At 38.8% G+C, this 121,604-nt stretch overlaps 3 protein-coding genes across 11 annotated transcripts; 1 reads left to right on the top strand and 2 right to left on the bottom strand.

The window, feature by feature from the left end:
- Positions 1-25,473: 25,473 nt before the first annotated feature.
- On the bottom strand, positions 25,474-91,693 carry LOC121179718 (inositol 1,4,5-trisphosphate receptor type 1). 6 transcript variants are annotated; one of them, XM_041034696.1, is made up of 61 exons: positions 91,563-91,693; positions 90,415-90,529; positions 87,801-87,871; positions 79,847-79,956; positions 79,102-79,188; positions 78,409-78,567; positions 77,388-77,486; positions 76,502-76,585; positions 75,784-75,930; positions 75,498-75,593; positions 75,113-75,157; positions 73,951-74,105; positions 72,055-72,154; positions 71,773-71,933; positions 71,528-71,669; positions 71,130-71,288; positions 70,536-70,708; positions 69,939-70,058; positions 69,255-69,449; positions 68,790-69,041; positions 68,538-68,679; positions 68,273-68,426; positions 67,981-68,171; positions 67,705-67,837; positions 67,558-67,612; positions 67,307-67,472; positions 66,535-66,708; positions 66,360-66,434; positions 66,085-66,222; positions 65,877-66,002; positions 65,584-65,784; positions 65,235-65,486; positions 64,890-65,015; positions 64,672-64,800; positions 63,481-63,507; positions 62,894-63,014; positions 62,596-62,780; positions 62,357-62,505; positions 62,155-62,266; positions 61,397-61,432; positions 56,483-56,530; positions 54,942-55,074; positions 53,123-53,310; positions 47,949-48,132; positions 47,492-47,745; positions 46,108-46,308; positions 45,904-46,014; positions 45,455-45,550; positions 45,155-45,298; positions 44,878-44,985; positions 44,468-44,660; positions 42,757-42,879; positions 39,832-40,007; positions 38,091-38,255; positions 37,116-37,305; positions 36,907-36,999; positions 34,902-35,041; positions 33,716-33,881; positions 30,658-30,818; positions 29,686-29,847; positions 25,474-28,711 (listed from the first exon to the last, which is right to left on the bottom strand). In XM_041034696.1, exons 2-61 carry the CDS (start codon positions 90,504-90,506, stop codon positions 28,625-28,627), a joined length of 8,262 nt encoding a protein of 2,753 aa, XP_040890630.1. In that variant the 5' UTR covers positions 90,507-90,529; positions 91,563-91,693; the 3' UTR covers positions 25,474-28,624. The 6 variants fall into 6 exon arrangements, with proteins under 6 accessions (XP_040890630.1, XP_040890632.1, XP_040890633.1 ...); XM_041034698.1 differs by lacking the exon at positions 61,397-61,432; XM_041034699.1 differs by lacking the exon at positions 61,397-61,432 and having other exon boundaries at positions 56,483-56,527.
- sumf1 (sulfatase modifying factor 1) lies at positions 90,911-99,536 on the top strand. Of its 4 annotated transcripts, none has more exons than XM_041034703.1 (10): positions 90,911-91,015; positions 92,318-92,524; positions 93,638-93,811; positions 94,003-94,077; positions 95,101-95,183; positions 95,402-95,524; positions 95,648-95,762; positions 98,126-98,239; positions 98,322-98,381; positions 99,263-99,536. In XM_041034703.1, the coding sequence occupies exons 1-10, from the start codon at positions 90,941-90,943 to the stop codon at positions 99,362-99,364; spliced, it is 1,128 nt and encodes a 375-aa protein (XP_040890637.1). In that variant the 5' UTR covers positions 90,911-90,940; the 3' UTR covers positions 99,365-99,536. The 4 variants fall into 4 exon arrangements, with proteins under 4 accessions (XP_040890637.1, XP_040890641.1, XP_040890640.1 ...); XM_041034707.1 differs by lacking the exon at positions 90,911-91,015 and adding an exon at positions 91,060-91,110; XM_041034706.1 differs by lacking the exon at positions 90,911-91,015 and adding an exon at positions 91,552-91,656.
- A 2,785-nt stretch (positions 99,537-102,321) lies between these two features.
- Positions 102,322-104,783, bottom strand: LOC121179719 (leucine-rich repeat neuronal protein 1-like). Its single transcript, XM_041034702.1, has one exon. It carries the CDS (start codon positions 104,781-104,783, stop codon positions 102,636-102,638), a length of 2,148 nt encoding a protein of 715 aa, XP_040890636.1. The 3' UTR covers positions 102,322-102,635.
- Positions 104,784-121,604: the final 16,821 nt, after the last annotated feature.

Raw genomic sequence — 121,604 nt, 5'->3', positions numbered from 1 at the left:
ATGACGTATTTTATGAAATTTTGAGGTCAAAAAATTTTTTGACTTTTTTTGGCCGATTTTGACGCCTTACTATACTATGACGTTTTTTATGACATTTTGAGGTCAAAAAAATTTTGACTTTTTTTGGCCGATTTTGATGCCTTACTATACTATGACGTTTTTCATGACATTTTGAGGTCAAAAAAATTTTGACTTTTTTTGGCCGATTTTGAGGCCTTACTATACTATGACGTTTTTTATGACATTTTGAGGTCAAAAAAAATTTTGACTTTTTTTGGCCGAAAAAAACGCCTTACTATACTATGACTTATTTTATGAAATTTTGAGGTCAAAAAAATTTTTGACTTTTTTTGGCCGATTTTGACGCCTTACTATACTATGACGTTTTTTTATGACATTTTGAGGTAAAAAAATTTTTTGACTTTTTTTGGCAGAAAAAAACGCCTTACTATAATATGACTTTTTTTATGACATTTTGAGGTCCAAAAAATTTTTGACTTTTTTTGGCAGAAAAAAACGCCTTACTATAATATGACTTTTTTTAAGACATTTTGAGGTCAAAAAATTTTTTGACTTTTTTTGGCCGAAAAAAACGCCTTACTATACTATGACGTTTTTTATGACATTTTGAGGTCAAAAACATTTTTGACTTTTTTTGTCCGATTTTGACGCCTTACTATACTATGACGTTTTTTATGACATTTTGAGGTCAAAAAAATTTTTGACTTTTTTTGGCCGAAAAAAACGTCTTACTATACTATGACTTTTTTTATGACATTTTGAGGTCAAAAAAATTTTTGACTTTTTTTTGCCAAAAAAAACGCCTTACTATACTATGACTTTTTTTATGACATTTTGAGGTCCAAAAAATTTTTGACTTTTTTTGGCCGATTTTGACGCCTTGCTATACTATGACGTTTTTTATGACATTTTGAGGTCAAAAATTTTTTTGACTTTTTTTGGCCGAAAAAAACGCCTTACTATACTATGACTTTTTTTATGACATTTTGAGGTCAAAAAAATTTTTGACTTTTTTTGTCCGATTTTGACGCCTTACTATACTATGACGTTTTTTATGACATTTTGAGGTCAAAAAATTTTTTGACTTTTTTTGTCCGATTTTGACGCCTTACTATACTATGACGTTTTTTATGACATTTTGAGGTCAAAAAGTTTTTTGACTTTTTTTGGCCGATTTTGACGCCTTACTATACTATGACGTTTTTTATGACATTTTGAGGTCAAAAACATTTTTGATTTTTTTTGGCCGATTTTGACGCCTTACTATACTATGACGTTTTTTATGACATTTTGAGGTCAAAAACATTTTTGACTTTTTTTGGCCAATTTTGACGCCTTACTATACTATGACGTTTTTTATGACATTTTGAGGTCAAAAAAATTTTTGACTTTTTTTGGCCGATTTTGACGCCTTACTATACTATGACGTTTTTTATGACATTTTGAGGTCAAAAAAATTTTGACTTTTTTTGGCCGATTTTGAGGCCTTACTATACTATGACGTTTTTTATGACATTTTGAGGTCAAAAAAGTTTTTGACTTTTTTTGGCCGAAAAAAACGCCTTACTATACTATGACTTTTTTTATGACATTTTGAGGTCAAAAAAGTTTTTGACTTTTTTTGGCCGAAAAAAACGCCTTACTATACTATGACTTTTTTTATGACATTTTGAGGTCAAAAAAATTTTTGACTTTTTTTGTCCGATTTTGACGCCTTACTATACTATGACGTTTTTTATGACTTTTTGAGGTCCAAAAAAGTTTTGATTTTTTTTGTCCGATTTTGACGACTTACTATACTATGACGGTTTTTATGACATTTTGAGGTCCAAAAAAATTTTGACTTTTTTTGGCCGAAAAAAAGGCCTTACTATACTATGACGTTTTTCATGACATTTTGAGGTCAAAAAAAGTTTGACTTTTTTTGGCCGATTTTGATGCCTTACTATACTATGACGTTTTTTATGACATTTTGAGGTCAAAAAAAATTTTGACTTTTTTTGGCCAAAAAAAACGCCTTACTATACTATGTTGTTTTTTATGACATTTTGAGGTCAAAAAATGTTTTGACGTTTTTTGTCAGATTTTAACGCCTTACTATACTATGATGTTTTTTATGACATTTTGAGGTAAAAAAAAAACTTGACTTTTTTTGTCCGATTTTGACGCCTTACTATACTATGACATTTTTTATGACATTTTGAGGTCAAAAAAAATTTTTTGACTTTTTTTGGCCGATTTTGACGCCTTACTATACTATGACGTTTTTTATGACATTTTGAGGTCAAAAATTTTTTTTGACTTTTTTTGGCCGAAAAAAAGGCCTTACTATACTAAGACTTTTTTTATGACAGTTTGAGGTCAAAAAATTTTTTGACTTTTTTTGGCCGAAAAAAACGTCTTACTATACTATGACTTTTTTTATGACATTTTGAGGTCAAAAAAATTTTTGACTTTTTTTTGCCAAAAAAAACGCCTTACTATACTATGACTTTTTTTATGACATTTTGAGGTCCAAAAAAATTTTGACTTTTTTGGCCGATTTTGACGCCTTACAATACTATGACGTTTTTTATGACATTTTGAGGTCAAAAAATTTTTTGACTTTTTTTGGCCGAAAAAAACACCTTACTATACTATGACGTTTTTTATGACATTTTGAGGTCAAAAAATTTTTTGACTTTTTTTGGCCGATTTTGATGCCTTACAATACTATGACGTTTTTTATGACATTTTGAGGTCCAAAAAAAATTTGACTTTTTTTGTCCGATTTTGACGTTTTTTATGACATTTTGGATGTCAAAAAAATGTTGACTTTTTTTGTCCGATTTTGATTGTCCGATTTTGACGTCCGATTTTGACGCCTTACTATACTATGACGTTTTTTATGACATTTTGAGGTCCAAAAAAAATTTTGACTTTTTTTGTCCGATTTTGACCCCTTACTATACTATGACGTTTTTTATGACTTTTGGATGTCAAAAAAAATTTTGACTTTTTTTGTCAGATTTTGACGCCTTACTATACTATGACGTTTTTTATGACATTTTGAGGTCCAAAAAAAATTTGACTATTTTTGTCCGATTTTGACGCCTTACTATACTATGACGTTTTTTATGACATTTTGAGGTCAAAAATTTTTTAGACATTTTTTGTCCGATTTTGACGCCTTAGTATACTATGACGTTTTTTATGACATTTTGAGGTCAAAAAAAATTTTGACTTTTTTTGGCCGATTTTGACGCCTTACTATACTATGACGTTTTTTATGACATTTTGGATGTCAAAAAAAATTTTGACTTTTTTTGTCCGATTTTGACGCCTTACTATACTACGACGTTTTTTATGACATTTTGAGGTAAAAAAAAAATTTGACTTTTTTTGTCCGAAAAAAACGCCTTACTATACTATGACGTTTTTTATGACTTTTGGATGTCAAAAAAATGTTTGACTTTTTTTGTCAGATTTTGACGCCTTACTATACTATGATGTTTTTTATGACATTTTGAGGTCAAAAATTTTTTAGACTTTTTTTGTCCGATTTTGACGCTTTACTATACTATGACGTTTTTTATGACATTTTGAGGTAAAAAAAAAAATTGACTTTTTTTGTCCGATTTTGACGCCTTACTATACTATGATGTTTTTTATGACATTTTGAGGTCAAAAATGTTTTTGAATTTTTTTGTCCGATTTTGACGCCTTACAATACTATGACGTTTTTTATGACATTTTGAGGTCCAAAAAAAATTTGACTTTTTTTGTCCGATTTTGACGCCTTACTATACTATGACGTTTTTTATGACATTTTGAGGTCAAAAAAATTTTGACTTTTTTTGGCCTATTTTGACTCCTTACTATACTATGACTTTTTTTATGACATTTTGAGGTCAAAAAATTTTTTGACTTTTTTTGGCCGAAAAAAACGCCTTACTATACTATGACGTTTTTTATGACTTTTTGAGGTCAAAAAGTTTTTTGACTTTTTTTGGCCTATTTTGACGCCTTACTATACTATGACTTTTTTTATGACATTTTGAGGTCCAAAAAATTTTTGACTTTTTTTGGCCGATTTTGACGCCTTGCTATACTATGACGTTTTTTATGACATTTTGAGGTCAAAAATTTTTTTGACTTTTTTTGGCTGAAAAAAACGCCTTACTATACTATGACTTTTTTTATGACATTTTGAGGTCAAAAAAATTTTTGACTTTTTTTGTCCGATTTTGACGCCTTACTATACTATGACGTTTTTTATGACATTTTGAGGTCAAAAAATTTTTTGACTTTTTTTTGTCCGATTTTGACGCCTTACTATACTATGACGTTTTTTATGACATTTTGAGGTCAAAAAGTTTTTTGACTTTTTTTGGCCGATTTTGACGCCTTACTATACTATGACGTTTTTTATGACATTTTGAGGTCAAAAACATTTTTGATTTTTTTTGGCCGATTTTGACGCCTTACTATACTATGACGTTTTTTATGACATTTTGAGGTCAAAAACATTTTTGACTTTTTTTGGCCGATTTTGACGCCTTACTATACTATGACGTTTTTTATGACATTTTGAGGTCAAAAAAATTTTTGACTTTTTTTGGCCGATTTTGACGCCTTACTATACTATGACGTTTTTTATGACATTTTGAGGTCAAAAAAATTTTGACTTTTTTTGGCCGATTTTGAGGCCTTACTATACTATGACGTTTTTTATGACATTTTGAGGTCAAAAAAATGTTTGACTTTTTTTGGCCGAAAAAAACGCCTTACTATACGATGACTTTTTTTATGACATTTTGAGGTCAAAAAAGTTTTTGACTTTTTTTGGCCGAAAAAAACGCCTTACTATACTATGACTTTTTTTATGACATTTTGAGGTCAAAAAAATTTTTGACTTTTTTTGTCCGATTTTGACGCCTTACTATACTATGACGTTTTTTATGACATTTTGAGGTCAAAAATTTTTTTGACTTTTTTTGGCCGATTTTGACGCCTTACTATACTATGACGTTTTTTATGACATTTTGAGGTCAAAAAAAAAATTGACTTTTTTTGTCCGATTTTGACGCCTTACTATACTATGATGTTTTTTATGACATTTTGAGGTCAAAAATGTTTTTGACTTTTTTTGTCCGATTTTGACGCCTTACAATACTATGACGTTTTTTATGACATTTTGAGGTCCAAAAAAAATTTGACTTTTTTTGTCCGATTTTGACGCCTTACTATACTATGACGTTTTTTATGACATTTTGAGGTCAAAAAAATTTTGACTTTTTTTGGCCTATTTTGACTCCTTACTATACTATGACTTTTTTTATGACATTTTGAGGTCAAAAAATTTTTTGACTTTTTTTGTCCTATTTTGACGCCTTACTATACTATGACGTTTTTTATGACTTTTTGAGGTCAAAAACATTTTTGACTTTTTTTGGCCAATTTTGACGCCTTACTATACTATGACGTTTTTTATGACATTTTGAGGTCAAAAAAAATTTTGACTTTTTTTGGCCTATTTTGACGCCTTACTATACTATGACTTTTTTTATGACATTTTGAGGTCAAAAAAATTTTTGACTTTTTTTGGCCGATTTTGACGCCTTACTATACTATGACGTTTTTTATGACATTTTGAGGTCAAAAAATTTTTTGACTTTTTTTGGCCGATTTTGACGCCTTACTATACTATGACGTTTTTCATGACATTTTGAGGTCAAAAAAGTTTTTGACTTTTTTTGTCCGATTTTGACGCCTTACTATACTATGACTTTTTTTATGACATTTTGAGGTCCAAAAAATTTTTGACTTTTTTTGGCCGATTTTGACGCCTTGCTATACTATGACGTTTTTTATGACATTTTGAGGTCAAAAATTTTTTTGACTTTTTTTGGCTGAAAAAAACGCCTTACTATACTATGACGTTTTTTATGACATTTTGAGGTCAAAAACATTTTTGATTTTTTTTGGCCGATTTTGACGCCTTACTATACTATGACGTTTTTTATGACATTTTGAGGTCAAAAACATTTTTGACTTTTTTTGGCCAATTTTGACGCCTTACTATACTATGACGTTTTTTATGACATTTTGAGGTCAAAAAAATTTTTGACTTTTTTTGGCCGATTTTGACGCCTTACTATACTATGACGTTTTTTATGACATTTTGAGGTCAAAAAAATTTTGACTTTTTTTGGCCGATTTTGACGCCTTACTATACTATGACGTTTTTTATGACATTTTGAGGTCAAAAAAATTTTTGACTTTTTTTGGCCGAAAAAAACGCCTTACTATACGATGACTTTTTTTATGACATTTTGAGGTCAAAAAAGTTTTTGACTTTTTTTGGCCGAAAAAAACGCCTTACTATACTATGACTTTTTTTATGACATTTTGAGGTCAAAAAATTTTTTGACTTTTTTTGGCCGAAAAAAACGCCTTACTATACTATGACGTTTTTTATGACATTTTGAGGTCAAAAAATTTTTTGACTTTTTTTGTCCGATTTTGACGCCTTACTATACTATGACGTTTTTTATGACATTTTGAGGTCAAAAAGTTTTTTGACTTTTTTTGGCCGATTTTGACGCCTTACTATACTATGACGTTTTTTATGACATTTTGAGGTCAAAAACATTTTTGATTTTTTTTGGCCGATTTTGAGGCCTTACTATACTATGACGTTTTTTATGACATTTTGAGGTCAAAAACATTTTTGACTTTTTTTGGCCAATTTTGACGCCTTACTATACTATGACGTTTTTTATGACATTTTGAGGTCAAAAAAATTTTTGACTTTTTTTGGCCGATTTTGACGCCTTACTATACTATGACGTTTTTTATGACATTTTGAGGTCAAAAAGTTTTTTGACTTTTTTTGTCCGATTTTGACGCCTTACTATATTACTATGACGTTTTTTATGACATTTTGAGGTCAAAAACATTTTTGACTTTTTTTGGCCGATTTTGACGCCTTACTATACTATGACGTTTTTTATGACATTTTGAGGTCAAAAAAATTTTTGACTTTTTTTGGCCGAAAAAAACGCCTTACTATACTATGACTTTTTTTATGACACTTTGAGGTCAAAAAATTTTTGACTTTTTTTGGCAGAAAAAAACGCCTTACTATAATATGACTTTTTTTAAGACATTTTGAGGTCAAAAAATTTTTTGACTTTTTTTGGCCGAAAAAAACGCCTTACTATACTATGACGTTTTTTATGACATTTTGAGGTCAAAAATTTTTTGGACTTTTTTTGGCCAATTTTGACGCCTTACTATACTATGACGTTTTTTATGACATTTTGAGGTCAAAAAATTTTTTGACTTTTTTTGGCCGAAAAAAACGCCTTACTATACTATGACTTTTTTTATGACATTTTGAGGTCAAAAATTTTTTTGACTTTTTTTGGCCGAAAAAAACGCCTTACTATACTATGACGTTTTTTATGACATTTTGAGGTCAAAAAAGTTTTTGACTTTTTTTGGCCGAAAAAAACGCCTTACTATACTATGACTTTTTTTATGACATTTTGAGGTAAAAAATTTTTTTTGACTTTTTTTGGCCGATTTTGACGCCTTACTATACTATGACGTTTTTTTATGACATTTTGAGGTAAAAAAAATTTTTGACTTTTTTTGGCCGAAAAAAACGCCTTACTATACGATGACTTTTTTTATGACATTTTGAGGTCAAAAAAGTTTTTGACTTTTTTTGGCCGAAAAAAACGCCTTACTATACTATGACTTTTTTTATGACATTTTGAGGTCCAAAAAATTTTTGACTTTTTTTGTCCGATTTTGACGCCTTACTATACTATGACGTTTTTTATGACATTTTGAGGTCAAAAATTTTTTTGACTTTTTTTGGCCGATTTTGACGCCTTACTATACTATGACGTTTTTTATGACATTTTGAGGTCAAAAATTTTTTTGACTTTTTTTGGCCGATTTTGACGCCTTACTATACTATGACGTTTTTTATGACATTTTAAGGTCCAAAAAATTTTTGACTTTTTTTGGCCGATTTTGACGCCTTACTATACTATGACGTTTTTTATGACATTTTGAGGTCCAAAAAATTTTTGACTTTTTTTGGCCGATTTTGACGCCTTGCTATACTATGACGTTTTTTATGACATTTTGAGGTCAAAAAATTTTTTGACTTTTTTTGGCCGAAAAAAACGCCTTACTATACTATGACATTTTTTATGACATTTTGAGGTCAAAAATTTTTTTGACTTTTTTTGGCCGAAAAAAACACCTTACTATACTATGACTTTTTTTATGACATTTTGAGGTCAAAAAAATTTTTGACTTTTTTTGTCCGATTTTGACGCCTTACTATACTATGACGTTTTTTATGACAGTTTGAGGTCAAAAAATTTTTTGACTTTTTTTGGCCGAAAAAAACGCCTTACTATACTATGACGTTTTTTATGACATTTTGAGGTCAAAAAGTTTTTTGACTTTTTTTGTCCGATTTTGACGCCTTACTATATTACTATGACGTTTTTTATGACATTTTGAGGTCAAAAACATTTTTGACTTTTTTTGGCCAATTTTGACGCCTTACTATACTATGACGTTTTTTATGACATTTTGAGGTCAAAAAAATTTTTGACTTTTTTTGGCCGAAAAAAACGCCTTACTATACTATGACTTTTTTTATGACACTTTGAGGTCAAAAAATTTTTGACTTTTTTTGGCAGAAAAAAACGCCTTACTATACTATGACGTTTTTTATGACATTTTGAGGTCAAAAATTTTTTGGACTTTTTTTGGCCAATTTTGACGCCTTACTATACTATGACGTTTTTTATGACATTTTGAGGTCAAAAAATTTTTTGACTTTTTTTGGCCGAAAAAAACGCCTTACTATACTATGACTTTTTTTATGACATTTTGAGGTCAAAAATTTTTTTGACTTTTTTTGGCCGAAAAAAACGCCTTACTATACTATGACGTTTTTTATGACATTTTGAGGTCAAAAAAGTTTTTGACTTTTTTTGGCCGAAAAAAACGCCTTACTATACTATGACTTTTTTTATGACATTTTGAGGTCAAAAAAAATTTTTGACTTTTTTTGTCCGATTTTGACGCCTTACTATACTATGACGTTTTTTATGACATTTTGAGGTCAAAAAAATTTTTGACTTTTTTTGGCCGATTTTGACGCCTTACTATACTATGACGTTTTTTTATGACATTTTGAGGTAAAAAAATTTTTTGACTTTTTTTGGCAGAAAAAAACGCCTTACTATAATATGACGTTTTTTATGACATTTTGAGGTCCAAAAAATTTTTGACTTTTTTTGGCAGAAAAAAACGCCTTACTATAATATGACTTTTTTTAAGACATTTTGAGGTCAAAAAATTTTTGACTTTTTTTGGCCGAAAAAAACGCCTTACTATACTATGACGTTTTTTATGACATTTTGAGGTCAAAAACATTTTTGACTTTTTTTGTCCGATTTTGACGCCTTACTATACTATGACGTTTTTTATGACATTTTGAGGTCAAAAAAATTTTTGACTTTTTTTGGCCGAAAAAAACGTCTTACTATACTATGACTTTTTTTATGACATTTTGAGGTCAAAAAAATTTTTGACTTTTTTTTGCCAAAAAAAACGCCTTACTATACTATGACTTTTTTTATGACATTTTGAGGTCCAAAAAATTTTTGACTTTTTTTGGCCGATTTTGACGCCTTGCTATACTATGACGTTTTTTATGACATTTTGAGGTCAAAAATTTTTTTGACTTTTTTTGGCCGAAAAAAACGCCTTACTATACTATGACTTTTTTTATGACATTTTGAGGTCAAAAAATTTTTTGACTTTTTTTGTCCGATTTTGACGCCTTACTATACTATGACGTTTTTTATGACATTTTGAGGTCAAAAAATTTTTTGACTTTTTTTGTCCGATTTTGACGCCTTACTATACTATGACGTTTTTTATGACATTTTGAGGTCAAAAAGTTTTTTGACTTTTTTTGGCCGATTTTGACGCCTTACTATACTATGACGTTTTTTATGACATTTTGAGGTCAAAAACATTTTTGATTTTTTTTGGCCGATTTTGAGGCCTTACTATACTATGACGTTTTTTATGACATTTTGAGGTCAAAAACATTTTTGACTTTTTTTGGCCAATTTTGACGCCTTACTATACTATGACGTTTTTTATGACATTTTGAGGTCAAAAAAATTTTTGACTTTTTTTGGCCGATTTTGACGCCTTACTATACTATGACGTTTTTTATGACATTTTGAGGTCAAAAAGTTTTTTGACTTTTTTTGTCCGATTTTGACGCCTTACTATATTACTATGACGTTTTTTATGACATTTTGAGGTCAAAAACATTTTTGACTTTTTTTGGCCAATTTTGACGCCTTACTATACTATGACGTTTTTTATGACATTTTGAGGTCAAAAAAATTTTTGACTTTTTTTGGCCGAAAAAAACGCCTTACTATACTATGACTTTTTTTATGACACTTTGAGGTCAAAAAATTTTTGACTTTTTTTGGCAGAAAAAAACGCCTTACTATAATATGACTTTTTTTAAGACATTTTGAGGTCAAAAAATTTTTTGACTTTTTTTGGCCGAAAAAAACGCCTTACTATACTATGACGTTTTTTATGACATTTTGAGGTCAAAAATTTTTTGGACTTTTTTTGTCCGATTTTGACGCCTTACTATACTATGACGTTTTTTATGACATTTTGAGGTCAAAAAATTTTTTGACTTTTTTTGGCCGATTTTGACGCCTTACTATACTATGACGTTTTTTATGACATTTTGAGGTCCAAAAAATTTTTGACTTTTTTTGGCCGATTTTGACGCCTTACTATACTATGACGTTTTTTATGACATTTTGAGGTCCAAAAAATTTTTGACTTTTTTTGGCCGATTTTGACGCCTTACTATACTATGACGTTTTTCATGACATTTTGAGGTCAAAAAAATTTTGACTTTTTTTGGCCGATTTTGATGCCTTACTATACTATGACGTTTTTTATGACATTTTGAGGTCAAAAAATTTTTGACTTTTTTTGGCCGATTTTGATGCCTTACTATACTATGACGTTTTTTATGACATTTTGAGGTCAAAAAAAATTTTGACTTTTTTTGGCCGAAAAAAACGCCTTACCATACTATGACTTTTTTGATGACACTTTGAGGTCAAAAAAATTTTTGACTTTTTTTGGCAGAAAAAAACGCCTTACTATACTATGACGTTTTTTATGACATTTTGAGGTCAAAAAATGTTTTGACTTTTTTTGGCAGAAAAAAACGCCTTACTATACTATGACGTTTTTTATGACATTTTGAGGTCCAAAAAAAATGTGACTTTTTTTTGTCCGATTTTGACGCCTTACTATACTATGACGTTTTTCATGACATTTTGAGGTCAAAAAAATTTTGACTTTTTTTGGCCGATTTTGAAGCCTTACTATACTATGACGTTTTTTATGACATTTTGAGGTCAAAAAAAATTTTGACTTTTTTTGGCCGAAAAAAACGCCTTACCATACTATGACTTTTTTGATGACATTTTGAGGTCAAAAATTTTTTTGACTTTTTTTGGCCGAAAAAAACGCCTTACTATACTATGACGTTTTTTATGACATTTTGAGGTCAAAAAAGTTTTTGACTTTTTTTGGCCGAAAAAAACGCCTTACTATACTATGACTTTTTTTATGACATTTTGAGGTAAAAAATTTTTTTTGACTTTTTTTGGCCGATTTTGACGCCTTACTATACTATGACGTTTTTTTATGACATTTTGAGGTAAAAAAAATTTTTGACTTTTTTTGGCCGAAAAAAACGCCTTACTATACGATGACTTTTTTTATGACATTTTGAGGTCAAAAAAGTTTTTGACTTTTTTTGGCCGAAAAAAACGCCTTACTATACTATGACTTTTTTTATGACATTTTGAGGTCCAAAAAATTTTTGACTTTTTTTGTCCGATTTTGACGCCTTACTATACTATGACGTTTTTTATGACATTTTGAGGTCAAAAATTTTTTTGACTTTTTTTGGCCGATTTTGACGCCTTACTATACTATGACGTTTTTTATGACATTTTGAGGTCAAAAATTTTTTTGACTTTTTTTGGCCGATTTTGACGCCTTACTATACTATGACGTTTTTTATGACATTTTAAGGTCCAAAAAATTTTTGACTTTTTTTGGCCGATTTTGACGCCTTACTATACTATGACGTTTTTTATGACATTTTGAGGTCCAAAAAATTTTTGACTTTTTTTGGCCGATTTTGACGCCTTGCTATACTATGACGTTTTTTATGACATTTTGAGGTCAAAAAATTTTTTGACTTTTTTTGGCCGAAAAAAACGCCTTACTATACTATGACATTTTTTATGACATTTTGAGGTCAAAAATTTTTTTGACTTTTTTTGGCCGAAAAAAACACCTTACTATACTATGACTTTTTTTATGACATTTTGAGGTCAAAAAAATTTTTGACTTTTTTTGTCCGATTTTGACGCCTTACTATACTATGACGTTTTTTATGACAGTTTGAGGTCAAAAAATTTTTTGACTTTTTTTGGCCGAAAAAAACGCCTTACTATACTATGACGTTTTTTATGACATTTTGAGGTCAAAAAGTTTTTTGACTTTTTTTGTCCGATTTTGACGCCTTACTATATTACTATGACGTTTTTTATGACATTTTGAGGTCAAAAACATTTTTGACTTTTTTTGGCCAATTTTGACGCCTTACTATACTATGACGTTTTTTATGACATTTTGAGGTCAAAAAAATTTTTGACTTTTTTTGGCCGAAAAAAACGCCTTACTATACTATGACTTTTTTTATGACACTTTGAGGTCAAAAAATTTTTGACTTTTTTTGGCAGAAAAAAACGCCTTACTATACTATGACGTTTTTTATGACATTTTGAGGTCAAAAATTTTTTGGACTTTTTTTGGCCAATTTTGACGCCTTACTATACTATGACGTTTTTTATGACATTTTGAGGTCAAAAAATTTTTTGACTTTTTTTGGCCGAAAAAAACGCCTTACTATACTATGACTTTTTTTATGACATTTTGAGGTCAAAAATTTTTTTGACTTTTTTTGGCCGAAAAAAACGCCTTACTATACTATGACGTTTTTTATGACATTTTGAGGTCAAAAAAGTTTTTGACTTTTTTTGGCCGAAAAAAACGCCTTACTATACTATGACTTTTTTTATGACATTTTGAGGTCAAAAAAAATTTTTGACTTTTTTTGTCCGATTTTGACGCCTTACTATACTATGACGTTTTTTATGACATTTTGAGGTCAAAAAAATTTTTGACTTTTTTTGGCCGATTTTGACGCCTTACTATACTATGACGTTTTTTTATGACATTTTGAGGTAAAAAAATTTTTTGACTTTTTTTGGCAGAAAAAAACGCCTTACTATAATATGACGTTTTTTATGACATTTTGAGGTCCAAAAAATTTTTGACTTTTTTTGGCAGAAAAAAACGCCTTACTATAATATGACTTTTTTTAAGACATTTTGAGGTCAAAAAATTTTTGACTTTTTTTGGCCGAAAAAAACGCCTTACTATACTATGACGTTTTTTATGACATTTTGAGGTCAAAAACATTTTTGACTTTTTTTGTCCGATTTTGACGCCTTACTATACTATGACGTTTTTTATGACATTTTGAGGTCAAAAAAATTTTTGACTTTTTTTGGCCGAAAAAAACGTCTTACTATACTATGACTTTTTTTATGACATTTTGAGGTCAAAAAAATTTTTGACTTTTTTTTGCCAAAAAAAACGCCTTACTATACTATGACTTTTTTTATGACATTTTGAGGTCCAAAAAATTTTTGACTTTTTTTGGCCGATTTTGACGCCTTGCTATACTATGACGTTTTTTATGACATTTTGAGGTCAAAAATTTTTTTGACTTTTTTTGGCCGAAAAAAACGCCTTACTATACTATGACTTTTTTTATGACATTTTGAGGTCAAAAAATTTTTTGACTTTTTTTGTCCGATTTTGACGCCTTACTATACTATGACGTTTTTTATGACATTTTGAGGTCAAAAAATTTTTTGACTTTTTTTGTCCGATTTTGACGCCTTACTATACTATGACGTTTTTTATGACATTTTGAGGTCAAAAAGTTTTTTGACTTTTTTTGGCCGATTTTGACGCCTTACTATACTATGACGTTTTTTATGACATTTTGAGGTCAAAAACATTTTTGATTTTTTTTGGCCGATTTTGAGGCCTTACTATACTATGACGTTTTTTATGACATTTTGAGGTCAAAAACATTTTTGACTTTTTTTGGCCAATTTTGACGCCTTACTATACTATGACGTTTTTTATGACATTTTGAGGTCAAAAAAATTTTTGACTTTTTTTGGCCGATTTTGACGCCTTACTATACTATGACGTTTTTTATGACATTTTGAGGTCAAAAAGTTTTTTGACTTTTTTTGTCCGATTTTGACGCCTTACTATATTACTATGACGTTTTTTATGACATTTTGAGGTCAAAAACATTTTTGACTTTTTTTGGCCAATTTTGACGCCTTACTATACTATGACGTTTTTTATGACATTTTGAGGTCAAAAAAATTTTTGACTTTTTTTGGCCGAAAAAAACGCCTTACTATACTATGACTTTTTTTATGACACTTTGAGGTCAAAAAATTTTTGACTTTTTTTGGCAGAAAAAAACGCCTTACTATAATATGACTTTTTTTAAGACATTTTGAGGTCAAAAAATTTTTTGACTTTTTTTGGCCGAAAAAAACGCCTTACTATACTATGACGTTTTTTATGACATTTTGAGGTCAAAAATTTTTTGGACTTTTTTTGTCCGATTTTGACGCCTTACTATACTATGACGTTTTTTATGACATTTTGAGGTCAAAAAATTTTTTGACTTTTTTTGGCCGATTTTGACGCCTTACTATACTATGACGTTTTTTATGACATTTTGAGGTCCAAAAAATTTTTGACTTTTTTTGGCCGATTTTGACGCCTTACTATACTATGACGTTTTTTATGACATTTTGAGGTCCAAAAAATTTTTGACTTTTTTTGGCCGATTTTGACGCCTTACTATACTATGACGTTTTTCATGACATTTTGAGGTCAAAAAAATTTTGACTTTTTTTGGCCGATTTTGATGCCTTACTATACTATGACGTTTTTTATGACATTTTGAGGTCAAAAAAAATTTTGACTTTTTTTGGCCGAAAAAAACGCCTTACCATACTATGACTTTTTTGATGACACTTTGAGGTCAAAAAAATTTTTGACTTTTTTTGGCAGAAAAAAACGCCTTACTATACTATGACGTTTTTTATGACATTTTGAGGTCAAAAAATGTTTTGACTTTTTTTGGCAGAAAAAAACGCCTTACTATACTATGACGTTTTTTATGACATTTTGAGGTCCAAAAAAAATGTGACTTTTTTTTGTCCGATTTTGACGCCTTACTATACTATGACGTTTTTCATGACATTTTGAGGTCAAAAAAATTTTGACTTTTTTTGGCCGATTTTGAAGCCTTACTATACTATGACGTTTTTTATGACATTTTGAGGTCAAAAAAAATTTTGACTTTTTTTGGCCGAAAAAAACGCCTTACCATACTATGACTTTTTTGATGACACTTTGAGGTCAAAAAAATTTTTGACTTTTTTTGGCAGAAAAAAACGCCTTACTATAATATGACTTTTTTTATGACATTTTGAGGTCAAAAAATTTTTTGACTTTTTTTGGCAGAAAAAAACGCCTTACTATACTATGACGTTTTTTATGACATTTTGAGGTCCAAAAAAAATGTGACTTTTTTTTGTCCGATTTTGACGCCTTACTATACTATGACGTTTTTTATGACATTTTGAGGTCAAAAAATTTTTTGACTTTTTTTGGCAGAAAAAAACGCCTTACTATACTATGACGTTTTTTAAGACATTTTGAGGTCAAAAAATTTTTTGACTTTTTTTGGCCGAAAAATACGCCTTACTATACTATGACGTTTTTTATGACATTTTGAGGTCAAAAATTTTTTGGACTTTTTTTGGCCGATTTTGACGCCTTACTATACTATGACGTTTTTTATGACATTTTGAGGTCAAAAATATTTTTGACTTTGTTTGGCCGAAAAAAACGCCTTACTATACTATGACGTTTTTTATGACATTTTGAGGTCAAAAAAAGTTTTGACTTTTTTTGGCCGAAAAAAACGCCTTACTATAATATGAAGTTTTTTATGACATTTTGATGTCAAAAAATTTTTTGACTTTTTTTGGCCGATTTTGACGCCTTACTATACTATGACGTTTTTCATGACATTTTGAGGTCAAAAAAATTTTGACTTTTTTTGGCCGAAAAAAACGCCTTACTATACTATGACTTTTTTTATGACATTTTGAGGTCAAAAAATTTTTAGACTTTTTTTGGCCGAAAAAAACGCCTTACTATACTATGACTTTTTTTATGACATTTTGAGGTCAAAAAAATTTTTGACTTTGATTGGCCGATTTTGACGCCTTACTATACTATGACGTTTTTTATGACATTTTGAGGTCAAAAAAAATTTTGACTTTTTTTGGCCGATTTTGACGCCTTACTATACTATGACGTTTTTCATGACATTTTGAGGTCAAAAAAATTTTGACTTTTTTTGGCCGAAAAAAACGCCTTACTATACTATGACTTTTTTTATGACATTTTGAGGTCAAAAAATGTTTTGACTTTTTTTGGCCGAAAAAAACGCCTTACTATACTATGACTTTTTTTATGACATTTTGAGGTCAAAAAATTTTTTGACTTTTTTTAGCCGATTTTGACGCCTTACTATACTATGACGTTTTTTATGACATTTTGAGGTCAAAAAAATTTTTGACTTTTTTTGGCCGATTTTGACGCCTTACTATACTATGACGTTTTTCATGACATTTTGAGGTCCAAAAAATTTTGACTTTTTTTGGCCGATTTTGAGGCCTTACTATACTATGACGTTTTTTATGACATTTTGAGGTCAAAAAAATTTTTGACTTTTTTTGGCCGAAAAAAACGCCTTACTATACTATGACTTTTTTTATGACATTTTGAGGTCAAAAAATTTTTTGACTTTTTTTGTCCGATTTTGACGCCTTACTATACTATGACGTTTTTTATGACATTTTGAGGTCAAAAAATTTTTTGACTTTTTTTGTCCGATTTTGACGCCTTACTATACTATGACGTTTTTTATGACATTTTGAGGTCAAAAAGTTTTTTGACTTTTTTTGGCCGATTTTGACGCCTTACTATACTATGACGTTTTTTATGACATTTTGAGGTCAAAAACATTTTTGATTTTTTTTGGCCAATTTTGACGCCTTACTATACTATGACGTTTTTTATGACATTTTGAGGTCAAAAAATTTTTTGACTTTTTTTGCCAGAAAAAAACGCCTTACTATACTATGACGTTTTTTATGACATTTTGAGGTCAAAAATTTCTTTGACTTTTTTTGGCCGATTTTGACGCCTTACTATACTATGACGTTTTTTATGACATTTTGAGGTCAAAAATATTTTTGACTTTGTTTGGCCGAAAAAAACGCCTTACTATACTATGACGTTTTTTATGACATTTTGAGGTCAAAAAAAGTTTTGACTTTTTTTGGCCGAAAAAAACGGCTTACTATACTATGACGTTTTTTATGACATTTTGATGTCAAAAAATTTTTTGACTTTTTTTGGCCGATTTTGACGCCTTACTATACTATGACGTTTTTCATGACATTTTGAGGTCAAAAAAATTTTGACTTTTTTTGGCCGAAAAAAACGCCTTACTATACTATGACTTTTTTTAATGACATTTTGAGGTCAAAAAATTTTTAGACTTTTTTTGGCCGAAAAAAACGCCTTACTATACTATGACTTTTTTTATGACATTTTGAGGTCAAAAAATTTTTTGACTTTTTTTGGCCGATTTTGACGCCTTACTATACTATGACGTTTTTTATGACATTTTGAGGTCAAAAAAAATTTTGACTTTTTTTGGCCGATTTTGACGCCTTACTATACTATGACGTTTTTCATGACATTTTGAGGTCAAAAAAAGTTTTGACTTTTTTTGGCCGAAAAAAACGCCTTACTATACTATGACGTTTTTTATGACATTTTGATGTCAAAAAAATTTTTGACTTTTTTTGGCCGATTTTGACGCCTTACTATACTATGACGTTTTTCATGACATTTTGAGGTCAAAAAAATTTTGACTTTTTTTGGCCGAAAAAAACGCCTTACTATACTATGACTTTTTTTATGACATTTTGAGGTCAAAAAATTTTTAGACTTTTTTTGGCCGAAAAAAACGCCTTACTATACTATGACTTTTTTTATGACATTTTGAGGTCAAAAAAATTTTTGACTTTTTTTGGCCGATTTTGACGCCTTACTATACTATGACGTTTTTTATGACATTTTGAGGTCAAAAAAAATTTTGACTTTTTTTGGCCGATTTTGACGCCTTACTATACTATGACGTTTTTCATGACATTTTGAGGTCAAAAAAATTTTGACTTTTTTTGGCCGAAAAAAACGCCTTACTATACTATGACTTTTTTTATGACATTTTGAGGTCAAAAAAATTTTTGACTTTTTTTGGCCGATTTTGACGCCTTACTATACTATGACGTTTTTTATGACATTTTGAGGTCAAAAAAATTTTGACTTTTTTTGGCCGATTTTGAGGCCTTACTATACTATGACGTTTTTTATGACATTTTGAGGTCAAAAAAATTTTTGACTTTTTTTGGCCGAAAAAAACGCCTTACTATACGATGACTTTTTTTATGACATTTTGAGGTCAAAAAAGTTTTTGACTTTTTTTGGCCGAAAAAAACGCCTTACTATACTATGACTTTTTTTATGACATTTTGAGGTCAAAAAAATTTTTGACTTTTTTTGTCCGATTTTGACGCCTTACTATACTATGACGTTTTTTATGACATTTTGAGGTCAAAAATTTTTTTGACTTTTTTGGCCGATTTTGACGCCTTACTATACTATGACGTTTTTTATGACATTTTGAGGTCAAAAATTTTTTTGACTTTTTTTGGCCGATTTTGACGCCTTACTATACTATGACGTTTTTTATGACATTTTAAGGTCCAAAAAATTTTTGACTTTTTTTGGCCGATTTTGACGCCTTACTATACTATGACGTTTTTTATGACATTTTGAGGTCCAAAAAATTTTTGACTTTTTTTGGCCGATTTTGACGCCTTGCTATACTATGACGTTTTTTATGACATTTTGAGGTCAAAAAATTTTTTGACTTTTTTTGGCCGAAAAAAACGCCTTACTATACTATGACATTTTTTATGACATTTTGAGGTCAAAAATTTTTTTGACTTTTTTTGGCCGAAAAAAACACCTTACTATACTATGACTTTTTTTATGACATTTTGAGGTCAAAAAAATTTTTGACTTTTTTTGTCCGATTTTGACGCCTTACTATACTATGACGTTTTTTATGACAGTTTGAGGTCCAAAAAATTTTTGACTTTTTTTGGCCGATTTTGACGCCTTGCTATACTATGACGTTTTTTATGACATTTTGAGGTCAAAAATTTTTTTGACTTTTTTTGGCCGAAAAAAACGCCTTACTATACTATGACTTTTTTTATGACATTTTGAGGTCAAAAAATTTTTTGACTTTTTTTGTCCGATTTTGACGCCTTACTATACTATGACGTTTTTTATGACATTTTGAGGTCAAAAAATTTTTTGACTTTTTTTGTCCGATTTTGACGCCTTACTATACTATGACGTTTTTTATGACATTTTGAGGTCAAAAAGTTTTTTGACTTTTTTTGGCCGATTTTGACGCCTTACTATACTATGACGTTTTTTATGACATTTTGAGGTCAAAAACATTTTTGATTTTTTTTGGCCAATTTTGACGCCTTACTATACTATGACGTTTTTTATGACATTTTGAGGTCAAAAAAATTTTTGACTTTTTTTGGCCGATTTTGACGCCTTACTATACTATGACGTTTTTTATGACATTTTGAGGTCAAAAAGTTTTTTGACTTTTTTTGTCCGATTTTGACGCCTTACTATATTACTATGACGTTTTTTATGACATTTTGAGGTCAAAAACATTTTTGACTTTTTTTGGCCAATTTTGACGCCTTACTATACTATGACGTTTTTTATGACATTTTGAGGTCAAAAAAATTTTTGACTTTTTTTGGCCGAAAAAAACGCCTTACTATACTATGACTTTTTTTATGAAACTTTGAGGTCAAAAAATTTTTGACTTTTTTTGGCAGAAAAAAACGCCTTACTATAATATGACTTTTTTTAAGACATTTTGAGGTCAAAAAATTTTTTGACTTTTTTTGGCCGAAAAAAACGCCTTACTATACTATGACGTTTTTTATGACATTTTGAGGTCAAAAATTTTTTGGACTTTTTTTGGCCAATTTTGACGCCTTACTATACTATGACGTTTTTTATGACATTTTGAGGTCAAAAAATTTTTTGACTTTTTTTGGCCGAAAAAAACGCCTTACTATACTATGACTTTTTTTATGACATTTTGAGGTCAAAAATTTTTTTGACTTTTTTTGGCCGAAAAAAACGCCTTACTATACTATGACGTTTTTTATGACATTTTGAGGTCAAAAAAGTTTTTGACTTTTTTTGGCCGAAAAAAACGCCTTACTATACTATGACTTTTTTTATGACATTTTGAGGTAAAAAATTTTTTTTGACTTTTTTTGTCCGATTTTGACGCCTTACTATACTATGACGTTTTTTATGACATTTTGAGGTCAAAAAAATTTTTGACTTTTTTTGGCCGATTTTGACGCCTTACTATACTATGACGTTTTTTTATGACATTTTGAGGTAAAAAAAATTTTTGACTTTTTTTGGCCGAAAAAAACGCCTTACTATACGATGACTTTTTTTATGACATTTTGAGGTCAAAAAAGTTTTTGACTTTTTTTGGCCGAAAAAAACGCCTTACTATACTATGACTTTTTTTATGACATTTTGAGGTCCAAAAAATTTTTGACTTTTTTTGTCCGATTTTGACGCCTTACTATACTATGACGTTTTTTATGACATTTTGAGGTCAAAAATTTTTTTGACTTTTTTTGGCCGATTTTGACGCCTTACTATACTATGACGTTTTTTATGACATTTTGAGGTCAAAAATTTTTTTGACTTTTTTTGGCCGATTTTGACGCCTTACTATACTATGACGTTTTTTATGACATTTTAAGGTCCAAAAAATTTTTGACTTTTTTTGGCCGATTTTGACGCCTTACTATACTATGACGTTTTTTATGACATTTTGAGGTCCAAAAAATTTTTGACTTTTTTTGGCCGATTTTGACGCCTTGCTATACTATGACGTTTTTTATGACATTTTGAGGTCAAAAAATTTTTTGACTTTTTTTGGCCGAAAAAAACGCCTTACTATACTATGACATTTTTTATGACATTTTGAGGTCAAAAATTTTTTTGACTTTTTTTGGCCGAAAAAAACACCTTACTATACTATGACTTTTTTTATGACATTTTGAGGTCAAAAAATTTTTTGACTTTTTTTGTCCGATTTTGACGCCTTACTATACTATGACGTTTTTTATGACAGTTTGAGGTCAAAAAATTTTTTGACTTTTTTTGGCCGAAAAAAACGCCTTACTATACTATGACGTTTTTTATGACATTTTGAGGTCAAAAAGTTTTTTGACTTTTTTTGTCCGATTTTGACGCCTTACTATATTACTATGACGTTTTTTATGACATTTTGAGGTCAAAAACATTTTTGACTTTTTTTGGCCAATTTTGACGCCTTACTATACTATGACGTTTTTTTATGACATTTTGAGGTAAAAAAATTTTTTGACTTTTTTTGGCAAAAAAAAACGCCTTACTATAATATGACTTTTTTTATGACATTTTGAGGTCCAAAAAATTTTTGACTTTTTTTGGCAGAAAAAAACGCCTTACTATAATATGACTTTTTTTAAGACATTTTGAGGTCAAAAAATTTTTTGACTTTTTTTGGCCGAAAAAAACGCCTTACTATACTATGACGTTTTTTATGACATTTTGAGGTCAAAAACATTTTTGACTTTTTTTGTCCGATTTTGACGCCTTACTATACTATGACGTTTTTTATGACATTTTGAGGTCAAAAAAATTTTTGACTTTTTTTGGCCGAAAAAAACGTCTTACTATACTATGACTTTTTTTATGACATTTTGAGGTCAAAAAAATTTTTGACTTTTTTTTGCCAAAAAAAACGCCTTACTATACTATGACTTTTTTTATGACATTTTGAGGTCCAAAAAATTTTTGACTTTTTTTGGCCGATTTTGACGCCTTGCTATACTATGACGTTTTTTATGACATTTTGAGGTCAAAAAAAATTTTTTTGACTTTTTTTGGCCGAAAAAAACGCCTTACTATACTATGACTTTTTTAATGACATTTTGAGGTCAAAAAAATTTTTGACTTTTTTTGTCCGATTTTGACACCTTACTATACTATGACTTTTTTTATGACATTTTGAGGTCAAAAAATTTTTTGACTTTTTTGGGCCGAAAAAAACGCCTTACTATACTATGACGTTTTTTATGACATTTTGAGGTCAAAAATTTTTTTGACTTTTTTTGGCCGATTTTGACGCCTTACTATACTGTGACGTTTTTTATGACATTTTGAGGTCAAAAACATTTTTGATTTTTTTTGGCCGATTTTGACGCCTTACTATACTATGACGTTTTTTATGACATTTTGAGGTCAAAAAAATTTTTGACTTTTTTTGGCCGATTTTGACGCCTTACTATACTATGACGTTTTTCATGACATTTTGAGGTCAAAAAAATTTTGACTTTTTTTGGCCGAAAAAAACGCCTTACTATACTATGACTTTTTTTATGACATTTTGAGGTCAAAAAATTTTTAGACTTTTTTTGGCCGAAAAAAACGCCTTACTATACTATGACTTTTTTTATGACATTTTGAGGTCAAAAAATTTTTTGACTTTTTTTGGCCGATTTTGACGCCTTACTATACTATGACGTTTTTTATGACATTTTGAGGTCAAAAAAAATTTTGACTTTTTTTGGCCGATTTTGACGCCTTACTATACTATGACGTTTTTCATGACATTTTGAGGTCAAAAAAAGTTTTGACTTTTTTTGGCCGAAAAAAACGCCTTACTATACTATGACGTTTTTTATGACATTTTGATGTCAAAAAAATTTTTGACTTTTTTTGGCCGATTTTGACGCCTTACTATACTATGACGTTTTTCATGACATTTTGAGGTCAAAAAAATTTTGACTTTTTTTGGCCGAAAAAAACGCCTTACTATACTATGACTTTTTTTATGACATTTTGAGGTCAAAAAATTTTTAGACTTTTTTTGGCCGAAAAAAACGCCTTACTATACTATGACTTTTTTTATGACATTTTGAGGTCAAAAAAATTTTTGACTTTTTTTGGCCGATTTTGACGCCTTACTATACTATGACGTTTTTTATGACATTTTGAGGTCAAAAAAAATTTTGACTTTTTTTGGCCGATTTTGACGCCTTACTATACTATGACGTTTTTCATGACATTTTGAGGTCAAAAAAATTTTGACTTTTTTTGGCCGAAAAAAACGCCTTACTATACTATGACTTTTTTTATGACATTTTGAGGTCAAAAAATTTTTTTACTTTTTTTGGCCGAAAAAAACGCCTTACTATACTATGACTTTTTTTTATGACATTTTGAGGTCAAAAAAATTTTTGACTTTTTTTGGCCGATTTTGACGCCTTACTATACTATGACGTTTTTTATGACATTTTGAGGTCAAAAAAAATTTTGACTTTTTTTGGCCGATTTTGACGCCTTACTATACTATGACGTTTTTCATGACATTTTGAGGTCCAAAAAAAATTTGACTTTTTTTGTCCGATTTTGACGCCTTACTATACTATGACGTTTTTTATGACATTTTGAGGTCAAAAAAAAAAATTGACTTTTTTTGTCCGATTTTGACGCCTTACTATACTATGACGTTTTTTATGACATTTTGAGGTCAAAATTTTTTTTGACTTTTTTGGTCCGATTTTGACGCCTTACAATACTATGACGTTTTTTATGACATTTTGAGGTAAAAAAAAAATTGACTTTTTTTGTCCGATTTTGACGCCTTACTATACTATGACGTTTTTTTATGTCATTTTGAGGTCTATGCTAATACACGTTTATTGTGGGAATAGTTATCATTAATATGACAATAATAATAATGTTTTAATGTTTTAATATATTTTATTAATATGAAATAATAATGATTGTTTCATTTAAATAATAGGCTCTAAATAAATTTCTCCCAGAATTCCACCAGACCCTGCAGCTCCACCTAAAACCTCTCTATCTGAAACAGTCATCCACCACTTCCTGTAACAAATATTAAAGTTCTTTAAAAAAATTCTTAACATCATTTTAGATTGTAATTTCAAAGAGTTGTAACGTTAATGCTAACTTTTAAAATGAGTTTTGGTGGATTTCTTTTGGCTTTATTTCTTATGTAGTATGACCTTAAAAGATTATTATTTCAAGTGCTGTGGCGTTATAGTTTGTATGGAACTGACCTTCAGGTACGAGCGCTCGCTGTGTGTTTCACGGGGTCAAGCTAGTCGGATCGGACTCGGGGACTGTCGTGTGGTGGGTGTACACTCCCACTAAAATCCAAGATGGCGCAGCTCAAATGCCCATGGTTTGGTCACAAAACCGACTCCCCGAAACCATTGGGTGACATCACAGGTGCTACGTCTGTGTTTTATACAGTCTATGAACCTAACGTTAGACTGGGATGATTCCGCACCGCTGGACTGGGTGAAACTAATATTTTGCATAATAAAGGAGGATACGAATGGCCCCTCCCAATTTGAGCTGAGATGATGTTTCTACTGAAATGTGATTGGCTCAGCCACTCAGTCATCAAACTGTCAAAAGAAAACAAGACGAGCAGGGCAAATTAAGAAAGAAGCCAGACACACACACACACACACACATACACTTAATTGCTTTTATTTGAGCAAAACCACATGCAAGGAACACACAAAGCATCTTCTTTTCCATGTTTTCATGCTACCAAATAAAGCAGAAATTGAACAGAATTTTGCCAGTCTTTTTGCCTCTGTTCTCCGCACACACACACACACATACACACACACACACACACACATACACACACACTAGTTTTAATTTTTAAATAAACATAGTGTTTGAGTATGAATAGTATGTGTGAGCATATGTAGCTTACTTTAGTACACTCTACTGACTGTATATCACATATATCATTAGATTGTTTTTATATTGCAAATAAAGTATTCATGTTAAAATCACAGTTCCACTTGCGTCCGTTGCGCGATCAATTAAAAGGCCTCTCCAAACCAAGCCCAACCAACCAATCCCAGCCCACCCCTGATCAATCGAGACCAAAAACAAAAAAATGTACCAGGCTGTTTTTTTAGGCTGTAAAATTGGCTATTTTAGCATGGGGTTCAATGGAGAATTGCTCACTTCTGGAGCCAGCCCCCAGCGGCAGCCGAGAAACACGAACGCAGAAGTGATCCTCACTGCTGAAACCTACAACTCCCCCCTTGGTTACGTTCCACTCTGTGCCACCTGCGGCTGCAAGGACACACTGCTGCGGTACACTGATACTGCATTTTATAGGGTAAAAAAACGTTCCGACAACCGGCTGGGAACAGACCGGCCGTTCAGGAAACCTCCCGAACCTCCCAATGGCTAGCCCGTCCCTGATCAAGGATAATCACCCTAATACACTAACTGTTTGTAGATGTCACCTGTAAACAAGAAGTGTGGCCTCACTTTTTGGGTCACAATCAACAGCATACAACACCTTAAAATTGCCATCAGTCCTGTCAAGATCCACAAATTGTTCCTCTGCCAGTTGAAGTCAGACTGGATTAATGACCCCATTATGAAGCTGGGTTTTGTAAAGCTGTGAGCAATTATATCTATCGCAGAAGGAATTATGATGTGATTGGAAAAAAGACATTTCCCCCAACTATTTTTTAACCACATGTCCCTCAGAACTTTGCCTGGAAACCACATTCAGCAAGATCCCTACAATCATATGAACTCATGCCTAAGATCTTTCTAGAGCAATTGATTGATTGCAAAGACTTCTTTTCAGGATAGGAACACAACATCCAGTTTGAATATATGCTTTTAATTAAAAATGTTTTTTTTATGTATTTCTAATCACAATGAAGTTTGAATTTTGACACAAAATTCACTAGAGGTAAATATTGTATTTAAAGGCTGATTTTGATGTTTTCTCTGTGTTAATTGGAGCTTGTTCATTATTATCATATTATCAATCTGTTTAATATGACAAAATAAGGAAAGAAAGTAGTAGCTGTCACAGAGATCATGAGTTGTTCTCATGAAATCTGTGACACCAGCCTCGAAACACTGGCTGTCATGACACAAGTTGTAGGGCAACCAATTAAACAATTTTCTCATAGTTTCAGAAAAGTTGTCTCTTTCACAGCAGGAAGTGATGGTTTTCATTCTTACTGAAAGCTTCAAAAGGCTCACATCCTATGACCACAAGAGTGACTTTAACTAAAAGGTCTGTTAGGAAATGTCTAGAGTGTAGTAAATTAAATAGAAATGGGATGGGCTACAGGATACAGTAATTATAACATGGACGTAGCACAGGTCACAGTGATTTAGCTATAATTAAATAACCACAACAACGATGTGTACATAATCTGGGAAAATGTAAAACAATTTAAAACTGAATGAGACTTTTAGAAAACCTGACAATGGTATCTTTATTTCAGTTCACTCGTAGATCTTTTAGCATTCTTGGAGAATATTGGGGAAAACACCTCTTGCTTGCCTCTTTCTTGTTTTCAGGAAACCACAAAATATGTGTCTATTCTGTGGGACAAAATGCTTGGGTAACGAAATAATGTTATAATGTACACTGTTCAAACCTATAATTGGATATAGGCTTAAGCTGTTAAAATATTCCTGATGTGATGAATAACCACACTGAGAAATGGAATGGAAAGATGTGAGAAGTGTAACAACAGGCTATTTCAAAAATATTTTAAGCGATTAAAAATTTCTTTACATGTTAAAATGTAGGTTTGTCTTTAGGCTTTTCATTAATGTCACTGCAACACTTTAGATGAATGGCAGTGTTCTTATTGCCCTTAGTCTCACATATGTTCTGGTCTTACTCTCTTCTTCCATGAGGACGAAGATACTGTTAAACACTTACCATCAAATTTTTTTACACACTTGTTTATTTAAATAGACTCCAAGAATGGAATGTACAATTCAGACACAAACCATCTATTAGTATAAAAGTTCAGTTTGGTCAAGCAGCACTCCAACTGACATCTTTTAGTTCATCTTTTCACACACACACACACACACACACACACACACACACACACACACACACACACACACACACACACAGTCAAACAGTTATTCTGTTGTGGATCTTTAACAAAGTGACCAACCGAAAAGTAACAATTACTTGTGTGCTACAGAAAGCATCAGTGCTTTAGGACTAAATGAATTAAAAGAAGATTAAATAATTCAGTGCACAGTTGAATAATAAATCTAATTTACTGTTGCTCCCAGAATCCTTTAAGTCTGGTTTTGTTTGGTTCTGTTAATGGTTTGTTATCTAAAGTGTCCTGGAACAAGTAGAACCTTCATGTGAGATTACAAAGGATCATGAAAGAGATTACGAATTCTTGCCCTTATGATAAAAAACAAAACAAAACAAAAAGGACCAAAAAAGAAAACAACACTGTAAGGTTTTCTAACAGCATTTTAGAAACATCGGAAAATAAGGTGAGTTCTCAGGATTGTTTAGAGGGGTTGTTTGTCCCCATATTTTAAATAAATGATAATATAATTTCAAATACAAAAGCAAATATCAGTTCCCAAAAATAGTTAATTCTTATTTTGACATTGCATATTATTCACTATTCCTATTGCTGTCAGACAAAAAGCAAACTATTAAATAATGTGTTGTGGCATTCAAACAAACCTTCAATCCACACGTGACCTGAGTTTGCTGGTGCAACACTGAGGATTAAAACCTCAATACAAGGCCACTTGAGAGGAAAACTCCCTAAGGAACAATGGCTGAACTTTGGCACGCTGTCAGTGTGGTACAGAAGGCATTCAGGGTATTAAAGCTGAAGTCAGTATTTTCATCTCCTAAACCTACAGGACTGGCTTCGCAAGTCCTGAGGCACTTGGTGCACACTCCACCCACACAGACACATCCGCATTGGAGACCATGAGTAACATACTCAGATAACTTTCACTTCACAGACACTCAGAAGCACGTATGTTGTAGAAACACTTATTGTAGGAGTATCTGCTGAAGTATACAGTAAGACACTGACCTAAATACATACTAGAGACAGATAAGTTTTGGCATTCTGCTGTCTAACGTGGTACACTGTCAGGAGTGCTCAGGCACTAGTGAAACTGGCCCCAGGAACCCTCAGGCAGGCTGCTGGGGGTTGATGTTCATGTGAGGGGGATGCCCAAGGAGACCGATTCGTTGCTTCTGCTTCCTCTGCTCCGTCATCTGCAAGGAAAAAATGAGAACAGTATAAAGCTGAAATTTCCATCGGCAATCACCTTTGTAATCTGGAGCGGATTTCTGTGATCATGCGGTAGTTTAAAGCTACCCTGTGGATTTTTTGACCAATAGCAGTGCTATAGAGCACAGTTTGTACAAGTGGATCTCTGTTTTGTTCGTACTGTATACGTGCAGGAGGATGCATATGCATGCCCCAGAGCACGCTGCTTTGTTTAACGCTATTCTATTTCTACAGCGGAATATTAAATGAAACGTCACACTTTTCCTGTAAAAATTCAAGGCAATAGAGTGTCCCTTAATAGTGAGACATTTCAATTAACTTTGGTTAACCTTTTCAAAGGACAGCCATCAGAGTTGAACATGTTTAACTTGTGCTTGAACAGTCTCAACCAAAGTAAAACAGTGTCTCAAGGGCTTATCACCCAAGAAGGTTCTTGGTCTGATTTGACTTCATTTGGCACCCTCAGACTAGCGCTCAGTAGTCGCCATTTTGACAATAATGATGATGATATCAGTGTCTGGAGGTCCAAGACACAGACTTCTACAAAGAAGGGATTTGTATGCTCCACAATTGCTGGACCAGGTGTGTAAATTAAGGAGGGGACTATGCTGGAAAAAGAAACATGCTAAGTTTTCAAAAAGTGACTCCTTCTACCTTAGGCCCTGAATGTATGAATCATCCCTCGCAGCTTAGGTTAGGTTGTCTGAGTCACTAGTTCCATTATGATGACAGTACAACTGTCAGCAAGCAGCTCCCAATAACTCCTCCCATGTTACTGTTCATTATAATGTGGTGGTCCGGGGTAAACAGTGACGTGTGTGTGGTCAATAATGTCCCAGTGGCTGAACATTAAAAAATAGTCTCAGTTTCTATTTTGCTATGGAAGCAAAAGAGAAAGAAATCACAGGTGATGTACTACAGAATAAGGGAGTGCATGATTTACTGTCACATGATATACCTGCTCCTTGAGCTCAGTCAGCTGTCCAGACAGGTTGGCCACCAGCCTCATGGTCGACTCCAGCTTCTCCTGCAGGTTCCTGATTTCATTCTGCTCACCCTCTGCATCACTGCTCACCAGTGACATGGCACGCATCCGCGGAAACCAGTCCAGGTTATGCTCCTGTGGTCCATCAAGAATATCAGCCACTGATGTTTCTCTTTTTTTTTTTTTTTTTTAGAAGTTTTGAAATAGATTTACCAGGGAGTTAGTAAAGCTGGAGTTGTGTCAAATTAAGTATTGGTAATTCTAAAAGGAAGACATTACTGTTTGGCAATCAAGTGCTTAAATGTGAACTCCAAATGACACTGGTCTATGATCTGTTTTTCAGAGGAACAAGCTTTCACTGAACTATTGCTACAGACTGAGCACATACTGTACTTCAGTGGAAATTGACAGTGACTCCTTATCATACTATAATCAGTTTGAGGATTTGAACGTGGCTTGTTTCACTGACTTCCTGTTTATCTGCACTCATCTGTTTGTGTCATTAGATGTGCGTGACTGGCATGTCTGCCAGTTGAGATTAGAAAAGAGAAACAGATTACTGTACTAGGGTGTGTGTGACTGACCAGTGACAGGTCTGACACGGCTGCATGGCCTGAGGAACTCTGCTTGATCATAGTTAAGGCCCAAAAAAACATGACACAAAAGGAAACATCCATCATACTAATCTTTCATTCAGGATTGGGTATGTGTCAATAGACAAGGGATACATTAATTCCATAGAATGAGTGCTATGAAATGGTGAATGTACAAGGGCGAAATGTATAAGTCATCAAGCAGTGAAGGAAGGAACTCCAATAACCTCAATAACCTCCAAGACAGTGGAGTGGTCTGATATTACAATTAATCCATTTACAATAGGCAAATGCATTATCACCAGTGGAGGTGGATGTGTGTTTTTAGGATTTGTCTGTGCTTTATGTTTACCTTGATCATCTCAGCCACGTAGCTCTCAGGGCCTGTGTACTCGGTGGAATCTTTAACTTTTACCAGTACAATAAAGAACAGGTAGTGCCACATGTTGTGCTCCTCTTTGATGTGCTCCTCAAAAGTCACAGTTTTGTTGTCAAACTTGTCCCGCTCCAAGCCTGCAGAGGGGTGATGACACACATTATTTATGGTATTAAGTTACGTTTCAAGGGCAAAAAAGAGGAAAAACAGGGGGAAACAAAAACAGAAGAGGTTGGCTTTTATTTGATTAGTTTCTCTTTCACATCACATTTTCACATTAACATTTGAAAAAAAAAAGATACCTGACCTTATGGAAGGGATCATGCCACTTTGTATGAATAAATTACTGAAAAGTGGCAACTATATGAGAAAATAGATTAGTAGTAAGTTTTATTTATTCAGGAAGTCTCACTGGGGGAAAGATCTCTTTCGAAATAAAGACTTGAGAAAAGACCATAACAAAACACACTCAAAGGAACAAGTGCCTCTAACTGAAGTTTGTGTTGCAGTTTACTCAACTAATAAAATGCACAGCAATGGAAACCAGTCTTTCCCAGTTCAGAGCTGGTGTGGGGAACTTTTATAGCTACCCTATCCTGTGATTATAGATAACCTATCCTGTGATCTGAATAGGAAAATTGCATTCTTATGGTTAAAATTGGGTAAATGAAGATAAATAATCAAACAATATGTAACATTGTAAGACTGTGTCTAACATCCACAAAGAGAACAACAGCTCTAAGTATATATGATTTAAAACACAGCAACTATAGAAACAAACTAGATTTAGTAAAAAAAAAAAAAAATGCTAAAATACATAGCAGGACAGAGTCGCTTCCATGCAAGTATAAAGCAAGGTTCTTAAAAAAAAACACACACAAGCATATCCACACTAAATTATAGGTTAAAGCTCCATAAAATTGAGCATCACCTAAGACAGGCTGTCAAATGACTGGAGCTAGTGTTGTGTACTTGAAAGAGATGAAACAGCACATTTGTTGTGTTTTGCATTGCACTGCAGACAGCAATGAACAGTATGCATTTCCTATGGGGATTTTTTTTTTTTTAGGTGGATTTGACAATCAAAATACCTGATAAATGTGGCCGGTCCACTAAAGTTCACTTAACACTTCAAAAGTGAACTCTACATTACTCTACAACGTATATATATATACAACAACTCCAAAATTGCTGAATATGACAGTGGAATTTTCAGTCTTTGTTCTTTGCATTTCTGTCTTTAGGAAAACTATTGGCCATTAAAAATAAATATGCATAAATCAGTGTCTTCTTCTTTAAACTAAGTGAAAAAAGGTTGTTTTTGAAACGTTCCCTTCAAGTGCTTACAGCACGCCTCATTTGATTGTATGTAAACGGTAGAAGGCTACTGATGTACAAATGGAGAACAGACAAGACACAGGAATAAAAACCCTCTGGGGCTTGATTTAAGTAAAAAGTGGCTGACTCAATATTCAGACCTATGTTACAGGACACAACAGTATGAAAATTAAACCAAGCATAGCAAATTCTCGTCAACGACTGGTAAAGGATGACATGTTTAATGATCCATAAATTTGTCCCTTAACACGTAATGCCTCAAGAAAAGACGTCAGCCATTCCCAGATTTTAATTCTGCTGTCTGTTAACAAGCTCTTGTTCCGCTTCTTCCATAGAATGTGGAGGATGCCTTTTCACCGTAGGATTGAGCCTGATTCATTGAACAAAAATACATTCAGCTACAGGTAAAAATCAGCCTTCATGCGTAGGAAGTTCATGACGTACATCAATCACTGGCTACAGACCACAAAGATCTAAAAACTAATACACGGCTGTGAGAGGGATCGATGGCTTATAAAACCAAGCTAGAGAGCGGAGAGCCTCTTAAGCTCGTGTAGATCGGCTCCTAATCTCTGCATCTCCTGTTCCCTCATGGTCCTTCTGGAAACCATAGAGACGGCAGCTCCCCCTGTGGCCTGGCCTTATTTAATATTGAGTCAGAGCTGATGGCTGGCTGGGTGACATAATACTGTTCTCATTCCATATGCTTACCACTTGTCCTGACTGCCTGACCCAACATACGCACACACACACATGCTCACAGCATGTACTGCCGGGTTCACACACATTAAGATGCACACACACACACACACACACACACACACACACACACACACACACACACACACATACACACATACACACACACATACACACACACACACACTACATTGGCTCAGCAGCATGCACTTATTTAGACACTCACAAACGTACATATAAGGAAATGCAGATGATGCTAGACAGAGGGACACAGTTTGGGCTATCATTGAAGTTGCACAAAACATATGGTATGAAAATTAAGTGTGTGCGTGTGAGTGAGTGGGAGAAAATGTCTGTGCGTGTGAGACAGACATGAATTATGGAGGCGAGCAGAGCAGTGGCAGGAAGCCCTCATGACTCAGCCTTCTTTGGAACGACAGCAAAGTGAGAAAGGGGGAGGAAGGGAGGAGGGGGACTGCAACAACTGCCCACACCTTTACAGAAACTTACTTTACCGAAACCACAAATATACCAAGTAATCAAACGATCTGAGAGGGGAATTTGGGAATTAACCAAGTGACATTAGAAGGATTATGGAAGAGTACCAATGACGCAAAGTCTTTGAAACACAGAGCCCTTCCTACAACAGAGCCAAGGCTAGCAGGGTGCCCTCATTATTAGAGAAGTCATCCCGTCACTGGAGTTAGAGGTTTGATTCCCATGACAATATCCTTAGGAAAATATTTCAACACAAGCTACTGATATATGACTGAGAAAGATGTGACATATAAGAGATAAAAACTATAATAAACAGATTTTTTCAGTGCTATTTCACAGAGTCCATTTGTTCATTTTGTCTGAGGAACAGTTAAAACAACTAATTCTTTAGAAGCTAGTCAACTTTAGAAGGTGCACCATGTGGTAACTGAGTGGTGAAAAAAAAAAAAAATAGGGAGCCTACAGCTGCTCCAACAACAAATCAAATGGGCAGTCTCACCACAGATGAAGCAGGTTGTCTTCAGCACTTCTTCTTTCTTCTGTTTTTCACTCCTCAGGTCGGCAAAGGTGTCGATGATAACACCAAAGATGAGGTTGAGGACAATGATGATGACCATGAAGAAGAACAGCAAGTCATATATAACTCTGGCTGCAAACAGTGGCTCCTGTGAAAGAATCAGGAAACAGGGTTAAATGTTTAGTACAGTCAGTTCTGTCACTGCCAATTTAGAGGTAGAGACTAGAAACTTATCTTACTTACTTACGAAATAGATCGTAGTAATTATTTACTTTTATGTGACAACAGAATGCTAAGATCTCATATCATGGGGGACTGAATGGAGATTGTTCTATTTAAATGCATGTCCCAAAGGGTAGGTCTTTACATAAACATATGCTGGGGATAATGTTATGAGTCTAAAAATGAGGTTAACCTTGTTTATCATGGATGTTAATGGAAACACAAGACCACTGGTGTGACCTGCTTATGGTGTGGCCAGATTAACTGCCACAGTAACAGAGATGGCAGAAAGTCGGTCAACTCAATTCTGCTTGCTTAGAAAGATATTACGGGTTACAACTCAATAGAAAAATGTTTATTTTACATTCTTAGCCACTGGCTGTGCAATGGACTTGAGTGTCTTATACATTGGTCAATTTCATTGACTTATTTTCCATTTTTGGGTAATCCTCTTCAAACGTAATGAAGTGAGCCTGAAGGGAATTACCCTGCAGTGACCACCAGCCTAATGCAGTCACACAGTCACACTCAGTCACACTCAGTCATTTAGGACAAGCAGCAATGCCACCGTGTCACTCATGTGATTAAACGGTTGACTGCTATTTTTCCTCGTTAGTTTAAGTGAGCAGCCAGCAAGACTTTCTGCAAGGCTTGAACTGAGTTGTGAATACGTGAGGCAGACATTCACATCCTCTTTTGACATCATTAGTGGTTGAGCCTGAATTCAGTGGAAATCTATTTTGAGGTTTAATTCTCAAACAAGGCGGAGGCAGTGCAGCTGTAAGGAAACATTGTGAAACCTCCATGCTTTTGAAATAAAAACAAGTTCAGCGCGAGATGGGCTCATAGCCAGCTCACATGACCCATGCTGCAGCTGGGGGAGCTACACCCTGTTATCCCACACACACACACACACAGTCAGGAGCCTAATCACAGTTGCACGTACCTCTTTGGAAGGTTTGCGGAGAACATCCCCAACACCCCCTCCACTCCTCAAGCCGTGACTCAGCACAGTGACGATACACATCAGTAAAGAGTCGCACGTCCGCTCCACGTCACTGTCCTCCTCACTGTCATTCCCAAAATCTGAGGAAGTGCAAAGGAAAGTTTTAATCCGTTTATTTATTTGGCACAAGGAGTCTAAGAGCCTGTAAAAAAAAAATACAGCTTCTTTATCACTAGCAGGTGATAATATGCAGTATATTGTCTCAAACAGATTTGGTTTTAGTGGCCCCATTTTTTTTTTTTTTTGCTGTCTCCAACTGAGAAATTATATCAGGTCCACTAATACATAAATATGTTCTTTCTGATTTAACATTCAACATTTCTGCAAGCATATGCTTCTACCATCATGAAGGTCCACTGAGATACAGGGAAAAGATGGAGGTCATATGGGTGTAACACAGTTACTTTTATTCAGATGATATGGGGAGGTAAAGGATTGCATACAAGACAGTGTGATGCATAAAAATAAATCGGCTAAATGTTTTTTTGTCCAATTGAACTTTCATAAGTGACTCATAACATATTCAAGATGCATCGAGTGTATTATGACATTTTAGATGTACCTGAGATGTAATTTTACAGTGTAGAGCTTAGTATTATCTTGTTTTTAAATATTTTCTTTGATTATAAATAACTATTACTGATCTGTATAAGTGTACAATTTGATAGCCTTGTATTCACATATAAATATAAGGTTTCATCTGCTATTTGGACATAAATATCCTTGGCTTAGTTGCAGAACTTGATATCTGTTGAAACCTTGTTTACATGTTTTGGTTCACAGTGTGAATGCGGTTAGCCAAAGCAAAAGTATTTTTGTTTAGCTGGAATGTGACAGCAGCTTTAGTTAAATCTATTCTGAGACAGACAGGGAAAAACATATTAACATTTCTGAATCTAATTTCATAAAGTTTATAGGTCCTGGCACAATAGTTAAGACTATTTACAGTCAAATGATGGACAAGATCGAACATACTGTATCATGAGCCCCTTGCTAAATATGTTTATTATTGTCCACAGCATTTTGACATATGCCTGACAATGTTTTGGACTACATCTTTACCTCTAAATGATAAATTCCATCAAAGTGGGCTCCTCATGGCTCCATAGCTTATGTTACCCGAATGAACTGAGGCTTTCTTGATTTTGACGTCACTAAATCTTAGAACAAACACAACCAAAGTATCACTGAGTGAAAGATAAGTTTACTGGATATCTCCACACATCCTGACGGACAGGAAGTTCGCAGGCAGTCAAACCTTTTTGGGATGTTTGCGCTGATGTCACATGAGGGTCAGTGAGGTCACATGTGAGTTATTTTTGTCAATGTAGTCCCATGATTTAAAGTGTGACTCAGTGTGAAAATGCACCAGGAAACAGTGAAATGCCTTGGCAAAAACATCCCACAGTTTTCTTTTCACTCACCGTGATATGACAAGGCCAAGGATGATTTCCCAGTATTTCAAATAGCTTCTGCAATAAATGATTGTAACTTCTGTCCTTCTCGACATCATCACATCACTCCAAACCCTTTCTACAGAAAATGATTTACAACTACTCCCCGAGGCCCAGGAACATGAAATCAAGCCTCAACCTCAATAAATCAGTTTGTTTGCAAATACATTAAACATCCAAAGGAGGGTCTTTGCTCTTTACACCAAGGTCAGCTTAGGCAGCATTTGATTCAAGGCTGTGTGTCTGCCTCCCCAGTCTTCACAAATTAAAATCTCTGCAGCCCAGTTCTAACCTCAAACTAAAATATACCATATTATAAACTGATGTTGTTAACACTTTTTGTTTAAGTTTAATTCATGACAAGAAATCCACACAACACGAAACATGTAAATATTACAATCTAGACTTGACTAGAGTGCTTTAAATTAGCTACAAGATTAAATTTTCAAGCTAAATACACGGGGAAAAAAAAGTGTTGTGGTTCACATTACCTTCCTGCGGCATCACTGTCGTACAGTTCTCACCATTCTCTCTGTGACATATTTCTTCAGGCAGAAACTCGTTAGCCAGACTGGCTCCACTTTCTAGGAAGTAGTAGATAGTTCATACGTTTGCTGGTCTTTTCTAAACAAAGCACTTACAATCTGCAATTTTTCACAGAGATTTTCAAATCTTAGAAATAAATTGAGCTTCTCCTCACTCGTGGTTGCGTTGGGAATCCGATCCACCTCCAGGATGAAGTCGTCTTTGAAGAAGATGTAGCCAACGATGGAGAACAGGTAGACCAAGATGAGAGCCAGCACCGCGGTGAGAACAATGGAGCGTCCATTACGTGTCACACTCTTTATTACATTCAGCAAGGTCTCCTCTCTGTATACAAGGTCAAACAGCTACAGAGATGCAAAACACACATTAAAAGGATGTACAATCAAGGCAGGACCAAAGGCTCAGTATGTAGCACATTCCTTGTAAAGTGACATGATGTCTCTCAGAAGGCAAAATAAGAATATGTAGGGTATTAATTTAGATTACATATGTTACAGTATCCCTTTTATCCCTTATAGTATGAGCAGTGTATTTTGAATGTGAAGTTAAAAAAACATGAACATGACGTGGCTTTTAGGCTTTTTTCCTCTTGCTCTGAATCCCCCATTTTCCCAATTTTTTGTATCTTGGTACTCAAGATCAACATATATGGCAGTGTGTTGATGTGGTGCATCTGCAGCGGAGCTGCTTGGACCCATGTGGATGGAAAACATCTCCAAACACTGGGATATTAAGTCTGACATGTTATAAAGCAGACTTGAGGCACCAGCACACAGCACTTAAATACCACAACAACAACAACAACAGCAACACCATTACAGCACCAAATAAGGCTACCTCTGACTTGCTAGCAGGATATGTCCTTGAATGCACCACGATGGAAAGCTAGGGCTACATTCTGAGAGAGCAAAAGTTTTTCACACGTGGTTTGACAAAAAAAACACCTGTTGCCTCCATATTTCTTAACAGTACTACCTGCCTGTCTTCATCTTGTCAGTCTGTGTGTGTGTGTGTGTGTGTGTGTGTGTGTGTGTGTGTGTGTGTGTGTGTGTGTGTGTGTGTGTGCAAAGGTGTTAAACCATGCATTCAGAACATGTGCGTATGTGCAGCATATGTGGGCTTCTCTCACCAAAAGACTGTAGAAAAAGACGTGAACAAACACCCCCAGACAGCAGATGATGAGGTAGATGAGATGGTAGAGAAACTCAAAGTCCATCACCATGGCTTTGTAGCCTCTTGTGAAGGTTCCTCGGTTCCCCACAAAGCTTATCAGGAAGATGATTTTATTACACACCTGGAAGATAAAGTCAGTCTCTCTTTAATAATTAGAATCCAGGATAATCAGCCATTCATCATTTCAATATTTAATTTCAACAACTGCTTTTGCTGAGGGCCGTAGGGCAGAAACTAAAAGTATTGACAGCAAGATGGTAGCTTTTAAGGTAAACGAGGACACAATAATTGCGTTTACATGCTCCTACGTAACCTGGTTATTGCCAGCTTTCTGGAGTAACTTAATTTCTTATATGTCATGTAAACGAGAAACCAGGGTAAGGGATTAACAGAAACCCGGTTAACAGGGCTACAGTAGATACCTGCAGGAGAAACGTGACTTCTTGGTCATGTATACGTTTAACCGAGTTTCAATTGTTTTTTTTTTTTTTTACAAGTCTGTGTGTAACTTATAATGACTTTAGACAGAGAAAGCATCATTCTGACTGCAATGGTGAGGGATGAAAGGAAAGGTCATCAGCAGTACATCCTTTTATTCAGAATAATGAAATCTAAAGTCTGAAAGAGAATGAATGATGAGAAAAAAAAACAAGATATTTTTAAGTGAGGTCATTTTTGCAGTTTAAGTAGGGTTAGTTCACACACTTGCAAAGAAAAAGAAAAAACACAACACTAAGGTCAAAAACACATCCAGGGAGACATTTGACTTCTAGCCAGCTGCACGAAGTAACCCAGTTACTGCAGTCCATGGTAACATGCTCTCTGATTTCCTGCCTTAACCTGATAACCTGTTTTTTTGTGGACATGTGAACGTAGCAATCGAGGAGAGAGGAGAGATGATAAAGGTGTGCGCAAGACTTGCTTTTGCTTGTGTGTGTGTGTTTAAGAGCCCATCTAGTGTCACACTCTCTCTAGGGTTCAGTGATGAATTTCACACCCCATTACACAGCTAGGCGCTGGCAGGGACAACTGCAGGGGAAGGGGGCAACACCACTCAGACAGGCTATGGGCTTGCCAAGTGGGCATGAGAGTGAGTGAAAGTTGAAAGAAGAACTGGAACTAGTGTGGCTGAGGTTTCTCAGTGTGTGAAAGTACATACAGTAGTGCCTGTAAATGATAAAACAGAAGTGCTGAGTTTTTGGCCTTCTCCCTCTGGGGAAAATTACTAATAAACCATGCTCTCACACATTCTCTCACACTCAGTAGAGACAAGACAAGTTTAAATGGATGGTTCACCAAAATAATAAAATAACAAAAAAAAAATCGTACTTGCATTAATGGGATCCATCCATGCAGATAGTTTTGACCTAATTTGTTCTTATTTGGAGGTATTTGCCGGAGATTTCTGCTTTCACCTCAATACAATGCATGTAAATAAATCATTTGAGGTGCTCACACACCGACAGCATTTGCCATAGGGAATATCTCCTCTGTAATTCCAATAAAAACTGTCTATGCAGTAACTTAGTGTGGATTACAATAACATATAAATAACAGAGAATTGTTTAAAATCTGGCCATACAAATTTCAAAGAGGCATATCTCAGAAGCTGTGCAATTAAAACCAAAACTAACTACATGACTAGATTGCACTGCTAGTACTTTGGATGAACTGACCCTTTAAAGGAGACAACTCACATTAAAGGCACCCAGAAGGAAAAGGGTGGGCTCCAGGCCAACAGAGAAGATGAGGCGGAGGATGGTGACAATGACCAGGGCGCGGATGCCCAGCGGCTGGGGCATGATGATAACGATGACCAGTGTTGCCAAGACTCCCATCCACAGCAGTGCAGACAGGTGGGAATCCAGCATACCTGCGTACGATAAATGCACAAACACACACGAGGAGACCAGCTGCATTAATGACTTCCACTGTTACACAGTGAACTTGCCATACATGGAATATGTAGGCATTATGTTATGAGGATGACAGTGCAGTTTTCAGCTTAAATGAGGCCTTCTCCAGATCCACAGATTTTTAACTGGCTTTCACTAACCTCTGCCTCTCAGGCAAGCCTTGGGCCTTCATTAGTGAAACTCTGAACTCAAAGAGAGCCTGTTACATAACACTCAAAAGTATATGACATACTTTTTTTGTGTGTGTGCACACTAGGCTTTAGCGAGAGCCTACCTGATGCTTCCCTTGATCCTGGGGCAAATCCAGGATTAGTGTCCTAGTCAGGGGTTTCATGTGGCAACGTGTCACTCAGGCTAAAACCCCTGACCAGGTTTGACCAGCCTAAAAAACAAGGCCACACCCAACCTGCTGCCTGTGTAACTTACCCATTTAAAAAAAAAAAAAAAAGAAAAGGAAAGAAAAAAATCACAGGACAGACGTGTGTGTGCTTTATGTTTTTGCTCTCTAAGAGCAAGGGACACAGAACAATTTCAGAAAACAGAAAAGAAAAATAAATGAATTTGTTGCTGTTAAAAAGGTAGAAAGATACAGTGAAGGAGAAAGAGAAAGGAAAAGAGTTGCAGTAGATGAGGAAGCAGAAGGGGAGTGCTGCAGCTAAGGGAGTCTTTCTCTCCTCCTTTACTTCCTTTCTTCCCACCTTCCTTCCCTCTGTCTCCTTCCCTCCTTCTAGTTTTCTCTCCCTCCCAATCCCTGTGGAGATCACATGACAGGTGCCACTTACATAACAGCCGTCTCTAAAAATACCTCAGCTGAAAGATTCATGAGGAACATGCAGGGAGCAACACACAGCTCTAGTAATGTGGCAGACTGAAAGAGCGTTGCTTTCATGCACTCACAAACTCTGCGCCTACCTCAGATTTCAATTTAATGTACGGGCAGATGACTGTGTGCAAACATCTGTAAAGTCAACGATGGAGAGGGCTGCAAGAATGCACAGTCTGCGTTTAAGCATGTGGTATGAATGTGTGGTGCTAACCAAAGCTATTCATCAAAAGGCAGGCAGTCATGCATGCAGGCAGAACACACTGACCTAGATCTCCTGCTCTTATAACCCTCATTCAAAAGCCCCAAGCAAAGAAGGGAGGAGAGCGGAGAGAGAGCAAGCAGTGTGTGTGTGTGTGTGTGTGTGTGTGTGTGTGAGAGAGAGAGAGAGAGAGAGAGAGAGAGAGAGAATGCAGGGGCACAAAGCCATAAAAGTTCCTTTTTAGGCCAAAGGTATGCTGGTGTCTCACGTGATGATGTCTTACACATAAACCCAGTTCCAAGGAAGACTGGAAATACGTTCAGCCCTTACTCATGCTGCACACTCACTTTCTTTTGTACAATCAACAATGGCAGACAAAATGGAATTTTAGTGTTCTCATTAAGTTAAAACAATGATCGTATTAATTATTTTATACAACTGTATTTGGTGTTCTGTGTTCTGCTCTGATGGCATTTCCTACACCTTTTTGGAATTCACAACAAAATGAACAAAATGCTGCATTTTTTACTACTTTTTACTCAGGATGTACAACAACTTTAAAAAGATGTTTGTAAACTTACAGTTTGTAACTGGTTCATTTTGAATAAATTTAATAAAACTTTAATAAAGAGGATTTGGCAGCTGTGTTTGGAGTGTAAAACATGATATATGACCTGTTTATGATCACCTGATATGTCATGTATGACTTGTCTCACATGAGCCAATGCAAGCTCTGTTTATGGAACATTAAATTGCACAGGGCACTCCTGTGTTTGTTGTGGTCTCCATAGTACTGAAAGTCTAATATGAGCTCAAGCTCTGTCTATGTTAGGGTGTGTCTTAAAACAAAAGTAGAGGAATTCTCAGGTCCTGCTCCTAATCCTGGTCAGGTGATTAGAAGTCAGAAGATCAGAACATTGTGGTAAAAGGAGATCAGTGGGTCATTGTTGATGCCTGGGAGAAGGATTAAGAGTCAGCTCTTCAAAGTCTGTCTCTGTGGGTGGCTGCACCATGTGATATGCCTTTCCAGATAGCTGCTTGTATCAGAGTGTGATGTAAATGTAAAAGAAAACAACTGGAAAAAAAAGATCAAAACATAAACTTGGTACAACCTGAAATGGGTGACACAATATGGCACTGAGTTGGGTTGATAATGTTTTCCTCCTTAATCTCCAGTTGTGTACTGGGGCTTTATTGGCGGCTGTGGCAATTGTCTTATCCGCACATGTCATGTCAGTACAGGTTGTAAAATTTATTAAGAGCATACTGTAGTAGAAAACCTGGCCAGCAAGCCCCTATTCTTCCTGTTTTGCATTGCTGAACGGCTAACCTTTGTCTGACCCCGTTCTCTAGAGCAGTCGGAACACAGGAACAGTGCAATACATAAAAAATATGCCTCTGTGATGCTGCATCAATACAACATCAACATGCATGAAAGAATTCACTGTAGAAAGAGTAAACATTTCATATGCATGAAAGAGTGACAGGTGTCCTCGCCAGAACTAAGCTGGTATCTACCTCATAGTGAAATGTGTAAAATACTAAAAATTACAATCACTGATCTCATGCAAAGTGAGATCTATTAAAAGTGAGAGTAACATTTAAAACAGGATGTGAGTATGGTTCATTTTGTTTATTTTTAAAAAGCTGTTCTGACTCTAAGGTGTCATGTGTGACTGACCTCCATGTACTCCCTCCAGGGGGTAGAAGAAGCAGACCAAGAGGTTCATGAGCACAGCCAGGTTGAAGGAAACTGTGCTCCACACTGATATATTTCTGGAGCACCAGTAGAGCACTGGCTGGGCTGGAGGGAAAGGCACAGTGAGACATTATAATACAGTACATCTTCAAAATCAATCACATACAATACGATTTAGGTAGATTTTGACCATAAAAGTGTAAAATTTGTAAAATTGATGCTAATTCCAAGATCCCAAAGTGTCAGTGTTTCAGATTGCTTGTTTTATCTGACCCGCAGTCCAAAAGCTAAAAGATGTTAAATGAAAATCATACAAAACACAGAGAGAACTTAAAACATCCTAGACTGTTAATAATGGATGTTAAAATGTTGATACTGAAAATAAAGTTTAAAAAGGTAAAATATGCCATTTAGACCTTTACTTCAGACACATAATCTGACTTTTAATAAACTACTGTATTTTCTGTCCTCTGCTTTTAGAGGAAAAGAAAAACAGATGCAGGGACTTTTCTCTGTCTATACCCTCTTCTCAGTGAGAGACAAAATATGGCTTTGTGTGGGTATGCCGTCTTGTATGTGCGTGAGCAAGTGTGCTCTCAGTTGTGATTCATATGGTTACTGTACAAATGTTTCACGGCTCAAAGAATGTGGAAAGCCCCTGTCTGCTTTTAGACAGTGGAAACATGCACACACATAACACGAACACACACAGGATGACAATGTTAGCCCTGCTGTCAAGTTGGGGATACGCATCATTCCATCTATTTTGCATAGCCGCTTATCCTGTTCGGGCGCGCAGGAACTGAGTTCTATTTCCAAATCACCTAACCTTCACGTCTTCGGACTGTGGGAGTACACCATAAAACGCAGACGCACGGAGAACATGCAAATTCCACACAGGAAGGCCCCAGCTGGCCCGCGGGCAAAGACCAACCACTGTGAGGTGACGGTGAGCTCATCTTTGAGTCACCGTGCTGCACCCGAACTGAGGATGTACGCCACATTAACGAAGCATCCTGCTAGAATGAAGCTTTGCTGCTACTTGCTAAATACTTTATGGACAGACTTTTCCCACCACCTCCCACTGTAGTTTCTTTGTAAGAATAGTCAAATGGTTAAGGTGCAGGGATCTTTGTTGCTTGTCATTCCCTCCTGTCTGCCTTGATACTGTCTGCTATGAAATAAAGGCAAAAAAGAAAAAAAAAAATCTAAAATCAACATGCACAAAAAGAAACAAAGATAAATATCAGTGATATCTTTTGCGTTCTGCATTATGAATATTGCTGAAATAATTAGTCAATAAACTGATAAGCTAAAATCAGCTTATCAGCAGAAAATTAACCAACAACGGTTTTGACAATTTAATTACAATTTAAATAATTTATTTAGCAAAACTGCATTGGTTGTTTCCTCTTAAGGAAGTAAGGACTTGCTGCTTTTTGCAGTTTTATGTAATTTTAAAATGAATTTTGTTCAGTAAATATCAGATTTAATGTTGAAAGGCCATCCTCATTTTTTAAAATAAATATTTTATAAATCAGTTACTCCATTATTTGAAAGAAATTCTGTCAATTCAATAATTAAAATAAATTATTTTAATTATCTGTACAAGTGGTCCTGTATTATGTGACTTAAGTAACAAAAATATTAGTAATGTGCATTTAAACTCGTGCTTGTTACCTCCTCACCCTACCTCTGAGTTTCTTCTGCCAGTTCATCTCATTGAAGAGGTCCTCTGCTCGCAGGAAGAAGTCGTTGATCTTGCTGCCCTGCTCGTCTCTCTCCGTGGTGTAGTAGACTCGCAGCTTTGACTCTGAGGTCAGGAACTCGCAGATGTTGGGGACAGGGAACACTATCTCCTCCATTGTACGGTCCTGACGCACAATCTGAACAGAGGGACACACAGTCATCTCCAAAGATCTCCAGGGAGCAAACACCCTGGCCTCTGCAGGCCCTCACGGGCCTCATTTGTGACTATTTCTGTGCAAATACACAAATAAACATTTTGTTTTATCATTCCTATTTATTTGTGTTGCTTGTGTAATTCTCTTAGAGAAGGCTCCAAGTTGTTAATACTGTTTGACATGGGTTGCGTGTTATGACCTCTATCTGAGCGGTGTGTTTGGCGTAGAACTCCAAGGCCTCATCTCCCTCTCCACTGGCCCCTCCAGGCTTTAACATCATGGACAACTCCTTGTTATGACGCGCCAGCTGCATGAAGGACACACAGTCAACAACATGTGTGTCTCATCCCAGTCTTGCATGAATGGAGCAATTCATTAATTATTTTTTAGAATTATATAATATTGTGTGTCATGCTGTGCAGTTGGGAAATCAACATGGGATTCTGGAAAACATATTGCAGAGATGATTGGCAGACCTGGTGAGCTAAAATGTAGATGTTGTGTCCAACATTTCTGGGTGAAGCAGCGTCATGTTCCTCCTCTTCCCCACTATCCTCCTCCTCCTTTGTGTCTTCGAACTCTACCTCTCCCTGCAGATAGGCCTTTTTTATCACCTCCACCTACACAGACACACACACATGCCCACACAACTTTACACATTTCACAGAATAATATGTGAAATTATTGCTCTGTGACACAGTGCAAGCTCAGTGGCTGTTGCATTGTAGCTATTAAAAGGAGCTGAGAAAAGGAAAAGGTGCACATCATTTCCTCACCAGTTCTTTAGGCCTCATGTTGTACAGGATCCTCTCAGCATTCTCGCTGTCGTGGCGGCTCTCCATGATGGCGAGCAGCAGCTTGGATGCATTGTTCTGAGAGTGAAAAAGACAGAGAGGAGGCAGAGGGAGAGAGAACTCCAAGATAAGAACTTAAGCTCTGTCAGTTTCTTCATCCAAGGAAAACAGCCAGAGACCCTGGTGCTTTAGGAAAATGCACTCGACTGCTGTTTGTCTTGGCACACGTGCACAATAGCAAGATCAGCTCAGACGAATGAATGTCCTGCTCTTATACTTGTAGCCTGTTAGTGATATTTCATCCTGCTGTGAAAGGAAACTACCGTAGTTTTTCTTTTTCGGCTTGGGACCAAATATTTGACCCGTTCCCCACTGTCAAACAAAGACATAGATCCTTCCTTGACTCCACTTACCCCAACCAGCCGACTCACCTTGAGCTCTAACACCAGGTCCATCCGCTTTTTCCCAAGTGGGTTGATGTCATTAAGGATCAGAGCGATGATGATATCAATACCATTTGACTCGTGAGTGGCAATGCAATTCTGGAGGGAGAGGAGAATAAAAGATGTATGAGAGAAGCCGGAGGTGACTTAGTAAAGTCCTACGTATTGCCTGCGGTGTAGTCACTTGTGTACCTGGTTTTCATGGCAGGGGCCCTGGCAGTACTCTGTGAGACTCTCCAGAGTTTGGTTGATGAGGGCCACGTTCTTCTCATTGATGTACAGTCCCAGCAGACCGAGACCCCCTGTGGTGCTGCCACAGATACAGTCTAAGAACTGCAGGGTCTCACACACAAGGTTGTAGTTGTTCTTGTTGTTTTGACATCGAAGGAAGTTCTGAGAAGATAAAAATGATTGGGGTTGACAGGTAAGTGTGACTGTGACAAGTCTGAACTAGATACACACTCTGAGTAATCAACCAATCAAAACCACATACAAGCACAAAGCATTAAAGTAATAGTTTGTCTAACAATTAAAATATGCCACTAACTGCTCATTCCTCTGTTACTAAGAACTTAGTGGAAAGTTTCAGAAAACAGAAAGTGACTTTGCAGCAATATTTCTGTTTTAGTCCACATCACAACTGTTGAACTTGACTATCCCTTGGGAAGACTACCACTGTGCCAGCACTGACTAACCTTAAAAATCTCACTGGTGAGCTGTACATGTTTTGTTTTTCACCACAGCTCAGGGGAGTTTTCTGCGTTTTAAACTAAACAATGTTTTGGGCTAACAAAGTAAAAGATAACAAGGCAAGTGCTGAACTTTTGGACCAACAGTAGAATTACTTCTGTAAAATTTCAACGAGGATAACGTCTCTCAGAAACAACTATCGCTGAATGGAAGTAATTGAGAGGAATGTTAATTTAACATTTAAGAATATTCATTAGAATTAGCTTTCTCAATAAGATATTCATCTTTTTTTCAAGGGAGCCTAAGAGAGCAAGAGGTGAACCATAAAAAACAACTTGAGTCTGTAGAAACTGTATAATTCAAAATTAAATAATATTTTAAGAAACTGTATGATGAAGATTGCACAATTATTTTAATTATCAAGTAAAACATCTGCATCTGGCATCACTCTTAGGTTTGCGTAATGCTCTAAGTGCAATAAAATCCTCCAGCTGCATTCTCTCTAGAGCTGATCCTAAGTAACTCAAAGCCGCCCTTCCCAGGCTCACTAAAAGAGCAAGGCAGAGAAATTAGCAGGAGGCTCTGTGAACATGAGAACACAAGAGGTGGAGCAGGGACTTTTATATATCTATAAATAAAGATGTACCAGAGAAGCCATCTAAAGTCGGATATGACCTCTCATACAAATGACAATGAAGATAAACAGACCCGGCCTTTGTTATAAAACTTAAAGACTGTGTCTAAAGTTGGCCATGAAGAAGCAAAATCATGTATGTATAGGATGTCACAACTATCAGTAAGATGAAGATTGATACTGTTGCGTAGTGTGATCTGTTTTAATGGCTCTCTGTAAAACTAGCAGGGTCTGACGCTCAGTCTCTCCCACCTGCAGGTCACGGTTGTGATTCTCACAAAGAAGCTGGAGGAAGCGAAGAATAGGCTGCATGATAACGATCACAAAGCTCATCTCTCCTTCGTCCTGGTTCTTGTCCCCGCTGCTGGGTTGGCCGTCTACCGAGGTGAAGTGGTCCTCGGGGTCTGCCTCACGCCGGTAAGAGTTAAAGGCCTTCTTGGTGGCAGACGAGGCCTCTAATAGTTGCTCTCTCACATCCTCAGTCATGACCACTGCTGAGTCTCTGGCTACACAGATACAGGCACCAAAAGAGGGACTAAGGACACAGTTGATTCCCACACAATCATCACATCATAATTCCTCTTTCTATTCTGGTTTTGCAAACAAATTTGAAATTTCCAGTTCACAAACTAAAGCTTGCCTTAGAATCTATGGGTGTTGACATCCTTATATAGAATAATACAATAGATTGTGACAGGTGACCTCTGACCTTTTTTGCGGACAGGGACGTCTTTCTCCTGGCTGTCATCATCCCTCTTCCTGTTTCCCAGGTCACTGGTATTTACTGTCACGGTGGCTTTGATCTCCAGCTGAGCCAGCTTCATACGGTCGTAGAAAACCCGGAAGAACTTTTCTGATTTCTTGTCCTCTGTCAGACGGCAAAAGAAGGAACGCTGCATACGAGGGACAAGACGAGAAAGTAGAGATTATTGATGTCAGTGTCTGCCAAGCACAGTGAACAGCACGATGCCAAGCACGATGAATACCTGGCGTCAAACTGTGATTTTAAAGTGCCAGGTACTGTGAAGGAAATGTGCAGTGCACATTTGAAACTTGATGATGATATAAAACAAAAGCTAAAACAATCAATTGATTAATCAATTAGTCAATCCCCCAAATATTAACCTGCAACTATTTTTATAAGCAGTTAATCATTTCAATCATTACTCAAGCAACAGTTTAATGGCTTAATGATGGAAACAATTACTAGTTTTAATGATTAAATGTATAGTGATCTAATGTATAACAAAAAACACCAACTGTATTGCAAAATAACAACTTTATTTTACCCTCCAAGTTTGTATTATGCAACTGATTAGCTGTTCTGAGTGCAGTGAACTGAGGGTAAAACCTGCAAACACGATGTTGGAACAGAAGATGTGGACATGGATTTGGCCTGAAATAACCTGAAGTATCCACCATTAATATTTTTAAAATTCTGTCTATGCTCGCATATTCTATGAAATCTTTACTCCGAACAGCTAACAGTAGAAAATGAATCGTCATTCAATGTGAGAAAAAACGAACTTGACCGGAGCCTCACAAAACATTATATAACTGTGGTGATTCAGGTCTGGATTTACTGTGATGAGAGGGGTTTAAACGCTGCAGTTATTGCTGTGGAATGGGGTCATGCAGAATTAGAACACTTTCGAGCCTGCGAGCGCAATGCATACACCGTGTCCCAACCCACAGGGCTGTTGTTTTGATTATGTAAGAGCTGTTATCTACTGCAGCCTATGGAGAGACTTCGACCAGCCGTAGCTGCCTCACCACACTAACGGGGTGAAAAATGACAGGAGAGGGAGAAGCCTGGCCTACTTACACAGATAAGAGAAACAGAGATGGTGGGGAGTGGGAAGAAAAAAAAAAAGCTAGAGGCGAAAGACAGATACCAAAGAGGGAATAAGGGAGTAAAAAAAAAAAAAAGGAGGAAAAAAGCAGATGATTGAGAGAGGGGAAAGGAGAGCCAGAGATAGGGAGGGAGAGAATGTTATCAGACAGTATCTAGGCCAGTTCTCAAAGTTTGTTACATAACCATCTGTCTTTCCAGGTTAGATGTAAAACTGGGCTACTGGAGGAAACAAATAAATGATAGTCACAAGGTAATTGTTTAGCAAAACCGACAAAACAAGCCTTGTTCCTCCGACGCCAGGGACACTGTCTGCGGATGTATGTGGGCGACTGTGAGGTCTATGTGCATTGGAATTTAATGTTAAACATCCTGCTAAATCTTTTCATTGAAAACTAAAAATAGTGACCAACCCATTAAGTAGCCAAACAAGAGAGTGTATGCAGCTTATTAACGAAACACAAAGCAGAGCTAACACAATTTTGAAGCCGTGTGTTTTTTCCAAAGAAACAATGACATAACTGTGTGCTTGTGCCCCAAAGCAGATTCCAGAGCCTTGTGCCCCACCCCGGCCCTCCACCACTGAACAGCAGTCCTCCTGCACGTACGCACTCTGCCAACACTCAGGGACGAGGAGATAGCAACGTGGGGAGGGGCTGCCGAGCGAAGGCCATCACGCAATAAACAACTTGATGACAGAGTGCAGAGTGGGGATTAGCTGCACCACTGGCAACCCACTCACAGCTCACAACTCACAGCATGCCTGAGGTGGGAAGGGGCAGTAATGGTCATGCCTGTCTATCTCTGCTCACATAACTCTTTCCTCCATCAAGCGTGGGCCTGCAGGGAGGGGGTGAGGAGGGGTGAGGAAGGCAGCGCACAGACGGTGAAGCATGAGGTCCAGAGCCAGGATAAAACACATCAGTTAAACCAGAGCAAACTGAGGGAAAAGGACTCTCCACCAAACCCCCCCTCTCCAACCTTTACCATTACATAACATGCACACACTTGTACAGTACAAGCACACGCAAGCTGGAGAGCTCATACGCTAATACACCCACTGACTTTTACACTCACAAAACTAGGTCAGCTGTCTCCGGCATAGGCACATGCCAATTTAGAAAGGACACACCCACATATCACACATGCTCAGCAATACAGTATTCTCTCCCAAACTCTGCAACTGCCAACTTTATTATTATGTAATCACATTCATTTTCCAGTGCCTATCCTTTTCTTACTGTCGTAGCTGTCATCTCTATGATACACCGGGTTTGAGATACTGCATTCAGTCTCAGTGTGCAGTCGGGCTCACAGGGCAGGCTTGGCAGAACAGGCACCACCATGCCAGCAGGTGTATTTCATCTTATGGATCAGGGCTAGCTGAGCTATTATATTTCACTGTGGTAGAGGTAAGTCGTTTGACTGATGGTGGCTGGAGGGGAATGTATTGGTCATGCAAGAGTTATTAATGGTTTTGTCCTGCAGTGAAAGTTTTCACTTACAGCAGCAGACTCAAAGTGTGTGGTTTTTTTTTTACAGTCTGTTTCTAAGAACTGAGCAGAGTTGAGTGGGTCGAGTGAGTCACTGAAATAAAGACAAAGCCTGTACATAGGGATGGAACACCACAGTAAAGAAAGTCACCATAGCAAACTTTCATTTTATGGCTTCTTTAGAAATGTAGGTATGGTTGCACCTTCCTGACAATGAGTCAGAAGTGAAAAACCTAAACTTTCATGTCTAACCACATTGATGCATCTGTAGTGTTTCGATGCTGGTCCTTACACACTTGGTAACGAAATCTGTGCCGTGGTATCAAGACACCATCTGTGTTTTGATATCACTTGAAAAGCAAGGACAAGAGTGGCATGATGGAGGGATGACGTTATGGATGAAGCAACACATGGTGGTCAAGTAGAGAATGGAGTGATAGCAGCAGAGGAGGATGAAGGAGGGAGAAAGGAAAGGGACAAGCATCTCAGGGGCTCCCTGTAGTGTTGAGTAAACACAGAGCCTGTCTGTATCCATGGAGACAAACCCTGAGTGGAATGAGACGGAGAGGAGCGGGATGAGGTGGGGGCGGACAACACTGAAAAACAAGGTCATAGCGCTTTCCCTTCTCTCCTTCCGTTCTGCCACTTGGCATCAACAAAGGGATGTTATGTAACAGCTATTTATACCCGTGCTCCCTTTTCCCTCTCACCCTCCCTCTCATGTCAGGCAGCACCACATGCAAACCAAATGGAGCTGCTGCTCTGCTCTTCTCCAAGTCCCTTTCCTCTTTTGCTTTACCTCTTTCTTCCCTCAGATCAGCCACTTTCCTTGTTATTTTTGCAGCTGAATGAAAGTGTGTCTACTCCACTGTAGTTTTTTTTTTTCTTACAACACCAGTGAAATGCACCTGCATTGCAAGTGTTTTGGAAGGAAACAGAACAGCATGCCATGCGTTTACACTCCAGATGGCTGACGTGTGAAATGTCACAACACAATTTACAGCTGTCTGAGCTCTCTCATTGCTGTCACAGAAAAACTGGAATGTGACTGAAATAAAGAAGAGTGGTGAGGAGTCAAGAAAGCACTAAAATGCACTGTAAAATATCAATAGTTCCTTGGACATCTACAGATTACCTTTGCATGACAGCAAAAGAGGAGTGTGCGTGCGTGTATGTAAAGGAGAGAATGTGCATGCAATCTTGAGATATTCTGTGTGGTTTATTTCTGTGCGCTATGTAGGTCATGAGTAAATAGTTAACTGTGTTACGTGAGAAACAAGATATCCGAGACCCAACAGGGAGCTGAGCTGGGTATTACAAATAAAGACAATGGCAAAAGACAACTTGTATAATCCTTGCTGTCCTTTCTTGAAGAGAGAAGTGGGCTTTTTGGTGGTTTTGAAGCTTCATGAATTCAGGTACAGTGTGCAGATGCCTGTGATAAAAGCCAGGGTTTGCTTACACCGCTGACAATTTTTAAGAATTTATCCAGTAACCTAAAGAACACAAATATTTGGACTACGTGGTATGTTTCTGACGCTGAACACAGAGAGGTTTTTCCTGCAAAGAAACCTCCTTTTTCAGGATAAACTTAAGAATGCCAGGTTGAGAGGAGCTCCAGTTTCTCTTCAATCCCCTCTGTGTTCCCCCGTCCCTCCGCCTTCTCTCCCCACTGCCCCAGTTCCGGAGGCCGAGCATGACCCAGTTTGGGCCGGCAAGAGAGCACGAGGGAGCAGGAGAGAGGCTGGAATGTTTTGAAGGCTGAGACATTCCTCATTGTTCATTCACACAGGCCTTATGTAACACAGACTGATCACGTGACTCAGCACTGCAGCAGTCGTGGGAAGCCAAAGCATTATCTCCGCCACAGTGGCTTCCTCGCTCTAATCTGATTATGCAAGCCTCGTGCTTACACAACAGCACGCAGACGGACAGACAGATGGAAAGACAGAGAGATCAACAGACAGAGCAACAGACAGAGACATGAAAAAGACAAGCAGAGAGAGACAGCTAAGAGACAGAGAGGTTAATTTGCTCAGGTTGAAGCAAACTGGGAAAGAGGATTCATTTACTTTGCCTAATGCACACGTAAAACAGTCCAAAGTGGAAAAAAATTATTTTACTACACTGTAGACTACTGACATCACTATCATCTGGCCTGGCCATTGAGACAAATGATATACTGCTAGATATGAGGGGGAGAAGAGCCGCCCTGGTAACATACATGCGGCACACTGACCCACATACTGTAGATCCTCTAGTAATGAAAACTTGCATCCATGACACAGTGTATTGTTTTTGCTGGTCCCACTGTAGCAGATAATCTACAGATTCACTGTGGGATAAGCTGACCCTTAACATAGATAAAAGGCCATTAAATCAAAACACTGCAGATCAGTTACACTAAGTAGAACAGATAAATATATAGTTTGCTCTGTAAGAGTCGAGAAGATCACAGCAGTTAAGCTGTTCAACAATAGATGGCAGATTCAAAAATGTTTTTACAGTTTTCTTGATATAAACGTGGGGTTAACCGACCTGGATGGTGGTATTTCCACCTTCCAGCAATGCAATAGCCAGGAGGATGCTTTCTTGGAAGACCCGGTCACTGGTGGTGTTCATGATGAGGTCGATAACCAGGTCAGAGGCTCCCTCTTTGTCCAGGTGACACTGTACTTCTGCCAGACTCATTTCACCACGACTGAGGCCCCCAGGTCCCCCTAATGCTGCATGACAGAGACAAGACAATAAGCCAAATAAGAATCCAGCATCTTCGGTATATGACATATGAGACTAACAGTCAAAAAGAAGCTAAAACTGCAACTATTGGCAGTAAACTAAAGCATTTGCTGGTAATTAGCAATGAAAATGAACAAATAACAAAAAAAGACAGCAGGATAATCAGCTATTTAATGTGTTAGCAGCACATTAACTATTTTAGCTGCCCCTTGAACTGAAAAAAGAAACAACAAAATAAAAAAGATACTGCAGTTCCTTTATCAAAAAGTGAGACCTTCGTTTCACAAAAAAAAAAAAAAAGTTTTTGCTTGAGTCCATTTTTGTATTTAATAAAAAGCTTGAAGCTGCAAAGCTTGTTATGTAGATTTGACACAACACTGCACAGTGCAACGTCAAAGTCAGGAAAAATACATCATTTCTTTAATCATACAGAGCTAGACATTTATTGATCCTAGTAAACATAAAGTATACACACAGTATAAATAAAGATTTACTTAAACACGCCACAAGCTCACTAAGATTTCCAACTAATGTGACGCTAACCCTGTACTAGGCAGTGTAACCACACACAGTTCATTGTACGTGACTTTGCGTGCACATCCCCCCCAAGGCCCCAGCTTCAGGGTACATATGGAATTCTCGGCCTGGTTCTTGTTTCTGCAACAGGTGCTAGGGCTGTTTTCACAGGAAGTAGCAGCCTGTCACCTAGCAACAGTGAAAAGTGGATCACATAAGGAAGGGCGGGTGGGACCACTTCCTGTGGTCTCGAAGTTTGCCAACATCTTGGTGCACATGGGAGGGATGGTGAACTGGGAACCAGGGTGATTTTCTCTCTGTCTTTCATTTTAGGTACAACAATATTTGTCCAAACATGGCAACATCTGGGCCTTTCATCACAACTGTATAATATATATAATGTGCATACATTATGGTGTCACATAATGAATGTAAATATACTGCCATTTGTACCACAGCATAAACAAGCCATTCTGGTTACTAGGTGACCAGAATATGGCCGCATTTAATCTATATGAAAATCAGACACATACCACTGGCACCAATATGTCCTGTAAAATCTATATGCTGATTAAAAGCTTCATATCAAAACCAGTGGCTCAAATCGAAGGAGAAATGCTGCACAGAGATGCATTGCTTCAGTATTTTGACTGCAGATAGTAACAACAATGACCACGTTATCAGGTAGCGATAAGAGTGTTGTGCTCTGCGTGCTCAAAGGGCAGCTCACAGCACAACTCTGGAGCTGATAACCGGCTCAGGGCCAGACAGAGTCCCATCCTTATATAACATTATTGAGAGAACCTTGCTTTACTACGACTTCAGGGGCAGGATCATTTTGGCTAAACAAAAGGAAAAGGTTTATCTAGACTTTGTCCCTTGATAGTAGTTGTAGTCATTACTGTCAGCAAAGTCATGTTTCTTTTTGGCATTGGACTTTGGTTACTGCTTCACAGTAACATCAGCTCGGCCAGCGCTGCTGAAATGAGTGTTTTCATGGCCTTGTGTGCACCAGCTAAACTACACTTCCTGCAGTAAAGAATCAACAGCAAACTTCTGTGCTGGGTGTTGGAGATGAGCAACAACAGTCACGCTGTCCCACCTGATTGGCTTTTGCCGGGTCCTACCGGACTGAGGGGGCCATTTGTAAATGACGTCAGGCTGTCCCTCCGCCCACCACTCCGATGGAAGTTGCCATAGTAACGGTTCACCAGAATCTGTCTCAGTGCCTCGCCCTACGAGAGGAAAAGGAATTGAAGGATGTAATGACGTTACGTCAGCAATGTGGAGAGAGGAGATGTTGTATAACAGGGAAACATGCATCACCAGTGATGTTTACCGTATTTTAGATCTCCATAAAGACAATAAAACACCCCGACTTCGGGAAATGATAGCCTGCCTGCCATTATGACGATGCTCAGTAATTCTGTAATGACCTGCATGTCAACTTTTCAATTTAAATATTTGATTTAAAGAATTCTTAAATTTCTATGCAGAAAATGCTTGCAGACACCTAACCTAAAGGTTATGTAATTTACCACCCACATTGTTATTGTTATCATCAGCAGCAGTGACCCTGTGTAGTGACAATGTGAGGTCCTGGTTTTCACTTAGACAGTCCTGGGGCCAGCCCTCCCACACTGTGACTCATCCACCGTTGAGCAGTCAGCAGCACGACTTTGCCGTTGTTATGGCAACCGCAGCCCATAGCTACCTGACAGACCTCCCATAGGATAAAGTGAAGGAAATGAAAGAGAAGGGTTTTTGTATGCGTGTGTGTTTGTGCGTGATTATGTGCAAATCATTGTCAACTGTGGGTGGTCCTTGACAGACAACAGTAGCATTATGTAAGCTGTGCTGCCATAGTTATGCTCCGGGGGTCAGGATTAGTTAATGTAGGAGGTGTGAAGAACATCTCAACTCATCTTTTATTGGCAGGAGGTTAATCAACTGTATCTATTGTGTGTGACAGCACAGCACGATCAGCTGTAGTCAGAGGATGACTTCCTGGTCTCATTGGAGAATACTGTCCTTTTTCTGAAGTCTTGAGTCATGAGCCAAACCTTTGTGGCGTCCTGTCTGGATGTTATCTAAACCGTCAGTACAAACCTGGCCTGTACCAAGGATTAGCAGAAACAATGAGGGCTCTGAATAAAACACCAGCGACCCTGACTTCTGGTTAGGGAAATTTAAACAGCAACTAAATACCTGCTGAACATACCTGCTTACAAAATAATGTTCTCCTCTCTGAGACAGTAATTATATATTGATGAACTTCAATCAATTTTGTTACTCTGGAATATCAATATTGGAACCGGCCTCTTTAACAGAAACACCTGAGGCTCTGCAAAGTCACTGCATTGCCAGAGACACCATTAGAGAAAAAAGGCAGAGAAAAATATAGCATGAAAGTTCGAAAATTTGGATCCCCGTGCGTGCTTGTTTGGGTGTGAGAGCCAGGTGGTTATGTCTCACAGTACTTGAAGCAGTGCAGAACAGTGATTAGGAACACAAAAGGCAGGGGAAAGGTAATGAGTGTTTTTTTTTTTTTTTTATTCATAGTATGACTGCTATATGTGTAAAATGTGTTATTTCACCATGAATCTCTGTGCAGTGAGCTGCCATGCTGTCATAAGTACCTACCCTCTTCTGGTCTGCCAACAGCTTCTCAGGCTGGTTCTGATCCAGCTGCTGGATGCAGTGAAGAGTGTGAGCACAGTGGTCCAACAGATACAGACACAGGGTTAGTGTTCATGCAGCACAGAAAAGGCAATTGTCAGGTTAATAACCACATCATGTATCTATTCAGCTGTTTTAAGTGGCCATGCAAAGGTCTGCTATTGGTGAGTTGCCATGCATTTACTACTATGTTAGAAACCAGGGAAACATTACGGTTGTGAAGGGTTTAGAGAGCAGAGACAGGAGATGTGTACAGTGTTGACTATTAATACTATACAGGACAGTGTGATTGGATCTTTGTTTTCTTGTTTTCTCTCTTTGTTCTTCATTTTCGTTGCTTTTCATTTTTCAAATTGTAGTTTTAAAAGAGTAGTTAAACATTTTGGGAAAAGCGCTGATTTGTTTTCTTGCTGAGAGTAGATGAGAAGATTGATCTGGCTCTCATATCTGTACAGTAAGCATGATGCCGAGGCCAGCAGTTGGTTAGCTTAGTTTAACATAAAGAATGGAAACACAGCTAGCCTGGCTCTGTTCAAAAGGTGACAGACTATGGCAACCAAGATTTCTAAAGCTTGCTATCTAACAAGTCATATCTAGTTTGTTCATTAAAACAAAAAAGGGCAAAAATGATAAGTTGTGGTTTTATGGGGGGGGGGTTTCTTGACCAGGTACAGTGACTTGTGCAAGAGTACATGCAAGAGAACAAACCGTCTTCCCAAAATGTCTAACAATTCTTTTAACATTTGAGGAAAAACACAAAAACTGAGCAAAAACTGAAATCACACTGGAACTGGGATGAGTAATCACAAGATGAGCCGTTCTCTCTTTGAGCCAAGTTATAAGCAAGATGAAACATATAATGATCAAATATGGACAAATGAGATATACCCCATATTTGTCTTTAAAATTTCCTTTCTCATGAGCATTCGTCTGTCTCCAAACTCAGTACATCTTTGTACAGTATGTGTTCACCAAGGGAAAAGGAAACTTGTAAAAGGCAATGCTCCACAAAAGTCGTTACGTAAAAAGACACACTAGGAGGGGCAGAAGAGGGGAGAGGAGAGGCGAGGGGCAATGGGGTTAGAGTTACATAATCACCCCAAAAGGAACCAGGCCACTAAACCAGTGACACAGAGCTGCTTACGGTGGCCATCTGTCACCAAAAACACAGAGGGCAAGAGACAGAGAGACCAGTGAAATACAAGGAGGGAGAGAGAATAACAAACACTTAGAGAGATGGTTTTCACACTCTGCCAGTTGGACTAATCTCCTTGTCAGCCAAGGTGAAGGGCATGATGTAAAGTATGTATCTACACTTGTGGGTGTATTTACTTTTGTTATGTAGGTTTGCTTCTACATGCACCAAATATATATAATACCAGGGCTCTTCTATATAATGTAATGACTCTGGTAGGTACTTTTCAGAGGTGTGAACTTGAGCCATATCAGTCAGACTGACGTCACACATCTGATGTCTTCAACTTAACTTGACCAAAAACAAAAATAACTTGCCTTTGAACTTGCCAGTGACTTATGCCTTTACTTAGAATTTTGCCTTTTGACTTATTTGACTGAACAACTCAGCCAAGCACAGAGATTAAACATGAAGCTTGTTGATGTTCGGCGAGGCTGTCGTACAGAATGGAAGAACAAGTTACAAGATCTACCTCGGTTGGTCTCTAAAAATACCCATCGCTTGCAGAATTGACAGATTGATTGATAGAAATGAGACGGAGAAGATCTGAACATTTAGTTGGGCAACATGATGCACTTTAAGCACCGGTACAAGCTAAAGAACACCCTGGATGTCCCTCATGTAGCACATCTAACATTGGATCAGTGGGGATATTGTATGGATAGGACTATTTGTCTTCAGCTTTGTGACAACACATTTACATTTTTTCAGATACAGTACTTCAATTAGTTATTTAGTGTTTTTTAGAATCGGAATGATGAGAATTTTATGTGGGGACAAAACAGAATGAGACAGAATTAGAAAGAGAAAGTGACAGAGAGACAGGTGTGAAAGAAGAAAGGGGAAACACAGAATATACTCACATAAATGCTTTGGAATAAACAGAATGCAAATGATGTAATTTCAGCACATTATATAAAACCTACACTATTGACTTGGCCATGGATCCTGTGGGTCTTGTGCAGTTTGTGGTTTCTAATATTTCTAAAATATGTCTCAAACTCGCTTTTTACAAGCACAACATCTGATAAGATTTCACCTGAAAACAACATCATAGTGCATCAGAGTTCAGCAGCAGGTCAGGGGGGTTCCATGCTCAGTACTCACGCACTGGAGGTGCAGCATCTCCCACAGGTCTGTGGACATTGCCTCACTGTCACCACATTAAACCACAAAGCAAGATGGTGATCAGAGTAGATATGTGCAGCTAATCGCCCCCAGTCTGACCACAGACACCACAGAGCAACCCCTCGCAGCTGCCACATCCGTCCTGACTATAGTGCACTCCACTAAACTGGAAACTCCCTGGGGCAAACCCCTGATCAGTCTCATACCTCTCAGCTCGACAATAGAAGAAATATATGTGCACACACATGCACACAGAGTTCATTCTACTTTATGTTGAGGTGTTTTTTCTGAAAGTGCATAAATAAACATGTGTTTGTGTCTTTGCGGGCTGAGACTGAGTCATGTTTAAACCAGTGCTGAATGACATGAAGGCTGGGTTTTACCACTCGCCTGCTTGTTATGTGACAGACAGAAAAGCAGACTAAATTAAAAGACTCTGCTCTGTCATTTTCATTGCAGATGACCTACTTCTACACCAGATGTGTAAAATGAATTTCTGTCTTGACCAGAGTGGGCAACGCACCGCGGTGGATGTGGTAGAAAATCTGTTAGGTAAATAAAAAAAAAAAAGACAGAAAAAAAAAAAGAGACAGATGTTATCCTGAAATCTAAAAGTCAAGAGGAAGATTCCTTTTCTTAATCCGTCCACTGAGCAGCTTGCCAAGTGAACAAACAGAGAGGTGAAAGGGATGAAACATGACTTTTTTCCAACATGGAGGGCTTGCATAACTGCTCTGACTTAGACCACACACACATGAGGCCAGGTAAAGAGGATAGCCTGAGAGTAAAAGCCCAACACTGTGTGTCCTGAACTCCTCTGGCTCTTACATAACTCTGACAGCCAAAGAGCAATGAATTTAGCTGATAATCACTTCCCTGACATTTAGGGGTGGTATGCACACATTGGGGAGGTCAAAAATACAACTCCTGCTATTATTTAGTGCCTTGCTAAAACTTACACTATAAAAACCCATTGCATGTGACCCATATAAGCCAAGTTTCCTGTTAAAAAAGCTCACATATTCACACTGTTTTTTTTTTTCAATCATATGCAATGCTATTCTGCCTTACTCAAAGGGCAACAGAGAAGACAAGAGCCAACTACGCACTTTCATATCACACCTACGCAAACATTCACAGCCAACTTCATTAAGTTTACACAGAGTGGGTGTGTGTTTGCATCCACACGAGAAAGGGTGTGAGTGGAAGCGGGGAGGATCTCGTGTAGTTGAGGAACTCTGTCACAATGATTTAATGGAGCCAAAAAGGAGAGAGAGAGAGGAGACAATAAATATGAAGATTGGCACATGGAGGAAGAGAAACAGGTTTCCTCCCAACTGCCACTTCTACACCAGAGCTGCTTTTCATGTGTAGACAGACAGAGATACAACACTTAACAGGTGTGTGTAGGGATCGTGTCTGTCTCACACGCTCATGCAAATAGCCCTTCACCCTCGTGCCCACAACTTGCATTTATGCACACAGGTGTGCGCACAAACACGTACACACACACACATAACGGCAGTGTGGGTAAACAGCTCCTCCACACTTTTATTGGCAATTACTGCTGAAGGTCACACATCAGAGGAGGGGCTGAGTTCCAGGAAAAAAAAAGCCTGATTCTTATGTAACCTCAGCCCAGAATTGGCAGGGGCCCAGGAATCGTGCAGCTTGCAGGCAAGGAAAACTAGGACACAGCCTCAATGACTGCCACAGCCCCTCATAGCCCCACACATTCATTTATACCCACATATACACAGCCCGCACACAGTCACAGTGCCCCCTATTGGTGCCTAAAGTAGACACAAGGGAAACACCCCACAAAAAAGCTGAACATTAACACAGACAGTATGACACTGGCACGAAAAGGAAAGAGAGGGAAGAAAGTAACATGACTTTTATGGCTTTATTATCTTGGCAATGCGTTTTGTGGAACATGCACAGATATAGAACACCAACTATATATCATTAGGTTGCTATCTTATTTTCCTTTTTTTATGAGTATTTCCTTTGTGATTTATATAAGCCTGTGCTTGTTGGCCAATCTTTTCACATCTGTTATCTGTTTTCATGTTTGTGTGATTGTAAAATCAAATGTGACAACTGGAATCAGCTGTCACATTGACTTTTACTTGATATGGTGAACACTTTGGCATGTAAACGTCCAGTGTGAGGACAGCGAGCAGACACAAACGAAGCAATGGCAGCTGGCCCAGCCAGCAAGTGACTCACCTTCGAACCTGGGATAACACAACTTTGTTGAGCAACACGCAGTCAGCCATAGTACACATTTCCCTATCTCTCTCTCTCTCCCTTTCTCACCATTTTTAGTTGATCCACATGATGTTTTATGGCCGACAGTGCAACAGGTGTGGAAGACAGAACCAGTCCACCACTATTTGTTACCAGCTGTGCCTAGAGAACCCCACTAACTACAGCACACAGCCGCAGCAGCTGTTACAGTACAGTTACAGAACAACTACTAGTGTTACTCAGACATAATAGACAGGAGCTGAGAGGAACAAGGGCATGAATACAAGAAAAGGAGAAACAACCTTAGGCATATCCATCTCATCATCAAACGCCCTGAGCTGAAAGAGAACAGAGGGTTTAGGGGGTTAGATAACCACAAAGGAAGGAGGAAGTTAAAGCAGAGGTCAGTGATACAGCATGGCATGTTAGTTAAGTGAGTTAGGTCTGTGGACATACTTCATTTCAGCAGTTTAGAAGAAATGGTCTTTTTTTGAATAGAGTGAGCAGACTTAGTGACGTCTCACAGTGGTGACTGTGGCTGAAAGAAGTTCTAAGAAGTGACTCGTCCTGTCTTGCTGACTGCAGAGGTGAATGTGACTCTAGGGACAAACCAAGTCCCTTCAAAATAAGGGTACTCTTGGCAGTTTGTTTGTGTGCGTGTGTGAGTGATGCAGCATATATGTGCCTGATGTTAAATCATAGTACCTATCATATTGCTTTTTTTGTCTTAAGACTTTGCAATTGTTGATTACGTTTGCATTTTCAGTTTAGTTACAGTATTAAAGACTGGTCCTTTATAAGGGGAAAGGTAAAAAAAAAAAAACTAATATACTGTGTCAAAAATGTACTGTAGGATAAATAAAACCTAGGCTTATTTATATTTCCTTTAAAGTTTCAATCTTCCTCATACATATTCTACATTTATACAGAATCAATCTGAAAAACATATTTCAGCAATTAGATTTATACAACATACAGTTAAGTCATACTAGTCATGACAGTTGAATGTCTCATCCCTCTATGGAAATACATGATCTCTGCCATTGGCAGCTTATCCTACCTTCTCTCCATAACCCCGGTCCTTTGTCATCATCTCTCGCAGAGTTTGCAGAACTTTGATGCACAGTCTCTCCTCATTTTCCTCCAGCAGCTGCTTGGTATGTTTGATCAGCCTGAACAACGAGATTAGTTCATAGGCCTCATTTGTAAATCCAGTTATTCATATATCAGTGATAAATTATGGAGCTATATGAAGTGCTTACTTGCATATGAAACCCCCACTCTCACACTTCTTGCGTGAGTCTGTGTTTTCAGGGAAGAGCAGCTCAGGCCGATGGAGCACGTCCACCAGAACTGACAATTCAGCCTGGACCAGTGGACGCAGACGGTCCTCGAGAGCTGACACAATGTCCTGCACCCCAGACAAAGAAACAGCCTTAGCACCTGCGTAAATGTTCAATCTCGAATGAAGTGCGAACACACACACACATATACACCGTACCTGCAGCCTCTCGATAATGTTTCTGTAGTCCCGTGAAGCAGTCACAACAGAGTCTCTGCGGGCAGCGTTACGTGCAGAAAGTCTCCAGCTCATGGCTGTTTTCTGGACAATGTTGTTGGATTTCACAAACAGGTTGTTTACTTGATTGTCCAGGTCCACTGGGATGGCTATAGCTCTGCCTTTGGCTGACAGGTACACACACACACAGACACACACACTGATTAAGAGTATGGCCTTGTGAGACAGGCATTTTTAGAAGTTGATGTGAGTGGTGAGATGGGTGCTGTATCGATCTTACCGACATCTGAGAGCACCTTTATACAGTTCTCGACAGAGCCCTTCTGGACTGGGATCAGCCAGTTACAGTGATAGACCCTGAACACTGCCTGCAACAGCTGCACAAAGACTGGCTGCCTGGTCTGAGAGGACGATAAAAAAACAAGGCAGAGTGGCTACAGATTATTATATCTAGCTGGAAGTAACTTCTCTAGTCATGAAAGAAAGAGAAATGTCCCGCATTAAAATGAAAGATACCCATCTGTCATCTACAGCACCAACAGTCTGGACCATAGGCTTTGTGTTTTAGTACCACACATACACACACCTCTTTGTGTGTGTGTGATATAGGTGACAGCACCTGTAGTGAGACCAGCATGCTAACTCAGTGGTGTTTTGTTACTTTTCCAAGAGACCCATTAATCCCTGAGCAGACATTTGCCCAAATCTAGCCAAGTGAAAATCAGTTTCATTGTACCTCCTTGGCAGAATGCTCACACATACAGTACATACAGTCAATAACAAGGCAACAAATTTTATTTTACACCCAACAAGAACCAAGCAACACCCAGCTCAGTTTTCCCTGCTGAATTAAATTACAACAAATACCTGAAATATTTTCCCCAACAGAGACGCCTGCAGCAGAGGATACAAGCAGTGAGGAAATTAAACATGCACAGATGTTTAATCAAGATGCATCATGCTCATACTTCCAAAAACATTGTTAAACATTTCAGAGCCAACTGTCAATCCTGGAGACATGCAAAATGTTCTGCAGTATAATGGAAAACTTACTTTTGTAAAAACAACGTGATCTTGTTTGTTAAAAGTGTGAGATGATAATTGCTTCTTTTGTGAGTTGACCAAAAGTATTACTATTGTCTGAACAGGTCATAAAGTTATTAACAAAGCACTGAAAATATATATTTTGTGAATAAAAGATTATTTCTGTGAATCTTTGAAAAAATGTTTTATATGACAAAAAGAGGAACTTTTTGTATGTCTACAAAGGAAATGATCAATCAGCACAACAGGATGCCAACAATCACAATCACAACTAACGGCTCTTAACTTTGTAATATGCGATTAGCTCTACCAGACCATGACTAACACAACTCTGATGAACACATACAGATGGGAGGAGAAGATGAACGTTTGTTTCCTTAACCACTCGCAATGATGTTTATCGGAAGAAAAAATTGGTATAAAAAACTCCACGGTTGCACTGATTCATTTGGGGATGCACGTGCATGAAAATAACCATAGTGGATGATTTGTGTGTAGAATCAGGCTTTCCATGTATGAGTTTCTCTGGGGAGTTACACTATTTGTTTAAAATTACACAGGGCAACTAATACATTTTCTATCTGTACTTAATTTTTTTCTGATGGCCACCTAAAGCATGACATGATTATTAAGATGGAGGTTATATGTAGACATAAGGAGAGATGAACCCCTGATGATCAACCATCTATCATCTGTTGCACGTTATCGCTCTTTCTTAGAAAAGCCCCATCCCCCCATTTTTCATTTTCTTTTAGATTAGCAAACAGCTTAATGGTTGGGGTATGGTATTTTAAAGACATATTCTAAGAAAGGTGACCTTTCACCAAGAGAGTTCACTGGACATTTTAGGCACTGTACTCTCTGAGTCAAAGGTCATGACAAGCCCATAAGGAGAGTTTATAGCAACAGATTTACTGCTTTTGCTAACATCTACTAATTGGATTTACATTCATTTAGCACATACCCTTGCTTAGTGCTTCATACAGCAGCTGTTACATAGCTGTAGTTACATACCTGCAGGCTGGTGCTCTGGTCAGAAAAGGGTGAGCTGAAAAAAGTTGTCACGATGCTCATGACTGTCTCTGTCACATAGCGCTCCAGAATGGTGTCCGCATGCTTGCGATCACTTGTATTGTTGCACACCTGGAATCCCCCAAAACACAACAAAACGGCTCATCGTATTTTAAGCATTATTCTATCTCATTTCCATAGAGCTGTGACTCTTCCCTTACCCTGCAAATATCAACCAGGAAGTTCTCAAAGAGTTTCCACATGTGGTTGGAGGTGTAGATCTCCTTCATTTCCACCTCAGTGTCCACATAGCAGTGGTTCAGGAAGTTGATATAGGCAATCTTCACCTGAAAGGTTATGATGAAGGTTAAAGCAAAAACATGGTTCCAGTCAAGGATGGGTGATAGTCAAATACAAGAAAGTTATATTAGTGGTAGTATTTGTTAAGGGTGGGAAATAAAAAAAAAAAAAAAAATCAGTAAACAATCCAATAATGACGCTTTATGGAACACAACTTTATTCACAAAGTGTCTGGTACCAACTGAAGCTGTCTGTCAGTGTCTCACCTCAGGGATGCAGTCCTCATGGGTGACCACCCGCACTATGTCATCCAGTGGCAGGAGGGAGTTACACTTGATCTCGGTGTACACGTTCTTCCCCTCAGTGCAGACAGCCAAGAGCTCCACCAGGTGAATGTGGTACATCAGAGGACTGTTTTCATCCATGCGGTCCCGCTCTGATCGCATCATCTGGACCAGTGTTTGGAAGGAGGCGCGGTCATTATAGAAGACCAAAACATCTTCGCCAGCATTCACCAGCTGTAGGAAGAAACAAATATACACGATTATATCAGGACATAAGGAGCCCGTGGCATAGCTGCTACACAAAATGAACACTGCAGAAACAAGGGGTGACCTCTGCCATGACAATGTCTTGACACTTCTTGATGAACTTGTTCTCTGCTTTGACGATAGTCTGGAGAAACTTGAGGTACTGGACGTTGCGGCCATGTGTCTCAATACAGTGGACGAAATGCTGAACCACACGCTCATTGATCTCACTGCACAGCTGGAAGTTGTTCATGAAGATATGCTGCATGGTGATTGCTTCTAAAATCTGGACAAGAGCAAAAAAAAAAGGGGGAGAAGCATCAGAACAGAACGTAGCTGATTAAGGTCAAGATCAGTGATTAGAGCATGACTGCTCACCCCTGGGTTGAGAAAAAGATTGATGTGCTTGTGCAGCAGGGCTTGGTTCTGCTGGTTTCCGGCACAGAAGTTCTGTAGGAACTGATGGGCGAGCTTCATGATGTCCTGCATACGCAAATCTTCTCCCTGGAGGTGAAAATGATGTGAAGGTTTATCCACTTGCACACACAAAAAGGATGCCACAGAATAACATTTCATAAAGCCATACCTTCTCATAGGGGATCTGAAGGAGCTCAAGGACCACCGCATGAGCCCCCATGTTCCTCAAAAGTCTCTGCTGCTGTTTCTTGCTCTTCCTACCTGACAGACCTTCTTGGACGCACAACCTGCTGAGCCGCAGCAGGATCTGACAGGGAACAGTAAGACAGAAAGAAGATGCAAGGAAGCAAGATATAAAAAAAAGTCTTTGTGCTAGGGCTATATAACATAATTTGTAATACATAACTGGAGTTTGTTAACAATACAAGGGAGTAGAATAATTACCTCTTTCACCACTCTGTAGTTGTAACTGCTTGTACTTTCTGCCTTCTTTGGTTTGTCTATGCCCCCAGAGTCTCCCTACAGAAAAACAGAAACAGTGTATCAGAGAACAAAATCTTACTGTAGCAAAGATACTACAGAGTGGAGCTTGATTCTTTTGATATACAGTATACCACACCGTTTTATGCTCTGGCTCAGTGGACAGCCCGTCTCCTGTGTCCATGCCTTCATCTGGCCCCTGCCTCTTGTACACCCAGAGCTCAGACTTCTCTACAATAGAGCGCAGCTGGTCCAGGTCTGACTTTATTTGCTTGTAATTTTCCACATCTTGGCTGGTGACCAACAACTGGACCTGTTAACACATATGTTCAGCTACCAGTTTACTGGGAACACCTAGTTAAAACAAATGCAGTCTGACATGACAGTCCTGCCATAAATCCTTTCTTCATGAAGGCTGTAATGTTCAGTTTTTGTTGAAACTGTTTTGGATATTTTGGAGGATGCAGTTTGTGGTGATGTTGAATTGTATTGCGTTATGCTGACAGGCGCATCTGTTTTTTTGCTCCCCAGCCCCCTTAATGTCATTGATGGTAGGATAAATAACAGGAACACCACTTAGTTCAATGCAATATAGTTCAACATCATCAAAAAATACATCCTCTAAAATGACCACAAAGTTGAATCAGTACTTCTTTAAAATAGTTTCGACAAACACTGAACTTGTCGTGGGAACTTTTTATTTCAAGACTGTTATATTAGACTGCATTAGTTTTAGCTAGATGTACCCAATAAACTGTCAACTGAGTGTATTTGTTGCAATATTGAGCAACTAGTACTTGCATGAATAACTGATGAGCTGATATTTTGCAAGTCATGTGGGTAAAAAGACTCAAGTGCACCTACAGTAATACAAATGGTATCCTTGATGTGGTATGAGTTGTTCAGGATACCTGCTTAAAAGCTTGCAGAACTTCCTGCCTTTGGCTGAAGTGCCTGAAGAGCAGATGTAGGGCTCTGGACACCAAAGGAGGATAGTCATGCATAGTTAAGTGGAGGAGGACCCTCAAGAAGGTACGGCCACCATGATCGTCCAGGTCCAAAGGGGTGTTCTCTTCACTGCAATCACATTGAGAACGCATTCACAATGAAACATCCCCTTTTGCGTATTTTGTGATTCTTTCTTTATTGAGACTGTGGTTACCTTCCACCAAATATCCCCTCTGCCTGCTCTTCTATATGTTCAAAATCCAAAGCCCCTGGAATCACAAGAATTTTTTTTTTGTAATGAACACAGTGCATTTCATTGATCATGCCATTCGTGTAAAATGCAGCCATATAGTCATCTGACCTGGCATATTGTTTGGTCCCTCCACTGCTCCAGTTACAGATAATTCACTCTGCGAGTTACTCTCATCAAACTCCCTCTTAAATATGGACAGCAGACAGGAGATCCTGTAGTCCAGGCGGACATTCAGTATGAACTGCGTAACAAGACAGACAATAACAGGGGTTAAATGTGAATATGTTGGGGGATGGATGGGTCTGATAAACTGTGTGTACTGTATGTACAACGTCTACTTTATGCTTGTACATGAATCAAAGGATGTTCTTGCATGTTGTTCACCTGCAGGATCTCGATGATCTTCAGCTTGGTGTCCATGACCAGGATGTCCTGTTTCTCTGGTTCAGTCTGGGTCTTGACTGTGTCTCCACTCGAGCTGTTGTTGGAAGTTGTGGGAAGGAAGCCACCTCCTCTCAAGACTACTTGAGACATCAGCTCCCCGACACCATGAATGGACCTTATCACGTTACTACCTGGAAACATGCACACACGCAGACACACACATACGCACAGATCAGCTTTATGTCCATGAAATATTTGGTTCTCCATTGACCACCACCCAGGGCGTTCATACCTTTACTCTCATCTCCTTTGTCCAGTTTGTTGAAAGGGAAAACTGTGTTCACATGGACACAGTCTAGAATAGCCAGTAGGATCTTAGTGAGTCTCAACAGGTCACTGAAGTTGTAGAAACCAAAGTAAATCAGGTTCCTGGCCAGATTCACCACCTAAAAAGGGAATGTAAGTACATTATGTTGGTTTGCCAAAGCCAACCTTACAATGTGACTACAGTACTATAATGAGAGTGTTATTATTTATACAGATTGTGCTTGACTGACCTCAAATGTAAGCTTGTTCTTCTCTTTATCTGCAAAGGGGAAGCTCTGACATACCACATCTCTCAGATAGTTCTCAACAAACTCCATAGTCTGTGAGAATCGCTCCTTAATTTCATCTTTAGATGTTCCATCGTTGTCATAGCTACAATAAAGCAAACAAGCACAAATGAGTAAACAAACAACAGAAAGTTGTTCTCTGTGTAAGAGAAATATTCTACAATTAACATCTATTAAATCTGTCCATCCGCTCACTCATCAATGGCAATCTCCGAGGGGATCTCAGACCAGAGTCGCGCATATTTGACAGGCGTAACCTGCTCCTGAGGGTCACGATCTACATGCATGTGAAGCATCATGCGACAGAAGGATGCTCGCAGGTCATAGGGCAGGTCTTCGTCCGACATGCATCGTAAGATCAGGTCCACATCCAGCTGGCCAGAGATCTTGTTGATTGCCAAATACTGACGGTCCAAACACATTCTGGCAAACAGGTTCAGCTGGTACCTGTGGTGGTATACACAGGCTTAGACTGACTGTGAAATTGTGATATGTGCTTAAACACCCCAAACATGAGCTGTTTTACCTTCACAGGTGAACCATAAAGTCATCAGCACCATTGGCTGACTCTGCTCCAGCTCAAGCTTAAGTCAGACAGGGGACTAACATTTATCTTCTTTATCCCAAAAAACCAAATGGAAAATAAAGTCCAGTAACTACCTGTAATAACTGATCACCTCCTGATCCTCCTTCTGGCCTTCCTTGGCATCCTGGGCCAGCTCCCTGATGCTCTTACTGCGGATCTCTTTATTGCTGTCCTTCCAGAACAACCACACTTCCTCTTCATCTTCCTCTGACTCCACAGAGTTCTCCCCGAGTGGCGCACCCTCGATTTCAAATCTCGACAGCACCAATCTGCAGAAAGAGTGCGTATGTTAACCTGATGGAAATATTTGGGAAAGCAACAAATTTTAACAAAAGCACTAGAATTAGGATACAAAGACTCAGAAATGATGTGATGAGCCTTGCACACATGCCAACACCAATGCAGACGTGTCAGAATATTTAATATATTCCACTAGGGCTGCAACTGACAGTTATTTTCACTACTGATCAATCTATAAAATGACATTTCCAGAGCTCAAAGTGACTTTTTCTGATATTACAATAGTCAACACATCAAACAGAGGAAAGCAATGAAAACTTAAAGATCTATCAAAACAGCAGATACATTTACTTTTAATCAGTCATCTAATCATTTTAGCACAATATCCTTTAACTCTTCTTTACACCTTTGTAGGAAATGGATTTGCCTGGTGGCTTTAAAACAGACTAATAGAAGTGGGGAGTAGTAGTAATAGTAGTAGGGGAGAAGAAGGAAATAAGTGAAGGTAGAGGACTCACTTTGTTTCTATGAGGATGTCTGCGTTAGCTGGGTCCAGCACTGCGTTACAGATGAGCTCCTGTGTCACAGGGATGGACTTATTCATTGACACACACAAGTCTGACAGGTAGTCCAAGAACCTGGACACATGCACAAACACAAGATATGCAAAATTCAATCATCCATTTCAACACACACACAAAAAACCATAAAAGATCAACTCTGGCACCAGAATTAAGTCAGCCTGCATAAAATGTAACATCCATCCAGTGTGCCATCGTAACACGGTGCCAAGACTAATGACCACACATTCCAACACATTTTTTTTTTTTAATTTGATCACCACGTTGTCCTGAAGGTCACATCGGTGCAATATACTCAAGATTTCTTTTATCTTCAAACCAAATGCTGAATGCCCTTATTTGTCCTTGTGTGCATGGATGTACAGAGGATAAACTGTGTGATCAGGATATGCAGATCACGGTATAAAGATGCACTTTAACAAATTATCCTGCATTAAATTGATCAGTTAATACTAAACTGTTTTATATTTGATTCTGTCTATTGGCCAGATCTTCGTGTACATGGTATACAGACACACAGACATTCACACAAACCTTGGCTCGCGGTTCTTGCGGACCAGGCTAACAAACGTGTCAATCTCTGCAGCAGTGATGTGTTTCTCCAGCAGCTTGCGGTTGTTATGGAGCAGAGCTGTGATCGTGTCCTCTGCCAGGACATCATAACCGATCTGTTTCTGCATGAAGCGAAACTGTTTGGCAATATACTCCTGTAGGACAGAGAGATAACCAGCTTGAACACACACACACGCAAACCAAAACAAGATGACAGAACCACTGCATAATTACACAGTAATGTGTTCAGAAGAAGTCGAAGGGAAATGCAAATCAGATTTACAGGTATTCGCTATAGCATGAGCTCGTACCACACTGTGATTTACTGTATTCGCATCAGCAGAAAATTTGATAAAGCGTCTCATGAGATGAGCTGTGCATACTGTACAGTAAATTCAGACCTTTTGTTCTGATATCTCATATCAGTGCAACTACAGTGCAAATGCCTCTTTCACTTTCTATAAGGTTTAATCTAGGAAATCTGGAATGTACCTTTATATAAACTCCAGTGGCACATATGCACGTCATACAGTGCCACTGTTCTTAAAGCAGATTTTTAGGGCCGACAAACTGTACCTGGTTCTTGCGGTAGTCCTGCTGAGAGTGACGTAAAACCCGGTAACACAGGCGGCAGATGTGTCTGAAGGGGGCATGACGCTGGTCAGCCAGCTCCTCCAGTCGTAGCATGGGCCCATCCCCACTGTCTGTGAAGGGAGCCTGCAGCAGCTTGAAGATCTGAATACACAGATAAGCTTGTGACAATTTTTTCCCCATATTGAAGTTAAAAGCCTAAAGAACATGCTGGTACAGATAGCAGGCTTGATATCCATGCCACTTTGGGTTACGATAAAGAGCGTTACAAAGATCTGAAAAGGGGGTTAAGAGGAGTTCAGTAAGGTTCAAACCAGTTCATGTTCAATGGAAAGTGTAATCTAAGGTGTGTGTTCTAAATGTTTGCTGTATTGAGACATTACCTGTTTCAGAATATTCTGTTCTCTCATGAGTTTCTGTCGTTCTCTGTTTGGTTTGTTGACCATGATCTCTAGAACATCCTGTCCATTGTTGGGAATGTCCACAACAAAGAACACCAGATCCTCCAGAAGCTTGGTAACCGCTCTGTTTGTACATGAAAACACACAAACACGCAAAGCAATAACTCGTGAGTCTCTTGTCTCCTATTTAGAAATTAATTAATCTGGCACCACCATGCTTTCTCTACCTCCTCTCGTTCTGTGTGATGGTGCCTTTTTCCAGCTTTCCAGCAATAGAGGCCAGCACTTTACTGGCATCATTAGCAAAGTCAAGGTCTCTCACTTCAGCCGGGGAGACAGGCACAATGGCAAAAGCCTCTTTGTCCTCTTTGAGGGCAGATGTGCCAATCTTAAATCAGAAAAGAAACGTACAACTTTGTCATCTATCAGAGAAGTACATCATTCACATTGGGGAGGAAGCTTTTACAGCTGACAACAGTTGGTTTCGATTTTTAATGCTGGTCACTCACGCGCAGCATGACAGGTTTTTCCTCTTCCTTGTCAATGGGTTGGTTAGTGCTGTGGACCCATGTATTGGTGCACAGGTGTCTGAGGCGCACATATGAGTTCCTGAAAACACATTTTAATATTGTTATTTATGTTTGCATATTGTTTGGAGCCCAAATACTGGACAGTATATATTGACTCTTGAAACAACTAAAGTCTGAAATGGTACACAGCATTTTCAGTTAAAGGTTGTCAATTCAGACAATAAATACAAACACTATTTGATGCTATTACTAGAACTAATACTAGAACATGAGTACTATTGTTTTTCTCAAGCATCCCTAAATTGCACAAACCCCTTGCTACCAAACTAAAGACATTACAGAACCATATATAAAGCAAAATACAAACTCAAGCAGTCCTCATTCATAACCATGTTATAACATAGGCAGTGGTGGAATAAGTATACAGGTGTTCTACCTAAGTAAGAGCATCAATACTCTATAACAAGTAAAAGCCCTGTGTTCAAAATTAGAGTAAACGTATAGAAGGATTAACAACAAAATGCACTTTAAGTGCTTTCAGACTCTTTTATTATTGTATATTTAATAGCATTGGATTATTATAATGGGTGCAGTAACATGTAAGGAGCATGTTAATGTTATTTATGGCTACAAGTATCTCAAGATTACAGTACTTAAGTAAATGTACTTTGTTGCTGTCCACCACTGAAAACAGGAACAGGTTTTCATGTTTATCTCTGATTATAGAACTCAAATATTTTTTTTCTGCTTGGGTACAGAACAGGGAAGATTAAAATCTTGTTTCTTGCAAGTACTTTGAGTATAAATGGGAGCAAAGAATAATTTTGTTTCTGAACAAAGCTAGATTGTTCGATTGGTCCATCAGTGAGAGAGTTCACATTTCCGTTTTACTTCTGTAAGTATGGTCAAGAAGTTGATGATGTATATGTGAAGCCAAAGTTCATGAGAAATTCATGCTCAAGTCTTATGCTTGTATTTTAGTGGTGGGTTGTGTTCCAACTTTAGAAGATAATCTCTTCGACTTAAATTAAAGCCTTAATTTCACTTTGTGATTGGCTCTCCTTAAAAGGTAACTGTGTCAAAGAGGAAATATGCTGCTTGCAGTGTAAATGTTCTGTATGAATTTCAGTCAGGAATGACTAATGATGATCCGAAGACTTAAACTAAAGACTATTTTTGTAAAACTAAAATAGTAATAATAACATTTTCGAATCGTCACACTCCTCCACAGCTGACCCACTGATCACTATACAATAACAGTTTTTGTTTTGGTTTTTTTTTTACACAAGAAGCACAACAGCTTTAACTCCAAGCTGCAGCAAGACCCTATGAACTCACATGAACACATCACATCTGTGTGTATTTACAACAGCTTCCCCTTCCTTCAGCTGTTCTAGTGAAAGTTACAGTATTTCTAATAAAATACTGTGAGCCTGTGGTGTCACAGATGTTAATTTGTCACAGATGTGAAAGAAATCCATTTTCACTGCAAACAAGCACAAACGCATCTGCTCACACACATACACACATGTGGGTCGAGCCAAAAGTCTCATTTGTATTTACTGCAATATATTAGTGTGAATTTCCTTATCTGCGTTACCATCATGAACAAGAACCCCACCAGTATAACCAGTGTGATATTGTTCATTGTGAGTAACAGTAAGTCACACATTCTTAACTCTTTTGCAGCCATACTGAGTTGAGTTAATATACAGTGGAAGTCCCCTTCTCGTAATGTGTCTGTTGTTTGGTTTTCAGTGGAAAGAGTGACAGACCAGGAAACAGAGCATGTCCCTCTTTACAGTCATATCTGTGGTAACACAGGTCTGAGCTGGCTGGAAACACTTCACCACCTCATTGCTATGGCCTTCCTACCTGGGTACTAGTGAGTCTCCCCCTCTTAAGGTGGTAGGATCGAGTTCAAATATGGAGGAAATGTCATTTCCATCAGGAACAGACACGAGAGTGTACATGACTTTGTCCTGGACATTTCTCAACCGGGCCCTTAAGGCTTCTTGTTCTGAGTCCAGCTGGAGAGAAAGGTGAACAAACACTTAGATTAGAAATTGCCTCCTATAACCACACACACATGCTCACTGGCGACAGAGGTTACCTGATGTGCTTGTGTGTCAAGATCAAGTCAGGCATGTCACTGACAGGGTAAACAATTACTGTGAAAAGATTTCTGGGAGTTGGCTCAAGATGGTGAAAATGAAATGCAGTGGATGAGGCGATGTCTGTTAAAAGACCTCTATCCTCAGTGGAGCACAAGTTGAATTTTCCAAGTAAAATGTCACGGTCTTAATTCAATAAGCCAATTACAGTTTCCAGAGAAGACTCATGACTCAATCGCTTCATCAAATCAGTCTGAGCTGCGAATAGATGCAATAAAAAAAATAGATATCTTGGTTAAGTTAGTTGGGTCCCATTTTAAATAAGTTGTGACAATACCTCTACGATACTTCATCTTATTTGGATACATTTTCAGGTTAATTATTGTTAGTAAACTCAGGAGCAGGCTGACTGAGAGCCAGACCTCGGTGTGGTGTACAGATGTGAACACCTTCATGCTGAGAGTCACAGTTAGTGCACTGAGCTGTGGAAAAGAACTGAAGAGCCAAAACAGAAAGGCGCATTCACAGTGCAAGGCTGCCATCTGCTGGTCGCTGAACTGCAACACCTTCTTACTCTGCAAAAATACATTCAGCCATCTACTGCTGAGAGTTTTATCAATGAGTTTACATAGTGTAAAGCATACATATTGTGACCAGTCTCAACAGCGTGGCTGGTATTAGTTTCACCTTGTGAGTCTGTATGTGTGTGTGTCTCTCTGTGTCATCATAGCAAAATGTGGTCCCACTACAGCAAAAACTACAACAGAGGTGTTTTTGAGTACGATGGCAGGTGTTAAATTAAGGCTGGGTTCAAAAGGGGTGTGGTCCGAGGAAGGACACTGAACAGTCACTAACATTTAATGGTGACTGTTACATATAAATGCTATAACCACATTGCAGATCTTTTAGCATGGCTTACTTACTGAAGAGCGGGACTCCAGGCACTCCTCTTCATACTCTGGATTCACCTACAAAAATACAAGTGTTTCACCACCTGATATAAAAAGCTAGACTAGGTATTGTCTGGAACACATGTGACTATAATTTAGTCTAAATGACTGTTTTCTTGGTCTTAAAAGCTGCTTCACATTAAGTGGCTGTGTGAAATGAACAGTGAACCTTCTAGTCTGCCTCTTCCTCTCAACACTTTTTTTTTACATGTAAAATACCTTAAGCACCAAAGGTAGTTCCTAAAATATGACCAAAATATATCAATATACAGTATAATAATTAAGTATAATTTGATTTAATTTTGTGAGGGTTGCCTTGTTTTAATTACAGACACTCAAAACACAGCGGTGGACTAACCTCGGCAGCCAGGTAGTGTCCAGTGGCCAGGTGTTTGAACCTAAACAGGCTGTTCCAGTAGCCTGCCCCCCCTCGACACGGATCATGCTGCACAACCTGATACCGGAGCACACAGCAGTAAAATCTTATCCCAGTGCATCCAATTTATTATACAGGTGCTGATATAAAGAAGTGTTACGGAACAGACTCACAGTCCAGCTTTATGTTTACTGCATTGAAAAAATAGCTACACTCTACAGCACATACCACAATCAGCACAACCAACTCTAAATATATTCTTCCCCACCTCGATCTCCCATAGGGCTTTGCTGCTGGTTGCCGAGGTAGCTGACTGCCGTCCAGTAGTGCGAAGAAAAACATATTGTTTTCTCCTGTGATCGTCACATGTGAGGAATTTCTCCTGTTCTGCATGAAATAACCGTACCACGTCACCCTGGAAAGAAGAACATTTGTTACTACCAGAACTATTCAGCTTTACCTTAAATCCAACCTATTACTCTGAGACAAACATTTAAAAAGGAAATATTTATTCTTATGGGTCTATAGCACATTTCATATTACACAGAATCCATCCACTGTAAAGCCAGAATCTATTCTAATTAATATTTACTCATAGAGTAAGATGTTTGTAGACTGGACTGACACCAGTTTCTCTAGTCTACTGTGGTTGGTGTAATGTAGAGCTGTAAAATGACCAATAAAACACAATCTGATCTATGAAAGACTCAGCTCTTATAAGGGACAGTAAGCAAAACTTACAGTTGGGAAAATATATTTTTTCAATGAGAGAAAATGCCAGTAAATTATAAAAATTATGGACATTTTTCATAAATGATTTCATTATTGTTGTATTGGACCTGCTGTATCTAAGAAGATATATCTATCTGTTGAATTGGCTATATAATGTGTGTTGCTCAAAAGCCCTAATAAAAAGTGATTTAAAAGAAGAAATAAAAAACAAGCTAAATGAGATGTTTTTGTTTGGCAGCTGCTGTGAGACAAACCCCTTTCAGGATGATCTCCTGATTGTCGCTCCATTTCATAAACAAGACAATCTTCCAGCTGGTGTTACAGTTGACCGAGTTCACCTGAAAAACAAACAATCAGAGTTTGACGTGACTGTAGTTCTCCTGGCAGCACTTCTGCACAGTGGGAGCACAGCAGCAACATTTCCAAGGTTAATAGAATAGCTTTAGTGCTTGTGGAGTTTTATTTTTTTGTCATCCCCTAAACTCAGACAAACTTATTCAAGCTCTTTCTTTAATTTGAGATAGGAGATGAGTATCTTGTCTAACTAAACTTTCATATTAATTAATTATATTAATTAATTTATAATGCATATTCATTTAAAATTTTGACTTTTAAAATGCATGACAGCCAAGGCAGCAGAAACAGTATTTTAATAACTTAATTGTTAGGATCATGTACTGCATGTCAAATACAAAACTAAAAAAAATGTTTCTACTTGATGACATCCACCATTTGCGCTTACATTATCATGCATCTTTAAAACTGGTTGCAGGGTCATAAATAAGGAATAAATGAGTTTCTCTCACTGTTCATAAACAGGAAAAAAAATGGCACAAATACCTTCAACTGTCTCAGAGTTTCTAAAAGACAACCGTGAGGCCCTCTGTTATTAATAAAATAACAGAGGTAATGTTGTTAAGTAACACAGAGCAGCTTAAGTGTTGCGAGACAGAAACAGCACAACCCTCCAAATGCAGTGTTAGCTTTATCCTACTGCTCAACTGTGCTGAATCAGGAGGGCAGAGGAACAATCCTACACTGTTTCACATCAGGCAGCTAATAACCAAGCAGAGGTTATGAGAAAAAACTCCCATGGAAACATCTAAGGAGCGAAGATGAGTTGAAGTGGCTCAGTCAAACCTCATTGCATCCTGGATTATCCACAAGCTGATGTGTGCTGGCATGGAGCGGCTGACCAGCATTCACAGGGTTCAGGACCACTTTGTCCCCAATCACCACCTGCCATCACACACACACACGCAGGCACACACGCACACACGCACACACACACATAAAATACAAAAACACGAAACATCCTGACATAAGCAAAGCTTCCAAAGAGGGACTGCAGGGTCAGTTAGATTTAAAACATTCTCACCATAATGCACATATTGAACTCAATCTGGGTTCCACAAATAACAATGACTTGTATTTTATTTTTATTTTAAATTTTATATTATTGAGTTTCACTTAAATGCATTGAATGATTTAGTTCAAATAGATTTGCTGTATTTAGTCAGGGGGTACTGTATGGAAACACAATGTGTATGTCCTCCCTAAGCAGACTGCAACACATTCATCACATACTCAACTCTGAATCCCTAACATGAATTTAGAGAAGGGCAAGAGAGCTTCAATATCCATTTGCATGTCATTGCCTTCTTACTATTTTCGGCAGGTAGGGACTGACTCCAATTTTCTTTTTGTCCAAGGTTTGCTGCTTAGGCCTTGTGCCATACCTACTCTGAAAGGAGCTTAGCAGAGAGGCCCGGTCTCTGACGTGGTTCATTTTGTCCTTGGGCACAAGCCCACTACTTTCTGCCGCAGGGAAGAGGAGTGGTTGCCAAAAAGAGCTTTGTGATCAGGTAAACACCAATTGGGTGCTGGCACAGGCCCTTCCAGGGATAGACGTGATCAGATAGATGCCTCAGACTGAGGTTTGGAATGGTAAAGAAGACCTGTGCCCTCGAGATCTGAACCTTGATCCTGCAGTCTTTACCTTACTATGATAATTTACTACTGTATGTGCAAATTAGTGACTATAGTAGTACCTATTAGTACCATAAAAATGAACATCAGCAATTGTATTTTCAAATGAAAAATACTGTGTAGTGTTCCCGCAATGCGCCATAGTCCCAGAATTATACACATGATGACTCACACTGTCCCCAATGGAGCGTAGTTTGTAGAAGGGCTGTATGTAAAACCAAGAGCCCTCATTTCCTGCAGTGTCTAACATCACTCTCATGGCATTCTTCTCTAACAGCGCAGGCAGACGTTTGTTCACAGTCAGGTATTTGTTGCTCTTCAGGTGGAGGAGCTGAGCAGAGACAATATACAGTGTAAGACAAGACAGACAGATACATGCAACACGGTACAATCTACAGTGAGGGAGAAGTGATGCTACTGGTGTACTGTCAAACTGATGACTACACTAAAAGTCATCTTCTTAATATATAAACTCTGGAAAACTTACTAATGTCTGTGGTCTATATGATGAGTGTGCACCTGTATATGTGTGCATGTTGTGGGCAAAATGTGGTCCTTGAGATACCTGCTGCAGTGGGAACTACCACACAGGTGGTCTTGAGTGTTTTGACATGTGTTAATATGTTGATCACTGTCTTCAGTTTTTGTTTTTATTTGAGAGTTAATATTGAGAACAAATGCAAAAAGCATAGCTGAAGCATATTTCAAATTTACAATATGAGATGTTGGAGAATCTGTGAGGTTAAATTATCTCCTTTGCTGGAATGTCAGGGCTATCTGAGGTTCATCAAACTTTTGTGGAAGTCTAAACAAGGTTTATCTGAATAACTACCAGGCAGATGATTTCTATTTCAGAAGAACAAACCTGAATAACATTCCCATACTGAATTACTGTTCCAAGAAGTTTTTTGTTTTCAGAGTCGTTTTGCTTCTTCTCCAAGTCAGCTGCATGCTGGTAACCAACAGAGAGATAAGAGAGATGTGTTTACAAAATGAAGCCAGAAAAGCTCACACTCTGCAACAATTTTCATCAAAACCAGCTGAATACACTTATTTGGTAATAAGTAGTCTGACTGCTTAGGTGTTAGACAAAGCATAGCAATACAGGAGTACTGCTCTTAGCCAAAAAAATGTACGCTTCAACTGAAGAGATTTAACCAAAACCTCTGAGTTACATCTCCACAGAAATGAACTAGAGATTGCAATCTTCCATTTTATGACGGTGTGGTCAGATAGCAGATTGCTTTAAATGGTATTGTATTGAAGCAGAAAGAGAGAAAGTTGAGTGTAGAGGGCAGAAAGGTAGGACAGTAGGAGTGAAAGGCATCAGGAAATGTCTATAAAAGGACCTCAGCAAATATACATAATCCCTTTGAAAACTACTCAAACTGTTTGTGCAAAGAATCAACATTTCTTTACATTCACCGTGTAGCTTTGCTTTCAGTTTCACGCAAAACCAAACTGGAAAGTAAAAATTAAATCTTAGGAAAAAGTTTGCCTTGTGTAATTCTGTTCTTTCTCTTTATCCCGTGAGCCCTGAGGACAAGTCTGTGTGCAGTGCACTGGTCTGTGATGACTGCTGGGAGGTAACATGTTGTCACTTCACTCACATGAAGCTTGTTTAGCAGCACTGTGTCGGTGTTCCCTCCAGGCTTCGCTGCTTTCCAGAACTGCTTCTGGGCAGAGTAGCGGTTCATAGGGCACAGTCTGAACAGACAGTCTGCACAAAGAGACAGAGACAGAAATAAATAGAGACAAAGATCCATGTATAAAAATGGAGATAAGCACAGACAGAGGAAAAAAAAAGACATACTGTTGAGGTTGACAGACAGATATTAATGTAGACTGGTACGAACTGACAATCTATTAACCACAATGTTTAGCGCTAGGAATGGTAGATGGGTTTAAATTAAGAGAAAAATGAAAAATACGAAAAAAACTGTTGTGATATTAAGCTCTGAGTGAAGCTTACAAGCATTACAGTGTGAGAAACAGGTCACAGCCACAGCTAAACATAAACCAACAGACACTTAAGGTCTGAGTTGCTAAAACAAGTTGAAACAAAATGTTCAATAAACACAGAACCTACAGTATAAAGAAAGATTAAAAAAAAAAAAAACAGACGACAGGCTGAACTTAATAAATGACACCTTTTTGACATGTCCGGTGATATAGTCAAAGACTTGAGAACCAACAAATATAAACACACACACACGCACACGTGTGTGCTCGCACTTCAAACGCATATTCATAATTCTCCTGAATGGACATCAAAGAGTTTTGTTAGCGAGGAGCAGTGATGTGTTTGCACGTGTGTGTGTGTGTGTATGTGTGTGCGTGTGTGTGTGTGGTGTGTGTGTGTATGGCTATATAGAGTGAGGAGCAGTTTGAATTTTAAACCATTGAAGTGAGGACATTTTGCACGGTCCTCACTTTCTGACAAACCTTAAAATGCTTCAGTTTTAATGGTTAAATTTCGGGTAAGGGACAAGGGAATGCATTTTGTCAATGAGTGTCCTCACAAAGACACATGTAAGAGTGTGTGTGCGTAGTATGATGTGGCAAAGCAAAAAGTCGTGGTCAGAGAGAGTCAGAGTTTGTAACCGCAGGAACAATGAGATGATGCTGCTGGCAGCAGCAGCCTCTGATTGTACTGCTCATTTTCATAGATACTGCAGAAACTCATCAGGAGGAAAGACGGTTCCTCAATTTGCATGTGGACACAATTTTAGCATAGCAGAGTTCCTCTTTTGTCCCAGAAGAGTTTCTCTTCTGTAACAAGCTGCACAACAACTGTAACTGAACCACACAGAGACTTTCACACTGGCTGAATGCTTAGTTTTCAGTCAACCAATACACATGAGCTACTATGACAATTTTCCCTACAGAGTTCAACAGTTGTCCACCGGCAACTCCTCCCTCTGTGTCCTGGCTTTCCTCTGACTTCACCTCTCATCAGACCAAAGCTCTCTTTTCTGAGAAGGCAAAAAGAGGAGAAAAAAGAACAATCTGTCCATCCTTTCCCCATTCTCTCTCTCTCTTTTTCTCCCCCTGCTATAGCTGCAGTAACATGACCAAATAAGGCCAGCCAAGGGAAGGGGAGTGGGATGACAGAGGGAGAGAGAAGAGGGTGGGAACTCCCTATCGTCCCCCCTCGATATTCTATCATCCCTCCTTCTTCTTTCTGAATTCCTCTAACCATTTCATCCACTATTCTCTCCCTCAGAGTTAATGGTCTCTATCTCCCAAATCTTCCTCTAGCCACCCCCCGCCCCAACCCCCACCCCCCGACATCAGATATGGTTTACTTTAGCTTGACCCAAAAAACGGTTAGAAAAGCAAAGAAAAGGAAGTGAAAGAGAAATGAGGAAGGCAGGACGACACTGAAAGAATGTAAAACAGGGAGAGAGAGAGAGAGAGAGAGAGAGAGAGAGAGAGAGAGAGAGAGAACAGAAAGAGGGTGAGACCTAGAGATAATTCAGTGATAAAAATGGAGTAAATGTGTATTTATGTCCCACATATGTTCACACGAGTAGAGAGAAAAAAAAAAGTTGACTAAGCTCTCACAAGAACTTGCAAGTGTATAAGCCAACTGAAAGTGAACACACGCACACTGGAAGCTCCTGTCTGACGAGTGAGCTGCCCTATAATTTGACATCACATTCTAAAGACACAATCACAGCATGTCATATGAGTACCGTATGTGACAGATGATCAGATCACGCTGAGGGTTTGCCTTTAATCACAGTCAGCTGGGAAACATGTCACATCAGTAATACTGAAATCTGGAGAGAGAATTCCTTGTGGGGTCACTGCACAGTAAAAGTGGTGGTCCAGAGGGCAAACTCTGTGATTCATTAACATTCCTGCAACTTAAAACAATCTTTGACTACCACAACCCCTACCCCATAAACATGACTGTATTTAGCATAACAACGGTCAGAAAAACAAGCAATCTTTGATATTAGATGCCTTATGTTCATTTATAAATGCTGACCTACAGTTATGTAGCATGCTGGTAAAAAAAAAAAAAAAAAAAAAGGATAACCAAACTGACCAATACCACCAGAACTGATAGCATATTTTTGAGCGAGTCTCATGTCAATCAATACAAGTCTCAAGTCCTTGAGGGCAAGTCACAAGCCTCATGAGCAAACCACATGCCAAAAGAAAGTCTTTCACTTCTCTGAATGATGAGCATTCAAATGAAAGTGGTACTAGCACACCCTTCTTCAAAACTGTTATTTTTACAGTGCTGAGACCAAGTTCTTTCTTTGCATAAGCTTAACTACACTACAGGTCAACACCAAAACAAAAAAAAGCAGCCAACATCACTCTCTGACCAAAGACCAGACAACTAAAGTGCTCTACACGTGCAGGAACATGAATTTTGTTACCTTCAGACAAGGTCTGTGTTGCTATGGAAGGTACCTTTGTTTTATTGTTTCTTATTGTTTTGTGGTGAAACTTTAGACTCAAAATACAGATATACATTTAAGAGGATCAAGTAGATTCTACTTAGTAGAACATGCTTTTTGGCCGCGGCAACCATAAAAAGTATGAAAGGCTATTGAACCAACTGCAATGCCTTACTTTTTAAGGAAATAATATCAGAGAGCAAAATAGCCACAATACTTTGATACTGTTAGAAAAGCAACAACATTAGCAGCCTTTGGTTAGATGTACTGTGTGACAACACACAACTGAATAATTCACAATGGCACGCAATTTAGTGGTCACTGTTTAGGGCAAAACTAGTAAAGACTCTGAAACTCAAATTTCCCAGAAACACACATTGTATAATACTTCTACTCTGTTAAATCAACAGTATCCTCAAAGATCTGGTTTGTATAAACTGAGATTCTCTCCAAGGTTCTTATCCTGTTAGAGAAATTGTAGAGGAAGCAACTAATCACGTGTAGCGCATCTCAGACAATAAATGGGTCCCCCAACAACAGCTTCCCTTGACCTCTCCTTGCTCAAAAGACAGAACTGTTTCTGGTGTTTTTAGATGAACCACCCAGCTAGCCTGCAGTGTGTCTCTGACAGCAACAGTGGTTTGGGCAGACAGCAGATAGGTGATGGTAAGGAGTTAATGCTCCAAAGTGAGGTACGAATGTTATGCTGTGCATCTGCAAGCAAAACCACGAGGAAACTAGGATAGGAGACGAGACAAAAAATTAAAAAACAACCCAAGAGTTGCAGATATGTAAAGCAAGGACAAAGAGACACTTTTATTACTTTAATGGTTATCACATGCTGCTGGTTTAGCGAATGATAATGTAAGGCTACTAAAAAAAATGCAGATAAAAAAAAAACCTCTTGTTGTTCCAACAGCTTTCTGTACAAGAAAGGGATGCTTTGATGCCCCTCCCTCGTGCTTTGTGTCTGAGCCTGAGCCTTTCTGAGCCTGTATCAATCAAATTTTTTTCCACATGTGATTTACTGGTACTGATCAATGAGACTTAAATATTCATCCCCCCTTTTTTCTGGGCAAGTTGCTCGTGCATCTCAAGTGGAGAAATAAATAAAGACTGACTTCGGCCAAAGTCAAAGTCATGTGATGGCTTGTGCTCATTCCATGACCCTAAAAACTGCTCTTAGATGCTCATGGACTGAGTGTTTTCTTGCAAATGATGGATATCATTCTTCAAAAACTAGTCAATTATCAACATACATTTGCTATCAATATTGTACACGTCAATGTTGTTGCATGAAGCCTATACATGCATTTACAGTTCAGCTTTGAGAGACAGATTTGACTGCTGTGAACATTTTGCTGTTGCAACACTAAACCACGCAGACAATGTCTTTTGATTAAAATCAGATTATGGTGATTGATGATTCAGTATAGGAAAATTAAAAGAGGATGACATATGAACAATGCACCATTCAATTTACACCAAGACTTCACCGCACGACAAAAAGAACAGCAACCATAGCAACTTCAGATTAGACAACTGGTCCAGCATTCAAAGGACTGAGGGATGAAGTATAAATCACAGAGATCAGTGATGAAAAGAGGATTTTTTTTTAAACTAATACAAAGCAACAATACAGTGTTTTCTCTGCCTTAGATGTTCTGACTGTTGCTCAGTGTACGCTGCTGAATTGTGTGTAGGTGTGTAACAGTATTTCAAATGCTGTCTGGGTGAAATACAAAGCAAGCCTGCAGTGTCCTGATGTCTCAGCGTAACTTACAAGTGAGAGTGTGATTGTGTGGAGGGTGCTTATGTTTACATTAGAAGGAAATGTTAAGCATACCTCAGCAGTGACAGTATAAGGCCCAGACTAGTCTGGCATTGTGTCCTTATAGCATCCATTTAGCAGGATTATCTCTGCACAGCTGCGTCCCTCTCAAACAGCTGAGGAGCCTCCCAAATGAGGAGGGGCAGAAAAGCTTTTGCACTGCTAAAGGACACCCAGAGGACTCAAATTAGAAGTTCCCAAAGAAGTTTGGAGGAAAAAACTACAGATATGTAAGCACACTCAGCACTCACGCACTCCACTGTTTGTTGATGTTTAAACAGGGCAAAAACCTGTTTCTTTTTGGTTTAATAATGTTTCACACTTCTCAAGAATTATCTATGGCAGCTTTTAATACTTCCTCATCCGACCAGAGGAACAACTCGTACCACGTACAGGACGTACTCACATCACTCTATTTCCTTATTATTGTAAAGTTATTTAAGTTATTGATTTCTGTTATTTGTTGTTGTGATCAGACAACATCAGTGTGGCACTTCATCAGAAAAGGCAAGTACAACAGGAGGGACCTTTTTTTTTTTTTTTTACTGCAGATATTTTAGTATATACTATAGTGTTCTAAAGTCGCCCTTCGATTTGCGTATAATGGTGCAACGTATGGCATCATTTCCTGTTGCTTTCTTCTATCCTAAATGAAAAAAAAAACAAAAAAAACAGTACAATGTAAATATTTTACTGAAGACAGTTTGACATGTCACAGTAGGACAAGCACAGATATAAATCATGACATTAATGATGACTGAATTCCACTTAGCTGCTTCAGTTTCAGGGTCCTGGTATTGTGTATGTTGTATCAAACTGGGACACACATTTGACATATCACAGCAGACAAAAAGCACAAGGGGATGTAATAACATTAGTGATGGCTCACTGGGATAGACAGAGCCACAGCTCTGAACAGAACTGACACAGCTTGATGGAATGCAGCTATCGTTCATTTTATTAATTAAACCTGTGTTTGACAAGTCATAATGTCTACTGTGAATAAAAAAGGGACTGTAGATAGATTTGTTAAGTCAGTTGCAGATGTCCTGATGTGGCAATGCCAAATTAAGTGTTGCCATTTTAAAGGGCTACTCCAGCAATTTAGCATTGCACTTCTATGAAGCTGAAGGACTTGAGAGACAGATTAAAAAGAAGGGTCAAAACAGAAGCAGCAGGGCCTGAGATATCCTGACTTTTAACCCATTGTATTGTGCTACCTTCACCTCTTCCTGCCTCTTTTGGTCATGACCAGCTGACATTTAAGAGCACTTATAGTGTATCTTCAAGTGTGCTATAGAGCCAGTATCTCTTGTTTTAGCCACAACTTCATGTTTTCATGTTGCGTTCTGTTGCACAGATATTGAAAAAAAAAAAAGAAAAGGTTAAGGCAGGTCAAAATTACTGCAACATATATGTCCGACAATTAAAAGATTAACAATTAAAAGAACAATTTGGTGAAGGCGTTTAGTGTCCTGCAGTGGGTCAGATTTAGAACAGGACTTTTCCTCTGAGTGAACAGTACTGATGAGTTTTATCAGTGAGTCGAGGGAAAACTGAGCGTGGGAGGACGGAAGATTAAATGAGGCAAAGTGATTAGTGAAAGCCTTCCTGTCTAAGTGAGCCAATAGGCAGCTGCTTCACTACAATCACACGTTTAGTGCCAAAAATAGTTGTGCAAACAATTATAATTAAATCTACAAAGAATTCTGATCCTGAATGATAAAAATTCTCTCTGGTCCCTTAGATACAGACATTACTCTCCAAGTCCAGACACGATACTAAGGATGCTACTATATCAGAATAAATTTCATAAATTTAGAGGCCTGTTTACAATAGAGAGAGATGAACACAATGATGCTAAGTAAACTGCAAAATAGATGTTTATGTTTGGGTGGGTGGCGGTCCTCAGGGTTTGGATGGGAACCTACAGTTGTTAGACAAGTTGTGACACTGCTAGCATGTTTTCTGCCCATTCTTTCCAACTCTTTGTGTAGGCCTAGGGAATCGTCCATGTCTTCTACACACACAGCACCAGAGATAAAGAGACAGAGACTCGTCTTTCATGTTCCTGCAGGCGTGGAGGTATCGGTCTGCACTCTGTGTTTATCGTAACCTGTCCTGGGACACCAGACACCCACTAAAGAGCTGAACTATGTGGGTCACTGCTAACATCAAAGTTTTATACTTTCTAAATAGAGTACAATCTTCTTTAAACCCTTGAGAGAGCAGATAGCATCCGAAATTCAAAGTGTGAGAGTGTACTCATGGAACACATGCTATCTAACACAGTTCAAAGCCAGACTGATAATTTTTAAAATCAAGCTGATTTACACTGCAAAAAGCCAAAGGATTTGACATGTCTACAGCCATAAAAGGACTACAAAGCAACAGTGTGAAGTTTTTCGAAACCTATATTTTTGTGGTTGCAACTAATGCTGTCATAGATCAATCTGCCAATTATTTTCTCAATTAATCATCTGCTCTACGTAATGTCAGAAAAGTATAAAAATGTCATTGACAATTTCAGAAAGCCCTTAAAATACAAAGTTAAAAAGACATTAAAAATGCATGAAAATGGCATGCTTAGCTTATATAGATCCAAAACTGTTAAACTTGTAGAGGAACCTTTTGACTTGAAATTTAAAACAATGCATAACAAGAATTTCCTCATACATGACTTCTTAGGAAATCAAACATTATTTATCTACCAAAGGTAGATAAATCAAGTATTTGCTCAGCAGGATCAAGACAAGGTAATACTTTTCAGATTTTGTGCAAGAACCTGTGGTGTGTACTACAAGAACATTCAATGCACTCATACTCTGTCGGGTAAGGCCTCTCCCCAGAGATATAGACCTCCAGCCTGAGAACTGAGGGTCATGAGTTCTACTTCCTGTATGAGAGCTAAATATAGTGGGTTCACCCAAAGAGGCATCTCAAGGCTTTTGTTTGGAAAGCAGCTTTTTAAGTGTGCTGTTTTCCAACAAAGCAACATCAGAGCTGATTCTCTCCATCTGTCTCTACCTCCACCACAGACGAGGTGCGCGAGCAAGCACACACAGCTATAAATACATGCACGGATGCAGAAGCACGTACGCGCGCACAAACACACACACACACACCATTAACACTGTCAAAGGCAGTCCTGTTTGAAGTCCAGTGGGCAGAGATATTGTGGCTGTCACCAAAGAAACACAGCATAACACATTCAGCAGAGTCTCTCACAGAGCCCACAGTATAAACAGAGAGCAGTTAGTGTGATGATGTCAGGCCCCAAGAGGACAAGGGGAGTTGACTCTCTCTGTCTCTTACCTCTGAACTTCTTTGGAGGGTTGTTGAGGTCCCCCGCGTCAGGCTGGACGACGCAGCGGTCATCCACCAAGCTGTGAACATAAACACATAAAAACACCATTAACCACATGCAGGTAGGGTACAGTACACACACACTCCTGACAACCAGTCAGCTTGTGTTCTGTGTTTTGGATATCTGTGGTTTTTGTGTGTGCGTGCGTGTGTTTTAATCCATTGTGAATATTTTTGCAAGTACATTATGTAGATTTTGTTTCATGGCAGATAAAAGCCAACCCCTGATGACACAGACAGCCGCCTGGTTTTCATAATAAACTAAGGCTGAAAGTAATGATTATTTTTGTTATTCTGGAGCTGAAATGACAGGTAGAATAATCAACTATTCAATCCACATAAGGTTAATCTGTAATCATTTTGATGATCAGATTTAATCAGAAATGACAAAATGTGTTTCCTTAGTCTTCTGTGACGGTAAATTGAACATGTTTGGTGTTTAGAGTGTTGGCCGGACAAAATGAGACCTGTGTGGTGACATTTTACTGACCAAATGATTAACTGATTAATGAAGAAAACAATCAGATCATCCAATAGTTAAAATAATCAAATAATAATTAGTTGAACCTTTAATTCCAGCCTGATCCCTCTCTGAATTATGTTTTGATAAACTGATTGTTTAAAATGAACTGAGCTGAATCGAACAGACTGGAATGACAGACAAGCAGTGAGTTTAAGCTTTGGCATATTTGCTTGATAAATTACTTAAATGATCAACTAATTATCAAAATGGTGTTGATTAATGTTTTGCTAATCGATTTAATCAACTACTCAGCCAGAATTCTCAGCATGATAATAAGGTGTCACAAACAGACGTATTGAGATGTATTGAGACTGTTGTTTTACTCCTGTATCCGAGCTGTTGAACGCCACTGCATCTCTATATAATCTCTTCGTATTCGTGTGTGAGCTGGTTTGTCTGTGTTTAAAAAAAATTCTCTGGTGTTTCCCAGTTTCATTCAGAGCTCTCACACATGTTTACTCTCCCACTTCACACAATAATGAAATAATTCTGGATTAGATGACCTATCGGCAAGTTGAAGTTTCTGGTGACAAATTTAGCTTTTACTGGCTTAGAATAACACTTGTCTGGACACCGGCCAAATCCCACATTCATTTCAGGCGTTTTTTCCCGGGGGAATGTCTACAGTTGTCCAAACAGACCTGTCCACTCCTCTCTGTACACCTCAAAGAACAAGGTTCTCCAGACTTAGATTAAAAAAAAAAAAAGTTGAAATATGTAGGAAGAAGAAATTATACAATATATGTGTGTGCTGTCATCTGCATGCATATAACTTGCTAATCCCTCTTGTAGTGGTCAGTGATTAACACGAGTTTAATAGTTACACATCTGAACGAACAAGACATGCTGCAGGATCAGAGTACAAAAGCAGCATTTTTAACATTTTTCGCCTTTAATTTGCTCACAGATGCCCCACTCCAGGGACCAAACAGGAGCCGAGAATGCTGCTCAGCAGGACAAGTTATAATGCTCAAAGAGTTTTTCTCTCTTTTCTCTCTTCTCAGTACAGTTTCTTCCTCTAAGGGCAGAAAATTTGGAGAATGCTGCTGTGTTGGTGGTTGTGTGTAGCTCAAAGCCAAAACTGTCATGGCAGTTGTAAATACGTGCGCTTGTATGTGTACGAGTGTGTGTGTGTGTGTGTGTGTGTGTGTGTGTGTGTGTGTGTGTGTCCATGGGATGCACTGGAACTCGAGAAAGGCCACAATGTCTCTATAGTGACTCAGTCTTTGCTGTAGGCCATTCCATTTTTCAAGAGAAAGGGGGGTGGAGGGGGAGGTCCTGGATACTGAGCTGACAGCTGATAGCATAACTGATGCTAGACACCATTTACAGTACCTTTATAGAGATATCTTGTGGTTTCTACTAGCAAAGTCTTAATGCAAGCTTTCTGTTACTGCCCTGTTTATATTCAGAGAAGAAGAGGAAAGGTTAAATGCAAGGTAAGCTAAAGGACTCTAAGGTTAAAAATTCACGATCAAAGCGCATATTACTCTTAGAAAATCAGCAGCTGTTCTATTGTGTTCCAAACATGATGTAGATGAATATGAAGGAAAACCACACAATACTGCTTCCACTGTGTGGGTAGAATGAGTGGCTTGTAAATAGAGATTTACCATTGGTGTTGAGTATCGTACACAACACCACCTCAGCGTTTCTTCCTCTAACTGTGCCCTTCACACCCACTCCTGCCATACTCTCACAATCACACAATCTTTATCATTAACTGTGCATTTGTTGCCCCTACATTTCCGTTTCTCCCAGCACTAACAGTGGTGGGGTCAGCTGTGGTCAAAGCACCTCTTCCACCCAAGGCCACCCTCTGTTTTGTGGGTGCCTGTGATGCATGCAAACAAATGTTCATCAGTCGCACACATAAATAGGATGAGAAGGGAAAGCTCTTTCTGATCGCACCAAAATTTATGTCTAACTAAATCTACCTTTATAAGTGTGATTTCCTTCCCTCCAAATGTTGCTCAGCTTGCAGAGAGAAGTGGGAAGCAGGCTTATACACACAATGTTCAGCCAGTGAGATGGACTTACCCCAGGGTGCTGATGAAACCGTTGGTGGATCCCTCTGCATACAGGGAGCAGATGTCCCCAATATGTAGGAAGCTGGACATCTTATCCGACATGTTGGACACACAGTAGGGAACACCTGCAGCAGAAGAAAGAGAAGAGGTCCAAATTTCTCACTCTGTGTTCTGCACATTAGAAATTTAAGTTTAGAAGTTCTAATCCAAAAAAAAAAAAAGCTGAAACATCCTTATGTTGACAGTGATCTCCAATTACATTCATTTAGCTTCACCTGCGTATGCAAATATGATGAGAGCAATATATTCACCCAATATCCATACGCAGACTCGTGCAGCTGCAGAGCTCCCAGTTAGGTGGCAGTGCGAGTTTTAAATGACAGTGTTTCCTGAGAGAGGTCGCGACTACACTGAAACCACTGTCTGTCTGTGTGGATTTGCATAGCTGCAGGAAAAAAAATTCTCTGTTTGGTGCAACTGTAACCTGTTTGCATTAGTATGTTGAGGCTCAGGACTCAACAGTTAATGATTAGGAGATGCAGCTATACCAGGAAGGCAACAGGTCATCGCCGCAGAAGAGGATATGTGGGCACTGCAGGTTCACCACTCAGGTCATCTGCCTACTTTTGAAGCACTACCTCTCACTGAGGTCGATTAATCATTTTTAAAAATGAACTATTTACGGCGGATTTGGCGGCCGACTGCTGTAAGCTTAAACTAATGACATAAATGTGGAAATTGTCAGCTATCTTGCAGAAAAAGTGTCGCATCCTCCTCGCTGCCCTGTTTTCTAACCTCAAAAAACAAAAACAAAACAAAACAAAACAAAACAAAACAAAACAAAAAAACCCACGAAACTTGAATAAGCGCGTCCAGCGATGGCAGGCTGTCATTTTACACGGCATCCGCAATCACACCGTGGTTTTAGACAGCAGTCCGATACATGTTGTTTTGGCTTTTGTTTTGTTTTTTCTTTGGTCACAACTGTGTAATCGAGTGCATCACAAGCATCGGTCATGAGCCGTGAGCGTTTTGTTAACCATGTAAGGAGAGCGGACTAAAAAAGCTTGTTCTCCGCTGCGAGGAAAAAGAGGAGATAGAGATCGGAAGAGAGGAAGACAGGATGGTAAACTGAACAAGTTGTGCGCTCAACTTTACCTCGGCTGTGGGAAACGCTCGGTTGTTCAGGTTTCTGTGGAGCATCTAAGATAACATGACTGTGGCTCTCTTCTCCTCTCCTATCCTGTCGAGGGTGAGATCCAGCCGTCAGCGACTGCAGTAATCCAGGGTTTCTTTCTTTTTTTTTCCTGACAGCTCTATCACCTTTCCGCGCCTGTCGGTGCTCCGGGGCTGGGCTCACTGAGGCAGGCAGCGCGCACACACACACACTGGCTGTGGCTGAGCTGCTTTGGCTCGCTGCCACCTCTTCTTCTCCTCAAGCGGCCGTAGTGTTGATAGCTGGGAAATGATGTCCATGTGGTCCCATCCTTTACCACCAAGGGAACCAGAACTGTTATTATCACCACTGCCACCCCCACTGCAGTGCTTTGATTTATTTGGTGCAAAAAAAATAAATAAATAAACTGAAATAAACTGTCACACAGCAACACATTGGTGGTTTTGGTTAAACACGTACTTGAATAAAGTGGGGGGGGATATACACATTTGCAATGTGTATATGTGTATATACAAATATGTGTGGATTAATAGAAACATACAGCAAATATTCACTTCGGGTAGGAAAGAGTTAGGTTTGGGTCCTGCAGCCAGCTGACTGACCACGTGACTTTGCGGAAGTAGGAGTATCAACAACATGAGTAGGGCTGGAGCTTGAGCCGCTTCTTGCAAGAATGGTTCGCTGTTTTGTTTTGTTATTCATCTTTGGGTGTGTAAATAAAGTTGCATGTCTTCAGAGTTCATGCGGGGCCGAGCAGGACGTCGCGGCCCCGCAGGGAGCAGCGGGCTGCGGCTGTGAAAACCTGAAGAGAGCCGCTGCTGCTGCTGCGGAGCCCGTGGAGGACAGGAGGACGGCTTCAGGAGAGTCAGCCGTCAAATACTCCAGAGGCGCCAACGAGAGGCTGCCTGAGGCTCAGGAAGATGAGAAGAAAATACAGAGTAAGGTGAGCGGGGTCTTCTGTCATGTGAACACCAATCAACTTCCTTCTTTGCCTTTATTGGACAAGAGAGAAGAGAGGAGTGACCACATGACCACGGGGTTTGGGATTTTTAAATGCTTTTCTGAAAGATCACAACTTTAAAATAATTTAGTTTCTGAAAAGCTGCCAGTGTGGTGACTTGCTGCATGTTGTGACTGCTCTTGCAGTACAAGTTTATATATATACTTTTCCCAAGTCTAGTCTTATCCAGTAAGTATATTTACTTGGCAGTTGCCCTGCTAAGTGCCCATAAGCAAGACAGTATACTTTATCAAACAAAAGGGCTCACATTTTAAGTCAAAAGTTACTCCATAGCTGCTATTTCACAGGTTCCCCCTCTTTAGTTTGGTGCACAGTAATTTGGGCCTCCGTGGATCATGGCGTGAATATTCTGACTTTGAACAGAAAGTGGGGAATTTAGTGAATCCATGGCTCTACATTTCTGACAGACTAGTCTCCAACAGTTGCTTAAACCTGCTTTTGTTTCAGACTGTTTCAGAGAATGGCCCTGTGATTGATATAAGCAGACTATTGTCTTCTATTTCCTTGTTCACCCTTATTCTCAGAAAGCGCAGTGTGCTTTATGCTCCGCTTAGTCAGCAAGTTCTACCTATGAGATGGTTATTTTTGGCATTGATTAAGGTCTCAGTTAGGGTTTTGGCAATCCCAGTGAAGAAGTCTGACTGCTTCTCAGTCAGCTCAGGACATGGAAGTTCCCTTTGCCCTTGAAAACCTCAGATAATATTACACGACAGGCCCTGTGCAGCACACAGGTAACCAAAGATAGGTGATATCTGGTGTTGCAGTTTAAGACAAACTGAAAGAAAAATAGCATTGTTCAAGAAATGCTTAAGAAATGCTTGCCAAGTTGCTATAGCCAATGCACCTTTTTCTTGCTGTTGATATTGCATCCTAATTGTATTATGTACTCTCTGAGCTATCTTTACACTCAGATGAGATTAAGCTGCCAGCCTTTTCAAAGATTCATAATCCTTTTAATTCTGTAACCTTCTTCCTCAAACCTTTATTTTGATTTTATTTAGATTATTATTTAGATTTATCTTCTCTTGGATACAGATGGTGCTGATTTCTGGAGGAGAATTCCTGATGGGTACGGACAACCCCAGCATCCCTGCAGACGGAGAAGGCCCTCAGAGGCTAGTGTACGTGGACTCCTTCTACATGGACATCCAGGAAGTCACTAACAGGCAGTTCCAGAGCTTTGTCAGTGCCACAGGATATGTTACTGAGGTATGTGATAATCACAGTGTGTCTAAGACTAAACCATGGGATGCATTGTTGGATTAATTAAAAATCAGTTGAATCAAGCAAACCAATCAGTAACCAGCATGAAAGCAAATGTTTGGCAGTAGTTATTGTAATGTTTTTAGGGTCAATAGGCATCATCTTTACTAATAATATTTTTATCCGTCCTCTTTTAGGCAGAGAAATTTGGAGACTCATTTGTATTTGAGGGAATTTTGAGCGACACAGTCAAGAATCAAATCACCCAAGCAGTAAGTATGATTATCCAACAGTCGACTTGCCCGTACAACTCACTTTTTCTTACGCTGCATCAGTAGTGAAGTGTTGTAGAAAGATCTCAGACATGGGTACACTTTGAATTTTAGCTTGTCTTTCTCCACACTTCACAACAGAGACAAACCAGGACACAGTCTCACACACACACACACACACGTTTACACATACTCACACCACACGCAGCCATGTAATCGCTCACAGATGAACACTCACTCCTTTGTAGTTGTCATGGAAACTTGGAGCATTCAGGCTAGGGGGAAAAGTTCACACACTTTGTTTTTTAAGTTGGACAGAGTCTCTGCTTCCTGCTTTTAGTATCTACCTATCTATCTATCTATCTACAAATTTCTCTTCACTTTGCCTCTCTTGGTTTTCTTAAAGATTTTGGCTTATTTTGTATGAACCAGCACATGTGTAGGTTGCTGGTAGTAAGAGTTATGTACTTTGAATATTCCAATAATATTTATTACAAATGTTGGAGGAAATACATATATGTTACACCCACTTTATTCTATTGACAATCTGTAAATGCCTGGACTTCATCCGACCATAATTTATTTGAACTCTTTAGAGTACTATAGGTGCACTAAGCCTCTTTCTGGAAAACCTTCAAAGAGCCAGCCTCAGGCCGCACGTATTTTTGGCTTTACATAGACATGAAGACATATTCTACAGTTTTTTAAGAGTCTTGTGAATGTTCACAGATTGGTTGCAAGAGGCCCAAGCACAGCAGGCCTCCCATAGACGAAAGCCAGACAGCGGGGAATTTACTGCTTCATCTCAGCTGTCATATGCAGCCTGATCATGTGGCTGAGAGGGTGCTGTGTGCCCATTAGTCCGATAATACTAGAAACCATTAGCACTGTTGCAGTACACTAAAGAGTAGTAAAAAGTATAGATGAACCCTGAAGAGTGTATGTAAGAGATTGAGCAAGAGTATAAAAGAAGAATATCGGATATCAGTGTGTAACCACTGTTACCCATTATCTTGTTATCAGGTGGCTGCTGCCCCCTGGTGGCTTCCAGTCAAAGGGGCCAGCTGGAGACACCCCGAGGGTCCAGACTCCAACATCAAAGACAGGTTGAAACACACTGTACTTAATATACTAAAAGCTTCATAATGCTTTCAAGAATATCCTTTGTCCTCTGTGTCAGTATTGCATCTCAATCTCACAGCAAGCCTTTATTTTCTTTCAGTTTTTTCTTTTTAATTTAGTTATATCTTTTGGCAAAAACAAGCAGCAATAAATGAAAGAGGAGCTTAGTAATTAACTTTAAACCTGTTTTTGTTTTTTGCAGACTGGACCATCCTGTTCTACATGTGTCCTGGGCAGATGCTGTCGCCTACTGCTCCTGGGCCAACAAGAGACTTCCTACAGAGGCAGAATGGGAGTATGCCTGCAGGAGCGGCCTGAAAGACAGGTATGATATTTACTCATTATGCGAATATGAAATATTACAATGAATGTGCAAGTGCTGCTGTCTTCATACACGTTTGTACTTTGTCCTATGTCAATTTTCTTTTATTCTGCTCCTACTGGTAAGGCTTTACCCCTGGGGAAACAAGTTGAACCCAAAAGGACAACACTACGCCAACCTCTGGCAGGGGGATTTCCCCAACCATAACTCTGGAGAGGATGGGTTCATCAAAACCTCACCAGTAAGTTGAACAAACAAGTATGGAGAGTGCCATAGTTTGGGTGTGTTAAAGACATGTGATATTTCAGGTTAGGGAGGAGAAAGAGTGACAGTGTGAGGCATTGTCACAGAACTTGGAACAGACTTATAATTGAGCCGCTGCCTATAGAATGTACAGGAAATGAAAGGTGCTGGAGATAAGAGCTCATTTCAGAAGTTGATAGAGTCATACTGGTAGCTTGCAGTTTGCAGAGATCAAATGAATAACCATTAGATATTACATTAGATAATATTAATTCAATCTCATCCTTCAGTGGGGAGGGCCGGGGAGGGGGAACTTGGGAAGTATCAGTGATGAATGTATGCACTCAGATTCTCAGAAGGGTATGAGCTGCTGAAAGGAAACTGTCCTCCAATCTGCATCTCACAATCTGAAAATACAGGTATATTTACATTTCACTTGTTACATACTGTATATAAATAATACTATACAATCATTTCAGCGCACCGTTCTTTTTTTCGTTTACTGATGTCTGATTTAAGCAGCTGCACAATGGAAAACAGTTTAAGTGGCATGTGAGACAATAGAAAAAAGAATGAGGGGAAAAACAGATGAGACTAAATGTTAATTCAGACCGCCAACAAAATGATCTGTACGTGAGTCAGTTCCAAGAAAATTCCCTCAGAGTCACAAGCTCATTCTGGTAATCATAACAACAATGCACATACAGCACAGCAGTGCATACAGACATAGATAAATAGATGGTTAGATTCTTTATTGTCCTTTTTTCTAGGAAATTTGTTGCCACACACTGTGCAAAGGCTCATATAAACACATAGGTTACATAAATACAATATACTCCCAACGTAACTACACTGAACCATACATACAGGATACATCCACATTTATACACACATACGTGTATATATATGTAGCACCTCTACACCTGATAGAGTTAGGTAGAGTTGACAATACTCCAGTCATAGTGTGCCCATTTCCAGGCCAGGGATCTGTATCTGCAACCTGATGGAAGCAGTGTGAAGAATGGGTTTAGGTGGGTGTCTAAGGTCCTGTGCAATGGTACGTGCTTTGCGTGTGATGGCTTTGGTGTCGAGGTCTGAGAGGTTGGGGGTGGAGAGGCCGATAATTTTAGAGGCATTGTGTGTGATGTGTAGGAGTTCTTTTTTTATATTGGAGGCAGATAACATGTTTTACAAACGGCGGGAACAATAGAGGTGAATGGGTTGAAGTATGTTTTTGTAAAGCAGCAGCAGCAGCAGGAGGTGGGGGGGGGGGGGGGGGGGGGGGGGGGGCAACAGAAAGTGCTTTGAGTTTGCGGATGGCAGAGAATCTTTGTTGGCAGCGTTTATGGATGTCAGTGGTGTGTTTATCAAAGCCCGGTTTATTGTCCAGGGTGAGCCCAAGGCATTTGAAGCCCTCCACCATCTCAGCAGTTTCATTATTGGTGCAGGTGCAGTCATGGGAGTGCGAAAGTGTTAATTAACAGTTCTTTTTCTTTGTTACATTCAGCTGCAGGTAATTGTTCATGTACCACTGTGTGAACAAGCAGATGGATGACAGCCTAGTGGAGTTATTGTCATCAAAAAGTGCAAATATGACCCCATCATCTGAGTATTTGCAGTACGTAGTGAGGAGTGATGGGCTGACACAGTCTTTGTGTATAGGGTAGGCAGGAAACAGCTTGGGACGCAATGTTGTGGGGCTCTGCTGGTAGTGATGGAGGGTGGGGATGTTACTGTGCCCACTCTAACTGCGGTCTGTGGAAAGTTGTGCACCCAGTGAATGTGAATTGGAAGGATGTTGCGTTGATGGAGTTTCCTGATCATCTGGTGGTGCTGGATGGTGTCAAAAGCAGAACTGAAATCAATGTAGAGGAGTCTGGCGAAGTTGCCAGTTGTGTAGCTGTTCTAGGAGGCAATGAAGGAGTCATATCTCAGCATCCTCAGTCCTCCTTTTGGCCTTATAAGCAAACTGATAGGAGTCCCACTGTGGTCTCACAATTGGAAGGACGATGTTAAGCACCAGAGTTTCCAGAGTTGTAGCAGATCCTCACAGCAGAAATTTAGGTGTAGGTGAGTCTGTTGTTGCCGCAAAACTCAGATAGTAACGCACAGCTATCCCTGGTGATGATCCATGGGGTAATAAATACAAGCCAGGCAGCTTTGTGCCATTTAGTCATCATAGCAACAGGCACTGACTACTGCATACAATACGTGCCCCAAATGCAGAGAACAATCCATAGGGCTTACACATCTTCCACGCTTTCATAAGAAACAACAGCATTTCTCATAGTTTTGTCCTAATAAAATTCTTAATTAGAACCTGCATTAATGTGCATTAATAATTTTCTCCATATCCTACAGGTGATGTCCTTTCCTGCTAATGGCTTTGGTCTGTATGACATGGTAGGGAACGCATGGGAATGGACCTCAGACTGGTGGACTGTTCATCACACCACAGACCAGCAACACAACCCAGTAAGAACACATTACCTCGAAGCGTTTGAGTTTTCCCAGGTTTAGTGTGGCTCTGACATCTCCTCATCCTTCTGTCTTTCAGAAAGGTCCTCCTTCAGGCACAGACAAAGTGAAGAAGGGAGGGTCATATATGTGCCACAAGGTGAAGAAGACAATTATTTTCTACAGATTTAATCAAAAGATCAAGTTCAAAATCTATCTTGTTGGAAGTGATAGATTAGATTAGATTAGATTAGAAATGCTAATATGGATGCTTAATGACATGAGAACTATCGAGGGGGCTTATTTGGTAGATAGATTTCATGGGCAGCGGGGTGTTTTATGATGAGAGTGGATCAGTGAAAGCAAAACAGCTCTCGCTAGAGGTGCAAACATGTTATAGCAAGTATCAAAACAAGACAACAACAGCTCTGACCGGCATTTGTAGAGAGTATGGAAGCTCTCTATTACTCCCCATCTGTTTGATTACAAATGGAAAATGCAGCCTCTCTCTTATTCCTGTCTTTTCCTCTTCATACAATATGTGAGGATAAAGTAGTTTCTGTGCTAGTGCATGCACTTTTAAGACACTTGAAAAATGTGAAAATTTCATAATGTTCTTGGAGAGTACAAGAAAACTCATACCAAATATGGTTCATTTGCTTTATCTGCAACACCATTTGAGCCGCCCACTAACGTCCATTGCAGTTTGTTTGCCAACAGCATTGGTTGCCATGGGAATGTAACTAATTGCATTCAAAATAAGTCCTAAGCACAGAGGTCTGTTTGTTTCATATGAATAAACCATGTGAGGGAGGAGAGGACAACAGTTTGAGATGCTTGGTGAATATGCACAAACAGGCTCGATATGGGGTGAATAAAAAAGTTCTCAAAGCATTAAATGGTGGCTAAACTAAACTAAACTGCTCACTGTGTGATTGTCTCCATAGTTTGTGTTTTTTTCTTTTTGAAACACTGTTACAATTCCTGAGAAAATTCATTCACTGACAATAAATTTCCCTCTTTTTTTCCCCCTTCCTCCAGTCTTATTGTTACAGATACCGATGTGCGGCCCGAAGCCAGAACACACCAGACAGCTCAGCCTCTAATCTTGGCTTTCGCTGTGTCTCTCAGGAGAAACTGTGACCTGACCTGCTTGTCTTGAACACAGGGTCCCTTATTCCAGCTGCTCTCTAACCCCAGTGTTGGATGCAGGGAGAACCAATGGAATCAGTATTTGAATTTGATAGTGAGGTTAATTATCTGCCTTCGCATTAGCATGATTTAAAAGGGAAAAAAAAAGACAGAGGCCCTCAAACAGTTTGTAGAATATGTCCTACACTGCTGCAGATATTGTCAGAACTCTTAACATTTAAAACTTTATTTTCTCAGACTGAATAGAAAACATTGTTTTCTATGAAAATGTTGTCTAGTATCTGTTCTCTTTACACCTCTGAGTGGGGAGAGAGACCTGAATAACTCAAGTCATTGTCTCTGCTTGGGTCATATAACAATTCAGCAGCAAAGATCAGTGGGGTCTTGGAAATGTGAAAAGAAATCTTTACAATTTTGTTGGTTGTCATTATCAGCTTAAGACTGGTTGAAATAAAGACTGAAAGTCTGTTCTTACTGTTTTGCTGTAAAATTATTGTTAAATGTTTTGTATATTTAATAATTTAAAATAAAGCACAGTTATACTGAATTGTATATGCATGGAAGACTTTAGGTTTGGTTAACTGATGCAAAAAATCTCAGTGGCACTTCATGTCTACCTCCATGACATACTGAACAAATTTAATATGTATGACATCCACCAGAGGGCAGTAAAAGCTCTATCTATCCATCTATCCACCTATCTGTCCGTCTGTCTCTGTATACAGTGGGTACGGAAAGTATTCAGACCCCCTTAAATTTTTCACTCTGTTATATTGCAGCCATTTTATAAAATCACATTCACGAAAGTTCATTTTTTCCCTCATTAATGTACACACAGCATCCCATATTGACAGAGAAACACGAAATTGCTGAAATTTTTGCAGATTTATTAAAAAAGAAAAACTGAAATATCACACGGCCATAAGTATTCAGACCCTTTGCTCAGTATTTAGTAGAAGCACCCTTTTGAGCTAATACAGCCATGAATCTTTTTGGGAATGATGAAACAAGTTTTACACACCTGGATTTGGGGATCCTCTGCCATTCCTCCTTGCAGATCCTCTCCAGTTCTGTCAGGTTGGATGGTGAATGTTGGTGGACAGCCATTTTCAGGTCTCTCCAGAGGTGCTCAATTGAGTTTAAGTCAGAGCTCTGGCTGGGCCATCCAGTTGTCCTGAAGCCACTCCTTTGTTATTTAAGCTGTGTGCTTAGGGTCATTGTCTTGTTGGAGGGTGAACCTTTGGCCCAGTCTGAGGTCCTGAGTACTCTGGAGAAGGTTTTCGTCCAGGATGTCCCTGTACTAGGCCGCATTCATCTTTCCTTCGATTGCAACCAGTCGTCCTGTCCCTGCAGCTGAAAAACACCCCCACAACATGGTGCTGCCACCACCATGCTTCACTGTTGGGACTGTATTGGACAGGTGATGAGCAGTGCCTGGTTTTCTCCACACATATCGCTTAGAATTAAGGCCAAAAAGTTCTATCTTGGTCTCATCAGACCAGAGAATCTTATTTCTCACCATCTGTTTTTTAGCAAACTCCATGCAGGCTTTCATGTGTCTTGCACTGAGGAGAGGCTTCCGTCGGGCCACTCTGCCATAAAGCCCCGACTGGTGGAGGGCTGCAGTGATGGTTGACTTTCTAGAACTTTCTCCCATCTCCTGACTGCATGTCTGGAGCTTAGCCACAGTGATCTTTGGGTTCTTCTTTACCTCTCTCACCAAGGCTCTTCTCCCCCGATTGCTCAGTTTGGCCGGACGGCCAGCTCTAGGAAGAGTTCTGGTCATCCCAAACGTCTTCCATTTAAGGATTATGGAGGCCACTGTGCTCTTAGGAACCTTAAGTGCAGCAGAAATGTTTTTGTAACCTTGGCCAGATCTGTGCCTTGCCACAATTCTGTCTCTGAGCTCTTCAGGCAGTTCCTTTGACCTCATGGTTCTCATTTGCTCTGACATGCTGTAAGGTCTTATATAGACAGGTGTGTGGCCTTCCTAATCAAGTCCATCAGTATAATCAAACACAGCTGGACTCCAATGAAGATGTAGAACCATCTCAAGGATGATCAGAAGAAATGGACAGCACCCGAGTTAAATATATGAGGGTCACAGCAAAGGGTCTGAATACTTATGGCCGTGTGATATTTCAGTTTTTCTTTTTTAAGAAATCTGCAAAAATGTCAACAATTTCGTGTTTCTCTGTCAATATGGGGTGCTGTGTGTACATTAATGAGGGGAAAAAATGAACTTAAATGATTTTAGCAAATGGCTGCAATATAACAAAGAGTAAAAAATTTAAGGGGGTCTGAATACTTTCCGTACCCACTGTATACTGCATGTATGAGACACAGTAAAAGCTTCCTCTAAGATACATGATTGAGAATCCACATGAAACCAACAGCATGTTTCACAAGAGAGTGCGTCTGCTTAAACTCTTAGGATATGATGGATGCAGAACTAGAAGAGGAATTGAAAAAAAGACCATATGTCTGCAAAAAGAACCAAAAATTATTTATTTTGACTTCTTCAGTATACATATTGCATGTGAAAATAATAAACTAAGCAATTAGCGAAAAAATCTAGCAAAATAAGCAAGTAAATGGGGAAAGGGTCAAAAAAGTTTCTAGTGCACCTTAGTCAAAAAAAAAAGAAAAAGATAAAACCTCAAAATATTTTGTATTGCTAGCATTAACACCACATTTATCAGCAAACTAAAATCCTATACTCTTGCAATTTAAATCAGAAAGTTCAAAGGTATAGTTGATACAACATTACTGCACAATTGCTAACATTCAGTAGACAGTTTAACAAGTCTAATCCCCGCTGTCAGCTTTTAATTGAAGTTCATTCAAACTCCGTTATCTATCAGTGCACAACAGATTACCTGTTTTACAAAACAGAGAAAGAAACACTGATCTCTACTTAATAATACTGCAAGAAGACTGTCGGCTCCTTCTGCTGGATTTTTAACCCAAAAGAAAGTGAGTCAAAAATGCACCAAGGAAACAGAGCATAGCAACTAAGACAACCTGGAGGCTAAATACAGCTGCCATCTTGGAGAGTCCAAAACAATTAAGAGATAGAAAGAATCAAACAAAGGCGATACGCTATACTAATAAAAATCCTGTCCTTGATCACTCTGCCTCTTATTAGCAAAGCTGAGAATACAAAAAAACATTTGCAACTTTATTCAACTTTTGCACCAAAATGGCAAAAGTGTGTCTTTTTGTGCTGCTGGAGAGGCAGCCAGGCCTCCTTACTAAATCCTCACCACATGTAATAGCTACGTGTGGTGTCAACAGGAGAGGGCTTTCCCTCTGTGCTGCCATCTTTGTCCTTCTCACCATCAGCCTCCCACAGGTTGATGAGTGGAGGGTAAAGCTCATTAAGGGGGATGGAGGAGGTCTTCAGCATGTATTTCTTCAGAGAGTGGTGGTAGTTTTTTCTCTTCCATCTGCGGGCCATGTAGACACCCACAGTGCCCAGACTGAGGAAGGCCAGCATGGTCGCCATGACAGCAAGCACAGCCGCACTTGGGTGCTGGTCTGACAGGTCCAGGGCAAATGTGGCACTACGTGTTGTCACATTAACGCAAGATTTGTGGGTCTGCAGGTGGACGTTGGAGACTGTGAGGCATACCTCATACTCAGTGGCAGGCTGAAGGTGTGTGAGGTTGTACTCATGAACGTCAACAGGGACACGAGCTGTATAGGTGATGTGTGGGTTGTCAATCTTCATGGTGGCTGAGGCCCACTTCAAATTGGATGACATAACATTTGAGTTGACCTTCCAAGACACCAGGATGGAGTGAGACTCAGTCTGCTTGACAAAGATTTTCATCACCTGGGCACTATCAAGAAGGGTGCCATTTACACGCACGGTGGCGACACGTGTGTCAGCGCCCTCTGTGTTCTGAGCCACACAGGTATAACGGCCAGAATCTTCCACCTGCACATGAGACAGCCGCAGCGTCCCCTCACTGCTCAAGTGGTACCGCTCTGACACAGTGTCTATAGTGATTTTGGTCCCAAGTGGAGTCACCCAGTAGATCTCTGGCTCTGGCTCAGCCATGGCCCTGCAGTCAAGACTGACACTCATGCCCAGCTCAAGGTTCAAGTGGCTGGGGAAGGTGTCATGGGATATGAGGGGGAGGCACTGCTCTGGGGACTCCAACAGCCTTAGCTCTCTAACCCGCTGGCCCCTGAGTTCTACTGGGGAGTTGCACAGCATGGCCAGGGGCTCCATGAAGCGTACTGTGGTCCTGTTAGAACTCATCCACTGAATGACACAATCACAGCGCAATGGGTTGCTGTGCAGACTGATCTCCCGCAGATTAGGCAGCACCTCCACAGTGTGCTGGTAAAGGGCAGTGAGGGCATTATTGTTGAGCATCAGGCTCTCCAAGGAGGGCATGTCCCTAAAGGCCAACCTGTGGATGTAAGACAGCTTAGGGTTGTTCGTCGCCTCCAGCTTTGTCAGTTCTGGCAGGTTGTCAAGAGCGTAACGGTCAATAGACACTAACTCCATCATATTATTGATGCCCAACTCCTTCAGACGTAGCATGTTCCTGAAGTCTCCTTCCTGGATTTTGTGGACTGGATTTTTGTTTAAATCCAAGAATTTCAGATTGGGAACTTTCTGAAGGGCTAGTTGAGGGATTCTGGCCAGTTTGTTGTCATAGAAAGAAATGCTTTCCAGGTTATCCAAACCTACAAATGCATTCGCTGGCACATCAGTGAGGTCCATGCCTGCCAGGACCAGACTCCTCAGGCTCCCTAGAGGCTTGAAGTTCATGTCTAGCAGGCCAATGACTGGGTTCTCCCCGATCATGAGGATCTCAAGGTTAGGTGTTTCTTCAAACCAGCGACTGTCTATGACATGGAGCCTGTTGGAGTTAAGATGAAGGCGCAGTAAGCTGCGCAAGCCTGCAAATGCCCGAGGAGAGATGGAATTTATCTGGTTGTGATTTATGTAGAGCTCCTGGAGGTTGGAGAGGTTTCCCAGGCAGTGGTCTGGCAGCTGACTGATCTGGTTCTCCTCTAGATGCAGAGTAGTCAGGTGGTTCGTGTTTGTGAGGCCCACTGCTTCCACAGTGCTGAAGTTGTTCTGAGATAGGTCCAACTCTGTCAAGTTGAACAGTGTATCCAGCTCTCCACTGGTGTGTGAGATGGCATTACTTTGAAGCAGTAACACCTGGGTATCTGCTGACAGGTTGGTAGGGATGTGTGTGAGCCTTAAATCATTGCAGTCCACTGTGGTTGCCTCCTTGTAGGTTGACTGGGGGGTGAACCAAGGGCGGATTTCGCACACGCACAAACAAGGACATTCTTTGCTATGTATGGGCGACAGAAAGCAAAGAGCCAATACCATGCACAGCCAGATTAAAGGAGGCCAAGGCTGAGAGCTGAGCGCCATTTTGTTTGCCCTCTCTGCTCACACAAAGCTTAGATGAGAGGCAGTGTTCAGGAGAAGGGTATGAAGGGAGGGTTCATGAGCACAAGTCTTCTCTGCTGGTAGCTAGCTGCTGTAGGCCCTATAATGAGTGGTGATTTCTAATCCAGAGGAAAGTGTTTGAAGAAGTCAAGCCCAAGGAACATCTGGTCCAAACTTCACCACTGTACCTCACTTCCACACCTTGAGGTTTAAATCTAAAAAAAAGAAAAAAACAAGGCAATTTAGATTTACAGCATTTTTGATTATGTGTTTGCAAAAAAAAAAGTAAAGGATTAGGTAACACAGTACTGAAACTGTAAAACAGCTGCTTAGAGAAAGTGAGAGAGTTACACTTAGTTTCTTTGCAGAGGGTAACAAATGAGGCAACTGGCAGTTTTCCAGTGCCACCCCACACAGATATTTAGGGGACTAAGCTGACATGTCCAACGGGGCAGAATTAATCTGTCAAATTTGTCTTGTTGGCCTGCTGTTGTGTAGACATTTAGTCCTTCCTTTTAATGAGCTCATACACAGCCAGACACACTTTCAAAATACAAAAAAAGTTGGACGTTGACATAAAGTTCAATGGGATCATGTATGTCAAAAACTACTTAATCACTATGTTACCTGCCTGGCAATTCTCTTTGTTAAAGTGTCCAAAGTGAAAGCCAAAGACACTGTTCTTCTAAATGCAAACATATTGATCTCTTATTATAGGTTAAAACTAACAGCAAGTGTGGATTCCATAAAGATATTCTGAGGCAGCAACAGAAATTTGGCCGTTCCATTACTCCGCTCATGAACTAGCCGATAGAGAGGAGTAAAATTCTGGTACAGTATTTGTCAGTAACTAAAAAGATGAGGTTGATAGCTCTGCTCTGCTTCCATGATGTGTTGCATATCTGTCTCCTCTGAGATTACTAGCATGTTTTTCTCTGTGGGCTGGGTAGATTATCTGGATACCAGCTTGGTATCAGTGATCCTCTTGAACGAGTGTGTGGGGTGGGCACAGCCGGCAACTCTGGCTGTGAGCCCATTACACAACAGGCTTAATATACAGGGAGTGTGCACTCTTCAATGTTTATCACCCACTACTTATGATACAGACCTATATGAAGCAGTCCTGCACACGTAAAGTGAATTTTTAGTTTTTTTTTTAAGTGCTGGGACGAGTACACCATACTCGTCCAAGTTCGGTCAAACCATGACAAGCAGAGAAAGATTGAAGTAGAATGACAGGCAGAGCCCCCAAAAGGAATAGGAATATTTTACGCTTTTGCTTTAATCTCACGATTTCACGACACCAACTCCTAGAAACGTCTGCAGGGATGACAGGCGCAGACTCAATTTCCACAAGCAGATCTGACAACATGAGCAATGGGGATGAGAAATCAGTCATCAGTTTCTTTGAACAAATCCTAAAATGTATCCACCCATATTAAACTCCTGTGTGATGGGGGAGTTGGCATGAGTGGCAATTATCTGAACAACCAAAAGAAATGTTCAGCTTCTATAATAGTTTACACTGGCAAGAGAGAGAAAGAGAAACTCTTGTCTTTCTCTCATTCAGTGAAGCTAAACACCACAGTATCAGCTTCTAGTCTGACTCACATTTATTCTTATAAATAAAATGAGGTTGAGCATCCACTTTGTGTTAGTGTGTGTGTGTGTGTGTGTGTAATACACAGAGATAGTTGTGTGTATTTTGTTTCACATCAAAACTGACAAGTTTTTCCAATATTAACATAAAACAGACAGATTGTTTTCTCTCTCCTTTCATGTACTGCCTGTTCACGCCCTGTGATGTGTTGACACCTTGTCGCAGTTTTTCTTCCACATTTGCATGTAGAATAGTATAAAAGCAGCTCAACAAATAGCAAAATGAAATACTATACACCACAGAAAAACAACATTAAGATTGTCTCTAGAAACGTAAACATACAGGAAGAAAATCAACATTTCTCAAATTTGGCAAAAGCACGTAAATCACATACAACAAGTATGTAGCTGAAAGCTTGTCTCTCTTTGAGTAGAAACACATATGGTACCTGGTATCAGGTGGCTGGTCTCTGCAATAACCCAGTCACAGTCAAACTGATCTAACTGATTCCCTCAGTGTGACTGAAGTGTGAAAGTGGGGACCTGCACCTTTTCCAGGCTCTATTCTTAGATCCTGACTGGGAAAAACTGCTGAACGTGTTGTTTCTCCTTCTGCCATTAAGAAACCATCATTCAATCTCTCAAATAATGAGTTCATGTGTCTTTCAAGTAAACTATTTGATTTTAAATATATAGATAAATATTATCTGATAAATAATATCTGTTCTCCGTCCTTCTCTATGTGTCCAGTATTAAATCGGAGGAGACAGGCGGAGTAATCGCTGCTTTCACGCTGAGGCCATAAAACTCAGACACCTGGCGCCAGGTTTTTGGCAGCCTAGCAGCACTATGGGGGTCTGCATCCGTTCCCACCTATGTCTCACTGTGTGTACGTGTTGACCTTATTGACCCATGGAAGCTCTGCTGAGCACATATGCTCTTTTTCACTGATGACCTGCTTCATAATCACTGTGTTACACAAATTCATAAGTACAAGCTGCCCAGTATACCCACAGATACCTACTGCTGGCCACAGACCAGGTCCAGTGAAGTGGTATGAGTTAAGCATTGTCCTTAAGGATAACCACGGATTCAAACTGGTGAACAACCTCTATTGTAAATTTGAATCAACACACATATAAATTGACTGTCCCAACTCTGTCACAATTCCTCTTTGATTTTCATCTTTTACATGACTGTCATGTCATACAGTGCAATACAACACCTCTGACTTCCACTTTGACATGATGGATTAAAATCAATACTCATATAAACAGTAGTATGATATCAGAACACATTGTTTACATATTGTAAATCCACACATACATTCATGACAAGAATTCCATCTGAGGAGAACTGGATCCTGCAGGATCATAACTTAAAGGGAATGAGGTTTATTATAGCACCATGCTGTACAGAATCACTTTGGCGGGACAACACCTTTGTGAACTCTTGTTCTCTGGGATGCGGCAGAGATTAGGTCTGAGATTAATTCTTTCCCTGCGCAAGCAGGGTCGGACCACTTGTGTACCAGCACCTGTATTCTCAAAATCTATTGCTAATCTCTTGGCTGAGGCAGCAGAGAGCCTACACACTGTAGGAAACGTAATTAAAAATGCATGAATACAGATGTACAGTATCTACACAGCACACATCTCCACACTGTCACAAAATACACGTTCAGTTTTCCCTCTGTTATTTGACTCACACACTGTGACATGCATGCACACACAGACCACTGGAAGGAGACAGAAAAATCCCTCAACAGCTTGGCATTATCCAGCTGACTGTCTGAATTGAAGCCTCCAGCAGGACGGATTAACTCTCTTTGCTTTCCCAATCCTTATGAGGTTTTAATTTAAGTACACATCACACATATAAAACACACACACATCTACAAATATACAGCTACAGTACCTCATATTTCCACAGGGTTCCCATAAACCTTCAGAGAATTTTATAGGAGCAAGACAGCAAGATGTAATTGTGGGACATAATGAGCTTTGTCTGCTTCATGTTAAGGCCTCATAAATGCATTAATAAGACAACATTGCTGGACAATAAAGGGAGCAATGAAGACAGTCAGAGCCACTGAAGGAACACAGACCTGTAGTCATACATAGGCTCATTTCTCTTTCGATCTATGCAGTGCAGGTTTTTTTGTGTGGAGGCGTTAGTTGCTGTTTTTAGTGGAAGAAGTTAAAAGAAGTTGTTGTGATGTAATTTCAGTTAACTCGATTTTCCACCTTATAAGAGTTTAAATGCAACGCTACTAATTCTAGACTCAGACTCAGTCATGTGCCACTGGTGCAGCCAGGAGGAACCTCACTTGATAGCACACTGCATCATTTTTCATAGGAGGCAACGCTTTGCCCCCTCTATTTCTGAGGCCCTTTTCACTGGGTGCAAAATGTAAGCAGTGTTTCTGAATCAGCAGCCGCACAACAGGCTCACAGACATGCCATCACCATAGCAACGACTATGCCACCGGCATGTCTGTTTCATAACCAAATGAAGACATTAGAAGACAGCCATTAGAGCCATCAGGCAGCTGACGGAGTATGGCAGCGAGAACTGCCACTGGTACATTAAAGTGACTGCAACACAAAGGCATATGATAAAACAGCAGCCTTATGACCAATGAACATATCGTGCACATATGCTCGGATGTTTGACTCTTTCCCCACATTGGCATACACCACACTGTAATACTACACTACATTGCAAGATTTTTACTCTAAAGCTACCAGTTTTCCAAGACAATCAGTTTCAACCCAGAGCTCATGTGGTGCTGGAAAGTTAAGTAGTGCTGCCTGATGTTTTCTCCATGTCCTCACTGCGCTGGACTGCCTGAGAGACATCCTGTTCCTACTCCATTAGTATGCAAGCGTCTCACTTCAGATCACACAGGGCTTTGATGCAGCTGCTGATGGCAGAGGTGTAGAGCGGAGGAGGAGAAGGATGCATGTCCACTCAGTCAGAAAAAAGAGAGAAAGTAATGAGGGAGAGGATGGAAGGCTCTTCTTCATTTGGAAGGCCACGGGAGGAAACTGCTGAACTGAAAAAGCAATAGGGCCAAAGGTACAATAAGAAGATTCAATACTATGTATGGAATTAAAGAAAAGTATGCTGCATAAGGTTTAAAAGCCACAGCGTGATAAATTGTCTCTGAATTTCTATTTACTGCAAATCCATGTAGTAGCTTTATTTCCCCATGGAACTGAGATGGATCTTGACACAATTTTTCTTCTCTGGCTTTCATTTTTTTTTCTCTCCCCTTTTTTGCCCTCATCCTCCCCCTCCACTTCAGCTCTCCTCACAGTTGCAGTATTGGTGAAAAGCCAATTTGTTGTCATTGGAGCATCGATCAATCATACCAACAGTGCCAAAGTCTCAAATCTCGCAGAGGTCAAGGAAGATTAAGTTGCACAATCCAAATTGACCTCTAAACCAGAAAGGTTGTGCCAATAAAAATGTGTTTAAAATTGATTTTTATAAACTTTTTCTACATGATTTTTTAAATATAGTTTTCCGCTTTTAATTCAACTTTGACCATGCATTTAGTTTTTAATTAACATTAATCCTAAATGATTTAATTTCAAAATGCTTAAAATCACTTTTTTAAAGCACTATAGAGAGTTAAAAATGTACGATTCAAAAGCATCAAAGTATCTTACACCATACTTTGCCACACTATAAGTAGTGTGAGTAAGTAGTGATAACACAAATTCAGTTTACTGCTGGTAAAAACAAAGGACGCCAATACAGCTGACTGAGTCATAACATCTTGACAAAACCTTTCAGTGGTCCGTCATGTTGTCCACGTTGTTCTTCAGAACATGCTCACAAAGGGAGAAGGTCAAGCTGTTGCACCCCTGTCTCCCCACCACTGCTGTGGGAACCCCAGCACCAGCACATGCTGCAGATTTAGGCCCTGTGTCTCACAATGACTCCTCCCCAAACACGCACAGACACACCAAGACGAGTCTTTTGTTTCGGCATGTTCTCACACTCCACATTACTAGCTGAGGAGATACGTCACTGTGCATTGTGAAGATTGGGGGAAGGTGCCACAGTCTCCTATACTCTCATATCATTGGTTCATTAGGTGACATCTGGATCAATTGTCTCCATTTATTCACAAGACAAACTACATAAAGTTGTGTGGTTGAGGTCACTTGAAAACATGATAATGGATCAAATATTGCAAAGCATATTTTTTCTCCTGTTGTTATCAAAATTATAGTAACTTAACTACCATTGTGTCTTACTCTTTGTGTTGTGATCTCAGTAACAGGTGTGTAATGCAGCAGCTGAAACAACAGTGCCCACTTGACAAAAGGTGACCCTAACATAGCAGACTTCTCCCTGCTCTCTCAAACTTCTGAGCAGAAACACTGGCTTGCCTGTCTCTCTCCTCTGTGTCTTCATCTCAGACATCTGCCAATTCCCTGACCCTCAGGCATGCAAATATGTTTGATGGAGCTCATGAGCCCGTGGCTGCTTCTTAGTTGTTAAAGCTGCGCTCTGCGCTGGCCAGTGATGCTGCAGTTTGTGCGAATGTTACACTACATTGTTAGTTGAACCCTCTGTCACTGTGCAGTGAAATGTCAGGTCTGCTGGCAAGACTGCAGCTTTAACGATGAGCTTTTCAGAGACTCGCAATTCCCATTAATATTTAGCTTTTTATGGCGAAATCCGAATGTTGCAACCTGGTTTGTAAGTGCACAGATTTGGTTCATGTTTTCTTTGTCTCCCTCCCTTTGATCACCGATCAGTTCTTATTTATCAATAGTCCCCTGAGAAGCGTTAATAACAATCATATACTGTGTATAGACCGACTGCAGAAATAGACAGTGTCCTCGCAAATCCAACACTGCTATAACACATTTTTAATAAAGATTAACCCAAAGCATTCATCGCAGATAAATGCTGAGCAGACATCAATAAATAGCCTATGACTATGTTTCAGGATCTTTCTTTCTGTCTAAATTAAATCCTGTGTTTGCTGAAGCCATAAAAACAGTCTTTTCTTTTTGCGGTAGTAACACACGCTGCACAAGGAGCCCCCAGCCCGGAGAGAGAACACGTTATTGTTTCATTTCATCTTTGTTGATCAGTGCATTTCCTAAAACATATCAAATGATGACTTCATCTGTATGAGTTTATCACTCCGGACCACGCTGAAAAAAAAGACCTCTTTCTATCGAGCAAAAACACTAAGATTTATTTTACAGACACTAAGAAATGTTTTTCAGCACATGCATTAAAATAAGCACGTTGCTCTCACCTATGAAACGCTGTATCCTCCGTACGCAAGACTGCTGCAGGCTACTGTATCTGACCCATGCGGTGTCCGCAGCCCCAAGAAGACGATGCGCGACGGCTGCAGATTATGTTTTAAAATCTGAATAATCAACCTTGTAAAACGTGAGTAAAATCCTATCTGTGCGAAAACACCCCTCGGTTGTAATATCTGCTCTGCTCCGGTGATGAAGACACGGGGATACTTCAGAAGTGGAAACGCTGCAGCGCACAGCTTTCCAGTGAGGAGCAGCTGCCTGGTGCAGGTCAGCTGGACTGAAACGCGCCTGACACAGACAGTGGTGCCCAAACAGGCAACCTCACCATCTGTTCTGTCATCACCACCATGGGAACCAAAGTCCCACCCAAAGCGGCCACGAGCTGCGAAGTGTGAATTGTGGTGAAATTGATAGAGTCGCTAGAGGAACCAGTGGCGTCCGATGTTGATTTCTTTAAAATGTATTTCTATTATCATTCCTCCTCAAGTCTACAAAACTGAAGTTTATTCATCACCAGTTTAAAAAAAAAGAGAGAAAGAAAAAAGATATCAAAAGACCTTTGATGACCCAAAGTTGATATAAATTTAATGACTTTCTGATGAATAATTTATGATAATTTTGAAGTGAGGCAGACTTTTAAGTGGATCTTATGACTCTCTCTCTAACTCACACACACACACACAAACTTGTACTTGTGTCTCTGTGAGGACACTCATTGACATAATGCATTCCCTAGCCTCTTACCCTAACCATTACCATCACAACTAAATGCCTAACCCCAGTCCTTATTCTAACCCTAACCTAAACCCAATTCTACCCTGAACCCTAAAACCAAGTCTTAACCCACAAACAGCCATTTGGAGGTGTGTCCGAAAGTGAGGATCAGGCACAATGTCCTCACTTTCCCAAAATATCCTCACTCTGTAAGGTCTTTAACTCATATTGGTCCTCAAAAAGATAGAGATTAAAGTACACACACACACACACACACACACACACACACACGCAGACAGGAGTCTATGCAGAAACAGAAAGACATCTTTTCTCTCAGACCTGTCTCCTCCTCCTCCTTTCTAAGGGGAGCAGTGGAAATGACAATGTTTCATCACTTGCTGTTTGAGCTGCTGCGTTGGGGGCTGTCTGACTTGTTCTTCATCTATACTGTAGCTACAGAAACGAAATGTGATCATCTCTGTGTTGAGACAAGAAACTGTGCCAGGCAGATGTCATGTGCAGGTTTTGTTTGTTCATATTGGAATTTAGCAGAAAGTTACAGATGTGCTTACATTTCTAATTGAGGATTGAGGTTTGGCTTTGTCTGTCTCTGAATGAATGAACCTCTCCTGGAAGCTCAGTAATTTTATATATTTCATGCAGCTGCCTTAGCCTGTTTAAGAAATGCATGAAGAGTATTGTGTATTTAGCCTCAAGGCTGATTCTGAATATAAACACCCAAACAATAAAGGGTTCAGTAAAGGTTATAGAAATTGATTAGTTATTATTTACAACAAAACTATCAACGTACCATGTGCTCTGTAATCCACTATTTCCCCATGAAGTGGTTACCAAAGCTAACAAGCTTGTTTCCATGAGAAGCCAATAACTAGCCACCGAAAGGGCGTCATCATCAATATGATGCGGGAGGAGGTCAAGAACGCAGACAGAACCAAGACAAGTGACAGCATCATCCATGTAAGTACAAACATGATAATAAAAATCAAAGTCACAACAGGAGGCATATTCATTGTCAATTTCGATTCAATAGACTGGACAGCACAAGACCCAAAGGTACCATGAGCAAGCATATGCATGTATAGATGGTTTTTGTTAATAGTGTTATAATTAGATTTCCTTTAATGTGTTTTCATTTGTGTGATGAAGGATTTGTGCTATTCAGAATATTTATTCAAAATTTTATTTGTATATTATTCTTTTATTTTCTTTATTATTATTATTATTATCTAAATTCACAGGTTAGATCTCATTTGTTTAATCTGTTTGAAAACTCAAGTGTAAAAACTTCAGGTTTTACTGTGTCTCCTTCCTGTCTTTATTCTTTGTGCTAAGCTAATTTGCTGCTGGTTCATTTGTATTGTATAGACATGGCAGTGGTGTCAGTCTTCTGATCTAAATCTTGGCAGGAGCAAATAAGTGTATTTGTTGCCTTTAACACTACAGAGATTCAGACTTGGGGACCATCAACCTTAGTCCAGTAGGGTCATTCAATAATTTACCCATGCTGCCATATGTCTCATGCGGTATTATCCTACAAATGGTACAAGGTGTGTGAAAGTTGATTCAGCATTCACTCTGTGTTAGCTGCATCTGGCAAATCATAATTTCCCACCATTAACCTGCAGAGCTTGTGGTGCGGTTGCCATGGCAACAGCTTCCTCCCAGGAAAGGCGATGCAGCATATCCACCGGTTTATTAGATCTCTGATCACACAGCTCCCTCCACATGGCCATCTGGGAAAAGCAGTCACACAGAAACATATTCTCCTGAGACCCGGCAATGCATTTTGGTCCTCTGTGGGGGACACAAGTCTGAGACCCCTAGGTCAAAATATCATTTCTAGAATCTATCTCAATCATACTGTCCTTTTAAGCGGACATCCTGGGCTTTCTTGTGATCCCTCAGTTGTGAGGTTGTGGCCAAAACAGCAAATGCACTGTCTTTGGGAATGTGCCGGGAATTCCAACTTCCACATTTTATAGCAACAAGAGAGAGAAGTCATTGATTTTTTGAAGATATCATGTTTCTGTTGCTAAAAAACAAGTTAAATGCACAGTGCCCAGGCCTCGGCTGGGGGCGTGGCTGGAAAACCCTGAGCGAAAGGCCACCCACCTCGGTCGCGGTGTTGCCTTTTATACATTTCCTCATCAGGTCACGTGGTTACATAAAAAGAAAAAAAACAAAACGTTCTCTCCTTTGGAATTACATTGTAGACCTGATTTGCTAGCTGGCATCTTTCATCTTTCCACACAGACCAACTGACAAGTTGCAATAGTAAAGGTCTGACCAAAATGTGCTGATTTCAAGTGTTCAAATATGTATTGTTCATGTAACTGTTTTTGTCTGCTTTAATGTTCATGAAATTAACAAAACTTTTAAAGGAAATCCATACAAAAATGATTTCAGTATCATAACATCATTACATTATATTTCAAGCAAGACCTGATGTCCACTACAAGGGACAGTTGAAAAAAAAAACAATGTGTATGGCAAAAAAATAAAAATAAATTGCAAAATGATTCTTTCAACCACAACACTGAAAATATCATGAAAAAATCACAAAAGCAAAATCTTTTTTTCCTCTGGGTCTCAGGAGGATATAAACCCAGTTTCTGCATGTAGGTCCCTGTAATTCTAAAAATCTGCAGGGCTCTATCTTAATCCAAAGCTGTGCATATGAACCTGCTATGTTTCAGCCCTGGATCAACCAACATTATTTGATCAACCACCACAATACTCCACAGAAACTGGAAGATGTCCTAGTCACCAAGGCGACTGACATATTTGGAACAGCACAAGCGGACTGGGCAGTCCAGATTTGCGTGAAAGCTGTAGAAGTAAAAACAGTCAAAAATTAGAAAAATGTAAAGTGTCACCAGTGGTGAGAAAAATACTCAATGCCAACACTGGACTCAAAGTATAGATAGTCCTTGTCAAATATTACTCAACTACACATGAAAGTTGCTCAGTCAAAATTTTACTTGAGTTAAAGTACTGTGGAGCACTTGCTTTTAAACATACTTAAGCATTCAAATGTACAAATTACAAAGTACATTTTCTAATATCGATACATTGCTGTATTGTTTTCACAATGCATTCACAGAACCTTCTAACGCTCTGAAACCACCAAATGAATACACTTTGTTACGGGCCACCACTGACTGCCAAAATATAAATGTAAATTAAGCCTCGTTAAGAGTTAAACAAGACACTGACTGTCGATGAGAAAATCTGCTCAAAAGAATGAGCTTGGTCTTATCGATGACCTGCTCAGTCAATCGTAGAGAGTGTGGCTCACCACACACTCTCCCCACGCCACCCTCCTGTGTCAGGGTCCTGTGACACACTCTGTGTGGCTGGAAAACCACGAGCGAAAGGGATGTTCCTTGTAAATGTGGAGATGCAGAGAGCACAGAAAAAATTGCAACATGATTCTTTCAACTACAACACTTAAATTATCATAAAAAAAAATCACAAAGGCAAAACCTTTTTTTCCTCTGGGTCTCAGGAGGATATGCCCCCCGTTTTACCTTTCACAAGTCTTCTCATCGTTTTGCTGCATTACACTCAGGTGAAGGGAAGACTAGCTGTCATTTTTCTTGTCAGCGCCTGTTTTCAGTCATGTATGGGTAGAATATTAAATAAGAAGTGTTGAGGAATGATGAAATGAATGCTGGAGGAAAATAAAGTGGATGCGGAGAAGTAAGCATAGACACACAGAGACATGACTTTACTGCAAGTGAATTTCTAATGCAAGCATTGTCAATTAGAAGCATTTGTCAAAGTTCACCCACAGTTTATTTGGAATATGTTAAATGATCTGTTTGAACACAAGAGACAGACAGTTTTAGTTGTCAGATAAATGTAGTACTTTTTAATTTGATTTTCTTGATTACATCTGATTGTAGCAGGTTTGAATGTGAACAGCTTGATGCTGTCTTCAGCTGTAACTAGAACAGATGCCTGCTTCTGAACATTTAGCACATTTGCTACCTGTTGTGACATTATATCACTATCACACCATCCCTGGTCGCATTGCCACCTTCTGCCTGGTTAGCCTCATGAAACTGCAGATGCTGTTTCACCCACCTACACACACACAAACACACACACTGCCTAACTCCAACGCTTACTCTAACCCTAACCCTAACTCCTAACCTATACCTAGTTCTAACCTGAACCCTAAAACCAAGTCTTAATCCTCAAACAGCTCTTCAAGGTTGTGAGGAGCAGCCAAAAAAATCCTCACTTTCCCTAAATGTCCTCACTCTGTAACCTCTACAACTAAAAGATGGAAATGGAAAATGGAAACAACGATGGAAATACAAGTACAAACACACACACACACACTTGTGTGTACATGTGCATGACAAACACTATCACTTTTCAGAGAAAAAATCCTCTCTTTTATTTCCTTTTTCCTAACCTAATATAATGCATGGCATGGTCCAAATCGTTGTCTGTATCTCCCCTCCTGCATCTGCAGGATGCTGGGTGACACAAAAACAAAAATGGCATCAGACACAGAAACTCTGCACAATATAATGCAATCCAGTGCAACGGTAGCACAAACTACAGCCTCAGAAGATCAGCACCTCTCAGGCTCAACACAAATTGAACATTAAAAGCTTTGCTGAGGTTGACTTTATTGCAGGGCAGTTATATTGGTTTCCAACAGAGTGTACAGGTGGGATTTATTGTTTCCCTTGTAGCTTTTGCCTGACTTTATGTGGTAGCTCTATATCATAGTATATCACATTACCAGATCCTAATAATTTACACATTTAAAGGAATAATTTGACATTTTGGGAAATACACTTATTCGCTTTATTGCCAAGAGATCAATACCACTCACCTCTGTATAGTAACTATGAAACTAGAGCCAGGAGACAGTTTTCTTAGCTTAGCACAAAGACTCGTCTGGGTCTGTGCAAAGGGACAAAAAAAAAAATCTGCCTATTAGCACCTATAAAGCTTACTAATTAACATCTTATATTAAATTTGTTTAACAACAAGTTGTGGTATTACGGGAGGGTTATGAGGTTGCCAAGCAACCACAGGAGTCCCCTGGACGTAACTGCACCCAGCTAAGAAATAGTCTTGAAAATATCCCCTGGTAAAACCACAACTTTCTCAGCTGGCTTTTGAAACAAATTAAACAAACAAGATATAATGTGTTAATTAATGAGCTTTAAATGTGCCGGCATGAAGATTTTGTTTCCTCTGGACACAGCCACGCTAGCTATTTTCCTCGTTTCCTGTCTTTATGCTACACTATAGCTTCATATTCAACAGATAGACATGAACATGGTATTTATCTTCTTATGTGTCTCCAGGCAAGAAAGTGAACAAGTGTATTTCCCAAAACGATTAACTATTGCTTAGGGCTGCAACTAACGATTATTTTGATAATTAATTAATCTGCCAATTATTTTTTCAATTAATTGATTATTAATCGGATAAAGAGGGAAAAAAGCTAAATTTGATTTCCAGCATTTTATTTAATCAACCAAACTGTCTTTGTTCAAAAGTTGTTTCCAACTCACCTAAAAAATTAAATGTATGCTATACTGAGCACAAAAAAATAAATAAAATTTTTGCAGCAGCTGAATCAATGTAAAGAAAAACATAAAGATGAACAGTTTAAATAACTGTAATGAAAAACAGTCTCCACCTTGAAATGAGCTGAACAACAATTTAATAAATAAAATGCATAAAACTCAAACAGATTTTAAACAGGCTTTTCCTATAGAACTATGGAGGAATGGTTCTTTATGGTTTATTTCTTCTCCATCAGTCTGGTGAAATAGGTCCTTGAGGGAAGAGTGTAACCAGGGTTGAAGGTGTTTATCATTATTCTGAATCCTTCACCACCTCCACCATTGATAGCGGTCTCATGTCTGTAACCAGCATATTCAGGATACCATCAGCGAGAACAGCTGACTGCTGTGGTGTGCAAATCTTCCTCAAAACATAGTCACCAATGCTTGGCTGTTTGTTTTCTGAGATGAGTGAGAATGTGTAGTATGAATATGCACAGAAGCACAGTAAGTAAAACATACAATAAATTTTTAAGTTAATAACTATTGATCTAAAATGCAGACAAGTTAAGATGAAATCAAATAAATGGACACTGGGTACTGCTGCCATGTGCTGAGAATAAAAGGGAAATGCAATTAATATATATTTAACCAGATATTGCTCAAATTTCTGTTAAGGAGAAATTGAAGGATTCGCCTCAAATAGATCTACAGTTTCCGGCAGATTTGTGTACGTTTTTCGGGACAATTTAAAAACAAACCGTTTTCTCTAGTTTTGTTGATGGATACGTGATAAATTAACTCACAACGTACTTACCGTGAGTCTCCTTCACCCATGGCTCCAACATGCTTCCTCTTCAGGTGCTCATGCAGTGATGTGGTGCTGCCGTGCCAGGAGAGATCAGCTGCGCACATTTTGCGCCGAACGCTGTTCTTTGAAGGCATTAATGTAAAGTGCTCCTATACTTCTGATGACTTGGGTCGTACATTTGTCTCTCTGCTAACGTTAGCCTCCTCTGCTGTGAGCGCCTCCGCCATTTTTCGAATGCTTCTTCCAGGTGAGCTACACAAGGCGCGGGATTGGTTCGCTTCTCCTGCCTCTTCTTCTTCTTCTTCTTTTACGGCGGTCGGCATTCAAGCTTACTGGTGCTTTACTGCCACTGCGGCTTTGGTGGGCTTACTGCCCCCACATTAGGGGGTAGCAGCTGCACTTGGTTACTCCTTGTGTGTATGATAAAGTAGACCCAACTAATCGATTATTAAATTAGTTGCCAACTATTTTAATAATCGAGTTTAATCGATTAGTTGTTGCAGCCCTACTATTTCTTCAAGTATTTTCTTACTCATCTGTCTAAAATGCATCTGTGGGTGTGTCTTAAGATAAAACAGGCATATTTAGAACCATATATTTATGTTTAGCTGCAGAAGAGTGATAGATTGACTCTAAGATATAAGTAAATTAAATCAAGCCAATGCCATGCTCAGCTATTGGTCAGTTTTAGAGGGAAGTGATTTGAGAACATCTGGAAGTGGTTTGAACTTAACACTGATTGCTGCATGTGTGAAATGAAAATGTACACGGCAGACATTTCTGGAATAGTGTGTAAAGTGCTTTTCCATGCTGTGTACAAACTATGTCAATCATTACTCATCCTGTATAGAAATGTAGGGCAGTCCTTTTCCAGTGGTGCTGCCACTGAATGTTTACATCCAGTTTCACTGCCAAGGCTCAAGGTGAGTGTTAGTGTGAAATGTCTCATCTGAATCAGTCTTAATAGCCACAGAGGTGACGAGGTCCTGACTCCTGTTACACATGTCACTTTGTATTAGTGTCCACATTAGAGCCTGCCACTCCGCAACCAATCAGAGACACTTAACAACAAAATCAACAGATCCCTTTATAATTGCTCCTGAGCAAAGCAATTTAGCAGAGACTCTGGGGGATTGACTTTCATTTGGGTTTGTCAAACACAGGCCTTGCTTGATTTGTTTTGGCCCAGTGGAAAATTAAAATAGTTTCTGAAGCGTGTGTGTGTGTGTGTGTGTGTGTGTGTGAATGACTTTGTTAGGTAGTTGTTTGTACTCATTTGCTTTATGTAAAAATAAATTAATAAAGGTAATTGTTCTTGGGTGTGCTGCCTTGTGATAGAATAGAAAAGCTGAATAATAGTCTCTTGTTAATCAATTTTATTTATCATCCTTCTTATGTTCCCTCTCAAAAAAAAACAAACATCTAGAACATTAACCAGCCACATTTTTCCTTCCATTTTGTTCATCCCAGCAAAACAAAAAACATTTTTAATTGCCATGTGGCATCAGCATTGTTTACCTCACTGATGTTTCGCAAAGGAGAAGAAAACTGCTTTTACTCTCGAAAGTAGACTAATGAAGTTTGTTTTCTGAAACTTTTAGACACAGCTGAGAAAATGTCATCAGGTTCATGTATTCGTGAATAAATTAAGCTACTTTCCATGCAATCCATTGTAAAGTAAAGACAGCACAGAGTTAAAGATGTCTTTACCATCTGTCTCTCATCATTAAATAATAATCAACAGTATGTTGAGATCATGGAACCATACAGGCAGTGCTGCATCTCCAGAGATGAGGATGGAAAGGTTCTGAATCAATAATGAAATTAGTTTACTTTCACAACAACACAGCATGTCTTTGTACTTTGCACTGGAAAGTAGGTTGGTTGTCACCTATACTGTAATGCTTGCTCAGTTTTTAGGCTTGCAGCGTGGCATGGGATGGCAAAGTCAGTCTGACAGGCAATCAGTTGCTCAACCACTGTGGTCCAGACTGAAAAAGTTCTTATAGCTTTGCCCCAGAAACTGTCACCATTGGTTTGGTAAGAAGGAGAGCCACCCCCTCTGCAACACTACCAGCACCAGCCTACAACACATACTGTCAGGGTGCAAGACAGCCTTGACACGGGGGCACTACAAGATGGCAGCATTGTCCTGAGGAAGCTGGCTGACATTTTGGAAACCTGTAGGTACACAGCAAGCAACAGCCAGCCCACAGCTGAAAAACACCTAATCCAGTTCACCAGGCCTAGAGAGAGTACAGGAGACACCAGTTCACAAGGCCTGTCAAGACTCCTTTCCCCAGGAACAGATTGGAGCATGAGGGTCAACATCAGCATGCTGCCACATTCCCTCCTGAGATCGCCTCTACACCACTCTTGCCAGGTGCAGTGCTTTGGTCTGCTGTCACCATACCTGTTCTATTCATTGAGCTCACAGTCCCTTGGGAGGAGAGAATACAGGCTGCCCACAAGCATAAGAGGGCAAAGCACTCAGAACTGGCTGCTGAGTGCAGGGAGGCAGGCTGAATGACCGTCATCTACCCCATGGAAGTTGGCTGTTGGGGCTTCATCAGCATGTCAACAACATGGCTGCTTCAGGATGTAGGCTTACCTGGGGCAAAACTCCAAAGAGCAACAAAAGAAGTACTGAAGATGCAGAGAAGGCCAGCTTTTGGCTGTAGCTGTGGAGGGAGGACAAGAATTGGTTGTCCAACCAATAAGAAAAGGCAGCTTCAGGGGGTGACAGGGAGACCACCAGGAGATGTTTCAAGGTTTGAAGGAGCAAAACATCAATGAGCTGTGGTCCCCGGCTGAT

Source organism: Toxotes jaculatrix, chromosome 3 (assembly GCF_017976425.1).
Source record: "Toxotes jaculatrix isolate fToxJac2 chromosome 3, fToxJac2.pri, whole genome shotgun sequence".
In the NCBI taxonomy this organism is placed as follows: Eukaryota; Metazoa; Chordata; class Actinopteri; family Toxotidae; genus Toxotes; species Toxotes jaculatrix.
This window is presented reverse-complemented; position numbering and strand designations above follow the sequence as displayed.

Excerpts from the sequence above, each read along its gene's own strand:
- LOC121179718 (XM_041034696.1), bottom strand. The coding sequence starts at position 90,506 with ATGTCGGATAAGATGTCCAGCTTCCTACATATTGGGGACATCTGCTCC. Across the intron at positions 75,594-75,783 it reads AAGCCCTATGGGAGATCGAG|GTTGTGCAGCATGATCCGTG; the intron begins GTGGGGAAGAAT and ends CTCCGGTATCAG. Across the intron at positions 45,551-45,903 it reads ACCTGGTGTTAGAGCTCAAG|AACAATGCATCCAAGCTGCT; the intron begins GTGAGTCGGCTG and ends TTTCACTCTCAG.
- sumf1 (XM_041034703.1), top strand. The coding sequence starts at position 90,941 with ATGCAGCTATACCAGGAAGGCAACAGGTCATCGCCGCAGAAGAGGATA. Across the intron at positions 95,184-95,401 it reads GACTCCAACATCAAAGACAG|ACTGGACCATCCTGTTCTAC; the intron begins GTTGAAACACAC and ends TGTTTTTTGCAG. Across the intron at positions 98,382-99,262 it reads GGTCATATATGTGCCACAAG|TCTTATTGTTACAGATACCG; the intron begins GTGAAGAAGACA and ends CCCTTCCTCCAG.
- LOC121179719 (XM_041034702.1), bottom strand. The coding sequence starts at position 104,783 with ATGGCGCTCAGCTCTCAGCCTTGGCCTCCTTTAATCTGGCTGTGCATG.